The sequence below is a fragment of the Heterodontus francisci genome, chromosome 6 (assembly GCF_036365525.1).
Source record: "Heterodontus francisci isolate sHetFra1 chromosome 6, sHetFra1.hap1, whole genome shotgun sequence".
Classification (NCBI taxonomy): Eukaryota; Metazoa; Chordata; class Chondrichthyes; order Heterodontiformes; family Heterodontidae; genus Heterodontus; species Heterodontus francisci.
In genome coordinates, this window is record NC_090376.1 from 64,701,967 (window position 1) to 64,846,145 (window position 144,179).

The 144,179-nt window shown below is 41.9% G+C and overlaps 3 protein-coding genes across 6 annotated transcripts; 1 reads left to right on the forward strand and 2 right to left on the reverse strand.

The window, feature by feature from the left end:
* Positions 1-6,384: 6,384 nt before the first annotated feature.
* c6h2orf49 (chromosome 6 C2orf49 homolog) lies at positions 6,385-26,206 on the reverse strand. 2 transcript variants are annotated; one of them, XM_068033816.1, is made up of 5 exons: positions 26,055-26,206; positions 23,793-23,962; positions 17,176-17,548; positions 9,869-10,019; positions 6,385-7,218 (listed from the first exon to the last, which is right to left on the reverse strand). In XM_068033816.1, exons 1-5 carry the CDS (start codon positions 26,151-26,153, stop codon positions 7,106-7,108), a joined length of 906 nt encoding a protein of 301 aa, XP_067889917.1. In that variant the 5' UTR covers positions 26,154-26,206; the 3' UTR covers positions 6,385-7,105. The 2 variants fall into 2 exon arrangements, with proteins under 2 accessions (XP_067889917.1, XP_067889918.1); XM_068033817.1 differs by lacking the exon at positions 9,869-10,019 and having other exon boundaries at positions 26,055-26,203.
* Positions 26,207-26,453: 247 nt separating this feature from the next.
* tgfbrap1 (transforming growth factor, beta receptor associated protein 1) lies at positions 26,454-102,855 on the forward strand. Of its 3 annotated transcripts, none has more exons than XM_068033818.1 (12): positions 26,454-26,537; positions 42,771-43,472; positions 61,857-62,051; positions 63,378-63,532; positions 64,517-64,599; positions 65,538-65,879; positions 71,213-71,270; positions 85,977-86,120; positions 87,521-87,667; positions 88,566-88,725; positions 89,354-89,787; positions 97,541-102,855. In XM_068033818.1, exons 2-12 carry the CDS (start codon positions 42,788-42,790, stop codon positions 97,727-97,729), a joined length of 2,592 nt encoding a protein of 863 aa, XP_067889919.1. In that variant the 5' UTR covers positions 26,454-26,537; positions 42,771-42,787; the 3' UTR covers positions 97,730-102,855. The 3 variants fall into 3 exon arrangements, with proteins under 3 accessions (XP_067889919.1, XP_067889921.1, XP_067889920.1); XM_068033819.1 differs by lacking the exon at positions 26,454-26,537 and adding an exon at positions 36,304-37,376; XM_068033820.1 differs by lacking the exon at positions 97,541-102,855 and having other exon boundaries at positions 88,566-88,748; positions 89,354-89,551.
* A 39,761-nt stretch (positions 102,856-142,616) lies between these two features.
* Positions 142,617-143,860, reverse strand: gpr45 (G protein-coupled receptor 45). The gene has a single exon (XM_068032874.1). The coding sequence runs from the start codon at positions 143,858-143,860 to the stop codon at positions 142,739-142,741; it is 1,122 nt and encodes a 373-aa protein (XP_067888975.1). The 3' UTR covers positions 142,617-142,738.
* Between the last annotated feature and the right edge of the window lie 319 nt (positions 143,861-144,179).

The window sequence follows — 144,179 nt, forward strand, 5'->3', positions numbered from 1 at the left end:
CTTACTGCATAAAGTCAGTGTAATCACAAAGGTAAGTATAGAAATATGGAGGCCATTTGTTCCATCAAGTTTATCCTTCCATAAAAACCTATTACAGCATCTAATGGTCTCTAGAATCAATCACACGAACATAGGAAAATACAGGGGGGGAATTTTATGCTGGCGGCGGGGGTTTCGACGTTGGGGCAAACCATTTCTGGAAGGCCCGCCGAATTTAGTGCTAATCAGGCACTTAACTAGATAGCGGTGGGCCTTCCATCAGATTTAAGACCCCGTCCCCGGAGGTCCCGGCCTTGCAGAGTTGCTAGCCAATCAGAGGCCGGCAGCTGCAGCGCCACGGTGGCCCTTAGTGCCCCCCCCCACCCCCTTCCCAATGCTGGGTCCCTCATTCAGGGACAAGGGACCCCCCCCAACCCCTCTGGAGCCAGAAAGCAGCCCGCAAGGTTTATCGTGCCGTGCTTCCCACACAACGCATGGGTAATTGCTGCTGCGGCGGGAAGAGGACCTTACTTCGGGATTAATTACCCAGTTAAGGGCCTCAACTGGTGGTGGGGCGGGAAGGCCGTTCACAGGCCTTCCCACCCCAGACTAAATTTCGGCAGACAGTGGAGGCGGGATGGTGGCGGGGTCCCTCCCTCCACCCGCCCGCATCCCACGCGATTTTATGTTCTCTCCGCCTCCAAACCTGCTGTGGGGGAAGAGCATAAAATTTCACCCCAGAACTGGTAAAGATTCTGCAGCCCATCTGGCCAATCCCAAAAATGAATAATACCCTTCAATCATTACCCCCTCAAATACTTATCCAATTCTCCCATAATTTTTCCACATTGCCTGCTTCCACTGCTCCACATGTTCACCACCCTGTGTAAAGGAGATAGATTTAAACTCCGTGCACTCCTAAACTTGAGTCTGCGTCCACTAGTTATAGCTTTTATATCAATCTAAAAAGTCCCATCAGGATTCAATCTATCTATTCCTTTAAGGATCTTGATTACTAAAATGATATTTCCCCTGAGCCTTTTCTTCTCTACAGGAAACCACCTCAGGTTTTTCAACCTCTCCTCTTTGTTCAGAGGCCTTAAGTTAAACATCAGTGACTGCCTCCAATGCCTGAATATCCTTGCTGTAGTACGGTGACCAGAATTGTACACAGTACAGACTCATAATCAGTTACTGGGATTTGTGCTAAACCCCCTAGCTATACATCCCAACATCTAAATATCCCCCCTTTACTGCTGCCATAAACAGTGCTGTTGGCTTTAGTAAGCTATACAACTAACCCTCAAATCCCTTTCCTCCGTTGTGTCCTACAGCTAGGAATAATTTTGTTCCTACTGTTTATTTCCGTTTCCTGCATTTCACTCGTTAAAGAGTTTTTTCCACTTGCCAGTCAATCTTCTCAACCTATTCTACTTGGTTTACCCCTTCCCTATTGTTTCAATTCTCCCAACCCCATTAAACATTACCTGTAAATTTAGCTTTGTTACTTTCTTCAGCTCCAAATTATTTAAATATACTGAAAACAGTGTTACGACCAGGTGAGGAAGGGGTCTCAGGCTCCCCTCTCACCCCCTTCTCTGGTTTGGCCATAACAGGGTTTATCTTTTCAAACACAGTGACTTTAGCTTACCATCTCAGTGAGCCCTTGCTCACTGCACTCAATTTACAATTACAAATGAACCGATCAGACAGGTTTCGTTGGGTTTATTAACCTTATCACTCTAACCCGGTTAAAATGACCAAAATATGCGATGCATCCACCCTCACATGTATATGAGAGGCACACACACATATAAATAGATACAGAGGGGAAGAAAGAATTGGGAGGTTGAAGTAGAGTTGGTAATAAATGGAACACAAATACCGTCTGCACAATTTCAGGCGTCTCGGGTACCAGAAGTCGAAGAGAGGTTTTGCCGGTCTTTTTAGTGGCCGTCTATAAAGTTCTGCAGTCTCGAAGGTTAGAAGCTGCCACTGTGGTTTCCCTGGGACTTTGCTGGGGAGGGAGACAGAGAGAGAGAGAGAGAGACTTTTCTCTGTCAGTCCAGTTGTAGTCTTTTGTTCACTCTGAGGCACAATTCAAAAAACCTCAGTTACCAGCCGGTATGTCATGTGACCATCTCTTGGTTTGAAACAGCAACTTCTAGAGGGGTCTTTGAACTTCAGAGTAAAGCCCTGCTACCCGACCCGAACCCGACGACATGTGTCGGGTTCGGGTCTGGTCGCACTTCCAGGTCCCACATTCGGGCTCAGGTCAGGTCGGACACGCTCTATCACAGGTATGTGGCTCCACTGCTAATGTAAATTTTTGACTAGAAAGGTGTTTTTTTTTTAACAGTTATTTTAAGCTTGTGCAGATCAGCACAAAGTGAAAAACGGAAGGTAAGTTAACTGATGGTCGGGTCAGGTCTGGGAAAAAAATGGAAGTTCTTGGGCCTGGTTGGGTTTTTTTTTGGCAGACCCGAGCAGGCCTTTACTTCAGAGTCCATCAGACATACTCAGCAGGGGGGTGGGGAAGTTTGGCTCTTTCAAAGTCAAAGGGTGCTGATCACCACTATTGCCAAGACCCATCTCACTAATTGAATCAGGGAGCACTCGTTTTGTTCCAACTAGACTGGTTAATTTCCTTCTGTCTCTCAACCAGCCCTTGGCTTCTCAGAATGCAAATGTGCGACCTATTTTTTTTATCTGTTCAGTTCTACTTTTTAAAAAATAATTCTTTTGTAGTGTCCCATAAAAAGTTCTCAAGCAGTATTCCATATGATGAAATTAACGTGTTTCCATTTGGCGGATGTGATTTCCGTCACAACAGCAATTGCCCAACATTGACCCCATGGTAGCTCAAATTCCGAGTTTCCCCCTTAATTTCTGCACCTGGAATACCATTTGGGACCTTGATCACTCTGTTTCAATGAAGTGTTTCTTGGCATTAGTTCTATACTTGCTTATTGCTAATTGATACCTGCCACATAGTCTATAGTTGTTGTTTAACTATAAATAATGCTCTCAATTTACCTTCTGCATATTATTTTACATAGCTTTATAAGGCCTTCTCCCATTCACCTTTCAAGGCTAAAAAACCAAAAAAAATTACAGCACAGAAGTCATTCGACCCAGTTTCTATGCCAATGTTAGATCTTCAACTGAAGCTATCTACTCTTAAATCCATTCCCTTGTCCACTCTCCATATATTTTTATGCCCTTCCTCTCAAAATACTTATCCAATTCTCTTTTTAATGTCAGAGTTTTTACCTCAATCGACATTTAAGAAAAGTATTCTGTGTTCCAATAACCCTTTTTCTATTGTTCCATTGAAATAAACCCACTTTTCTGAACTGCTTTTCATATCAAAATCCTTCTGGTCAGCCTTATATGGCTACAATATTCTTCCTACAATGGAATACAAAGAGCCACATGCAATATTCCACCTATAACCAAGCCACTGTCTTATACAAATTCAATATACTTCCTTACTTTTATATTAAAGAGTGCAACTGTTCTAGCTTATCCTTATGACCCAGTCCTTTGATAAGGATCAGCCTCATGGCCCTTCATTACACAGCCTCTGGGGCCTAGATGTTTCCCTCATATAACATTGCTTTAAATTTCATCCTTCAGTGGACAAAACATGGGTGATTTGTTTTTCACATGTAAAAACTACATTTTGATTTTGAAAACTGAAATGCACTCTTACTATATAATAGTAAATGTTTAGTATATAACTTTGGTTACAATGCAAGAAATAGCCAAAATAGCACATATCCCTTAGGGCCATGCTCTTCACTCATCATACACTATCTTCAGTTCCAGCAGCCACAAAAATAAAGTAACAGCTATCCAGAGTTCATAACAATGCCCAGAAAGAATATGCAGACAAGTGTCTGAATTCCACTTTTTTGAGGAGCACTTGTAGAAATCCTCTGTTAAAGTAGACTTGACCCTGAGAATATAGTCAGTCCATATCACCTACCCACACTGAGCTCGAAATCTGCCAAGTGTGAATATGTGAATGGTGCTAATCATATTTACCTATATGTACAGGGAAAAATAGAGGAAAGCTTAAAGATTCAAAATTATTTATTTAAATAGTCTTTGTTGTTTTTACCATTCATACAAAAATTACTCACATCTAAAACAATATCGTTATTTTTTGTTGGATACAGCAGAAGTTAAGTAATTTACAGATAGCTGTGACAGCAACCAAGAGGAGTCGAAAGATAACAGGTATTATAGTTTGGTAATCTGGGGCTCATATTTTGAGGCATTTTAATTTAATATCAGTGGCAGAACACTTCCTTGTATGCAATGACAGTACTACAATTAATTCAGAAAGCTTAGTATGATAGCTATGGATTTATTGACTTGAATCTGAAGATTAATAGTATATACAGCAATCTGGACCCCCCCCAAAATAAAATTTGTATGTATAATTTAATGGTAGTGTAACTGAGAAAAAAAAGCTGACATGGAAATAACTAAAAACAATATATTACAACAGGGCTTGGTTAAAATTGTCCCCCTATTCTCTCGTCATAACACATTCCCTCTAACAATAAGAAACAGCCTTGTGGCTCTTCTCTCTGTTGCCTTCAGTGTTTAAATGTCTCCCTTAAGTATTGCCTGACCTGTTCTCTGATTTTAATTCCCAAGGAGTCTGTTTCCTTTGTTTAGTTTCTTGGTGCGAACAGACAACAGGAACACCTACACTTCACCACAGCTTCAGTGCTCTTGTCTCCAAGGCACCAACTGTCACTGGGCTCCTGTTTAAGTGGCCCAATGTTGTCAGCCATGGCTCAATGGTAGCACATTGCTCTGAGTCAGAAGGCTGTGGGTGCAAGCTCCACCCTAGGAACTTGAACACATAAACTAAACTGACACTTCAGTGCAATACTGAGGGAATGCAGCTTTTGAACAGGACATTAAATCAAAGTCCCATTTGCCTTCTCAGGTGGATGTAGAAGATCCCATGGCACTCCTTGAAGAGGAGCCAAGAGATCTCAGGGAGTAGTGGCCATCATTTAACCCTCTAACAACACTATCAACAACAAGATTATCTGGTTATTTATTGCATTTCTGTTTGCAGGACCTTGCTGTGTGCAAACTGGCTGCTGTGTTTCCCATGTTACAACAGTGAATCTACTTCAAAAAGTACTTTATTGCTTGTAAATCACTTTGGGACATTCTGAGGTCATGAAAGGCACTATATGAATCCAAGTTCTTTCTTTTTTTTGACAAAATATAGTCAAAGTTTTTTGGAATTTTTTAAACTGCCTTCTCAGGAATAGGACTGTTGATCTGCTTACTTAATGAAACTGCTTTTTCTACTGACAGGTAGTTGATGAGGTCCAGTGCTATGCTGGAGATGCTACTCGGCTGGTCGCATATATCATGTAGATTGCCCCAACGCTGCCAATTACATCACACATAACATTGGAATATGTAGCAAATGCACCACACTTTTAATTATATTGTCTGACCTATTCTAAGTTAAAGTAATATGTGTACTGACTTCTGATTACAGCTGTGGTATGAATGTGGGAACTTAACATACTGCTTTCACAGCTGGCAACTGGGTTTGATTGCCAGGATGAAGGTACCCTCTCTGTTCTGGTTTATGAACTTTCTTATGAAACCATATCTTTGGCAGTCTCAACTTAATGGGCTACTGCACTAAACTGCACCTATTTTGGCACTAATTGACAATCTCTGTGAGGGAATAAGGATGGTTATTGATGAAAATGGAAGTGTCACTGATGCAGTAGATATGTGTTTCTGAAAGGTAAGGCACATTGTTGAGAGACAGATTGTTGAGGCAAAGGAAAGACTCTGAAGATAGCTGTGGTATACTGGACCTGGGAGTGTTTTATGCTAATACTGAATACCTAAAATGGGAAACTGTTTCATATCCAACACCCTGATGGACACAACACAATGATTCAACAATATTTAAAATATACATCACATATACTATTTACCTAATAGGCCCCCCATCTTAATATATTCAAGACTGTTTCTTATGCCTTAGTCAGAGCTGCTTATTAGATAAGAATTATATTCAATGTGTGATCTTCACCTGTATAACAGTAACGGGACTGCAAAGTAACTCAATATTTGTGAAGTGCATTGGGACATTTCTGAGAAGTGACCCCTGTGCTATAATGGAACTTCTTTCTATGTGGATCATCTACTTGCATTCTTTAATTGGCAAACTACTATATGAGGAAAAAATGTACAGAATCATGGTTGTTTGCATTGAGGGTTGTTAGTTTATATGTTTTGATATAAATCCAGAAGCTGAAGACAGAAACATACTTAACAACTAAATAGAGGTTTCAAGTTACTAAGCTAACTTTTCAATATTCACACACACAGCTTAATCATGTCTGACATGGAAAGTTCTTATCAGCTTTATTTAAAATTTGAGATGACAATTTATTACCCATTGATAAAGTAATAGAACCAAATTTTTATTTATAGCAGAATTGCGGAATTGATGAAAAACTCCCTATCCTGAAGTTTGTCCTCGCCGGATTTATTCATACGGCATGCACAAGTTTTCATTGGTACATAAGAGAAACATCAACCAGTGTTTTTTTTTTCCCCCAGAGACTTTAGTTTGCAACATTAAAATGCCATATGTTCTATCATGAGTTAAGTTTGGAAAACTGATATGATTATATGGAAAAAAACTGTGCAAAATTAACAATGCCAGATTAATGAGCTTTCCCTATTTTTATGACACTTTTAAAAATGAGTCCCAGATTTAGACCAAGCATATACACAGTTAAATGCAGACTTGTGTAAATTGTGCATAAAGTGATGAATTATACCTGATGTGACTGACATAATATTCCTATTTCTATTCAAAAATGACATTGGTTCCTTTCATAAATGGAAAGCAACTACATCAACAAAAAAATCTGACGTTGTAAGGAATTATATAAATTGTATTGTGGTATAAAATTGTTCAGTGAGAGATGCTACTTCACTGGTTGGGCTATTTTACAGAACCAAAATGATCACGGATTCCTCTTAACTGCTCAATAGGTGCCTCATTCCCAGTTGGTTTCCCAGTCTGCCATTTCCAACAGCCTGGTTGGCACGGCTACATCATAAGATGTAAATGAAACACCTTCTCTGTAATATCAGAACTGTCAGACCTTATGGCCAGGTAACATGTTGAATCTTTTTCTTTGGCTCTGTAGATCTTAACTCCCCCTGCAGGGAAAAACAAAGCATTATTTGCAATATGTATATAACAGTGATAAAGTACTCACAATTAAATTGCCACCAAGATCGAAGGTGTGTATATGATAGCTGAATACAACTTGCATTTAGACTTTACAAAAGTTTTACGAATGCTTTGTGTTTTATCAGCATTATGCAAGAACGAAATACAATTTTCAACTCTGCAGTGAAATATCTAACGAACAATAAGCAAATGCAATCTGACATTTTTTGCCTATTTTATTTGATAGGGCATGAGAGTGGTACGTAGGGAAGACCAGTGTCTATGTACTTCAAAATTCCTCCCCAGGCCATGCATCACAGATGCCTCAACTGTATGGTGTCCACCACCTGTATTACCCTTGCAAAGCCTTAAATATAGGTTGGATAAGCTCAAGCAGGTATTTGTCAAATACAGTGCTATTATCCTTTCCTATGGCTTTGACCAACAATGTTTTCATTTTCACAAAAGCAAAATACTGTGGATGCTGGAAATCTGAAATAGCACAAAATGCTGGACATACTCAGAGGGCCTGGCAGCATCCGTGGAGGGAAAAACAGAGTTAATGGTTCAGGTCTTGAACCTTTCATCGGAACTGGGAAAAGTCAAATCTGACACATTGACTCTGTTTCTCTCTGTACAGATGCTGCCAGACTTGCTGAATGTTTACAGCACTTTGTTTTTTTTTATCTTCTTGGCATTTGGATTAATTCCCTTTTGGTGGGAATGAAGAAAGAAACCTTGATTGGTAGTTTCTAGTTTCCTCACCCAAGGGATTATTTGTGTTGGGGATAAATTGATGTCCTCGACCATTAAAACTGAGAAACTTCCTCCAAACAAGTGCACCATGTGAAATAAATCACCTTTCCTCCTAGAATTTTCCTGATAACTGCCTTGGCTGCCAGTTGGCTCCTTGAAAACAATAGAATTGGTTTCAGCTCAATCAAAGGCAGTCCTACAGACATACAGCTTGACTGCTTTGGGGTTTGGACAATTGGATCAGCACCAACATTCTTGGTGAAAGAAAGACAGTTCTGAGGGACTCACCAAATAAACCATTAACTCAAGCATTAAAATGAACAAAAGAGTTCCTTGGCCCGTCATTAGCATTTCCCTCATAGAAATACTGAAAATCTACAATTATGCTGCAGTTTTTAGCATGGCATTGACCACCTTCATCAGGTCCTCTTTGCCCAGCCAGAAATAGCATCCCTTAGTTTTTACAACACTACTATCATGAGCTGTAAGACCGGTACAATTAAGATTTCTCATGCAGACCAGAAGAAAACACAGGAATTTCCTGGGTAATGTTACATTGATGAACCCATGAAAAATTGTTCAGCAATATAATCTTTAGAAAAAGGTAGAAAACCTAACTTCAAAACTTCCTCAGATCTCTTGCACAAAGTGTGAAAGATAGATCAGTAAGTATGTTGACTATGGTGTGATTACTTGTGTCATGATCCCTGCATTCGAGAAAGATTACTCCTTTCTATCTACCATAGATGCAGAACTACTTTATCTGAACTTGGGGAAGAGGTGAGCTGTTGGGGGTTGGGAGAAGAGAAAAAAAAGAGGGCGGCAGTTGGGGGAAATACTTCTATAGGTCCCCGATTTAAAATATTTTTCATCCATGGAGGAAACAAGCCATGGCCAAACTCCTCAATGGCAATAGCTAATTTCAGACCAAGACACAAGAAAGAACAACATCGATCGCCACTTCCCGTTTAAGGCCATAGATGACCATCTAGCTTCAGCAAGATGCCTGGGTCTAGTTTTGTTTTGGTTCTTCAGTACCTTTGCAACTGATTCATAAAGGCACTGAAGGAAACAAAAGGTTTTCAAAAATGCAAAGAAAAATGGAAATTCAGGGAGAGCTACAAAAATGGAATAAAGTAATAAGTGGTGCAGATAAAAGTTTTAAAAAATGATAATGGTGAAAATAATAGACTTTTAAGATAGACAGATTTCCAGCACCTAAAAACTAACATGCCAGGATGTCAAAAGAAATAGGGCAAGGATATTGTACATACATTAGTCATAATTTTCCAAAGCTATATAGATTTGGAACTTATGGGGGATTAATTTGTTTGCATAGCACTGCTTTGCAGACTACGTAGATTGCCTGGGGCCAGATGGCGCTGCCAAGAGGCTACCCACGCTGCGTTATCAATAATATCAATGGTAAACGCCACGCGGGCCATGCAAGTATTGCAACCAAGTGGAAACTCCAGGCCATCGAGTACAAAAGCAAGCAAGTTATACAAAATCTTTAAAAATCATTCGTTAGGCCTCAGATGCAGTACAGTGTCCAATCTTAGGCAACACAGTTTAGGAGAAATGTCAATTCAACTTCACATAGCAAGAAACAGCTGAAAATACTGGATACAGCAAAGGCAATGGGCCTTGACAACATCCAGGCTGTAGTGCTGAAGACTTGTGCTCCAGAACTAACTGTATCAAGCTGTTCCAGTATAACTACAACACTAGTACCTACCCAGCAAAGTGGAAAATTGCCTAGGTGTGACCCGTCCAGAGAAAGGGCAAATCCAATATGACAAATTAACGCACCATCAGCCCACTCTCAATCATCAGTAAAGTGGAATGTGTCAACAGTGTTATCAAGTGGCATTTACTCACCAACAACCTGTTCACCGCTGCTCAGTTTGGGTTCCACCAAGACCATCCGACTCCATTCAATATTGCAGCCTTGGTCCAAAATGGACAAAAGAGCTGAATTCCAGAGGTGAATTGAGAGTGACATCAAGGCAGAGTGTGGCATCAAGGAGCCCTAGCAAAATTAATGTCAATGGGAATCAAGGGGAAAAAACTCTCCACTGGCTAGAGTCACAACTAGCACAAAGGAAGATGGTTGTGATTGCTGGAGGCCAATCATCTCAGCCGAAAGACATAGAATCATAGAATGGTTACAGCATTGAACAGGAGGCGGCTATGTGGCCATCAGTGCAGGAGTTCTTCAGTGCAGTGTCCTGGGCCCAACCATCTTCAGCTGCTTCATCAATGACCTTCCCTCCAACATAAGGTCAGAAGTGGGGATGTTCGTTGATGATTGCACAGTGTTCAGTACCATTCACAACTCCTCAGATAATGAAGCAGTCCAAGCCTGCATGAAGCAAAACATTCAGGCTTGGACTGATATGTGGCAAGTACTATTTGTGCCACACAAATGCCAGGCAAATGACCATCTCTAATAGGACAGAGTCTAACCACCTCCCCTTGACATTCAATGGCATTACCATCGTTGAATGCCCCAACATCAACATTCTGGGATTTTCATTGACCAGAAACTTAACTGAACCAGTCACATAAATGCTCACGGCTACAAGAGCAGGTCGGTGGCGGGTAACTCACCTCCCGACTCCCCAAAGCCTTTCTGCCATCCACAAGGCATAAGTTAGCAGTATAATGGAAATCTTCTCCACTTGCCTGGGTGAGTGCAGTTCCAACAGCACTCAAGAAAATCGATACCTTCCTGGACTAAGTAGCCTGCTTAATTACCCCTGCCATGACCCCCCCAATCCAACACTGGCACACCGAGGCTACAGTGCGCACTAACTAGATATACTGCAGCAACTTGCCAAGGCATCTTCACCAGCACCACCCAAATCCATGACCTCTACAGGACCTCTATGCAATGAGTTATGATGATTTGGAATGCACTGCTTGAAAGAGTGGTTCAAGAAGATTCAATACTAATTGGATATATAGTTGAAGAGGAAAAAAATACTGGGTTATGGGTAACAATAGGGGAATAGGACCAGCTTGATTTCAAAGAGCCAGCACTGAACGATGGACCAAATGGCCTTCTTATACGCTTCAGCATACAAGTTGATGACTTGTTTTAAGGAATGGAGTTATATATCCATGTTTACAGATGAGGCTAAGCTCAAGCATAAAAAGTTGCATAGATGGGAACAGGAAGTTACAAATGTACATAGATTGAGTGGGCAAAACTTGGCAGATGGAGTTAAATGTGCGGAAGCATGAGGTTTAGAGATACATCACTGAAACAGGCCCTTCGGCCCACCGAGTCTGTGCCGACCATTAACCACCCATTTATTCTAATCCTACACTAATCCCATATTCCTACCACATCCTCACCTGTCCCTATATTCCCCTACCACCTACCTATACTAGGGGCAATTTATAATGGCCAATTTACCTATCAACCTGCAAGTCTTTTGGCTGTGGGAGGAAACCCACACAGACACAGGAAGAACTTGCAAACTCCACACAGGTAGTACCCAGAATTGAACCCGGGTCGCTGGAGCTGTGAGGCTGCTAACCACTGCGCCGTGGAGATAATCCACTTTGGATTGAATAGGAATATTTTCTTAATGGTGAGACACTTGGAACTGTCTCGCCAAAGGGATTTGGGGGTCCATGTACACCAATTACTAAAAGCTCGGACAGAGGTACAAAACATGATCAAAAAGGCTAATGGAATTTTGGCCTTTATCTGAAAAGGACTGAAATATAATGAGAAAATTATACTTCAGATGCACAGAGCCTTGGCCAGACCATAGCTGGAGTATTCCATTCAGTTTAGTGCAACACACCTCAGGAAGGTCTAGGAGGGGGTACAATGCAGATTCACACCATAGTTTAAAGGGTTAAATTATAGGGACAAGTTGCATTCCCTTGAGTTTATACAGTTGAAGGGGGAGTAATCAAGGTGTTCAAAATGATAACATGCTGAATATGACTGAACCACAAAAGGAGATATTAGGTCAGATGACCAAAAGCTTTGTCAAAGAGCTAGGTTTTAAGGAGTGTCTTATGGAAAGCGGGATGGAGAGGCGGAGAAGCGTAGGAAGGGTGTTCCAGAGCTTAGGACCTATGCAACTGAAGGCGCAGCCACCAATGGTGGAGTGATCAAAATCAGAGATGCTCAAGAGGCCAGAGTTAGAGGAGTGCACCTAACTCGGAGGGTAGTGAGGCTGAAGAAGATTATAGAGATAGGGAGGAGTGAGACCATGGAGGGATTTGAGGGATGAGAATTTTAAAATCAAGATGTTCCTTGACCGATTGCCAATATAGTTCAGCAAACACGGGTGCGATAGATAAACGAGACTTGGTGTGCATCAAGACAGTTTTGGATGACCTCAAATTTATGGAGGGTAGAATGTGAGATAGAGCATGGCTACCCGACTCGAACCAGACAGGACCCAACGACGTGTCGGGTTCGGATCAGGTCACTCTTCCGCGTCCGGCATTCAGGCTCCGGTCGGGTCAGGCACACTATCACCACCTCTGGTACTTGGCTTCAATGTTAATGTACTTTTTGGACTTGAAAGGCTGTTTAGTTACAGTTTTTTTAAGCTTGTGCACATAAGCAAAGTGAAAAACGGAAGGTTAACTGATGGTCAGGTCGGGTGCGGGAAAAAATGAAAGATCTCGGGCCGGTTCGGGCTCGGGTTGGATGTGGTTCTGACAGGCTCAGGTCGGGTTTCATTTGCAGACCCGAGCTGGCCTTTAATGTGAGACACCAGCCAGGAGTACATTAGAATAGTCAAATCTAGAGGTAACAAAGGCAGATGAGCAAAGATAGGGGCGAAGTCACAAAGGTGAAAACAGGCAGTCTTAGTGACAGTGCAAGTATGAGGTCGGAATCTCATCTCTGGGTCAAATGTGACACCAAGGTTGCGAACAGCCTGTTGCCAGGGAGAGGGATGGAGTCAGTAGCAAGGGAACAGAGTTTGGAGCAGGACCGAAAACGATGGCTTCAGTCTTCCCAATATTAAATTGGAGGAAATTTCTGTTCATCCAGTATGGATGTCAGATAAGCAGTTTGATAGATCCTCGGGGTACACCAGAGGTAACAGTGCAGGAGCAGGAAGGGAAGCCATCGCTACGATCAGATAGATTTAAATGGAACCAGGTAAGAGCAGTTCCACCCAGCTGGACAACAGTGGAGAGGCATTGGAAGAGGATGTTAGGCATACAGAACAGGGGGCGAAGTCATTTAGGAGTGAAATCAGCACTTTTTATACAAGATATTGGAAATCTGAATTTCTGTCCCCAAAAGGCTATAGATGCTGAGTCAATTGAAATTTTCAAGACTCAGATCAATTGATTTTCATTGGATAAGGGCATCAAAGTATAGGGTTAAATGCAGTTGAAGTACAAATCAGCCTCAATCTGACTGAATGGCCTATTCCTATGATTCAAAATCCATTATAATACGCTAATTGTACCTTGGATGCACATCAAAACTTTTCAGAAAGTTTGCTTGAGTATACTTTCATACCTTTTAAAACATTCCTTCAAACTGGGGCAATAACTCCCATATAATAAAAGCAAAATACAGCAGATGCTGGAAATCAGAAATAAAAACAAAGTGCTGGAAATACTCAGCAGGTCAGGCATCATCTGTGGAGAGAGAAGCAGATGAAAGATGAGTTCTGATGAAAGGTCATAGACCAGAAACGTTAACTCTGATTCTCTCTCCACAGATGCTGCGTGACCTGCTGAGTATTTCCAGCACTTTGAAATAAAAACAATAACTTTCCCAGTTATTCCAACTACTTTTTAAACCTATTCCTTCTTTCAAACTAAAAATTCCTGCTTAAAAGGCCGTCCTCATGGTGGCCATTACAATTACTGCAAAAGTTTAGCGAGGATCAGGCAATGATTTTCTGCTGTCTCTTCATGGATATCCAGGGGAAGCGTGCAGAATTATCATGCAACTTAATGTTTGCTTCTTTTCATTTAACAAATCTGATCTTCAAAATCTTTCCAGCAGAATGAATTATTTTGGCTTGGTGTCTGAACTTACCATGACAGGACCAAAAACTCCAGAAAAACTGGTTCATTTTATGCCCCAAAACAGGCATAAAGCTGAGATTCAATCTCAACCAGAGTCTCTAGTTGCATACCTGCATCACTCATCAAATCTCTACTGCCTAATCCACTAAAGTGGTCCTTGCTTTTCCACTCAAACATGCTTTACATAATCATCTCATGTTTACTGACATACAATCTGGATGCACGTGGTCATATTCACTTTCATTTTTTAAGTTTGATTTCTAGGTGGTTTGTTAGGATTAATTTAACAACCTTCTTTCTTGTATTTCGGACTTAGCAGTCAATTGACAAAGCATGTAAAGGAATTAATGTGAAGGTAAACTGTACTTAGATTTGTCCTATTAGCTGAAGGCAGGCCCTCCACTCATATACAGGATCTGTACTTCTGGTCAGAGAATTGATTGTTGTAAGGACAATACCAAACTGTCCATAAAAGAAATGTGATGTGAGAGCTGCCTATTTGTTCGAGAAATGACGAACCAAACTCAACTACATGCACAAGTAAAATCTACCTACTGGTAACAGAAATCAATGTTCTAGTAGGTGTTGTTGTCTACACAAGCAGTAGTCCGAATCACATGTGCCCACCCTGTTTCCATATTACATTAACCCTTTTCCTACAATCACAGATCTAACCTATTCTTAAAAGAAGACATGGTCTCTGCTTCAATCACTTGCTCTGGCAGTGCATTCCACAGCCTCACAATTATGTGCAAAAGTTTCCTCTGCTCTGTCCTAAATCCCTTTTATTTAACCTTATATCTATGTCCCCTCATTATCGACCTGTCCTACCTGGCTTGGGCACAATGTCCGCTATCACCAAATAGCTTTCTAATACTCTCTATTCAGCACATGATCACTTGGTTAAGAGGTCTAAAATAGCAGTGTAAAATCTGTTAGTCTTCATGGGCCACTTAGATACACACAATAGAGTCAGAGATCTGGAATGCACTTCTTGAAAGGTTGGTGGAAGCAGATTCAATAGCAACATTCAAAGGAGAAATGGATAAATACTGAGGATGAAAAAAGTGACAGGGCTATCCGGAAAGAGCAGACTACTAGGATTAAACAGATAGGTCTATCATTGAGCTATCACAGGCAAGATGGGTCAAATGGCCTCCTTCTGTGCTGAACCATTCTATGATTCTAATTAGGGGCCAACTTTCCTGACCTTTGTCCCCAGGAAAAGTTCATTCTCCAGGCACAAAGATCAGGAAAAAAAAGAGATGGATTCTAGCTATACCATGTCTCTGCAGCCTTTACACTGTACCAGAATTTCCAGGGCTTTCCCAGATCAGTAGAGCTGGGCCTGTGTCTGCAGTAGGCACAAGGCAGGCCCAATACTGTTAAAGTAATGGAAGTAGAAAGTGGCATTACCAATCTTTACTGCAGCCATGGGGTCTGGGTATCCCATGAAAAAGGCAAATATACTTTGCAAATGGCTCCTTAGACAGCACCTTCCAAATCCGGAGTCTCTACTAACTAGAAGGACAAGGTCAGCAAATACATGGGAACACCACCACCTGCAAGTTCCCCTCCAAGTCACACACCATCCTGACTTGGAACTATATCGCCATTCCTTCACTGTCGCTGGGTCAAAATCCTGGAACTCCCTTCCTAACCACTGTGGGTATACCTACCCCAAATGGACTGCAGTGGTTCAAGAAGGCAGCTCACCACCACCTTCTCAGGGGCAATTAGGGATGGGCAATAAATGCTGCCCTGGCCAGTGACGCGCACATCCCGTGAATGAATTTAAAAAAACTGGCCTCAGATCAGAGGATCTGAGGGGACCCAGCAACAAGCTGAAGAGGAGCCCCAGGTAAGTACAACTTTCACCCCAGCAGAACTTCAGATAATGGGGGCCCAAGGATTGTAATTGTACTTTAGTTTTCTGGCCCGACGTCTGGTCAGGTGGGAGGGACAGGAAATTCAAGCACACCTGGCGGGACAGATGCAGCGTATTTGGGCGGAGACCAGGAAAATCATTCCCTATGATTTATATCCATTTTTCCAATCAATTTTCATATTATTGGCTACAGATATTAAGAAACTTTAGTGTTCCAATTTAGGATCCATCAATGTGTTAAAACCATTTCTTTCTACTCCTCAAGGCGCACAAAGTTTAAACAGGAAAAATCAACAAATAAGTAGAAATAGGACTGACTTGTTTGGTCTTTGAGGCTGGATTCCTAGTGATTGCAGGAGGGGTGTGATGCAGATGTAGCTCATGGACCACAGTTCAGACCCAGCTGTAGAAGGCTTGCAATGCCTTAAAAAGCGTCACCATATACACTAACTTGGCAACAGGCTCATTAGAAGTTGATATTCTAGCCTATTTAAAAATCTAATAATACTGATACCTCTTGGAATGCAGCAACAGGTTACTTTAACAGTTCACATCAGCAACAAATACAGATAGAAAATTTGAAATATTGCACATTTTACAATTAAAAATACTTAGCTTCACAGTATTTATATTACATAAACTCCTAAATCCTGGCTAACCTTTCCCTTCAAAAATAGATTGCAGGCAGAGGGAAAAGGAACATTTACGAGCTCACTGGCACTTGACAGTTGTAAGGGTGACATTTTCTGTTCTGATCTACACATGATCTGAACAGAACTAAAGATTACGACTTTATGCATGTGTGCACAGAGGCACCCAAATGAACAATGGAATTACAACTCTTCACACACTGACTAGGAGACTGCAGTGATAACTAATGCTGGAATGTGAGCTTAGGACTAGGTTGTCTTGTGTAGTAATTTTTATTCAAAAATAACTAATTATGCTAAGTAATAAATATCATTCAAAAAAACCAAACAAAATGTAAGCTCAGACACGATTATGTTTATTGGACCAAATGCACTAACTTGAACCATTACAGCATTACTATTTTATCAAATAATTTTCAATTAACAAACAAGCTGATCTAATGCCATTCTTCAATAGGACCTGTTCTTCAGCTGATACAGTTCATGGTCATTTCATCAAATTCCATCCATATAAAAAGTTACATTACAGCTGCTACATCTCAATTACACAAGCATGCAAAAAAAACTATGTCTGCATCTGCTGTTAGGTCTGGCTAAAAACGGTAAATCTTAAAACTTACTGGTGCATCTCCCTCTCCATCTTTTGCAAGTGCTCGTTTTAGTTTTATTGGATTGGTGCCTCCAGGAGATATTGGATAAGGCAATGGTGAGGTTTTCAAAGGCATATTGCCTCCATGTTTCATGGGAGCCATACCATTGCTAGGTACAGCACCTTGAATTGGACTTTTGACTGCATTATTATCGGTCAGAATATTTGTGCCACTTGGCTGGACATCAAGTTTGTTAGTGGGGCTGGTGCCTATGATCCCTGGGGGCAGTTGGTTTACTTGATCAGCCATTCCATTTTCGGTCTTTTTGAGTTTTATTTTCGTACTCGTAGAGCTGCCATCAAACACAATTAGAGGTCTTTTCCTCGAACCCTCTGCTGTCAGTCTGCAAAATAAGTGATAAAAGGCTGTAAGCTATATTAAAATGTCAAATAGAATGCCTTGAAATGTAAACCACATAATTCATTAGTCAAAAATGTCATTCTTCTCAATAAAATGCTGGAGAATAGAGAGCATGCTCTTGGGGAACCATGAAATGTTTAACTCAAGTAATGTTTTCAACCCACAAACGATGCAAGTGATTAGAAAGATGTTCTGCTAGTTGGATATTACAGGAGGTTACTCACTATTGTAAGTGAATTGCAAATATAGTATGACACATTAATGTTGATCAACATCTGTGATATCAATTATAATCTACATAATCTCATCAGGGATATGGTTACAAGGACGCAAGAGGGCACTGGCAAGCAAGAACCTGGTTTAAAGTGTGTCTACTTCAACGCCAGGAGCATCCAGAATAAGGTGGGTGAGCTTGCAGCATGGGTTGGTACCTGGGATCTCGATGTAGTGGCCATTTCGGAGACGTGGGTAGAGAAGGGGCAGGAATGGATGTTGCAGGTTCCGGGATTTAGATGTTTCAGTAATAACAGAGAAGATGGTAAAAGAGGGGGGGGTGTGGCATTGTTAATCAAGGAGAGTATTACAGCGACAGAAAGGACGTTTGAGGACTCGTCTACTGAGGTAGTATGGGCCGAGGTTAGAAACAGGAGAGGTGAGGTTACCCTGTTGGGAGTCTTTTATAGACCTCCGAATAGTTCCAGAGATGTAGAAGAAAGGATAGCGAAGATGATTCTCGACAGGGGCGAGAGTAACAGGGTAGTTGTTATGGGGGACTTTAACTTTCCAAATATCGACTGGAAATACTATAGTTCGAGTACTTTAAATGGGTCAGTTTTTGTCCAGTGTGTGCAGGAGGGTTTTCTGACACAGTATGTAGACAGGCCAACCAGGGGCGATGCCACATTGGATTTGGTACTGGGAAATGAACCCGGCCAGGTGTTAGATTTAGATGTAGGTGAGCACTTTGGTGATAGTGACCACAATTCGGTTAGGTTTACCTTAGCGATGGGCAGGGACAGGTATATACCGCAGGGCAAAAATTATAGCTGGGGGAAAGGAAATTATGATGCGATTAGGCAAGATTTAGGATGCGTAGGATGGGGAAGGAAACTGCAGGGGATGGGAACAATCGAAATGTGGAGCTTATTCAAGGAGCAGCTACTGCGTGTCCTTGATAAGTATGTACCTGTGAGGCAGGGAGGAAGTTGTCGAGCGAGGGAGCCGTGGTTTACTAAAGAAGTTGAAGCGCTTGTCAAGAGGAAGAAGGCGGCTTATGTTAGGATGAGACGTGAAGGCTCAGTTAGGACGCTTGAGAGCTACAAGCTAGCCAGGAAGGATCTAAAGGGAGAGCTAAGAAGAGCAAGGAGAGGACACGAGAAGTCATTGGCGGATAGGATCAGGGAAAACCCTAAGGCTTTCTATAGGTATATCAGGAATAAAAGAATGACTAGAGTTAGATTAAGGCCAATCAAGGATAGTAGTGGGAAGTTGTGTGTGGAATCAGAGGAGATAGGGGAAGTGTTAAATGAATATTTTGCGTCAGTATTTACAGTAGAGAAAGAAAATGTTGTTGAGGAGAATACTGAGATTCAGGCTACTAGGCTAGATAGGATTGAGGTTCACAAGGAGGAGGTGTTATCAATTTTGGAAAGTGTGAAAATAGATAAGTCCCCTGGGCCAGATGGGATTTATCCTAGGATTCTCTGGGAAGCTAGGGAGGAGATTGCAGAGCCTTTGTCCTTGATCTTTATGTCGTCATTGTCGACAGGAATAGTGCCGGAAGACTGGAGGATAGCAAATGTTGTCCCCTTGTTCAAGAAGGGGAGTAGAGACAGCCCTGGTAATTATAGACCTGTGAGCCTTACTTCGGTTGTGGGTAAAATGTTGGAAAAGGTTATAAGAGACAGGATTTATAATCATCTTGAAAAGAATAAGTTCATTAGCGATAGTCAGCACGGTTTTGTGACGGGTAGGTCGTGCCTCACAAACCTTATTGAGTTTTTCGAGAAGGTGACCAAACAGGTGGATGAGGGTAAAGCAGTAGATGTGGTGTATATGGATTTCAGTAAGGCGTTTGATAAGGTTCCCCATGGTAGGCTGTTGCAGAAAATACGGAAGTATGGGGTTGAAGGTGATTTAGAGCTTTGGATCAGAAATTGGCTAGCTGAAAGAAGACAGAGGGTGGTGGTTGATGGCAAATGTTCATCCTGGAGTTTAGTTACTAGTGGTGTACCGCAAGGATCTGTTTTGGGGCCACTGCTGTTTGTCATTTTTATAAATGACCTGGATGAGGGTGTAGAAGGGTGGGTTAGTAAATTTGCGGATGACACTAAGGTCGGTGGAGTTGTGGATAGTGCCGAAGGATGTTGTAGGGTACAGAGGGACATAGATAGGCTGCAGAGCTGGGCTGAGAGATGGCAAATGGAGTTTAATGCAGAAAAGTGTGAGGTGATTCACTTTGGAAGGAGTAACAGGAATGCAGAGTACTGGGCTAATGGGAAGATTCTTGGTAGTGTAGATGAACAGAGAGATCTTGGTGTCCAGGTGCATAAATCCCTGAAGGTTGCTACCCAGGTTAATAGGGCTGTTAAGAAGGCATATGGTGTGTTAGCTTTTATTAGTAGGGGGATCGAGTTTCGGAGCCATGAGGTCATGCTGCAGCTGTACAAAACTCTGGTGAGACCGCACCTGGAGTATTGCGTGCAGTTCTGGTCACCGCATTATAGGAAGGATGTGGAAGCTATGGAAAGGGTGCAGAGGAGATTTACTAGGATGTTGCCTGGTATGGAGGGAAGGTCTTACGAGGAAAGGCTGAGGGACTTGAGGTTGTTTTCGTTGGAGAGAAGGAGGAGGAGAGGTGACTTAATAGAGACATATAAGATAATCAGAGGGTTAGATAGGGTGGATAGTGAGCGTCTTTTTCCTCGGATGGTGATGGCAAACACGAGGGGACATAGCTTCAAGTTGAGGGGTGATAGATATAGGACAGATGTGAGAGGTAGTTTCTTTACTCAGAGAGTAGTAAGGGCGTGGAACACCCTGCCTACAGCAGTAGTAGATTCGCCAACTTTAAGGGCATTTAAGTGGTCATTGGATAGACAAGACATATGGATGAAAATGGAATAGTGTAGGTCAGATGGTTTCACAGGTCGGCGCAACATCGAGGGCCGAAGGGCCTGTACTGCGCTGTAATGTTCTAATTCTAATTCTACATATGTAGTCAAATTAGAACACTTTACTCTTCAATGAAAAGATTGTTATATCATTGTTGCACAATCGCATAACATTATGAATTACTTGCAGTCATTTCAAATAAATGTGTTTAGGATATCAGAAATAAATTTACACCTTTTTCTAAACATATAGCACCAAAGATTTGTAGAAATCACTGCAAAACAAATTATTTCATAGCAAAATATATTATCTTGAATATTGGAAAACTAGAAAACTGAAGTGGAAGAAAGTAATCAGAATTGCCATGTTTTTATAAATGAATGAGTGAATTATAAATAATAAGCATAACGCCTTTGAATACAAACACATATACATATCCAAATTTATATTCATCAAAATTAGGCAAATATAACCTTACTCATGAAGGCCAACAAACACTGAAGCATTCCAGAACAAAATGGCAAGACACAAGTACTGCAATCCCATATATTATTCAAAAGATTGCAGCTGAACTTTTCCTGTTCATTGAAACTACTTGAATTTCAAAGATAATTCAGTGATTTTATACAATTTTTGTTTCCATTCTGTAATATCCATATAGCTACAAATAAAATAGAATTTCACTGAACTGAGTGGAGCAGAAAAATTATAAAACTTATAACTATTAGACAATGTCCCAGACACCGCCATCATCATCCCCAGGTATGTCCTGTCCCACCAGCAGGACAGACCCAGCAGAGGTGGCGGCCCAGTGGGATACAGTTGGGAGGGAGTTGCCCTGGAAGTCTCATGGCATCAGGTCAAGCATGGGCAAGGAAACCTCCTGATTACCATCTACTTCCACACCTACACCCACCACCCCCACCCCCCAGCTGATGAATCAGTACTCCTCCATGTTGAACAGCACTTGGAGGAAGCACCGAGGGTGGCAAGGGAGCAGAATATACTCTGGGTGGGGGACTTCAAACTCCATCACCAAGAGTGGCACAGCAGCACCACTACTGACTGAGCTGGTCGAGTCCTAACGGAAATATTTGCTAGACTGGGTCTGCGGCAAGTGGCGAGGGAAGCAACAAGAGGGAAAAACATACTTGACCTTGTCTTCACCAATCTGCCTGTCGTAGATGCATCTCTCTGTGACAGTATCGGTAGGAGTGACCACTGCAGAGTCCTTAGAAAGACCCGTCTTCACACTGAGGATACCCCCCACCGTGTTGTATAGCTCAACCACTGTGCTAAATGGGATAGACTTCGAACAGATCTAGCAACTCAAAACTGGGCATCCATGAGGCACTGTGGGCCATCAGCAGCAGCAGAACTGTACTCCACCACAATCTGTAACCTCATGACCTGGCAGATCCCCCACCCTACCATTACCATCAAGCCGAAGGATCAACCCTGATTCAATTGAGAGCGCAGGAGGGCATACCTCAAAATGAGGTGTCAACTTGGTGAAACTACTTGCATGCCAAACAGTGTAAGCAGTATGTGATAGACAGAGCTAAGCAATTGCTTAGCAATAACCTGCTCAGTGATTCTCAGTTTGGGTTCCACCAGGGCCACTCAGCTGCTGACCTCATTACAGCCTTGATTCAAACATGGACAAAAGAGCTGAACTCCAGAGGTGAGGTGAGAGTGACTGCCCCTGACATCAAGGCAACATTTAACTGAGCATATCATGAAGAAGCCCTAGCAAAACTGAAGTCACTGGGAATCGGGGAAAACTCTCTGCTTGATGGATTCAAAGCTAGCGCAAAGGAAGATGGTTGTGGTTGTTGGAGGTCAATCATCTGAGCTCTAGGACATCATTGCAGGAGTTCCTCAGGGTAGTGTCCTAGGCCCAACCATCTTCAGCTGCTTCATTAATGACCTTCCTTCAATCATAAGGTCAGAAGTGGGGACGTTCATTGCTGATTGCACAATGTTCAGCACCATTTGCGACTCCTCAAATACTGAAGCAGTCCATGTAGAAATGCAGCAAGACCTGGACAATATCCAGGCTTGGGTTGATAAGTGGCAAGTAACATTCGTGCCACACAAGTGTCAGGCAATGACTATGTCAAACATCTAACCATCTCTCTTTGACATTCAATGGCATTACGATCACTGAATCCCTCACTATCAATATCCTAGGGTTTACCATTGGTCAGAAGCTGAACTGAAGTAGCCATATAATTACCGTGGCTTCACGAGCAGGTCAGAGGCTGGAAATTAACTCACCACCTGACTCCCCAAAGCCTGTCCACCATCTACAAGGCACAAGTCAGGAGTGTAATGGAATACTCTCCACTTACTTGGAGAGTAACCAACAACACTCAAGAAGCTCGACACCATCCAGGACAAAGCAGCCCACTTGATTGGCATCCCATAGACAAACATTCACTCCCTCCACCACCGATGCACAGTGGCAGCAATGTGTACCATCTACAGGATGCACTGCAGCAACGCACCAAGGCAGCACCTTCCAAACCTGTGACCTCTACCACCTAGAAGGACAAGGGCAGCAGTTGCATGGGAACACAACTACATGCTAGTTCCCCTCCAAGCCACACACCACCATTGGAACTATATCACCATTCCTTCACTGTTGTTGGGTTAAAATCCTGGAACTCCCCAACAGCACTGTGGGTACACCCATCCCACATGGACTACAGTGGTTCAAAAAGGCAGCTCACCACCACCTCAAGGGCAATTAGGGATGGGCAATAAATGCTGTCCTGGTCTGCAATGCCGACATCCCAAAAGTGAATTAAAAAAAACTGAGTTCAAAAAATGTATTTGACCAATTCTGTTGACAACTGAATTGTGATCTGTCTTAAAGTCACCAGTCCATTATTCACATCCAAATAAATATTTGTTGCCATAGTGAGCACTTGTTAACTTTTTTTAATGCTGACTGTGTGAAAACCACTGCTGACATCACCACCTGAAGAAGTGTAAAAACAAAATTAAAAACATGACCTGGAATGGTTAGCAGCAGTTCCTACAATAACAAACGATAAAGAAACCGATGAACATTTTTAACTTCATTGTACAATATAAGAATTACATACCTTTTGTTCTGTGTAGCACACATGGACTGTTGTCCTCTTTTCTCAGCCATCATTCTTCCCCATCTATTCTTGGGCAGTTTTCTCTGCGGCAGTGGAATGACATGCTGAATGTACACTTCAACAATCTGATCCTTCTCAGCATCGTGCAGGTTTGCAGTAGCTATTTTTCTCTGAAGAAAATCATGCAGATATAGTTATATTCCACAAACAGTTGCACTTGATAACTATCACACTGCACATGTTGCTTTCAAACTGCTCCCATATGACACAGAAACAAAAATATCAAATGTTTATTTTCAAGCAATCAACCCCCTGATGACACAGTAACTGTAGTAATGCCTCATGAAACATTCAACTGAATGTGGTTTTAAAGATTAAGGTTGAAATCCATAATTTAGTGAGATATTTTACACTTGCACTGACTTTGATCTACTGGTACCAGCTCTAAATCATAATGGGGCGGCACAGTGGCGCAGTGGTTAGCACCGCAGCCTCACAGCTCCAGCAACCCGGGTTCAATTCTGGGTACTGCCTGTGTGGAGTTTGCAAGTTCACCCTGTGTCTGCGTGGGTTTTCTCCGGGTGCTCCGGTTTCCTCCCACAAGCCAAAAGACTTGCAGGTTGGTAGGTAAATTGGCCATTACAAATTGTCCCTAGTATAGGTAGGTGGTAGGGAAATATAAGGACAGGTGGGGGGGATGTGGTAGGAATATGGGATTAGTGTAGGATTAGTATAAATGGGTGGTTGATGGTCGGCACAGACTCGGTGGGCCGAAGGGCCTGTTTCAGTGCTGTATCTCTAAACTAAACTAATGGAAGAAATAGGTTGGAGCAATTTGAAAGGAAAGTCCATAGCAGTGGTTAGCACCGCAGCCTCACAGCTCCAGCGACCCGGGTTCAATTCTGGTTACTGCCTGTGTGGAATTTGCAAGTTCTCCCTGTGACTGCGTGGGTTTTCGCCGGGTGCTCCGGTTTCCTCCCACAGCCAAAGACTTGCAGGTTGATAGGTAAATTGGCCATTATAAATTGCCCCTAGTATAGGTAGGTGGTCAGGGAATATAGGGAAGGTGGGGATGTGGTAGGAATATGGGATTAGTATAAATGGGTGGTTGATGGTCGGCACAGACTCGGTGGGCCGAAGGGCCTGTTTCAATGCTGTATCTCTAAATAAATAAAAAATAAATAAATAAAACTATAATTTTAGCTAGCCATTTTATTTAATATTGGTAATCAAAACTGCATGAAGGCCCCCATATCTGGCTTTTGATTCACAACCTGTCACCACCTAATCTGGTCATCCTACAACTCTCAGTGGTTGATTATTCTAGTTTCCTAATTACAACATACTGTCACCCTAAATAAGGAGGAAACTACAAGGCAAAAGGGGAAACAAAAAAAAAATCACAAGCCATAAAGTCATTAGGGCACAGAAGGTGGCTATTCAGCCTATTGAGTCCATGCCAGCTCTCTGTAGAACAATCCAGTCAGTCCCATTCCCCCATTCTATCCCTGTAGCCCTGCATGGTTATTTCCAACTGCCCATCCAACTTCCTTTTGAAATCATTGATTAATACCACTTGCCAAGTGAACAAGTTCTTCCTCACATTTCCTGTGCATCTCTTGCCCAAAATGGTAAATCTGTGTCCCCTAGTTCTTGTACCATATACTAATAGGAAAAGGTTTTGTCTACCTTATCTAAACCTGACATAATTTTGTACACCTCAATCAAATCTTCCCTCAATATCCTTTGCTCCAAGGAGAACACCCCAGCTTCTCCAACCTAACCTTGTAGCTAAAATCCCACAAGTCTCTGCATTTCTGCTGCCCCAGGCTTTAAATTAGCACAGCTAAGGCAACATTTTCAAATTTGGACGAGTTTGTTTTACCAATTAAATAGTAATTAGTTAAGTTTAGTTTTTAAGCTATTGGCAACATTACACTTTACATAGGAAGATGACGAATAGACACTGACGATGTCAATAACAGGTTTTAACCCTAAACCAGTAACCCCAAGCCCTAAATCATGTGGTGTTACTATGTGTATAGGCTTTCAAACACATTCCCCCAGGTTCCATAGCGCACGATTAGTTATCCATTTGTTTATTTCGGTAACACTACTTTCAGGTGATAACTGGATTACATCTGCCTGCTGAGTCCCACAGGAGCCCCCCTGCAGATGCTCTCACAACAAGGCCGGCCGCGCGGAGCCCGCCACCAACTCGGCGTATAGGAGTGTATGCTTCCCCATCGCTCTCCCCCTCACCTGCTGCAATAGCTGCAGGAGAAAGTCCCCGGACAGCAGCTCCGGGTGCAACATCAAATGCGAATCAAACTCCCTCACTCCAGCCAGTGCAATCGCCATCTTAACAACCGCCGACAAAGCTAGTGCCACGTGATCTCCGCTTCACCAATCAGAGCGTTAATGAACCGCTTGTACGTCACAGACGGGGAGCTGCCAGTTGTGTCATACTGCGCCGGCGCGAACTTGACAATTGGGGGGTTGGGAGCGATGTGGGGGGGTGGGCGCGAGCGCCGCCCGGCGGAATTTCGAGCAATGACCTGAGAGACCGAGAGTGTCGGCAGCGCCCCCCGGTGGAGCAGGTGCTACCGTTAAGATCACTTGACAGCCAGGGTCGCCTCGCTAAGGTCACATGACCGGAAACACATTGGAAAGCGCCGGATATCAGCAGTAGGAGGAGAACAGCTGGGGAAGACATCAGCTGTGGGGTTGGCTTGAGAGATTTGGGTAAGAGGAGGAGGAGGTTGGATTGTTAGGGTTTTGGGGGTCTGGTGATTGGTGATGTGTAAATTGATTAAAATATGGTGAGATTACCGAATGTTGCGAGGAAACAGAGTTCGGGTATCACGTTGGGGAAGGGTTATAGGGACAGTGTCATAATTCGTAATTCAGCGGGAATTAAGTCAGTTGTATTTACATGTTAACTGGTGAATCACAGCTGTTTACAGATAAAATGCTAGTGCTGCAGGTTTATTCTGTTATTGAGTACTACGGGAAAAGCTTATAATGGTGTATCTACATGAACGATCTGTTCGATGGCCTCCTGAGATACTGAGTGGGAAAATGAAGTGCCTCCCACAACAGATCTTAGTGGCCAGGTTAGATCAGTGATGAAGTTTTGGTTCTTTTATGCTGCATGTTCCAAAATTCTGTCCATCTGGACTGAGTAATGTGTGTACTTAACTTGTCTTTGGACTGGCAATAGGTCGTTGATTATCTTATAAAAGAAAGCAGTTCCAATTATATAGTACTTTTCATGTTTTCCCAAACTGTTTTTCAGGCAGTTAACTCTTTTTGAAGGTTTGTCACTGTTGTAATGCAGGAAATGAGATAGGTAATTTGTGCACCGCAAGACCATTGTGTTAATGACCAGGTAATCTGTGATTAGTTCCTTGTGGGGGTAGTTTGCAAATGCTATTGGGGAGAGTTTGAACTAACTTGGCAGTGGAATGGGAACTAGGCGGGAACAATAAAGTTCACAAAGAATTAGGAGAGCCAGATAGCACCAGAGTAAAATAGTAAGGCAATAATATAAAAGCAAAATACTGCAGATGCTGGAAATCTGAAACAAAAACAAGAAATGCTGGATTCACTCAGCAGGTCTGGCAGCATCTGTGGAAAGAGAAGCAGAGTTAACGTTTCGGGTCAGTGACCCTTCTTCGGAAGGGTCTTCCGAAGAAGGGTCACTGACCCGAAACGTTAACTCTGCTTCTCTTTCCACAGATGCTGCCAGACCTGCTGAGTGAATCCAGCATTTCTTGTTTTTGTGTAAAATAGTAAGGCATTGGGTGGGGTCAGAGGGAATGCAATAAGATCTAAATTAGGTTTACTGAGCATGTATGTGAATGTGTGGAGTGTAGTAGATTAAGGTTAGTGAGCTGCAGGCACAGATAGTAATGTGAGAATATAATGTGACAATAACTGAGACCAGGCTCATAAAAGGTCAGAGTTAAAGTTTCACGTCAGGTCAGTGACCCTTCATCAGTTCTGATAAAGGGTCACTGACCTGAAAGGTTAACTCTGCTTCTCTCTCCACAGATGCTGCCAGACCTGCTGAGTATTTCCAGCATTTCTTGTTTTTATTTAAGACTTCCAGCATCTGTAGTATTTTGCTTTTATCATAAAAAGTCAGGACTAGATACTAAATATTTTTGGATACAAGGTGTTGAGGAACGATAGGTAAGGAAAGAAAGGAGGGAGGGGTGGAGTATTGATTCAGGAGAATATAGTTTTTTATTCCCTCATGGGTTGAGGGCGTCGCTGGCTAGGCCAGCATTTATTGCCCATCCCTAACTGCCCTTGAGAAGGTGATGGTGAGCTGCCTTCTTGACCTGCTGCAGTCTGTGATTTTGACACAGCTACAGCGAAGGAATGATGATATAGTTCCAAGTCAGGATGGTGTGTGATTTGGAGGGGAACTTGCAGGTGGTGTGTTCCCATGCATTTGCTGCCCTTGTCCTTCTAGTTGGTAGAGGTCACTGGTTTGGAAGGTGCTGTCTAAGGAGCCTTGGTGCGTTGCTGCAGTGCATCTTGTAGAATGTACACACTACTGCCACTGTGTGTCAGTGGTGGAGAGAGTGAATGTTTGTAGATGGGGTGCCAGTCAAGTGGGCTGCTGTGTCCTGGATGGTGTTGAGCTTCTTGAGTGTTGCTGGATCTGCAGCCATCCAGGAAAGTGGAGAGTATTCCATCACACTCCTGACTTGAGCCTTGTAGATGGTGGACAGGCTTTGGGGAGTCAGGAGATGAGTTACTCGCCATAGGATTCCTAGCCTCTGACCTGCTCTTGTAGTCATGGTATTTATATGGCTACTCCAGTTCAGTTTCTGGTCAATTGTAGCCCTAGGATGTTGATAGTGGGGGATTCAGTGATGGTAATGCCATTGAATGTCAAGGGGAATTGGTTAAATTCTCTCTTGTTGGAGATGGTCATTGCCTGGCACTTGTGTGGCGCGAATGTTACTTGCCACTTATCAGCCCAAGCCTGGATATTGTCCAGGTCTTGGTGCATTACTACACGGACTGCTTCAGTATCTGAGGAGTCGCGGATGGTGCTGAACGTTATGGAATCATCAGCGAACATCCCCACCTCTGACATTATGATTGAAGGAAGGTCATTGAAGCAGCTGAAGATGGTTGGGCCTAGGACACTACCCTGAGGAACTCCTGCATTGAACTCCTGCTCAGATGATTGACCTCCAACAACCATGACCATCTTCCTTTGCGTTAGGTATGACTCCAACCAGTGGAGGGTTTTCCCCCGATTCCCATTGACTTCAGTTTGCTAGGGCTCCTTGATGCCATACTGTGTCAAATGTTGCCTTGATGTCAAGGGCAGTCACACTCACCTCACTTCTTGAGTTCAGCTCTTTTGTCCATGTTTGAACCAAGGCTGTAATGAGGTCAGCAGCTGAGTGGCCCTGGCGGAACCCAACTGAGCAGGTTATTGCTAAGCAAGTGCTGCTTGATGGCACTGTTGATGACACCTTCCATCATTTTACTGATGATTGAGGGTAGACTGATGGGGCTGTAATTGGCCAGGTTGGACGTCTTGCTTTTTGTGTACAGGACATACCTGGGCAATTTTCCACATTGCAGGGTAGATGCCAGTGCTGTAGCTGTACTGGAACAACTTGGCTAGGGGCGCGACAAGTTCTGGAGCACAGGTCTTCAGTACTATTGCCGGAATATTGTCAGGGCCCATAGCCTTTGCAGTATGCAGTGCCTTCAGGTGCTTCTTGATTTCACGCGGAGTGAATCGAATTGGCTGAAGTCTAGCATCTGATGCTGGGGACCTCAGGAGGAGGCCGAGATGGATCATCAACTCGGCACTTCTGACTGAAGATTGTTGCAAATGCTTCTGCCTTATCTTTCGCACTGATGTGCTGGGCTCCCCCATCATTGAGGATGGGGATATTTGTGAAGTCACCTCCTCCAGTTAGTTGTTTAATTGTCCACCACCATTCACGGCTGGATGTGACAGGACTGCAGAGCTTAGATCTGATCCGTTGGTTATGGGATCGCTTAGCTCTGTCTATCGCATGCTGCTTACGCAGTTTGGCAGGCAGATAGTCCTGGGTTGTAGCTTCACCAGGTTGACACCTCATTTTGAGGTATACCTGGTGCTGTTCCTGGCATACCCTCCTGCACTCTTCATTGAACCAGGGTTAGTCTCCTGGCTTGATGGTAATAGAGTGGGGAATATGCCAGGCCATAAGGTCACAGAAAGTGGTTGAGTACAATTCTGCTGCTGCTGATGGCCCACAGTGCCTTCTGGATGCTCAGTTTTGCATTGCTAGATCTGTTCAAAATCTATTCGGTTTAGCATGGTGATAGTGCCACACAACACAATGGAGGGTATCCTCAATGTGAAGGCGGGACTTTATCTCCACAAGGACTGTGCGGTGGTCACGCCTACCAATACTGTCATGGACAGATGCATCTGCAACAGGCAGATTGGTGAAGACGAGGTCAAGTATGTTTTTCCCTCTTGTTAGTTCCCTCACCACCTGCTGCATTCCCAGTCAAGCAGCTATGTCCTTTAGGACTCGGCCAGCAGTGGTGCTATCGAGCCACTCTTGATGATGGATATTGAAGTCCCCCACCCAGAGTACATTCTGTGCCCTTGCCACCCTCAGTGCTTCCTCCAAGTGGTGTTCAACATGGAGGAGGTTTCTTTGCCCATGCTTGACCTGATGCCATGAGACTCCATGGGGTCTGGAGTCGATTGTTGAGGACTCCTAGGGCAACTCCCTCCCTACTATATACCACTGTGCCGCCACCTCTACTGGGTCTGTTCTGCCAGTGGGATGGGACATACCCGGGGATAGTGATGGCAGTGTCTGGGACATTGTCTGTAAGGTATGATCCCGTGAGTCTGACTGTCAGGCTGCTTGACTAGTCTGTGGGACAGCTCTCCCAACTTTGGCACAAGGCCCCAGATGTTTGTAAGGAGGACTTTGCAGGGTCGACAAAGCTGGGTTTGCTGTTGTCGATGCCGGATGGTCCGTCCGGTTTCATTCCTTTTTATTGACTTCGTAGTGGTTAGATACAACTGAGTGGCTTGCTAGGCCATTTCAGAGGGCATGTAAGAGTCAACCACATTGCTGTGGGTCTGGAGTCACATGTAGGCCAGACCAGGTAAGGACAGGAGAGTTCCTTCCCTAAAGGACATTAGTGAACCAGATGGGGTTGAAACAATCGATAATGGTTTCTTGGCCATCGTTAGCCTAGCTAAGAGAGAGAGAAATGTCAAGGATGTAGTGAAGCAAATTTGTAAGGAAATGACGGAAAGGTGTGAATTATAGAGTACTATAATGGGGGACTTAATTATTCTGAAATAGGCTGGGATAGTAATAGTATAAATGGCAGAGAAGGGGAAGAGTTTCTTGACTATATTCACGTAAATTTTCTAGATCAGAATGTTTCCATTCCACTGAGGAAGGTGGCATTCCTGGGTCTGGTTCTAGTGAATGAAGTGGGTTATGTGGATCAAATGTCAGTGGAGAAACATTTAGGAGGCAATGTTCATAGTGGCATAAGGTTTAGCTTGCCTATGGGAAAGGATAGGGAGCAATCCAGAGTAAAAATGATTAATTGGAGGCAGGCCAATTTCAGTGGGGTGAGAATGGATTTGGCCCAGGTAAATTGGAATCGAAGATCAACGGGCAAAACTGCAACAGAACAATGGGCTGCCTTTAAATTGGAGATGGTTTGGGTACAGTCAAGGTGCATTCCCACAGGGGGAAAGGTAGGACAAACAAAGCCAGAGCACCCTGGATGACGAAAGAGATAGAGAGTAAGATGAAACAGAAATCATTAAGTATGACAGATCTCAGCTTGTTGAAAACCAGGCTGAATATAGAAAGTTCAGCGGGGAAGTGAAAAAAGAAATCACAAACAGAGTATGAGAAGAGACTGGCAGCTAACATAAAAGGGAATCTAAAAGTTTTCTATTGGCATATAAATAGTAAAAAGTTGGTAAAAGGAGGAATGGGGCTGATTCGGGACCAAAAAGATTTACACAAGGAAGCAGAGGGCATGGCTGAGGTACTAAATGAGTACTTTGCAGCTGTCTTTACCAGAGAAGAAGCTGCTGCCAAAGTCATAGTGAAAGAGGTTCTTGAAGTATTAGATGGACTAAAATTGATAAAGGGGAGGTATCTGAAAGCCTAGATGTACTTTATGTTGTGACAGACCTGAAATGTTAACTCTGCTTCTCCCACCACAGATGCTGTCAGACCTGCTGTGTATTTCCAGCACTTTCTGTAGTTAGGGAGAATCTGTTCCCATTAGCGGAAGGGTTGAGATTCAGAGGGCACTGACTTAAGGTGCTTGGCAAAAGTAGCAATGGCGACATGAGGAAATTTTTTTTTTTTACATGGAGTGGTTTGGATCTGGAATGCACTGCCTGGTGGAGGCAGATTCAATTTCAAAAGGGAATTGAATAATTATCTGAAATTTGCAGGGCTGTGAGGAAAAGGCAGGGTGTGGAACTAGTTGAGTTCTTGTAGAGAGTTGAAATAGCTTCCTTTCATGGTGTTGTCATTCTATGATTTTTTTCCTTTGATTCATATTCGTTGGGGTATAAATGTTATCTAGGCCACTGGGATGAACTCACCTGATCTTCAAGTAGTGTTATGGAATCTTTTGCATTTAACTGAGAGGCCTTTTGTTTAACTTCTAAAATGAATGACTGTCTCTGACAGTGCAGCATTCTACTACACTGAAGTGTCAGCCCAGATTTTGTGCTCCAATCTCTGCAGAGGGGCTTGAACAGAGGCAAGGATGTTACCATTGAGTCATGGCTGACTCATAGGACAGTATTTTGTGCTTTCACCTGTGGCGAGTTTGGAGGTGGGGAGGGCATTTATTTGGGATTCGCCTCCACCCCGCTTAAGTCTGTGGTGGAAAGGCCTATGGACAGTCTTCCCACCCCACTGCCAATTGAGGCACTTAAGGGGCAATTATTGCCAAATTATCCCAGTGGGCCTGTCGCCACGCAGACAGCATGACTTACAAACCTGTGCAGGATTGCTTGTGATCTCCACAGGGAGTGGGGGCGGGGCAAGCAGGGGTGGGGCGGGGTTGGGATGGGGGTGCAGGGGCAAGGCAGGGGGTGTTCAAAGGCACTCTGCCTGATTGAGGGACCTGGCATCAGGAAGAAGGGGGGGGGGGGGTGGCTCTGCTGCTGACCCCACAAAACCCCTCCTACCGTCAGATACTTCTGGCCTGGGTCACTGTGATTCTGGGTCTCCAGTGGGTGACGCTCCAGCAGCAGCCACTGCCTCTCCGATGGTGCTGCTGAGCAAAAGAGCTGCCGGCCTCTGATTGGCTGGCAACTTTCGGTGGGTGGGTCTTTCTTCCCCAGGGTTGTGATCCTGGGAAAGGCCTGCCAGTGGACTGTTAGTTGCCTGATTGGCTTGTCATGCAGCTGGCCTTCCCCAAAGGAGGCAACGTGGGTTTCTCGCCGTCTCTCCAACCGCGGCCAAGACCCCTGTTGTCTCCGTAAAATTCTCCCCACAATATCTGGTTTCCAAAATGTTTTTGCTGAGTCGCTTCCTTCGTAGATTCATATCCCATATGTGGCCCCCTCGTTGTAATTAACAGTATTTTTATATAATTACTGTTAGTGTAGATATAGCTGTTAACCCAAACTACTTAAACATTTGTCATTTTAATTTTGTTCCTGTATATTTTTGGGTTTTATGAAGTTCTAATGATGTGATTGAACTTACTGGCTGGGAAATTCCTTGTATCTGCCCCCATTTTGCTAGTGGTTTTGCCAGTGAAATGGGAGCAGATCTGAGGAATTTCCTCACCACTGACTGTAAGCAGCTTTGCTGAAAGGAAAACTGCTGGCATTGTCTTGCTTTGGGTTGGGTATATGGGCATGGTGGTGGATGAGCAATTCTCACCAGCTGGAATTGGAATGGGGCTGTGGTCTGGCTGATTGATTACTCCCTGCCCCACTTTCAAACATTGGGTTGCTTTGCAAGGGATAGTTTTTTTTTCCATTGAGGACCCATAAGTGTGAATGCTGTTAATTTATTTCTCAATTTAAGATGATGCCAAACAAACAGCAACAAAGTTCAGGCAGGGAAAAATAATCTGTGGAAAAGTGCACGGCACCAGACAATGAAGTAATTTTTGCTGTGACAGGTTCTTAAACAAGGGCTATTTATTCGTTCACTCTAACCCAAGGATCATAAGGACTTTACAGTGACAAAGCTGTGTACTTGGGTAAAGAACCATTTAACAAATTTTTGAAGCAGAGCTGGGAGGGTCATTGACTTGCTGCTAGCTGTTTGTTTCTCTATGGCAGCAAAGACCCCAGTGCTCAGCAGTTCCAAAAATAAAATTATGCTGCACAGAGATATAAACCTGAAGGTGCAACTGAAAGAAATGCATTCAAACTGAGTATTGAAAATACTTATGTCCTTGCAAACAGTTCATAAAATAATTTCTGGAGGAAGAGAAACCAGAGTTGAGTGTGACAGTGCCACCAATGGAGAAAATACTTATTGCAGGCATTACCTGTCAGATGCAGCTAGTGCCCTCCACATTGCATCTGAGTTTAGGAAACTGTGTTATATAATATGTTTGTGTAACCTGTATTTATATCACACCTTTCACAAATGCTAGGGTATCCAAGGTGCTTCACAACCTATGAAGTAATTTTTGAAATAATCACTGTTGAAATGTAGGGAAATGTGGTGCCAACTTTTGCACAGCAGTTCCCACACATTATTAAGATATGACTAATATAATCTGTCCTGGTGGAGCTAGTTGAAAGATAAATAAAGACCAGGACATGCTGAGAACTCCTGCAATCCATGAATATTGCCCTGGATCTTTTATGTGTTCTATGTTTACAGCTGCATCTGAAAGTTGGCACCTTTTGATAGTACAGCACTCCCTCAGTACTGCACTGAAGTGCCAACCTAGATTATCTACTTGGATGCAGGGCTTTCCGACTCAAGCAAGAGTATTGTCTCTGGTTCAAAGCTGGCACACTACATTTCTAGCTGATCTCTTCCACAGCAGCCCCACCCTCCAAAAAATGGAGTGAAATATCAGAATCTTGGTGCAAAGTGATATTTTCTATATTTTGTATATATGAAGTTTCCTTTTCGCACTTTGTGATTTGATTTTACTTGTTCTATTGATTTCCAATTCCCCCCAAAAAAATCACTTATGTAGGAAAATGTCCCATGTGCATCACGAGAAGTAATCGGATAAAAATGTAATACCTCGAAAGGAGGAGATATTGGGATTAATGATTTAAAATCATGAAACGAGGTGGGCTTTAAGGAGGGTCTTAAAAGAGGCGACAGATTTAGGGAGGGAATTGCAGATATTTGGGCCTAAATGACTGAAGACATAGTGCCAGTGTTGGGGTGAAATGAGTGGGGAATGTGCAAAAGACCCGAGATAGGGGAATGTAGAGTTCAGTAGGTTGTAGGAGGTTAGAGATAAGATGAGAATTTTAAATTCAAGACATTAGTGGTCTGGGAGCCATTATAAGTCAGCGAGCTTGGGTGATGGGTGACTAGGACTTGGTACCGATTAGATTATAATCAGCAAAGTTTTGGTTGAGCTCAAATATAGGAAGTGTAGCAGTTGAGAAGCTGGTCAGTAGAGTATTTGAATAGTTGAGTCTGGAGGAAACAAAAACTTGGCTGAGGGGTTCAGTAGCAGATGGTCTGAGGCAGAGGTGAAGACTGGTAATGTTAGAGGTGGAAGTAGACAGCCTTTTGTGACAGAAAGGATATGGAGTTGGAAGCTCAGCTCGGGATCAAGTAGGGTGCTGAAGTAGAAACTTTCAAAGGTAGAGTTGTTTATACAGGGAGATTAGTAAAGTTCACTATAGACCATATTATGTATGGTCTTTTGAAAACAATCAGCATGATATGCTGAATTGCCTTATTCACCACTGTTATGGTTTTATGGATTCAAAAGCATTAGCAAGTAATAAATTTAGCATTTTCACCTAACTGGCAGTTAATCTTTCTCATAACTGAACTTTTTTGGTCTCAACTAATCCATGTTTACGCTCAGGAGACTGGGACAAGCAACAACTGACATCCTTTATTTCCAACCACCCCCCCTCCCCATTTCCTGCTTTTCCTTCTGTCCCCCAAGGCTGGAATCATCCTAGGATTGCATTAAGATAGCTGCATTTTAGACATTTCATGCTTTCGGTAGCATTTAAACTGCATGTTTGAATTTGGAATTGCAATAAGTCACAAATATCAATATATAAATGGATGTTGGATCGGTTCCAGAAATTTAGATGGTAAATTGTTTTTCAAATGTTCTCTCCTCTCCAGAAGGCAATGACCTATACTGGCATAAAGTTTCATGAGCACTGACAGGCCTCTGATACTTCCCTTAAGTGGCCATTAATGATGTGTCATGTGTTGTCAGGAAATTACTAGAGTCTCTAAGGTGTGAATGATGAACACCTGAACGTTTCAGCTGATCAGAGAGAGCCAGCATGGATTTGTAAAGGGTAGACTATGCCTGATGAAACTGATTTTTTTTTTTGAAGAGGTGACTGAAGTAGTGGGCAGGAGAATACCTCTGGATGTTATTTATATTGACTTCCAGAAGGCATCTGATGAAGTCCCTGGTAAGAGACTGAAGGTGATGGAATTGAAGGCAAATTATTGACCTAGTTCGGAAATTGGCTGAGTGGCAGGAGATGGAGAGTAGGGATAATGGGCAGCTAACATATTGTCATGTTCTGCAAGGATCTGTGTTGGAGTCTCAACTATTCACTATTTGTAAACAACTTAGATGGGATAGAAAGCCAGATATCCAAGTTTGCCAATGACTGGGTGGTTTTGTAAGCAGAGTAGTTGGAAGCATGAAATCACAAGATATTAATAGAGTAAGCGAATGAGCAAAACTGAAACAAATGAATTTCAATGTAGGTAAATGTGAGGTCATCACTTTGGATTTAAAAAGGAAAGATCAGAGTACTTTCTAAATGGTGGAAAGCTAGAAACAGTGGAGGTCTAAGTATATTGATCATTAAAATGTTGTGTACCAGTAGAGAAAATAATCAAAACAGCTAATGAATGCTGGCCTTTATATTTAGTAAACTAGAATACAAGGGGGCAGAAGTCATGATTCAGCTATACAACGCCTTTATTAAAGCACACCTGGAGTACTTTGAGCAGTTCTGGGCACCACACTTTAGGAAGGATATATTGACCTTGGAAGGAGTGCTGTGTATACTTACTAGAATGATATGTGGATTCCAAGGGTTAATTTACAAGAGCGATTACATAAGTTAGAGTTGTATTCCCTGGAATTTAGAAGGTTAGAGGTGATTTAACCAAGTTTAAGATATTGAGAGGAGCTGATAAGGTAGATAGAGAGAAACTATTTCCGCTAGTTGGGGAGTCTAGGACTAAGGGGAATAGTTTAAAAATTAGAGCCAGGCCTTCCAGGTGTGAGATCAGAAGACTTCTGCACACACACTAGCGGGAGTTTGGAGCACCCCTCAGCAAATGGTGATTGAGGCCAGGTCGGTGGCGACTCTCAAATCTGAGATTGGTAGGTTTCTGTTGAGCAAACGTATAAGGGAGTATGGGGCAAAGGCAAGTAGGCATATGGAATCAGATCACTTATCAGCCATAACTTCATTCGAATGGCAGAACGGGTTCAAGGGGCTAAATGGCTAACTCATGTTCCTGTGTTGCATAACAGTGAGGGTCAACTGGCTGTTCAGCTGTTGGGTACATTGTAGTTGAGTCCAGCCATGTAGCACTTCCAACTCAGGACATTGGTTTACTGAAGTACCTGCATTGCTACTCTGGCTGAGATAAACTAATTCAGCTCTAAAGGAATTAAATCTTGGATTCTTCTTGTTTGCATTGCTGAGCACTGCACCGCATTTACTTATTGGGCCGTTTACAGACAGGCTAGTAATTCAAAACATTCGTAACAAAATGCTTTAGCATGTTGTAAAGATTTTATTTTAATAGAATTCCAGTGTAAATTGTATTGATTTAATATTCATTCAATTTCACAACTATGTTGGCATTGACTTAAAGGTTGTCAGAATAGTATTGCTGTCATTTACATTAGCGATTAGATTTTACAAAAAAGTTATTGGGGGGGGTGGGGGGGGGGGGAAGAAAGAACAATTTTTGAAATGCTGCCAGATGGCTTGGTCAGTAGTCAGGCTTTATAGGAAAATGAGAGCAGGAGTAGGCCATTCAGCCCATCGAGCCTACTCTACCATTCAATACGATCATGGCTAATCATCTACTTCAATGCTTTTTTCCCACACTATCCCCATATCCCTTTTTATGTCATTGGTATTTAGACATCTGTCAATCTCTGCTTTAAAAATACTCAATGACTGAGCTTCCACAGTCCGCTGGGGTAGAGAATTCCAAAGATTCACAACCCTCTGAATAACGAAATTTCTCCTCATCTCTATCCTAAGTGGCTTCCCCCTTATTTTGAAATTATATCCCCTGGTTCTAGACTCCAGGGGAAACATCTTAACTGCATCTACCCTGTCTATCCCTTTTTAAGTATTTTGTAGGTTTAAAACTTTAGAGAATACAGTCCAGTTTCCTCAATCTCTCTTCATAGGACAGTCCCACCATCCCGGGAACAAGTCTGGTGAACCTTCGTTGCACTCCCTCTAGGGGGGCAATAATATCCTTCCTAAGGGGTCCAAAATTGCATACACACTCCAGGTGTGGTCTAACCAAGGTTCTATGCAATTGAAGCAAGACTTCACTACTCCTGTACTCCAATCCTCTTGCAGTAAAGGCTAACATACCATTATCCTTTCTAATTGCTTGCTGCACCTGCATGTTTGCTTTCAGTGACTTATTGACAAGGACACACAGGTTCCTTTGTACATCTACACTTTCTAATCTCTTACTATTTAAGAAATATTCTGCACATCTATTCCTCCTACTCAAATGGATAACCTCACATTTTTACACATTATATTCCATCTGCCACATTCTTACCCACTCACTAAGTCTGTCCAAATCCCCTTGAAGCTACTTTGCATCTTCCTCACAACATCCAAATCATTGATATATATTGTGAACAGCTGGGGCCCCAAGTACTGATCCTTGTGGTACCCCACTAGTTACAGCCTGCCAACATGAGAGTGACCCGTTTATTCCTAATGTTTTCTGCCTGTTAACCAATCCTTAATCCACGCCACTATATTAACTCCTATCCCATATGCTTTAATTTTACTAACTAACCTCCTGTGGGGGACTTTATCAAAAGCCTTCTGAAAATCCCATGTATACTACATGACTCCCCTTTATCACTTCTGTTGGTAACATCCTCAAAAAAAAACTCCAACAGGTTTGTGAAACATGATTTCCCGTTCATAAATGCATGTTGACTGTGCCCAATCAGATCATTATTATGAGTGTCCATTTATCACATTGTTTAGATTAGATTCTAGCATTTGCCCTACTTCTGATATAAGGTTAACGGGTCTGTAGTTCCCTGTTTTTTCTCTCTCTCTCTCTCTCTTCTTAAATAGTGGGGTGACATTTGCTACCTTCCAATCAGCAGGAACAATTTCAGAACCTTGAATTTTGGAAGATGATCAATTCATCCACTATCTCCATAGCTACCTCTTTCAACACTCTGGGATATAGAATATCAGGTCCTGGGGACTTAGCAACCTTTATCCTCATTAATTTCTCCATTACAACCTTCTTACTAATACTAATTTCCTTCAATTCCTCATTCTCCCTAGTCCCTTAGATCTCTAATTCTGGGAGATTTCTTGTATCTTCCTCGGTGAAGACAGACACAAAGTAATCATTGAACTTCTCATTGCCATTTCTCTATTCTCCATTATAAACTCTCCTGATTCTGCCTGTAATGGATCCACATTTGTCTTAGCCAAATGTTTCCTTTGTATGTACCTATAGAAGCTTTTCCAGTCAGTTTTTATGTTTTGTGCTAGTTTACATTCATAATTATTCTCCCTTTATCAGTTTCTTTGTCCTCCTTTGCTGTATTCTAAAATCCTCCCAATCCTCAGGTTTATTTCCAGCAACTTTATAGGCCTCTTTTAATCTTATGCAATCCTTGACTTCCTTTGCTAGCCACGGTTGACTGCCTTTTCTTATGGGGTTTTTGTGCCTTGAAGGAATGTATAGTTGCTGTAAACTATAAGATTTCTTTAAAGATTATCCATTGCCTATGTATTGTCATACCATTTAATGTATTTTCCCAATCCACCTCAGCCAATTTGCCCCTCATACCTTCATAATTTCCTTTGTTGAAATTTAACACCCTGGCTTCAGATTGAACAACCTCACTTTCAAACATAGAATTTTACAGTATTATATCATGGTCACTCATCCCTAAAGGTTCTTTTTCAACAAGATTAATTAGCAGCCCTTTTCATTCCTTAATACTAGATCTAAAATAGCCTGTTCTCTAGTCGGTTCCTCAACCAACTTTAGAAAATCATCCCTAACACCCTTCAGAAATTAGTGCTCATTAGTTTTACTCAGTCTATATGCAGATTGAAATCACCCATGATTGCTGTATTACCCATGCTACATGCTTCTCTAATCTCCTGATTAATACCATGCCCCGCACTACTACTACTGTTTGGTGGCCTATAAACAACTCCTAATATTTGCTGCCCCTTGCTGTTTTTTAGCTCCACCCAACCAGATTCCACTTTTTATTCTGCTCTGAGATCCTCCCTTACCAATGTACTGATCCCATACCTTATCAGTGCAACACCACCTCTTTTTACTTTTCGCCTGTCCTTCCTAAATGTTGAATATCCTTGAATATTCAGTTCCCAGTCTTGGTCATCCTGTAGCCACGTTTCCGTAATAGGAATTGGATCATACCATTTACCTCTATTTGTGCCTTTAAATCATCAACCTTGTTGCGAATGCTGCATGTATTCTGGTAGAGTGTCCTTAACCTTATCACCCTGACATTATTCTGCATTCTAAGCCTAGTTGATGCTTGCCTTTTGTTTCGCCTGCCTTCTAATGTCGCTTGCTACTTTTTTTTTTAACCTCCTGTTACCAGCTTTACTTCCTTCCAATTTGAGCTACCCCTTAGGTTCCCATCCCCCTGACAAGCTAGTTTAAACCCTCACCAACAGCAGTAGCAAATCTGTCTGTGAGGATACTAGTTCCGGTCCTGTTAATTTTGTAGCCCCTCCATCCTGTACAGGTCTTACCTACCCCAGAACCAGTCCCAATGCCTTACAGATCCAATGCCCTCCCTCCTACAGCAATTCTACAGCCACATGTTCAATTAATCAATCCTCCTATCCCTGTGCTCATGAGCACGTGGCATTGGGTGTAATCCTGAGATTACTGCTGTTGAGGTCCTGCTTTTTAATTTCCTTCCTACCTCCATAAAATCTGCTTTCAGGACCCCATGCCTCTTCCTACCTATATCTTTGGTACCCATGTGAATCAGGACCTCTGGCTGTTCGCTGTCTTCCGCCTCGCGGATGCACAACAGTGACTCCAACCGTCGCTCGAGTTCCAAAACCTGGAGCTCAAGCTTCTGTAGCCTGTGACACTTCTTGCAGATGTGTTTGTCTCAGCCACGTGGTGCGTCCATGACTCCCCACATGCAGCAGGATGTACATTCCACTTTGCCGAGCTGCCCAGCCATACCATAACTTTAAAAACTATTTATAACAATTAGAATAAGTAGAGTAACTTACCAGTTACTCACCAATCAGCATCTTCCCCTGTACTGAAGAAACAACCAGCTACTGGAGGTAGAAAAAGAAAGACAGGAGCCCCTCAACTCGCCATCTCCCACTTTACACTCTGTGCACTCTGTGCAGATGAAGCAGCAGTGAGAAAGCCCTGCCTTAAACACCTGATTCAAGCTTCTGCTTGAGTTTAAGCCAGCTCCTAAGTAACTAGCTGCAGCTGTTTCCAGAGATTCTTGTATATCCCTGTTTTAAGGCTGGAATAAAACATTACTCCTTGAGTAAAGAGAAGTTATTTTAGCTGACTGCTAAATTGAAGAATAAAATAGACTTTAGATGGATATTAACCCTTAAAACTCCTTCTCACCAGACTTGCCAAACTCAGTGCTTTTGTTCTAACTGCTGAGTTGAGCACAGATGGGCTAGCTGAAAAGTTGAGTTGTAAGGGATAAATTTATCATGAATAAATTTAAATTAAAGTGGTATAACATTTAACTACACCATAATGGCAAAGGCACAGGTTTGCAAAGCCCAGGTGTAGGAATTCCAAGTATGCATAAAAATATTGTTGGAATTTTACCAGCTACAACCATGATGTCTAGTAGCATACAACATTAATAAGCTTCCTATTGCTTCTCCAGCCAGGATGACCACACTTGTTGGACCATTGGCTTGTGGAATTATCTTTAGTTGAGTGGGAAGAATCAGAGCCCATAATGAGAGATCCACAAATCCAGCTTCCTTTAGTGAACCAAGCTTCGGGGTTGATTCACTACAGTCTTCCATTGTCATGTCATCTTGGAGCTGACTCATTGTTAGGAAGACTCTATTTGCTATAAATGATCTCTTCCTGGACTCTGCTGCTTCATCTAATATGAAGGATGCAATTAGGTATTGTGCATGTGAATCTGGTATGTTGCATTGAAACACTAAATAGTCGTTACCAAAATCAGAAGTTCCATAATTTTTTCTAAATAAAACCTAAGCTGTGTAGTTACTGCTGCAGTAATGAACTCTCAATTTCTATTGCTGTTTCCAATTTTGTTGAAAATTTTTAGATACTATTTTTGTGAGTACTACTATGGGATGAACCTATATTTTTGTATGTTGAGTGAAGGCCACTCATTTTAGTCAACATTAAGAAAACATAGCCAAGGACACCATTAATTTCTGAGCAGTTTAAGTCTCTATATTGTTTTGACTACATGTATTTACTTTGATTCATTGCATTTTTGTCCCCTTTTTAGATGACTGAGAAGTCACAATGAGTGTCAAGGCATTTGAACTTGTTCCTGTTCTTGGGCAGAATCTGCTAATGGGAGACAAAACACGGATGGATATTGACTGTATTGAATGTTGTGGGAAGAATCTTTATGTCGGAACAAGCGACTGCTTTATCTATCACTTTCTATTGGAAGAAAAAGCATCCACCACAGGGAGACTTGCCTTTACTTCAACACAGCAACTGCACAAATATCTGGGGCTAAAAAAAACTCTGAATGAGCTCAAGGCAGCATCTGCTTTGAACAGGTTAATGGTTCTCTGTGACAATACTGTGACTTTATTGAATATGATCAACCTGGAACCTGTACTGTCAGGAGCTAAAATCAAAGGAATAACTGCATTTGCTGTGAATGAGAACCCAGTGACTGGAGATCCTTTCTGTGTTGAGGTTTGTGCCATTTCAATGAAGCGGAAAACTGTGCAAATATACACAGTGCATGAGGACCATGTCCAGTTAATAAAGGAAGTCTCCACACCAGAGCAGCCCGTTGCTATAGCTGCAGACGGGTACTTCCTTTGCTTGGCAATGAGCACGCAGTATATTATTTTGAGTTATAATACCGGAACGTCACAGGACCTCTTTCCTTATAATAGTGAGGACAAACGACCGATTGTAAAGAGGATTGGTCGGGAGGAATTTTTATTAGCTGGTCCAGGTGCATTGGGTAAGTTTATTGGCGATTTGATTATGATACTCAATGTCATTTGGTGGATATGATTACTATTTTTATACACTTTGTCGTGACATTTAAGTATCCCAAATGAGAGGGTGGGTATGTTATCCATTTGAAAAATTGCCAGTTTTGAATCTAATATATAGTTTCATAAAAGCACATTTGATTCACCATCACTTGGTATGTATGGAGAGCAAGTATGATAGTGGGATTAGACTAGATGGCTCAAGGAGAAAAACAAATATTCTGATTCTGTACTGTGTTCTGTCATCCTAAATGAACCAGATGAGAGAGAGAGGGGGGTCTTAGTTTATTGGTAACTCACAACATGCCTTGCTCATACACCAACCCTGTGCCACAGAGCCTCATAATATTCAGTAGGATTTTCAGCACAGTGAGCTCAACTGGAAACAGGCTAATTTCAGTGTTGAAAAGGGATCTGGACAGGTGGATTGGATTTTCGCGTAAAACAATGTGAGCAATGGGAGGCTTTTAAGGATATAGGAATGTTTTGAGTCTGTACCTAAACTGAAGGAGAAGGGCATCCAAAGCTAAAGCTCCCTAAATGATTAAAGAAATTGAGATGAAAATGAAACAAATTCTAATAAATATCAGTTTCACAATATAGTCGTGAATCATACCAGCTACAGATTGCAGAAGAGAAATGAAAAAGGAAACAAGGGGCCAAAGTGAGTGTCTTGGATTGAGATTATAGAATTAATTGTCATTTGGAAGAACATGGGCTAATAAATGACAGCCACATTGATTTGTTAAAGGCAAAAATCAGTCTAACAGACTTTGAGTCCTTTAGTAAAATAATGCTGAGGGTTAATGAGTGTATTGCAATTGATATTGTGTGTATGGACTTTCAGAAGGTTTTATAAAGTACCACATAATAAACCTGTTAGTAAATTTGAAATCTATGGGATTAAAGGAGCAGCAGCAGCATGGATATGAAATTGGCTGAGAGACAAAAAGCAGTGACAAATGGTGGTTTTTCCAGGGTGGATGGAAGCATGGTGTCCATGAGGGGTCAGTTTTGGGACCACTGCTCTTTTTGATTTATATTAATGACTTTGACTTTGGGGATAGTGGGCATAATTTCAAAGTTTGCAGATGAGACAAAGCTTGGAAATGTGGTAAACGATGAGGGGAATGATTGCAGACTCCAGGAGGACACGGGCAGATGCATGGCAGTTGTAAGTGATGCATTTTGGTAGAATGAAGAGGCAATATATATATTTAAGTGGTACAATTTTAAAGGGGGTACAGGAACACAGACCTTGGTTCACATACACAAATCTTTGAAGGTGACAGGATAATTTTTATAAAGCTGTTAAAGCAGTCAAGATCCTTGACTTACATACGAACATACAAATTAGGAGCAGAAGTAGGCCATTCGGCCCCTCGAGACTGTTCTGCCATTCAGGATCATGGCTGATCTGTTTGTGTCTCAAATTCCACGCTCCCATCTACCCCTGATAACCTTTGATTCCCTTGCTTAACAAGAATCTATGACCCTGCCTCCACCACCTTCTGAGGCAGAGAGTTCCAAAGTCGCACAAGCCTCAGAAAAAAATTCTCCTCATCTCTGTCCTAAAAGAGTGACCCCTAATTTTAAAACAGTGCCCCCTAGTTCTGGACTCTTCCACAAGAGGAAACATCCTTTCCACATCCACCTTCAGGATCTTGTACTTCAGTCAAGTCTCCCCTCGCTCTTCTAAACTCCAGTGAAAATAAGCCCAGTTTGTGCAACTTTTCCTTATAAATCAACCCACTCATTCCAGGTATCTATCTAGTAAACGTCCTCTGAACCGCCTCCAACGCATTTACGTCCTTCCCTAAATAAGGAGACCCAAAACTGCACACAGTCTTAGAGATGTGGGGCTGAATTTTACACTGCCCCAGTGGGTTTAATGGTGGTGTGGAGGCGGCGTAAAATTGAGTGGGAGGTCTACCTGCCCTGCTGCCGCCTCTGGTCAACTTTACGGCTGGTGGGGCGGGGAGGAGGAAACGGCCTTAATGGCCCTCACCCGCCTCCACGGGTATTTTGAAATTTTGAAAAATTAACACCAACGCGTCTACCTCATTAGCCTTTTAGCCTCTTTTAAGGCCCTAGGATGAAGCCCATCAGGACCCAGGGACTTGGCAGTCCACAGCTCTGTCAGTTTGCTCGCTACTATTTGTCTGGTGATTGTAATTTCACCAAGTTCCTCTCTTCCTTCCACTTTTTGATTTACAGCTATTACGGGAATGTTTTTTGTATCCTCTATAGTGAAGGCAGAAGCAAAATAGTTGTTCATTTCATCTGCCATTTCCTTATCTACTATTCACTCCCCATTCACACACTCTAGAGGACCAACACTCAGTTTACTTACTCTTTTCCTTTTTAAATACCTGTAGAAACTCTTGCTATCTGCTTTTACATTTCTAGCTAGCTTCCTGTCGTACTCTAATTTCGTCCTCCTCTTCTTTTCGTCATTCTCTGCTGCTCTTTATATTCTGATCAATCATCTGACCTGCAACTCCTCTTTGTGCAATGATATGCTTTTTCCTTAAGTTTGACGCTTTCCTTAACTTCTTTAGTTAACCAAGAATGGTGGGTCCTCCCCTTAGAATTTTTCTTTATAGTAGGAACGTACTTATTCTGAGTATTTTAACTTTACAAGTAGATGAATAGTATACGAAACCAAGGACGTTATGTTAAACCTTTTATAAATCACTGGTTAGACCTCAGCTAAAGAATTTCATCCAATTCTGGGCAGTACAGTTAAAGAATGCCGAGGCCCTTTTTTTTAAAAAAAAAAAAGGGTGTAAAGGAGATTTGCCAAAATGGTACCAGGGTTGCTGAACTTCAGTTATATAAAGCTTGGAGAAACTGTGATTATCCTTTGGGCAGGAAAAGTTACAGGGGAATTTGATCGAGGTGATCCAAATTAATGAGGGGGGATGAGGAGAAACAATCAATCAATCTGGAATGCACCGCCTAAAGGGTGATGGAAGGAGATTCAAGAATAACTTTTTCAAAAGGGATTTGAATGTATACTTGAGCAGCAAAAATTTGTAGGGCCGCGGTTGGGGTGGGGGAGGAGGGGAATTAATTGGATAGCTCTTTCAAAGATCTGGTGCAGGTATGATGGGCTGAATGGCCTTAATTAAACAAATCCTTGTTGATTTCACAAGAATCAGTTCAAAGAATGCATTCCTAATTGGGTTGTCTGTTTTAAAGATTAGAAATCTTTCATTGCATAGTCTTGTGTAGAGGTTTATTGCCTGATGTACTTGTTAAAATTATGGACAATTATGTTGTCTCATGTTCATATTTATCAATTAAAATGAGTTAATAGAGTTCATATAGTTACACAAAGGATGTGATTGCTGTGGTTTGTTACACCTATAATGTTGGCAATTTTTTTTTTGTTCTGAAATGGATAACTAACTTATTTGCAACCCTGTATTCTCGCCTTTCCAAAGAGAACTTTCCGCTGAAATGTGCAGTTGTGTATTGACTCTGCCATGTGTTTTACTGCATTGTACTAGGCAGACTGGAAATGGACAAGCACATTTCAGGCTGTGGTTCTGATCTATGCAGTTAATGTTGCAAGGTACAAAGAATACTTTGCTAGTGATAGCACTTTTGAGTTTGTGTGACAACTTAATTTTGTGTCTCTGGAACTTCTATAGCTGCGTAACTAACTGGATTATTGCTTTTATGTATTAAGTTTAAAATGGATAAAATTAACAATGTACCCTTGTTTATTACTACTGCCCCTACGAGTCCTGGTAAATAGTTGCTCAACCTTTTAAAGAACAGTTGAAGTTCTATATCTGTTTAGTTGATCCTTTATTCAACCTATAGAAGTACAGTCTGTTTGATTTTTATTGCTCTTTTTCTCTTCACTGCACCATAAAGGGTTCAGTATATATTTTGTCCAGTGACTTTAACTCCTGGAGAAATCTGGGATCTAGGCTTGTGTATGATTTTTAAAAGTCATCAGCTAAACAATTCTTCTGTAGAGGACTGCCACTTTCTTTAACAATCAGGCCATACTATTTTCACACCAAAGTATGGGACTGCTTATATTATGTATACAATGAATTAGAAATACTCCTTGTGAATTCAGTAATTGTATTGGGAAGAATTCCATAGGGGTAATCAGCTAAGCTCTTGTCATTGCACTACTTGATTTTTATGTGCTATGTTATGGAAGTAGTCAGATGCTGCCTGCCAGATCCTTTTGTCCAGCTTTATCGGATTAAGTGCAGATTGCTGATTTCAATTAATTAGTTTCATTTGGAGGTGAAATGAACTGTTAAAATAGGTTTTGTACAAATTAATGTGATTAAATTAAGAGGTGGATAAAGAGCCCAGCTGCAGCCCTTTAAACTTTAAATTTAAGAATCTGAGATGACAACTGCTCAGTTTTCAGAACAATATACATCTGTTGATATGGCTGATAAATTAAAAACTTTGCCAATGGCAGCTGCATTTCTATAGTCATGTGCAGAAAAACTGTCTTGCAGTGCTTTACAGTAAAGGAAAAATTCTGAGCAGCAAGAAGGGAAAGGAATAAAAACAAAAAAAATGCTGGAAATACTTGGAACATGCAGCATCTGTGGAGAGAGAAACAAAGTTAACATGAACTCTTACTCTTTCTACAGATGTTGCCTGACTTGAGTATTCCCAGCATTTTCTGTTTTTTATTTCAGCTTTCCAGCATCTGCAGTCTTTTGCTTGTGTATTGGGAAGATAAAAGAAATGGCAGGGGTTGGGAGGGAGGAAAAGAGAGACTTTTGAAATGAGGACGGAGGTGGCAAGGCAGAGAGATTGAGATAGATTTCCTGTTTAGAGTGGAGCAGCCACCAGTGGTAGCTGAGGGAACCAGAGGTAAATCGGTGGTGGGATGTTCAAAGGATGCATTTGAAATGCAGGTCTAGGGGAGGTCATTGGGATGGGGTGGAGTGAAACCATGGAGAATAGAAAGAAATCATTTTGATGCATGGAAAGATACTGGAGTCAGTATAACAATGGGCAGTGGGGGGATTGTGGGAGAATGGGATTTTATGTAGCTAAGTTGTAGCTTGTAAAGGCAGGGATGCTTGCAAAAACTTGGAATATCGAACCTCAATTTTTTTCCCCCCATTCTTTTAGCCATATCAGCGGATGTATTTGGTGGCAATCTGTTCGTTTGAGGTGGTTATTTACCGAGCTTTAATTTCAGCATTTTTCTTTTGTTAGGTCAAAATTTTTGATTTTTAAAATTTGTGTGGCGCCTACATTGTTTTCCTGTTCTATTCATTCAAGTGAATGAAAGATTGCTGTCTTTGAGCACAAGATAAGGGAGGACAGTGCTAGAAAATAAAAACTTTTCATTCAGCATCAGGTTCTCCCAGACTAACTGAAAAGCAAACAAATCTCTACCAATTTCTCTGCCTTTGCAACAGTGGAGGAAAGATGGGGTGGAAATGGACACACTTTGCAATTAAAAGAAACATCTTGGAAATGGATCAAACTTGGGGGAAGAAGTTGAGTTTGGGTCTGAGTACGCAGGGGAATAATCTGACCGGCAAAGACCAACTGATCCATCAAGCCAAAACTATTCCAACATGCTGCAACTGCTAAATGCACAGTTAACACTGCTATCAATCATTATAATTTCCTGGGGTAAGCCAAATAACAGGAAAAATCTGACTGCCATAAAAATCTGTGGGCAATTCCTCTTCAACCCCTGACCGCAATCAAGGAAGGTCTGGGAGACCATTGACTTATATGACCAAGTCTCAATTAACCTACCTACCTTCTATAACTTGATGTCTTCCACTAGTAGGAACTTGCCTGCAGCAAATTGTTATGAAACCATTATGGACCATTGACTGGAACTTCAACTTTCTCTTTTTAAAAGTTTTATTACTGAGAATTATGCCACAAGATTTTGTGTTTTAAACAAAACTTTACTGTACAAAAGTTAAAAGTAAAAAAAAAACTACTAACTTAACACTACAATTTGGAAACACATACTTTAACCTTTAAAATGTTAACAACATGAAACGCATACTTTAAATTCTAAATCTCAACAGAACACTCCTATTTGACATTTACTTCCACCCCAACAGTTCCCTTATACATTACAGGATCTTGGCGGTTTGGTCACTTTTCTCCTGGGACCAATTCAAAGTGTACCACAACTCTTAGGAACTCACTTTGATTTTCTTTAATCTTTCAGGTCTCCAGGGGATTCTCCCTCTAGCATCCGGCTAGGCAGATCGTCCACTACTCTTCCAACACCTCCGAATCTAGACTTCCCAGCTTGAGCATGGACCTTACTCAAAGCAGAAACACCCCTAGTTCCCAGTGGCCTCTTTGCTCCTGAACCCAGCTGCTACCAAAGCCAACTGCCTGTCTGTCACCAAGCACCCAGATAAAAACCTAAAACCTGATCAGAAGGCATTCCTTGCATTATCTATCTCCACAGGATGTGATACACGTGGGATGTCCCAGATAGCAAATTAAGCTTATTACCTCCAACTCCCAAAACATCTGATTTCTGATACCCCCATGAATAATTGATATTTTGAACAATGACAGAGCAATCTTCGAGACTTTCTGGTTCCAATTCCCAACTAATTGAGCCTATCTACTGCTTTCTGACTCCCACCTCTCTTATCTCTATCACTTGTGGAGAAATCTCTGAACTTTAAATCTTGGGTGGTCTGCAACCTTTTGAAGTTCTTACAGCTATACATGTAATTCCCAAAAACTAAAATGATGAACCAGGTGATCGTAACAAAATCCCCTGTCTCCACATGTTCTGGCAGTGTGTCTGGGGTTGACGACTTGCCCCCAAAAAAGTACTTCTGGACATGTCGCCTAACCATTTTTTAATGAATAATACTAATGCCTCTTGGCGCTCCCCTGCTTATCTAGCTTACATAATTTGTCTACTTGTACAGAATATAATTTCTTAATTACTTAAAAGACCTAAATCATAACCCACAAAGTTTATTTTTCCTGACTAAACTACCCCTGTTCCCTGAGCCTATCCTGATGACTAGACTAAGTATCAGAGTTCCAATACCATGCCCCCCCCCCTCCCAAAACTAAGTGAGAAACTGGTCACATATGAATTAGGAGCAGGAGTAAGCCCCTCAAGCCTGCTTCGCCATTCAACAAAATTATGGCTTATCTGATTGTAACCTCAACACATTCCTGCCTAGCCCTAATAACTTTTCATCCCCTTGCTTATCAAAAATCTATCCACCTCTGTCTTAAAAATATTCAGCGACTCTGCTTCCCCTGCCCTTTGAGGAAGAGAGTTCCAAAGACTCTGAGAGAAAAAATTTATCCTCATCAGTTTAAATTGGTGACCCTTTTTTTTTTTTAAAACCGTGACTTCTAGTTCTAGATTCTCCCACAAGAGGAAACATCCTTCCCACATCCACCTTGTCAAAACCCCTCAGGATCTTATGTTTAACTTAATTAGCCTCTTACTCTTCTAAACTCCAGCAGGTACAAGCCAAACCTGCCCATTCCAGGTGCTAGCCTAGTAAACCTTCTCTGAACTGCTTCCAATGCATTCACATCCTTCCTTAAATAAGAAGACCAATACTGTGCGCAGTACTTCTGATGTGATCTCGCCAAAGCCTGAAGCAAAGCCTCCCTATTTTTGTATTCAATTCCCCTTGCAATAAACTATAACATTCTATTAGCTTTCCTAATTACTTGCTATACCGACATACTAGCCTTCTGTGATTCAAGCACTAAGACACCCAGATCCCTCTGCATCTGAACTCTGCAATTTTTCACCATTTAGATAATCTGCCTTTTTAAAAAATTCTTCCTGCCAGAATGGACAATTTCACATTTTCCCTCATTATACTCCATTTGCCAGATTTTTGCCCACTCACTTAACCTGTCTATATCCCTTTGTAGCCTCCTTATGTTCTCTTCACAACTTGCTTTCCTACCTATCTTTGTATCATCAGCAAATTTAGCAACCATACCTTTGGTCCCTATAAATTGTAAAAAGTTGAGGCTCCAACACTGAACCCTGTGGCACACCACTCGTTACATCTTGCCAACCAGAAAATGACCCATTTATGCCTACTGTGTTTGCTGTTAGTTAGCCAATCTTCTATCCATGCCAATATGTGACCCCCTACATTGTGAGCTTTTATTTTCCACAATAACCTTTGATGCAGCACCTTATCAAATGCCTTCTGAAAATCTAAGTACAGTACGTCCACCGGTTCCCCTTTATCTACAGCACATGTTACTTCAAAGAACTCCAATAAATTGGCTAAACGTGATCTCCCTTTCACAAGAGTATAGAAACATAGAAAGCAAGGAGTAGGTCATTCGGCCCTTCGAGCCTGCTCTGCCATTCATTATGATCATGGCTGATCATCCAACTCAGTAACCTGTTCCTGCTTTCGCACCATACCCTTTGATCCCTTTAGACCCAAGAGCTATATCTAACTCCTTCTTGAAAACATACAACGTTTTGGCCTCAACTGCTTTCTGTGGTAGCGAATTCTATAGGCTCACTACTCTCTGGTTGAAGTAATTTCTCCTCATCTCAGTCCTGAAAGGTTTACCCCATATCCTTAGACTATGACCCCTGGTTCTGGACTCCCCCACCATCGGGAACATCCTTCCTGCATCTACCCTGTCAAGTCCTGTTAGAATTTTATAGGTTTCTATGAGATCCCCCCCCTCACTCTTCTGAACTCCAGCGAATATAATCCTAACCGACTCAATCTCTCATACATCAGTCCTGCCATCCCAGGATTCAGTCTGATAAACCTTCACTGCACTCCCTCTATAGCAAGAACATCCTTCCTCAGATAAGCAGACCAAAACTGTGCACAATATTCCAGGTGTGGCCTCACCAAGGCCCTGTATAGTAGCAGCAAGACATCCCTGCTTCTGTACTCTAATCCTTTCTCTATGAAGGCCAACATACCATTTGCCTTTTTTACTGCCTGTTGCACCTGCATGCTTTCCTTTAGCGACTGGTGTGTGAGAACACCCAGATCTCGTTGCATATTCCCCTCTCTCAGTTTATAGCCATTCAAATAATCTGCCTTCGTGTTTTTGCTACCAAAGTGGATAATCTCACATTTATCCGCAATATGTTGACTCTGCCTGATTATCTTGAATTTTTCTAAGTTCCCTGCTACAATGTCTTTAATAGGTCATAGCGAACATGTGAGAAGCTATGTTAAGCGAACTGGCCTGTAGTTTCCTGCTTTCTGTCTCCTTCCCTTTTTGAATAAAGGAGTTATATTGGCTATTTTATAATCTAATGGAATCTTCCCAGAATCTAGGGAAAATTAAAACTAACGCATCAACTATCTCTCTAGCCACTTCTTTTAGTCCATCAGGACCTGGGGACTAAAGGCCTGCTACCCAACCCGAACCTGATGGGACCCGGCAACATGTGGTCGGGTCCGGCTTTTGGGCTCGGGTCTGGGTCAGTCCGGGTTGGACACACACAGTGTTAATTTGAAATTAACTTGAAAGGTTATTTAAAAAGATGACGATTGGAGCCACGAGGTCAGTAATTTCATAGTCAACTAGTTAAACAGAAACCCATGATGTTGTGCCCAGACAGGTTATGCCATGCTGTACCAGTATCTGTATTGCTTAAAATAAACACAGAAATTGCTCGAAGGCTCAGAAAATATCATTGTACATTACCTAGACACCTGATTTACAGGTTGAAATACTTGCTGCAAGTTTATCTAGTGAGCAGCTGAGATGCAGAGACCAGGAAGGTCCTGAGCGATTATTATAAAATAGACAATATTTATATGCAAAATATAAAATGATCACTGTCAGGTCTCTAGTCTACACTATGTGCTTTGTGTGTAGACTAGAGTACTGACAGTGATCATTTTATATTTTTATATCTTTTATAATTAATCACTCAGGACCTTCTTGGTCTCTGCATCTCAGCTGCTCACTGGATAAACTTGCAGCAAGTATTTAAAAGTGAAAAACTGATTCGGAATCGGAAGGTAGGTATAGTGAACATTCCGGTGGTCAGGTCGGGCTGAAGTCTGATGTGGTTCTGTCTGGTTCTGGTTCGGGTTGGGTTTTTTTTTTTCAGACCTGAGCAGGCCTTTACCAGGGACTTGTCAGTCTGCAGCTCCAACAGTTTGCTCAGTACCACTTCCTTGGTGATTGTAATTTTCTTGAGTTCCTCCTCCCTTCCATATCCTGATTTACAGCTATTTCCCTGATCTTTTTTGTATCCTCAATAGTTAAGACCGATGCAAAATACCTGTTCAATTCATCTGCCCTCTTCTTTTCCATTATGAATTCCACAGACTTTCTTTCTAAAGGACTGGCACTCACTTTAACTCTATAGAAACTCTTACTATCTGTTTTTATATTTCGAGCTAGCTTTCTCTTGTACTCTAATTTTTTTTCCCACCTTATTAATCTTTGTCGTTCTTTGCTTTTTATATTCTGTCCTATCTTCTGCCCTGCCACCCATCTTTGCGCAATTATATGCTTTTTATTTTAAGTTTGATACTATCTTTAACTTTTTTAGTTAACCACAGCTAGTGTATCCTCCCCTTGGAATTTTTCTTTCTCGTTGGAATATATTCTATGTATTCTGATATCCCCTTAAATGTCTGCCACTGCATCTCTATTGAGCTATCCCTTAACCTAATTTGCCAGTTCACTTTAGCTAGCTCTGCTTTCATACGCTTATAATTGCCCTTATTTAAGTTTAAAATACTGGTCTTAGACCCACTCTTCTCTCCCTTAATGTAACAATGTAGAATTCGATTATATTCTGATCGCTGCTGCCTAGGGGCGTCTTTGCTTTGCGGTCATTAATTAATCCTATCTAATTTCACAATACCAGGTCTAGTATAGCCTGCTGTCTGGTTGGCTCCAGAATGTGCTGTTCTAAGGAATGATCCTGAAAACATTCTAAGAACTCCTCATCTAGGATACCTTTGCCCATCTGATTTTTCCAGTCTACATGTAGGTTAAAATCCCCCATGATTATCGCTGTACCTTTCTGACAAGTTCCCATTATTTCTTCCTTTATACCCCGTCCTTCCATGTGGTTCCTGTTCGGGGGCCTGTACGCCACTACCACAAGTGACTTCTTGCCTTTATCATTTCTCATCTCGATCCAAACCGCTTCTACATCCTGGTCTCCTGAACTTGGGTCATCCCTCTCTATTGTGCTAATATCATTAATTAACAGAGCCACCCCTCCACCTTTACTTAGCTTCCTGCCCTTCCTAAATGTCATGTACCCTTCAAAATTCAGGTCCCAATCTGTCATCCTACAGCCATGTCTCTGTAATGGCTATCAGATTGTACTTATTTATTTCTATTTGCACTATCAGTTCATTGGTTTTGTTTTGAATGCTACGTGCATTCAGATACAGAGCCTTTAGTTTTGTCCTTTTTATTTTTGTAACCTCTAGCCTTATCTGCTGATTTACTCTTAGATTTGTACTCTCTATCCCTTCCTGTCACTGTCTATCATTTCCCATATTAATACCTTTGTCTTGCCTTTGCCTCTACTCTTTGATATACCACATCTTCCCAAATTTAATCCCTTGCCCCCACTATTTAGATTACAAACCCTCTCTGCTTCCCTTGTTATGTGGCTCATTAGAACACGGTTCAGGTGTAGACCGTCCCAACAGTACAGCCCCCACTTTCCCCCATACTGGTGCCAGTGCCCCACAAATTGGAACTCACTTCTGCCACACTAGTCTTTTGAGCCACACATTAATTTCTCAAATCTTATTTTTCCGTGGCTCAGGTAATAATCCAGACATTATTACCTTTGCGATTCTGCTTTATTTGGCACCTAGATCCTCATACTGACTATGCAGAACCCCTTTCCTTGTCCTGCCTATGTCGTTGGTACCTATATGGACCTGATGACTGGATCCTCCCCCTTCCACTGTAAGTTCCTCTCTAGCCCTGAGCAGATGTCCCGAACCCTGGCACCAGGCAGGGGAAACAGTCTTCTGGACTCTTGCTCTTGGCTACAGCGAACTGTCTATCCCCCAATTATACTGTCCTCTACTACCACTACATTTCCTATTGACTCCCCCTGCTTGAATGGCTTCCTGCACCATGGTGCCATGGTCAGTTTGTTCATCCACGCTGCAGCCCTCGCTCTCATCCATACAAGCTGAAAGAACCTCAAACGTGTTGGACAATCGCAAGGCCTGAGGCTCCTTCACTTTTGCCTTCTCGATCCCTTTACCTGCCTCACTCACAGTCACACTCCCTGTCCCTGACCACTGACCAAATCAAAAGACACATTCGTATGGGATGTGACTGCCTTCCGGAACAAAGTGTCCGGGTAACTTTCCCCCTGCCTGGTGCATTGCAGTGTCTGTAGCTCGGCTCCAGCTCATCTACTCTGTGCCGATGCCCCTCGAGCTGCAGACACTTCTGCAGATCTGATTGCCGTGGTTCATGCTGGCGTCCACCAGCTCCCACATATTGCAGCTGTAACATATCACCTGCCCTGGCGTCATTATTATGTTTTAAATATTTAATTAACTATTTGATTGTCTGGCGCGTGTTTCCTATTGAGCTTTACTATTAGTAAATAAACCTTCCAATTACTAAAATTACCAGAATTTTTGAAAGGTAAATGAGAAACTCACCAGCTACCTGTAATCTAGATATGCCCATACCATGACTTTGTACTTCTAGTTTTTATATTTAATTCACCTAACAATAGAAAACTATAGCAACCTATTCATATTTGTTGCAGTCATGTGATACTGGCCTTGGACCTTCTGTTTTTATTAACTATGACTCCGAAGACCTATTTTGTTCCTACGCTACAGCATTGAATTGGCTTCTGTATGTTTGTTTATATATACTGACCATACACTGGCCCAAATGCAGCACTCTGAATTTGTCTAAATTTGAAAGCCATTTGTCACACTTGAGTCCATTTCCCAGATCTGTCTAGATCCATCTGCAGACTAATTCTTTTGTCTAAGATTTCTCTTTGCCACATGGACCTTGATGATATCAGCAAACTTGTGGACCATTCCCTCAATGTCTTCAATGATCTGGATGAAGACAGTAAAGCTAACGTGGATCCTGGATGCACTCTACTAGTGACTGCTCTCCACACGGAGTTACTATCATTATTACTGGCCCTCTCTGCGAATGCAGCTGATTCACTATCTAACCTAAAATCTGCTTGTCCATTCTCCAAGAGTTAATCCTACTTGGCAATCTTCTGTGTGACACTTTATCAAGGCTTTTTAAAAATGAAGATACACAATGTCTACCAAACTTCTTAAAAAGATTGATTAATTAAAGACAGGATTTCCTATTCCAGTATCATGCTGTGATTCTCTAACTCTGCTCTTTCTGCATGGTTGTACAATGCATCTCTAATAAAGCAAAATATTGTTGATGCTGGAAATATGAAATGAATAGAAAAAGTTGGACGTACTCAGCAGGTCAGACGACGTCTGCAGAGGAAGAGTTGACGTTTCAAGTCGATGTTTTCTGATAATGTCAATTGTCTCTCTAATTTCTAGCAAATAGTCTGTAAACCAAAGCTACAGTTTCCTGGATAGAACAGCATGCAGTAGTTTGTCACCCTTGGGATTTAGCTTGTGGTGGTGGAAGCATGATAGGTGCTGACGGGGAACCTAAGAGGCTGACTTAAGTTTTGATAACATTTAAATTGGTAGAAATTTTGGTTCATCCTAGTCTTGATGTCGATGGGCAGTTCCCAAGTATAATGTCTTGGAATTGATAAGGTAGAGAGATAAAGCTCAGTGTCAGTGCTACTGGAAGCTGTCCTTGTACTTCTAATTTATGTTGTAGCGTGCAAATGAGGGGATGGAGGATGTAGCTTTATGGCCCACTGTATGTGATGATACAGCCATAGGAGGAAGGACAGTGATATAATGTTGACGTTATAACAGAGTTTGGAACCACAAGAAAGCAGTGTCAGAGTTGAACTGCAGAGGATGCAATATTATGAATGCACAGGACAAGTTGAAGGATGCGGAGCAATAGCCTCATGATCCAGCACACTCTTCACTCTACCATTACCATCAAGCGAAGGGATCAACCCTGGTACAATGAGCAGTGCAAAATTGAAGTCCTTGGGAATTGGAAAAAACTGTCCTTTGATTGGAGTCATGTGTAGCACAAAGGAAGATGGTTGTGGTTGGAGGTCAATCATCTCAGTCCCAGGACATCACTCAGGATAGTGTTCCATGCCCAACAATTTTCAGCTGCTTCATCAAACACCTTCCCTCCATCATAAGGTCAGAAGTCAGGATGGTTGCTGATTGTACAGCAAACAGCATATTTGCATCTCCTCTGATAATGAAGCAATCCATGCCTGCATGCAACAAGACCTGGACAATATTGATGCTTGGGCTGATAAGTGGCAAGTAACATTCATGCCACATAAGTGCCAGGCATGAAAATCTCCAGTACGAAAAGTCTAATTGCCTCCCCTTGACATTCAAAGATATTACTATCGTTGAAGCCTCCATCCTGGAGGTCACCATTGACCAGATACTTAACTGGACCAGCCATATAAATATTGTGGCTCCAAGACCAGGTTAGAGGCTGGGAGTTCTGTGGCAACTAACTCACCTTCTGATTCACAAATTTGGCAACTATCACCAAGGCACAATTCAGGAGTGTGATGGAATACTCTCCACTTGTTGGATGAGTGCAGCTACAACAACACTAGCTCAACAGCATCCAGGACAAAACAACCTGCTTGATTAGCACCCCATCCACCACCTTCAACATTTACTCCCTCCACCACTGGCACACAGTGGCAGAAGTGTGTACCATCTACAAGATGCACTGCAGCAATTCACCAAGGCTCCTTTTGACAGCAGCTTCCAAACTTGTGACCTCTACTTACCACCTAAAGGACAAGGGCAGCAGGCTCATGGAAACACCACCACTTGTAAGTTCCCCTCTGTGTCATGCATCATCCTGATTTGGAAGTATATCACTGTTCCTTCACTGTCACAGGGCCAAAATCCTAGAACTCCCTCCCTAACAGCACTGTTGATGTACCTACACCACATGGACTGCAGCAGTTCAAGAGGGCCAAAAATGACTGAAAATTGTCACAGCAGCAAGTTGAGCCATGCTTTACCAACATTTGCCAAACAAATCACTTCAAATATGGGAAATAGGTTGGGGGATGAGTGGGTTGGGGAAGAGGGAAGGAAGGTGCAAGACACTTTGGATTTAGAGGGTGGTGAATCAGACTATTCTAGGGAATAGGGGATTAGTGTGGGGAGGGGAAAAAAGGAAAATTGGATAAATATTTAAGAAAGATGGGCTGCATAATCTTGTGGACTTTTTAAAATTCCAGTGAACAATTCTAGTTTGTCAGCTTCTGCTGATAAATCTGCAAAATCCTTGTGATTCAGAAACCTATATTTAATATACAAAAGCATCAATAATCCTTGGATGATAACTTGGAGTGTCTGAGAATTGTCGGCAAAAATGTTTTCAGTAATCATGGATAAATCTCAGACTAAAAGGAGTCATCTTCGAGCAACTGCCTATCTGCTCCCAGAAATGACTGGTCATGCTTGGCCTTTCAGTCATTGTCAATTGGTGCTGACAGATACCCTTTTGTATTATTCAATCAGTGATCATATATGTGGTGAGATGGAGAAGCCTGCAGCAGTTAAAGATGCAAATGAGGATTCAAGGGCTTTTGTTGCAGACGACATCGACTTTAATATGTAATGTGAGGATACTAAGTGTGAAAGTTACTTCTACTGTAGCAATACCAAAAACCATCATTGTTGCAGATAGAAGTCATATGGCTGGAATTTTTTTATTTTTTGCGTCCCTGCCCAATACATTTTAGGGAATCTGCCTGTAATTCTCCACCATAATGCCAACCATATCACCAAGACGTTAATGGTTGCACTGGGAGAATCTAGATATCCAAGCAGGCAAAAATACTTTGGGCTGCATTCTAAGAGACCGCCACTGAAGTAGGCAGCAGACACCCCGCGCCACAGAGCCATAGAAAACAGAAAATAGGACCAGGAGTAGGCCATTTGGCCTTTTGGGCCTGCTCCACCATTCAAAAAAGATCATGGCTGATTGTCTAATTCAGTACCCTGTTCCTGCTTTTTCCCCATATCCCTTGATCCCTTTGGCATTAAGAAATATATCTAATTCCTTGAATATATTTAATGATTTGGCCTCTATTGCCTTCTGCGGTAGAGAATTCCACAGGTTCACAACCCTCTGAGTGAAGAAATTTCTCCTCATCTCGGTTCTAAATGGCATATCCTGAGACTGTGACCACTGGTTCTGGACTCCCCAGCCATCGGGAACATCCTCCCTGCATCTAGCCTGTCTAGTCCTGTTAGAGGATTTTATAGAAACTTATAAAATTCACTCATTCTTCTAAACTCTAATGAATATAGTCGACCCAATCTCTCCTCATACGTCAATCCTACCATCCCAGGAATCAGCATAGTAAATCATCTTTGCACTCCCTCCATGGCAAGAACATCCTCAGGTAAGGAGACCAAAACTGGACACAATACTCCAGATGTGGTCTCACCAAGGCCCTGTATAACTGCAGTAAGACATCCTTGCTCCTGTACTCAAATCCTCTTGCTATGAAGGCCAACATTGCCATTCGCCTACTTAATTGCTTGCTGCATCTGGATGCTTGCTTTCAGCGACTGGTGTACAAAGACACCCAGGTCTCGTTGCACCTCCCCCTTTCCCAATCTATCACCGTTCAGATAATCTGCCTTTCTGTTTTTACAACCAAAGTGGATAACCTCCCATTTATCGACATTATACTGCATCTGCCATGCATTTGCCCACTCATCCAACTTGTCCAAACGTGGCAGCTCATTTGCATTGTTGCGGCGCCTGCCGGCAACCCCCCCTCCCCTCCCCCCCGGGAAGTTCAATGACTAAATAAAAATTGAATTATCACTAAATGCCCTCCCAATGGCATTTCTAAATATTCCTGCCCTTTCCCCCCCAGAATTTGCTTATTAACAATTTGACCTCCTTCCCCACCCCCATCCCCCCGGCCCAGGTGGCGCGTCACATTTCCCCGAACGAGGATTTGAAGGCGCGGTATTGTTGGCCGCCCGAATGAAGATTGGTGCGGCAATCAAGGAGGCGATAGGACCCTCATTAAATCAAATGTGTAAGTTAGTTTACGTATGTAAATGGAGACCCTGTTGCCGAGTGGCAGGGCAGCTGCCACAAGGCCTTGCCGCAGACATCGGCACCGGGCCTGTCGCCGTCAGAATCAGTGGCAGGCATCTGCCGCACTGATCTTCATTGCCCCCCCTCCCGCCAACGTTTTCGATGGCGGAGGGGCTTTAAAATCCAGCCCTTTGTGTATGCTAAGCCAGAGTTTCCTCCCTCTCCCTACCTCGTGCGTGTGCATGCCCTTGCCCCGCCCCCACCCAAAAAAATGGCGGTTTTAGTAAAAAGAAACTGCGTGGCGTACCATTTTGGGTAAAACGGGTTCATCTGGATAATGTTTATAATACAAATCTCACTTCCTATCTAAATACACTATTTGAATAAAGATTCTAGGAGTACATCACAATTCTTTTATTGACAAAGCACCTGGTAGCACATATCTGCCAGAAGTATAACATTTTTCAAATGAAGACTTTTTTTTAAACAGTGTTAGTGTCACCTAATGGCAAGAATGGCAGTGTCACAATTTACTGGAGATGGGCTTTGGAGAAAAAAAAAGTGTTGGCTGGCTAGAGTTAGTTTTTTTTTCTTCTGAAATGTTTCACTCTCATATGCAAGCAAAAAAACATCTTGAGAACTGGACTTAAATGTTTACAAGATGTTCTGACATTTTAACATTTGTCTGGAAATAACTTGAGCTAGCAGTTCATACAGAAATAATTTTTTTCTGCTACAGGCCAGTACCAACTTTTACTCGACTAATAATTCAGTCATTTTTGTGTTTTTTTTTAGAATGTAATGAATTATCCAGTAATTCTATTAAACAACTTTGAATTAAGCTGATTGAACAGATACACTCATTTGCTATCTGGGTCAAATGGACACCAGCCGCATGTCCGGTGGTATTTTGCTGATAAAATTCTTTTTGAGGAGTGAAGATACAGCCTCTAATACAATCTACACTTGTCAGGAGCCTTGGGAATGGGAAAAGATTGAAATATTGCCTGTAATTAAATGTGTGAATTAAAACTTCTATTCACAATAGTGCAGGTACTATAATTATGAGCAAATGCTTACCATCCAGGCATCATGTTTGCTGCAAGGCATTAGGGACATGGTAATTGTAACTCATTAATTTCTTTTTTCCTTTATATTTTCCATTTCAGGAATGTTTGTGACTGCTGCAGGAATTTCCCAGCGTGCACCAGTTCACTGGTCAGAGAATGTGATGGGAGCAGCTGTGTGTTTTCCTTACGTGGTAGCACTGGATGAGGAATTTGTTACTGTTCACAGCATGCTCGACCAGCAACAGAAACAGACCATTCCATTCAGAGACGGTCACATACTACAAGACTTTGAAGGTAATTCAGATGAGGTACCTTTGACTTGCTTGAGAATAGTTATTTTAGTATTAAATTTCTATAACTTGCTTCAAAAATGTGTGTCTTTACAAACTTGCATCTAATTTTCAAAAACATGAAGAAAATTGGGGGTAATTTTCTGCTCCATATCTTATCTCTGTCCAATCAAATGTCATAGGCTAGACAAGCCTACTTGGCAAGTGGCATAGTTTTTTATTTTAACTTCTCTTGAAGTTTTATTTACATTTTTGTGTGTTTGGATTCATTGTCACAGTTTCAAAATAAAATTTGAGTTTTGTAAAGTTTAAAGTATTGATTGCTTGGGGAAATTGTGATATGACAGACATTACTTAGCATTATTAAAAGAGCAGGCAGTAAGAATTTATGTACTTGTATTAGTCTGGAAGTGGGAATGGTTAACTTTGTAAATCAGTAGTGTAGGTTGAATAAACTTCTTACTCCATATGTAAGAACTTCACGCCATGTAATAGTTTCAAATGATATTAGGTACCATTGGTGACGAAGCCTTCAGTTACCTTAGCCTGATTCTCTGAAACTCATTATTTATTCTTTTAAAAGCCTTTTAAAACACATTTTCTCCAACAAGCAGTCATTTAATTTACCTCTTTCCCCACAAAGGGAAAGTAAAGTGCCATAGGATATTTTCCTACTTGACAGAAGTTGTTCAATGAATGGACTTGCCTGAGTAATGTTTGGGTGTCCATATCAACTTATGTCATAGTAATAAACTAAAACAATACTTTAAAAGGATGAGTACAGATGAGATATGCTAGTACAATAACTTGTTTTAAGTGCGTGTGAGGAAATACAGATGAGGGAGGCCTTTGGTCCATCTAGCTGATCAAATTATCTGAAGAACAGATTAAATATTTACCTTCCGTGTTCTATCCAGGAGGCCATTCAGTATTAATCACCTTCTGCAGAAGTGCTCCCTGACATGATGCCTGCACTTGCTTTTTTGCACCCGTGTCTCTGTTTCCTTCAGTCATGGTTTGTTTTGTAATCATACTCTGGATTCACTTTTTTTTGATCCCACTTAATACCAGAGGAGCAAGTAACAGCAGAAAATGAAGCAATACAAATCAGTCTGTCTCTTTCTCAGCATTTTCTGTTTTAGCTCAAATCTTTAGTTTGACCTTAGATTTCCAGATTAGATCAGAATGAGTTACATTTTCTCTTAATTGAACAGTACAAGCCATGACATAAATGTTGCTTAATTATTTGTGTTCACTTGTGCTTTTGGCAGTATATCAGCTGAATTTATAAATTTGCAGACCTTGATTTGTTCGGTCTGTTACTCAATAGGGAAACTGATTTTAGCTACAAGTAAAGAAGTATATATTCTGGTACCTTTGCCTTTGGAAAGGCAAATTCAAGATCTTCTGGCCAGCCAGAGAGTAGAAGAAGCACTAGTCCTAGCTAAAGGAGCTAGACGGAACATTCCAAAAGAGAAATTCCAGGTTAGTAGGATTTTAAGGGGGAAAACTGCCAAATCTAATCTGTTAAATGTAAAGGCCATTTGGATAGTGTATTCAAACAGTAAATATAAGACTTTAAAATATATTTATGTGAGCCATTCTGGTTTATTGACACTGGTGTATATTGTTCCTTGTTTGCTCCAACTCCTGCTCTTCATCCACATCCCATCTCACTTGTGGAAAGTAAGCAGGTTCTTCTCCCTGACAACCATCTGTTACTGACATAGCAACATGGATCTGTCTGTCTGCCCTTATTAATTATCATTGCTGCAGTTTGGTATTGCCCCTAGGCCTCCTACAAGCTTGCTGCAATATAAAAGTGAATATGATGCATTCTACATTCTCCTCTAATATGATTACTCCAAACAAGTTTGCTTATTAAAAATGTGCTCTTTGTGAACTTTAAATACTGTTAACTACTCCTGTATGTTCTCATCTTGTGCCATTGGCAGTTATTAATGAATAATATATTGGGAGTGAAATATTAAAAGTGCTATGCGTGGTGACCAATAATTTCAACACAAATAAAAGGGAATCTCAAATTTATCTTGCTAGTGCTATAAAATGTGTTGCTTTTGTTCATGTAGCAAAATACTTGAGGTGGATGCAGTAGTATTTGGTTAGAGGGATTTTATTGCATGATTTATGTTCTGGATTGAATCGGTATTCTTTTGCAGCAAATGTTTTTTAAAAAAAATGTTAATCCCAATATGCTAATCTTTAGAAATTTATGAATTAATGATCAGGTATTAGAAAATAACCAGCATCAACTGAGTATTTCTAGATGATACACACAGCTCGTAATGATTGCATCTAAAAATGTAGCTCATTCCACGTGTTTTTTTTTTAAGACTTTAGAAAGCCCCAATTAATAATCCATGTTGGCTGTAAGGCTTCAACTAACTTTGACTGCTTAGTGGTGTTCATACATACTTCACTAATCACTTCTATTTATAATATATGTAGGGTATGTACAGAAGAATTCTGCAGCAAGCAGGATTTATACAGTTTGGTCAGCTTCAATTTTTAGAAGCTAAAGAACTCTTCAGGTAAGAACATCCTTGGAATTGTGTAGAATCTGTTAGTGGATGCCTGATTTTGTTTGTGTTAAATCTGAAGTGTTTGCAGCGCAAATCTAATTTTCTTTAATAGTTTACATTAATCCCACTGCTATGCATCTTGCGTTAAATTTCCATTGTATGTTTCACAAAAGCTATCTTTTTCTCTTTTCTTAATTAAGCAACAAATAAAAGGTCTGATGTCCTATCTGGAAAATTAGTAAAGTATTTCACAGTAGATTATACCTACTTGATTTGTCATTTAAGTTGTTAAATGTCTTTTTTGTTATATTGTTACTAAATTTTCCAAGTATATTGCATTTAAACAAAAAATACTTGTGGGGAGGAGTGTTCAAATATCAATTTAGAGCCACAATAACCAACCTTGTTACATTCAAACTGCAGTTTCCTCTGTAATGGCATGTGCTTTATGTATAATTGTGACAGCCACTCGAGTCTTACCTGGGCAGCCAATTTACTAGTTCAGTGTCATGTAATCTATTGTCTTTAATGGTGTTTAATGAACCTTTGCAGTTGCTGTCAAAAATTTTCAGAATTCTATTTGTTCTACTGTTCATCTAAAGGTTCAACTTAATCTAGCCCAATAGGCATTTCCCTCCAACAACATTAAACTAACTGTGGATCTAAGTATCATAGAATCATAAAATCTTACAGCACAAAAGGAGGCTATTCAGCCAATTGTGCACATGCCCTTTGGATATTTCTTTCAATCAGTCTCATTCCCACTCCTCCTAGTTCAATAATTAATACTTCTACTTGTGTCACTTGTCAGTTCACATTTAGCTATTTAATGCCATTTATTGACAAAGTAGTCATTCCTTTAAGACAGCCTGAATCATTTTGACTATCCTGATGAGCATATTTTATTTAACGATGATAGCATGTGTTTATTTTGTCTTTGTCAACAGGAATGGCCAGCTCGATGTAAGAGAGTTGATGTCTCTCTATCCATTACTGCTTCCTTCAACCTCTACATTTATACGGTCCCATCCCCCATTACACGAATATGCTGACTTAAATCAACTAATGCAGGGTGACCAAGAGAAGATTACAAAGTGCAAGCGCTTCCTTATGAGCTACTTGAATGAGATTCGGAGCACTGAAGTAGCAAATGGTTATAAAGAAGATATAGACACAGCTTTGCTAAAACTATATGCTGAAGCTAATCATGACAGTTTGCTGGATTTGTTGGTTTCTGAAAATTCATGTCTTTTAGTGGACAGTGTTCTCTGGTTGGAAAAACACAAGAAGTATGTAACTCAGATGTCTTGTTTTTTAACAAATTTGGTGGGTTTCATAGCCTACTGTGTTCTAAGAAGTTGAGGAAAGTCAAGGATGAGAAAAGGCCATTTGACCCAAACAATGCTGATCCCTCTAGTGCCCTTAGTATCTCATCAAAACAGGATCCAAACGAGTCCTGTTATACCTGCCTCTGATCTATTTTTGGCTCTGCCTAGCAGACCATTCCAAATAACAGTCTCTGAATAAAAGTTCTTCCTGATCTCTGCTTTAAATGTAATTTTACTTCATTTCTATATATTTCCTTTGATCCTGCTTTCTTAACTTACATTGAAATAATCATTTGGTTGTAATACATGTACGCTATTATTTGAGGTCTTCCTCTTAACTGTCTTCTTTATCGACTGTAAAACTTAAAAAAAAAAACTTCTCTGATCTTTACTCATGTCTCATCCACTTTACACGTGGTTAGGCTTGTACCTTTGTTCTACACCTTTTGCATTGAGAGTATACATCTTTTAGTGGCATGATAACTGACTGAATACACTTCCCCAAGTGATCTGACGAGATGCAGTGCTGTAACATAACTGCTGTAGATTAGCATTCTGTTACTTAACTAACATCTTAACTTTTCAATTCCTTTTTCACATTTACCAATGAAAAACGTTTTAATTATTGGTTCCATATCACATTCTAAGCTTCCTTCTGCAACCACAGCTCTGTTCATTGCATACTTTTAAACCACATTACTTTGACCCTTGTGTAATATATATCTTGCATCCTGTCCTTAGTTTGCTAAATCAATAGAATTGACAAGCTTAGTTTTTATTTGTATTAGAAACAACAGGGTCCAAATGAGTCCTGTCATACCTGCCTCCAGTCCAATACTAATCTAATGATTGCTGTTTTTCCTATTTCTTCCTTGGATGGGCATGCCTGTTAAATATTAAAATGTATTGAGTGTGAATAGATGTAGCAGTTTGCTAGTGGACTGTGCTGAGCCTGGCTAAAATTACATCAAGCAGTATCACTGATGGCCAAAGGTATAAGGGATTAATTGAACGAAAGAAACTGGGAAATGTTGCTGATTACTCAATGGAAATAAACACCTAGAATATCTCCAAAAATGTAATGTTGAGTATGCAATAGAATTGTCAAAGAAAAATTAAATGTAAGCTAAATGGGAGTCTCCAAAATGGATATGGAAGTGTGAAAAAAAATCATAAAGCTTGCAAGAGGAGAAAAAAAGTGGTAGTCTTGAAATAAAAGAATTTTCTTAAACAGGTTAAAAGAAGTGGAGTGCAAAGAAGACCAAGAAATCATTTTTGCTAAGGATATTGAGCACAAAACCCTAAAGTTCTTATGGTATGAGAGCAGTTAGAGTGGAAGCTAGAATTCAAAGATCAAAAACTGTAGTGAAATTAAAGATAAATTAGTTGGAATATTAAATCATATTAATTAAGGAAATTAACTTGCTATCCATTTTCTGTAGTATACTGAAGTCAGTCTGATAGGAACAGTCAGATTGATTGACTACCAACCACTCTATGCTTGAACTCCAATGTAAAGAACAAGAACATTTAACTAGGAATAGGCCATTTGGCCCTTTGAGCCTGCTCTGTCATTCAACAAGAAATTACTTCTCATCTCAGTCTGAAATGGCCAACCCTTTAATTCTGAAACTGCAACCCCTAGTTCTAGACTCCCCAGCCAGGGGAAACATCCTTCCAGCATCTATCTTGTCAAGCCCCTTAATTTTATATGGTTCAATGAGATCAGCTCTCATTTTTCTAAATTCCAAGGAATTTAGGCCAATTCTACTCTATCTCTTCTCGTGGGACAACCCTCTTGTCTCAGGAATCGATCTAAGGAACATTTGTTGCACCCCTTCTGAGGCAAGTCCATCCTTGCTTTGGTAAGGAGACCAAAATTCCTTGTCGTCTCTCCAAGACCCTATGTAATTGTAGTAAGGCTTCTTTATTCTTTATGCACCAATCCTTTTGTAATAAAGACTAACATCCCATTTACTTTTATAATTGCTTGTTGTATTGCATGATAACTTTGTGATTTGTGTGCAAGGAACCCCAAGTGCTTCTGCATACCAACATTTCCCAGTCTCAATCTTTTTTTTAAATACGTTTTTCTATTTTTCCTTTCACAGTGAATAACTTTATATTTCCCCACATTATATTCCATCTGCCACCTTCTTGCACACTCACCCAATCGGTCTATATCGCTTTGCAGTTTCCTTGTATCCTCTTCACAGCATATTTTCCCACCTAGCTTTGTATCATCAGCAAATTTGGATAGATTGCATGTGATCCCCTCATCTAAGTCATTGTTCTAGATTGTAAATGGCTGAGGCCCTTTGTGGTTCCCCACTAGTTAAAGCCTGCCAACCTGAAAATGACCTGTTTATTCCTTTCCTTCTCCTGTTTTCTGTCCATTAACCAATCCTCAATCCATGCTAATTTATTATACTCAATCCCATGAGCCTAATTTTGTGTCCAAACCTTTTGGATGGCACCTTTATTGAATTCCTTTTGAAAGTCCAAAAGAGGTGTGCAAAGGAAACCCGACCCAAGTCCAAATGCTGGATCCGGAAACCCCACCCGAACCCTACACGTGCCGTCGGATCCCGTTGGGGTCAGGTCTGGTAGCAGGCCTTTGCGCATGTACTGATGTAAAGGCCTGCCACCCGACTCGACCCCGGTGGGTCCCGATGACGTGCCCGGTTCGGGTCAGGTGGGGTCGGACTTCCGGGTCCAAAATTCAGGCTTGTGTCTGGTTTCCTTTGCGCACCTCTAGTCCAAATACACTACTTCCACTGGTTCCCCCTCTCTCCCCTCCCCCCTCCCCCCACCCCCCAGTTACAACCTCAAAATCTAAGATGTCAAACTTGATTTCCCTCTCATAAATCCAATCTTATGATTTTCTAAGTACCCTGTTACCATGTCACTAATAAATGTTAGCATTTTCCCTGCTACTAATGCCACACTAACTGGCCTATATTTCCCTGTTTATTCAAGAAACTATGGAGAGGGGAAAAAAAGGTTATGTTTGCTATCTTGTAATCCGTGAGAGCCATTCTAAAATGTAAAGAACTCTGGACGATCAAAAGCAATGCAACCACAATCTCTGCAGCCACCTCTTTTTAAAACATAGGATATAGGCATTCAGGTCTAGGTGATTTGTCAGCTTTTAAATTCCTCTCGTACTTTTTTAACTAATACTAACTTCTTTAATTTCCTCATTGGACCCTTAGTTACCCACTGTTTCTGCAATGTTCTGTGTCTTTCTGTTGTGAAGACAGATCCAGGGTATTCATTTAATGTTTCTGCCATTTTCTTATTCCCCTTTTATAATTCCTCCTGTCCCTAACTTAAGAGACTCATGTTTACTTTCTCCAATCTCTTCGTATTTACGTGCCTGATAAACACAACATAAAAGCTTCTGTTACTCTCACTGGTTTACTTTCATTCTGTTTTCTCTTTCAACTTTAGTCATCCTTTTTCTGAATTCTTATAATCCTCCCAATCCTCAGGCTTATTACTTTTTTGGCAACATTATTAGCCCCTTCCTATAATCTAATGCTATCTGTCACTTCTCTTGTTAGCCACAGTTGAAGACTTTTCCTGTGGGGTTCTTATTCCTTAAGGGAATGTGTATTCTTTTTGAATTATGAATTATTTCTTTACATGTTTAACATCGCTAATCTACTATTATCTTTTAATGTAGTTTCCCAAACTACTTTAGCCAACTGTCCCTTGTACCTACGTCGTTTGCTTTTTTCAGATCATGATCACTCTTCCCCAGAGGTTCCTTTGACAACAAGATTATTAATTAACCCTGAATTATTGCACAATACTAGATCGAAAATAGCCTGCTCCCTAGTTGCTTTCTTGACATTGACCTAGAACACTATCTTGAATACATTCTATGAACTCCTCTCCTCTATGACTGCAGATTTATTTGCTCAATATATGTGACAGTTAAAGTCCTCCATGGTTATTCTCTTGCCTTTGTTACATGAACCTTTTAATTTCCTGATTTATACTCTGTCTGACACTACAATTACTGTTCAGGGGACCTTTCAACTACTCCCACCAAATGTTTTCTGCCCCTTTTTTAGCTCCACTCGGACTAATTCTAAATCTTGATTTTTTTTTTTCCTGCTTTTAAGGTCCTTCCTCTCTACTGTTTTTTTTATCCCATCCTTTATCAGGGCTACTCACCCCACCCTTTCTATGTTGCCTAATGCTTTTAAAAGTTAAGTACCCTGGAGTATTTAATTCCCAACCTTGGTCACCTTACCACCATGTTTCTAATGGCTATGAGATCAAATACATTTTTATCTGTGCTATCGATTCACCTATTTTGTTGTGAATGCTTCATGCATTAATATAGTGTGGTTAGCTTTAACTTTTTTCTATTTTTCCCTGATGTCTGCAGAGTCACTTGTGCCATATCACCTTTTTATGCTTTCTACCTCTTCCTGACCCAACCTGCTTATTTTTATTCAAATCAATATTCTGCTGTACAACTTTGCCTTTTCTGTTGCTGTTTTTGAATTACCCTTTCTTCAGTCTTTCCCCCTCTCCCTCCCCACTTCATAGTTTAAAGCTGCTTGACTTGGGCCACTTGGATATTGTAGAAAGCTAATAACTGGAGTCACTGCGGCGCAGTGGTTAGCACCGCAGCCTCACCGCTCCAGCAACCCGGGTTCAATTCTGGGTATTGCCTGTGTGGAGTTTGCAAGCTCTCCCTGTGTCTGCATGGGTTTCCTCCGGGTGCTCCGGTTTCCTCCCACATGCCAAAAGACTTGCTGGTTGATAGGTTAATTGGCCATTATAAATTGCCTCTAGTGTAGGTAGGGGGTAGGGAAATATAGGGACAGGTGGGGATGTGGTAGGAATATGGAATTAGTGTAGGATTAGTATAAATGGGTGGTTGATGGTCGGCACAGACTCGGTGGGCTGAAGGGCCTGTTTCAGTGCTGTATCTCTAACTAAAAAAAAAAAAATCACATTTATTGGTGCCTACCTTCAGGCAGCAGGTGAAGTGATTGGGGAGAGGAAAGGGAACTGAAGAAGTAAAGCAAATCTTTATATATTTTTTTAAAAAGCACGCAGTGATTGTGTTTTAAGATGAACAAATCACCTGTACCCAAGATTTAAGAGCATTTTGAAAGCAGCTCTAATGTAACTTGAAGTTTGAGTGTTTGGTGATATCTAGCACAGCACTGTGATATGAGCATCTTAAGTCCAGCTAAATGCTTCAAGCACTTGAGCTTTTTAAGGCAAGTTAACTAATTTTGTTTTAACTTGTGTTTTTCTGAACATAGATATTTTGCACTTGGTCTTCTTTACCACTATAATGGTCAAAATGAATCAGCGCTACAGGTAAATTGATTTGAATCAATTATTCAAATTATTAATTTGAATACCTTTAAAACTCTATGCTATAACTTCTTTATTGGTGAAACTTATTGGAAGAAATAGGCTGAAGTCTCACAATTGGTGGATGGGAGTGAGGAGAGAGAGAAATGCAAATATGTTGGTAATTGTGGAATATGGTAATTATTCCCAACCATCTAGCTAGAGGCACTGACATTGTAAGTTGGCTTTACTGAGGTCTTGAAATAATTTTCTGTATTTCATTTGTCTTTTGATGTGTTTCCAATGAAGCTTGCAAAATTGGAGCAAGCCATATTTTTTTTTACATTTGTCTTCTGGCTATTCATGGGTGAAAGTAGGGATGGAAGCTATGGTGGCCAATGGCATACCACTGTTGTAAGAGCTTTTTTTTTTAATATAAAGTGCAAGACCTATCCTAGTGCAAACAATTACCCCAAGCATGGGTATCACAGCCAGACTTCCAGATTTCTCATCTTGGTGAATGAGCATTTTCGTACTTGTTTTGCAGCTGGCTGCAGTGTACCCACACTTGGGGAACACAGTGGTCTTAGTGCAATATACACCTACTTGTAACTATAATGTGTTGATGAGTCCAAATACAATGATATTCAGTAGATTCTTCTCGCACTTGAAGGGATGCGATGATGTGGGTAAGTGAATGTACACTGATGTGGTAGTGATGCCACGAAATGTGATGGGTACTTGGCTTAGAAATAATCCAATGTAAATAACTTGTGAGAATATTCGTTGTTAGACCTGCAGAGAAGTTTCGTGATTAGTAGAATGAAATGCTGTTCTTAATGTCCAGACTTTGAGATTCTACTGGTTATGGAATTATGAGCAGCACATGTAAATGCAATGAAATTGAATGCTTCCATCTAGAAAGATCAGTCATACATTTAAATAGCTGAAGAGTATCTATTTAATATTCCTGATTCTAACTGGGTTTAACTGAGAAACTCACTGCTGTCCAAGATAGCTGGTTATGAGAGTTTACTAGAATATACAGTTATATACAATAATCTTTTGGCCACAATGCTCAATGTTTCTGTCAAGAGATGAGTTGGTGCAATTTGCATTGCTGGCATTCCTACTGTAGTTATGGGAATCCTTTTCCACAGCAATTACAAGTGAAGTGCTTGTGGGATTTATTTGAGTTTAGTGATGTGATGTCTGCCTAGAAGCATTGAGATTTCTCTCCTCCCTGTAACACCATGACCAGCCGCTTCTCCCCACCCCCCCCCCCCCCCCCCACAAAAGAAAGAATCCTGGCAGGAGAGCACTACTCCAAATTTAGCATTGGATGGAAACTATAGAGGCCACCTGCCCATGACATTTGCTAAGAAAAAGTGCCTTAGATGCTTGAATGCTAACAAACTTTGTATTTACGGGGCTACACATAAATACACCCATCATAATAATATGGGCTAACAAACCGGTGTGAAAGTTTTCAGTGAATTTCTTTTAATTGATATCTGATGTAAAATGATCTACTCCCTCAACCTTTTTTGTTTTTCCTGTGGTATGTCGCGACTTTCTGTTCATGCCTTTTTGAAAATATTTCTTGGATCACTCTGGAAATCCACATTAACTTCTCAAATCTGTAATCTTTCCTAATGTCATTCTGTAGATTGTGGTTGTATTAAGAAATGTCACCTTCACTGAGTAGTCAGGGGCATGCAGGCTTTGCTGTAATGGAAAGCAGTGGCTATGAATGTAGAATCAATTTAAAATTCCCAATAGGCATGGAGGAAATCAAGTATGGATAAACGCGCTTCTTGGGTACAGCTCAGTTCATAGCTGTGTGGCTATTTTTTTCACTTCAGAACATTGCAGATTTCACTCTAATTGTCAGCTTCTCTGTGTAGAATTAACACAATTGAGACTTGACTTGAAAAGTTATAGTGAGTGTTCATTTGTCAAGTAATAGATTTCCCAGTTTATTTAAAACCTAGTTTTGTGCTGTTTGCATAGTTTGGCAGCTTACTTTGCCACCTTTCTTTGTACCTTTTTTTTTTAAATGCACGAAATTCTGATGCCATTCACTGCAGAATTTGTCCTTTCTGTTTGTCTTAACTTTTTTGTTGTGCTCCTTTTTCATAATTACAGAGTATATAAAATTGCAACTCGGGGTGGGTGGGAAATGAGTTTTTTAAAAACATTAGCAAGAGAGCACTACTATAGGGTTCAGTCTTTTCAAATTAAATTCCTTCCTCTCCCCATATTTACTATAGGTAGTCTTGAAGAATACCTCCACTATAAGGTGCCATGTTTGTCTTCTGTAAAAGAAGAAACCTTCCATATAAAACCTGCCATATTCTCCTTCATGGAAAAGACCTGTTCATGATGATCGTCACATTTCTGGTTGCTTTCCATAGCACTAAGTGGAAATCAATGTTTTTCCTGTTTCTACATGCTGAGCTGATTTCAGTGGTTAATCACCCTTAAATGTAATGATAAAGTAGAGTTGATGCTCTAATTGGCACCTAGGAATGTCAAGGAGGTTCATCCTTTATCAAAGCTACTGCATATAGTTGAGGATAATTTGTATGAGCCCGTCTTTCCCAGCTAATTATTGAAAGTTAGTCATAATGACAAAGGAGGAGGCCATTTGGCCCATTGAGCTCACGCTGGCTCTCTGTAGAGGAATTGAGTCATTCCCATTCTTCCATTCTATCCCTGTCGTCCTGCAAGTTTACTTCTCTCAAGTGCCCATCCAATTTCCTTTTGAAATCATTGATCATCTCTGCTTCCACCATCCACATAGGCAGCGAGTTCCAGATCATTACCACTCGCTGTGCAAGAAAGTTCTTCTTCACATTCCCCTGCATTTTGCTGACAAAATCTTCAATCTGTGTCCCCTAGTCCTTGTAACATCAGCTACTGGGAACAGCTTTTCTTTGTCTACCTTACCTAAACCTGTCAATCTTGTATACCTCTATCAAACCTCCCTTCAACCACCTTTGCACCCAGGAGAACAACCACAGCTTCTCCAACCTAACCTTGTAGCTAAAATCCTTCATCCCTGGAACCATTCTGGTAAGCCTCCTCCGCACCCGCTCAAGGACCTTCACATCCTTCCTAAAGTGTGGTGACTAGAACTGGACGTAATGCACTAATTTGGCCTAACCAGAGCTTTCTAAAGATTCAGCATAACTTCTCTGCTTTTGTACACAATGCTTCTATTTATGAAGCCCAAGATCCCATATGATTTCCTAACTACTCTCAACATTTCCTGCCACCTTCAAAGATCTATGCACATGAATCCCCAGGGGTCTCTGTCACTGAACGCTCTTTAGAACTGTACCATTAAATCTTTATTGCCTCTTCCTATCTCTTCTGCCAAAATGCATCACCTCCTACTACTCAGTATTAAATTTCGTCTGCCACTTCTCTGCCCATTCTGCTACCCTATCTGTCCTATTGCAGTCAATTGGTGTCGTTCTCAATGTCTGCCACACCTCCAAGTTTGGTATCATCAGCAAATTTTGAAGTTTTACTCTAAATTCCAATATCCAAGTCATTTATATACATCGGAAAAGCAGTGGTCCTAGCACTGACCCTTGAATATCATTGTCTACCATCCTCTGGTCTGGAAAAACAACCATTTACCACAACTCACTGTTTTTTTGTCCTTAAGCCAACTTTTTATCTAGTCAGTCTCTGACTCTCCTATTCCATGAGCCTCAGATTTGTTAACTAGCCTTTTATGTGGTACTTTGTCAAATGCTTTTTTAAAATCCATATAGACAGCATCCATCGCTTTCCCTTCATCAACCACCTTCTACTTCATCAAAAAATTCAATTAGATTAGACAAACGTGTTCTGCCTTTTACAAATCTATGCTAGTTCTTAATTAACTGAAATCCCTCAAGTGCCTGTTAATTCTTTACTTGATTATTGGAATTGTGGTTGGAATCTGGAACGCAGTACCTGAAAAGGTGGTAGAGGCAGGAAACCTCAACATTTAAGTAGTATTTAGATGAGCACTTGAAACACCATAGCTTACAAGGCTACGGGCCAACTGTTGGAAAATGGGATTAGAATAGATAGATGCTTATTGGCCAGTATGGACACGATGGGCTGAAGGGCCTGTTTCTGTGCTGTATAACTCTGACTCTATTGTTTCTAGAACCTTACCTACCACTGATGAACTGACCCGGTGTGCAGTTGCCACTTTCCAGTTCTCGGTCACCTTCCCTGCTGGGTTTAGGGAAGTTTGGAAGATTATGACAAGCCCTTCCTCTGTCTCTACCCCCACTTCCCTTAGCAACTTGGAATGCAAGCCATCCAGATCAGGTGCCTTATCCACTCTAGGCATAGCCAGCCCTTCCAGTACGTGCTTCCTATCAATTTTCACTCTGTCCATTTCCTCTTATCTCTGCTTCTACTAATTATTTTGTCAGCATCCTCTTCCTTAGTAAACATCGATACAAAGTACTCATTAAGTATTCTAGCCTTGCCCTGCACCTCTAAGCATATATCACCCTTTTTGTTCCTAATAGGACCCACCTTGTCTCTTACTGCCAGCTTACTATTTATGTACTGATGGAAGATTTTTGAGCTCCATTCTATTCTCATAATCTATCTTTGCCAATCTTAATTTTCTGTTCACTTCTGCTCTCAACATATTGTATTTGGCCTGGTTGTTGCTTGAAGAATTCAACTGACATGCATCATGCACCTTTTTTTTGTTTCATCAAATTTTCTTTTGCCCTCCTCATCTTTGGTTCCTCTGCCGATTCCCCTTGATGGAATGTACCTAACCTGCACCTGAAGCATCTTTAGCACCCATTGTTCTGGTACAGTTGTTCCTGTCAGTCTTTGGTTCTGTTTTATCTTGGCTATATCCCCTCTGATCCCAATGAAGATAGCCCTCTTCCAATTTAGAAGTTCTACTTTGGATTTTTCCTTGATTTTGACCATTACTAATCCAAACCTCATATTATTCAATGATCACTCTTACCCAGATGTTGCCCCACAGACACTTGGTTCACTAGGTCCACCTCATTCTTCAGTGGCAGATCCAGAAATGCCTCCTTCCTAGTTGGACCAACAACATACTGGTCAAGGAAGTTCTCCTGAATACATTTTAGAAATTCCTTTTTCCCCCACCCCCCCCCCCCCCCCCCCCCCCACCAGCTTACCTTTTCTTGTAACGTTAATTACCCAAATATTGATTGGGATGAAGTTCCTCAATATCCAAGTTGGTGAAGCCAACCAGTCTATGCATGGTTTTGAACCAGATTCAATGTCTATTTCTGTTGTCTTTAATTTTGAACAGAGGTTTATTTTGCTGTCAATCAAATAAAATTCTAACTTTATCAGGGAATTTTTTTTCTTCTGAGTGGAGCTGCATGCGTCAGCTTCATCAGTAATCAGTTCATAATCCTACTTTGTTCACTTTTCATCCTATTTTCTTCCCTTTCTCCTCTTAATTGAGGGAAGCTGAAGCCAGATGTGGGCTTTTAGTTACTCATCTGGCAAGAATCAACTAACTTAGTACAGATTGGGGATTGAGCCTCTAGTCTTCTGATTTATATGGATCAGGAACACAAAAGATTGGAGCAGTTTACTCTCCAAGCCATTGAAGGAACTAGTTGAAAGAGTTAAGTTGGTTTTCAGCTGGAATTTGAGCTGAGATGTGTAGCCAAACTTTTCTCTATTTTATGTGGCTAAAGAACAGGATGGAGAGATGCTGTGATTAAAGTAGGATGATTATTGAGATGCTTTGAGGGACAGTGAAGAATGAAGTTAACAATGCATGTAGGCGATGGACATTAAGCAGATTAAGAAAACTGTCAAGAATATGTTATATGGCAGTATTGTACTCCTGGCAAATTTGAAAGGGAGAATTGATTGGAGCTAGCCTGGTACATTGTCTGGTGTCAGTGGAGCCATGGCAAGCAAATTAAAATGTAGATGTCCTGTCAATTTAATACTCCTTTTGTTTACATTTTTCTTGTGAGGCAGTCAGTGTGTTTCTGGAATACAGCCAATCCCATTCCAGTTCTTCCATGATATCCACAAGCACTTCCATTGGAGCCACAGTGGAGGAACCAGATTTGAGATGCTGGGTACTGGAAACCTATTTAGACCCAAGTCATCGTAGCACTCAACTTCAGAAACTGAGTATGGCGAGTGAGATAGCAGCTCTGATTTGAGGTTAACCACTTGGTGCTTTATTTATTTTCAACTATTAAGTTTTTTAAAAAAAACGACCATAGCTACCTGCATTTATACAGCACCTTTAACATACCAAAACATCCCAAGGTACTTCAGTGTAGTAATCTTTCCAATTTATCAATTATCTAATAATCAAGATCAACTGTAACCAATAGCGCAGGTATGGTGAGTTTAACCAGAGTTCAAGACGGAATACAACGCTCATTATACAGAAAAAATATACAACCGTGACAAGTCGCAGGTACCAGTCCAGGTCATGCAGGACGGCTGGCATGCATGAACGGCTCTTTTTCTTCTCTCTGCCTCACAGCTTTATGACTTCTCAAACTATCCAAGCGTGTTAGCACAGATCTACCCTTAGTTTCTTTCCTTCACCTACTGCATTGAGGCCTTCAAAGTCTCTTACTTTATACCCTTTTTTGGAGATGGATCTGGATGGATTGACAGATCTTACTCCCCAAAAAGATTTCATTTATTACAAAATGTCGAGTTTCATCCAAACGATGGGGTAAAAGTCCACCTTTAATGTTATCTGCCTGCCATTATTATTTTTGCACATACACTCTGTCCTTGATCAATCAGGATTTTACTACATCTTTTCCTTATCTCATCTCGTTATTCCTCCTGATCAGCTTCATCCTCCCAAGAAACATTTCACCTCTGGCTTTCAAAGCTAACTTGCAGAAGTTTCATTATTTGTATCGGTTCTATTATCAGTTATTGATGTCTAAGGCTGTTTGTAAGGCCTGATAATGAGCTGTCCATAATGGCCATTCAGTCTAAGTGGTCTAATTCCTTATCAGACTATTGAACCATAGTGATTCACTAAAGTAATTCCTATTCTATTGATATATATATATATACCAATTAACTTTTACATTCAGCTGGCATTTTAATTAAGTAAGGCTAAATGAAAGTCCTAACCACAGCTTTGTAGTATGACTTTGTTTTAAGTATCTATCCAGTTGCTCTCCTACTATTGCAGAGGCCTCATCTGATCATGGCCCCTTTTCAGGCCAGCTACAGCTGTCATCACCTAAGAATAATGATTCCACTGATTTTGTTTTTGGAGAAGTGAAACTTTTAGTTTCCAGTAAATCGAAACTTGCAGCACTAACCTATTCCTTTACCTATTTTAAGCTGATTTTTTTTAACATAATATATGGCATGTTGCTGATTTCTAACATATAATACTTGGCACAGAGCTAAAGAACGAGGGATTACTAAAAGCTTGGCCAAAAGAGGTGATTTTTAATGAGAATCTTAATGAAGTGGAGGGAAATGGAGCAGTTTAGGACAAGGCACTTGTCTCCAGATCAAGGTCATTCTCCACCAGATTTCCAAAACAAGTGCACAAAGCTGTATCTTAATCTAGTCTTGGCTATCAGCATATTCCACACTTCATTTCAAAAAATGAATTGGGTGTATTTTTAAACTGAGTATTTGACATTATTGTGGGTACATGGATTAATATAGGAACTGAAATACAAAAAGCAAAGAACGTACAAATTAAGAGCAGAAGTAGGCCATTCAGCCCCTCGAGCCTGCTCCACTCTTCAGTAAGATCATGGCTGATCTGTTTGCGTTTTGAATTCCACACTCCCTTCTACCCCCAATAACCCTTGATTTTCTTGCCTAATAAGAATCTATCGACCTCTGCCTTAAAAATATTCAATGATCCCGCCTCTACCACCTTCTGAGGCAGAGCTCCAAAGTCACACAACCCTCAGAAAAAATTTCTCCTCATTTGTCCTAAAAGGGCGATCCCAAATTTTAAAACAGTGCCCCCTAGTTCTGGACTCAGCCACAAGAGAAAACATCCTTTCCACATCCATCTTATCAAGACTGTTCAGGATCTCTTATACTTCAATCAAGTCTCCCCTCACTCTTCTAAACTCCAAGCCCAGTGTGTCCAACCTTTCCTCATAAGACAACCCGCTCATTCCAGGTATCAATCTAGTAAACCTTCTCTGAATCGCCTCCAATGCATTTACATCCTTCCTTAAATAAGGAGACCAAAACTGCACACAGTATTCGAGATGTGGTCTCACCAGTGCCCTGTATAATTGAAGCATACCGTCCTTATTTTTAATAAAAGCGAAATACTACAGATGCTGGAAATCGGAAATAAAAACAAAAGTGCTGCTAATACTCAGATCAGACAGCATCTGTGGAGAGAAGCAAAGTTAACGTTTCAGGTCTGCGACCTTTCATCAGAGCTCCTTACTTTTAAGTTCAATTCCTCTCGATAAAAGGATGGCATTCCATTAGCCTTCTTTATTACTTGCTGTACCTGTATACTAGCTTTTTGTGGCTCATGCACAAGAACACCTAGATCCCTCTGCACATCGGAGTTCTGCAGTCATTCTCTGTTTAAGTAATACTCAGCTTTTTTTATTCTTCCTGCCAAAGTGAACAACTTCACATTTTCCTACATGATACTCTCATCTGCCAGATTTTTGTCCACTCACTCAACCTATCTATATTGGTCTGCAACCTCATGTCCTCTTCACAACATACTTTCCTACCTATCTGTCATCTGTAAATTTAGCTACCATGCCATTGCTCCCCTCGTCTAAGTCATTGATATAAATTCTAAAAAGTTGAGGCCCCAGCACAGACCCTGCAGGACTCCACTCGTGACATCCTGCCAATCAGTAAAGGACCCACTTATGTGTACTGATTTCTGCCAGCCAGCCACTCCTCTATCCATCCTTATATGTTACCCCCTACAGCATGAGCTCCTATTTGCGCAATAACCTTTTATAGAACCATTGGCACCTTGTCAAATGCGTTCTGGAAATTCAAGTACAGTACATCAACAGGCTCTCTTTTATCCAAGGCACATGTTACTCCTTCAAAGAACTCCAATAAATTTGTTAAACATGATTTCCCTTTCACAAAGCCATGCTGACTATTCCTAATTACCTTGCATTTTTCTAAGTGCCAGCTATAGCCTCATTTAATTATCGATTCTAAAATCTTCCCCATGACGGACGCCAAGGCTTAGAGTTGCCTGTTATCTGCCTCCTCCTTTTCTCCCCACCCTTTTGCAATAGAGGGGTTATGTTTGTATTTTCCTGTCTGATGGAACCTTTCCAGAATCTAGCAAATTTTGAAAAACTAACACCAACGCATCTACTCCCTCATTAGCCACCTGATTTAGGACCCTAGGATGAAGCCCATCAGGAACCGGGGGCTTGTCAGTCCGCAGCTCCGTCAGTTTGGTCAGTACGGCTTCCCTGATTGTAATTTTGCTAAGTTCCTCTCTTCCTTCCACCTCCTGATTTACAGCTATTACTGGAATGATTTTCTATCCTCTACAGTGAAGACAGAAGCAAAATATTTGTTCATTGCATCTGCCATTTCCTTATTATCTATTATCTCCCCATTCTCACTCTCTCTAGAGGACCAACACTCACTTTACTGTTTTCCTTTTTAAATACCTGTAGAAACTCTTGCTATCCATTTTTGCATTTCGAGCTAGCTTCCTCTCATACTCTAATTTCTTTTTCCTGATTAACCTTTATCATTCTCTGCCGTTCTTTATATTCTGACCAATCATCTGACCAGCCACTCATCTTTGTGCAATTATATGCCTTTACCTCAAGTTTGATACTTTTGTTAACTTCTTTAGTTAACCACAGATGGTGGGTCCTCCGCTTAGAATTTTTCTTTATAGTAGGAATATACTTATCTTGAGTATTTTGAAATATCCCCTTGAATGTCTGCTATGGCTTCTCTATGGATCTATCTCCTAGCCTAGTAACCCAATTCCACTTCAGTTAGCTCAGCTTTCATGCCCACGTAGTTGTCCTTATTGAAGTTTAAAATACTAGTCTTAGACTCTCTCTTCTCTCTTTCACACTGAATGTAAAGTTCAATCATATTGTGGTCGCTGCTACCTAGAGCGGCCTTTACATTATGGTCATTAATCTGGTCACATTATACAATATCAAGTCTATTATAACCTGCTGTCTGGTTCCAGAACGTGCTGCTCTAAGAAACTATCTCAAAAGCATTACATGAACTCCTCATCCAGGCTACTTTTGCCAATCTGATTTTTCCAGTTTACATGTAGATTAAAATCACCCATGATTACTGCCCTCCCTTTATCGCAGCCACCCAATATTTCTTCTATTCTTCGTCCTACATTATGGTTACTGTTAGGGGGCCTGTAGACCACTCCCACTAGTGGCTTCTTTCCCCTACTATTTCTCATCTCCACCCAAACTGATTTCTATATCCTGACTTCCTGAACCAAGGTCATCTCGAACGATTGCAGCAATGCCATCCTTGATTGAGTGCTACCCCTCCACCTTTACCTAACTTCCTATTCTTCTTGAACGTCACATACCCCTCAATATTCAGGACCCAATCCTTGTCATCCTGCAGCCATGTCTCCGTAATGGCTATCAGATCATATTTATTTACGTTAATGTGCGCTATTAGTTCATCTACTTTGTTATGAATGCTATGTGCATTCAGATACAGAGCCCTTAGTTTTGTCATCTTGTTATCTTTGTAACATCTAGTCTTGAGTGTTGGTGTGTTCTTGGGTTTTTTCCTCTGTCCCCGCCTGCCATTCTCTGACCTTCATTTCCCATATTACTATTCTGCTCTCCTGCATTAACTTTATCCCTTGGTTTGCTACATCTACCCAGTCTTGGTTCTCTTCCCCTGCCAAAGTGAACAACTTCACATTTTCCCATGTTATACTCCATCTGCCAGATTTTTGCCCACTCACTCAACCTATCTATATTGGTCTGTAACCTCATGTCCCCTTTGCAACATACTTTCCTACCTATCTGTCATCTGCAAATCTAGCTACCAGTACTGGCTGCTTTTTGTTTAACAAGGCTATTTACCTAACCAGGAGATTTTAAAGCATTTTTATTGGCCTCTAGTTAATGCTGTTTCCCACAAGTAGAAACATTCTCTCTGTATCCGCTATATCAAAACCTTTCATAATTTTAAAGACCTCCTATTAGGTCATCCCTCAGCCTTTTTACAAGAGAAAAAAAACCCAGCCTGCTCATCCTTTTTCTGATTATGTATGCCCATACATTTCTGGTTTCATCCTTATACATTTTCTTTGCACCCTTTCCAATGCCCATATAACCTTTTTATAATATGGCGATCAGAACTGCATGCAAATATTCGAAGTGCAGTCTAACCAAGGTTCGAGACAGGTTCAGCAAAACCTTCCCTACTTTTCAATTCTATTCCTCTAGAAATAAGGCCTAGTGCTTGGTGTGCTTTCTTTTTCCATGGCCTTGCTAACCTGTGGCACAACTTTTAATGATTAGTGTATTTATACTCCGAGATCCGTTTGTTCCTCTACCCCACCTGGACTCGCACCTTCCAAGTAATAAGTGACCTCCCTATGCTTCCTGCCAAAATGTACTCACTCGCATTTATCGGCATTGAACTTAATTTGCCAATCATTTGCCTATTCTGTATGTTTATGAATATCGACCTGTAATTTGTTGCTGTCCTCAGTATTGACTATTCCATTCCACTGCCACCACCACCCCCTTTCTCCCCCCCCCCCCCCCCCCCCCCAATTTGGTGGTGTCCACAAATTCAGAAATTGTTTTTGATTACAAAGTCTAAATCATAATGTTGTAAAACGTGAACAGCAATGGTCCCAGCACTGATCCTTGTGTAGTATCACTTCCCATCTTCTGCCACTTCGAATTGCTACACTTTACTCTCACCCTCTTTGCTTTCTGTCTTCAAGCCAGCTAGCAATCCATTCTGCCACTTGTTCCCTGACTTCTCTTTCTCTGACCTCATTCTTTAGTCATTTTTGGGCACCTTTATTGAAGGCCTTTTGAAAATCCAATAAATTATATCTACTGCACTATCACTGTCTACTCTGTTACCTCCTTTTAAAAAAAAAAAAATCAATAAGGTTGGTCAAGCACGATTATCCCTTTTGAACTCCATGCTGACCATTCATTATTATATTTTTCTTCTCTAGATGTTCTTCTATTCTACCCATTAGTAGGGATTCCAATATTTTTCCTACCACCAATGTTAAGTTATAATGGTCTATAATTCTCTGGGCATGTTCTTTTAATATAGGAATTGCATTAGCTATCTGCCAGTCCTCTGGCACTATACCTTTTTCTGACGAATTATTAAATATGTATAGTAAAGCCTCTGCTATCTGTTCCCTAGGTTTTTTAAAAATGCGTGGATGCAATCCATTTGGACCAGAGGCTTTATCCTCCTTTGAGTTTGATTAGTTTATTTAATACATCCTTTTTTCTTAAATGCATTTATCTCCCTTACTCATCTCATCATTCAATGTCGTGCCTACCTGTTCTATCTCCCTGATAAATACAGATGGCAGAAATAATTATTTTGCTTCAATCATTTCCTGTGGTATTATCCTGTCTATCCCTTAATGGTCCTATTCCCATTTCAGCCTGCTTTTTTTTTTCTTGATGTACGTGTAAAATATTTTACTATCTTGTTTTGTTCTTTTGATAATTTCATAATTCCTCTTTGGTTTCCTAATTGTTTTTTGACTTCTTTCTTAGTCTCTTCATATTCTGTCTTCTGTCTATGTACTTAATGTATACCTCTTTCCTAACTCTCAATTGTTCCCTTGTGTCTTTATTCATCCATGGAGTCTCATTAGTGTTTAGTTTGTTCTTTTCTTTCAGCGTAATATATTTTTCCTTAACTCTGAACACTGTTTTTAAATGCTACCCGTTGTTCTACATCATTGTTTGCTAAAATTGTTTCCTGTTTTATTTTCCCGGGTTCTATTCTCAGCCCCTCAAAATCAGCTTTTCTGCAATCTATTAAACCCAGTTTTCATCATACTTATGTCCTTCTCTGTTATCTTTAAAGTGTATTATGGTCACTATTAGCTAAATGTTCCCCTACTTTTATTTTCCTTGTCTGCAGTGGTGCATTTTACATCTTGGTTTAGAAAGGAGTCCTGTACACATTGTAGGCACTCCATTCCCTTATCCTTTTACCTACCTCCTCTGTCCAGTTCACATTAGGATAGTTGAAATCCGCCATGATGATGATTCTATGTTTTTTACTCAGTTCCCTAATTTGTCTGCATATTTCTTGCTCCATCTCCCTTCCACTATTAAGTGGACTGTCGACTACGCCTATTTAGTTTTTATCTTTTTATCTCTATCCATATGGATTTGACTTTTTTTGTCTTGCTGAGCTGTGTCCCTTTTTTCTACTGCTATTATGTTATCCCAATAAGTACAGTGTTTCCACCTACTCTTGCTCTCTCTCTCTCTCTTTCTCCCTTTTTTTTCTAAAGTTATATTCTGCAATGTTTAATTCCCAGTCCTGATATTTCTGTAGCCGTGTCTCTGTAATCCCTACTATGTCTAGTTCCTCCTAATGCATGATTGCTTTCAGCTCCCCTGATTCATTATGGATACTTAACTCATTTTTAAAAAGATTTCCTCTCACTTTTATATTTAACCATCTTTTGGACTCCTATAACTATTGCCATCAATGTCCTCCCTTACTTTATTATTTTCTTTGCTCTCTTTCCCTTTTATTTACATGTAGGCTGCTTACATTTGGCCTGCAGTTAGAACTTCAGGTGCCTTATTTTAGAAGAATGTTCAGGTCATTGAGCAGATATAAGTGAGACGTACTAAAATGCCAGGGATGATGGGCTTTAGATATGAATAGACATTTCATTAGAACAAAGACGGTTAAGAGGAGTAAAAAGCAAAATACAGCAGGTGCTAAAAATCTGAAACAAAACTAGAAAATGTTAAACACTCCATGTCAGTCAGTATCTTTAAAGAGAATGGATGTGTTAGCATTTGTGGCCTAGATCCTTTCAGAACTGTAAGAAATTACAGCTGAAGAACTTTAAAAACAAACCAGACAAAGTGGGGGGGAAGGCTTGCAGAGAGTGCTGTTCCTCAAGTCTGTGTTGAGCTTAATTGGAACAGTGAAGAAGGCCAAAAGACAGAGGTCAAATGGTAGTAGGACAAGTAACTGAATTGACAAGTGACAGGAAGCTTGAGCTGTACTTGTGAACAGAACAGGGGTTTGGTAAAGTAGTCACTAAATCTGTGTTTGTCTCCAGCAAGATTTATGGGGCTTTGCTGATAAATGGGGGCAACAATTTCTACTGTTTTAGCCATTAATTACAGGGCAAAAAATGGTATCCTGTGCTGTTGGATTCTGATTTCTTCAATGCTGAAGTATCATTCTGCACCAGTCGTCTTTCTGAGAGTGGTGGTGACTAGGCAGTTTGGAGGTATAACATTGGGTTGACTAATGGTGCACTTAGTGAAAGCCTTTGAGTTTGTAATTTCATACTTTATTTGGGCAGCAAAGTATTCGTAACTATATGCAAATTTCATCAGCTCAACAGTTGCCTTTTCTATTTCAAAACTTATAAAATCTCATAACAGATGCATGCACTTAAAATACTTGGAGATTATATCTGATGATTTGAGGCACTTGTACAGCAATTTTTTTTTCTTTTCTTGATAGTTGTGGGTGAAGATAGTTGATGGACAGCTCCAGGATACAACCCGTTCAGATCTTTTTGAGTATATTGTGGATTTTCTCAGTTTCTGTTCTAACCATGAACTGGTGTGGAAGTATGCAGACTGGGCCTTGCAGAAAAATGAAGAGGTTTGCTCTTTTCATTTCATTGATGCAGACACTACATGAGTTGTCATTTGTCTTACATTTATTGCTGTTTTGCAATCTGGCCTCGTCTAAAACTTTGCCCAATGTACAAACAGCAAGTGTCCCTATGATAGTTTACAAATGCAACTTTATTTTAATTTATACATATGTAATTTTTTAAAATCTGTAACAATTAATTTGTGGACTAATCTTGCAGCACAAGTTAAACATGTTACTTTTATTCACAGGTATAGCTTAAAAATAAGGACATTTCTATTAATTACCAACAGGAGCAGTATATTAGAAAAAATGGTGCAAGTTCCTATTGGCTGCATGAAATAAAGGTTTAAAAACATAATGATTTTTTGTTTGAAAACCAAAGAATCTCTTCAGTGTGTGAATCTGTTTTATACAAGTGTATAGCAAGTTTTTTTTAATAAAAATCACAACCTGTTTATTCGAAAATTTATAATTAAGCACCAACTGGCTTGGTAATTAGTGCTGAATAAATCTGTTGTGGAACACTTTATTTTCATCAGAAGGTATTTTTTTTTAAAAAACTACCTTGTGTGAACAAATTGTAAATTGTATACATCTGAGCCAGATAGACGAGCTCTGGGGAACTGAACCTGCGACTGTCATTTGAGTTCATCTTGGACTGAATTTTTGTCCAGCTGAGTAAACCTGCTCACACATGGGGGTGAGGAGGAGAGAAAGAGGTCTTGTTTATTTTCTGTAATACATAGGCCTGGATTTTGTGCTTCACAGCCCTTCCTGCCCCGGACTAAATTTTGGTGGAGGTGGGATGTTGACAGGAACGCCCCCACCACCATCCCACCCAATTTTATGCTCTCCCCACCTCCAAACCTGCTGCAGGGGAGAGCATAAACAGAGTCATAGAGCGATACAGCACCGAAACAGGCCCTTCGGCTCACTGAGTTCGCGCATCAACCACCCATTTATACTATTCCTACATTAATCCCATTTTCCCTCTCACATCCCCACCTTCCCTCAATTCTCCTACCACCTACCTACACTAGGGGCAATTTAAAAAGGTAAATTGGCCAATCAACCTGCAAGTCTTTGGCATGTGGGAGGAAACTGGAGCACCTGGAGGAAACCCACGCAGTCACAGGGAGAAGTTGCAAACTCCACACAGGCAGTACCCAGAACCGAACCCGGGTTGCTGGAGCTGTGAGGCTACGGTGCTAACCACTGCGCCACCCCCCCATAACCTGTCAACCAATTGTGTGCTTAGATTTATATGATTAGATTTGAGAAATTCCCAAGGCTTGTGTCCTGTGCTAAATCAGCAGAAACCTGACGGCCAGTAAAAAGTGTTCAGGATGAGGCAAGTTAAGAATCCTTCGTGATATAATTGTCATTTTGTTATTGTGGTATAGGTTGGCATCCAGATTTTCACAAGGCGGCCTTTGGATGAAAACGAGACAAGTCGTATGAATCCGGATGACATTGTCAACTATCTTCACAAGTACAAGAAAGCTGTTGTTGTATACTTGGAACACTTGGTATTTGAGAGAAGTATTCAGGTAAATCTTCAGCAAACTTATTTATTTGAACATGAAAAATGGAAATGGAAAAATATGACCCAATATTTACAATTCATAAATGTGGGACATAATGTTCTTTCTGTGGGAAAACCCAAGATTTTAAAAATACAACGTGCAACTTTGTTTTTATGCTGGAATATTTATACTATGCAAACACTCAATATCAACCTGGAGCTTTAATCATAGAAAGCTGAATGGTCCTGTTATCCTTTTCTGCCAGATTGAGCAGCTGTCACTCTTAAAGTAACTTTTAATGGAAAACATTTCTTTAATTTAGAAATGTAATGCTAAAAGTTGCCTTGTAGCATAGTTAATCACAGAGAAGGATGCCATTTGACCCTGCTGGACATCCTGAATAGTCATAGTCTCATACTCTACTCTCCCCAACATCCCACCCCAACATTCAACTGTTAAACAATTCAATGGATCATTTTAGTTACTCTACCTAGAAGGTACATTCCATTTGTTGATCACTGTTTGAAGAAATTTCTGACATCAATCTGAAATATTCCCTTCAGTACTTTGAATCTGAGTCCCCGTGTTCTATTGTCGTATTTGAGGTAATGTTCCGGAACTAATTTATTAAGCTGAATTCATTCCAACATTTACATATTTTGTCTAATTCATGCTGTAGTTCCAGATTTGCCTCCTTATATTCAACTGCCCATCCTTGATTGCTATGTATATTGCTGTGGTCACAGTTCTAATTGTCCAAATCTGGCTTGATAATATAAGAATATACGGAACCAGAAAATACCATTGTGGTCCATCTGGCTACTCGATGGCTCTTGAACTCTATATCAAATTCCTGTTACAAATTTTTATTTCCTGTTTTTATTATTGGAGTGAATTATCCTTGATCTATTTGTATCTACAGAAGGAGAAGTACCACACTCATTTGGCTGTATTGTACCTGGATAAAGTTCTAGAATTGCACTCCCAGGCAGGGAGTGTTTCAGAAGAACTAACTTCAGCACGTCACAGTCTCAAGAACCTGCTCCAACACTCTAGTCTTTATAGAGTTCATCTTTTGCTAGGTAAATCCTGCCAACATACTGCTGTAAGTTCAACACTTTAAAGCAATGCAAAGTACAGCATGTAATATTTAGATTGGCATTATTGGCTTGAAAGATCTATTTTTATAGCCAATGCTTTCATTGCATAAAAGAAGAAAAAGCTTAGTTCTTTTACCCTTGTTCCTTTCAACTAAGTGCTAGATTAAACTGAGTCTTTTGGCAAGAGCCATTCATTTGTTTTTCAGGCCTTAGACCCACAGTTTTCAGTTATCCTTTTTGGTAGTGAGCTGTTGACTGCTCCTGGAAGGCCAGCAAGTACCTCCTATATGGGTTAATGTGAACTGACATCTAGGTTTCCCTTGACTGTTGATCAGGAAATCTCTGAATAAGAGAAATCTTTGCAGACAGTGGTCCCATCTATTGAATTCCTCTCAAGCTGCTGCCAGCATCTTGAGCATTTGTTTGGAGAGAATCGGCTTTTTCTGTGCACCACTGTATTGTTTGTATAACTGACTATCTCAAATATAATATCCTTAGTTGGGTTTTGAAAAGTAATCATTTAACACTGACTATGTTGTTTATAAGAATAGAAAGTTAGCATTTTGTTAATGTGGAATCTAATATGTATTTTCCCTTTCCCTCATTGCAGGTAAAATTAAAGACACTGATCTCTACATGGAACGTGCAATATTACATGGAAAGCTGGAAGAGCATGATAAAGCTCTTGAAATCCTGGTTCACAAGTTAAAGGATTTCCAAGCAGCTGAAGATTACTGTTCGTGGAATTCTAATGGCAAGGACCCTTCATGTCGACAGAAACTCTTCCACAAGCTGTTAGCACTTTACCTGCACCCAGGTGTCACCAGTGATGTGTTAGCAATGGCTGGTGTGGACCTTCTAAATAACCGTGCTGTTGAGTTTGATGCAGTTCGCGTTTTACAGCTAGTTCCAGAGAATTGGTCAATACAACTGCTTTCACCATTCCTAACTAGGGCAATGCGAGGGAGCTTTCATTCCAAATGCACAGCAGAGCTTTCATCAGGCTTGGCAAGATCCGAAAACTTAATTTGTAAATATGCAAAGGTGGGTAGCTTTCAGTAGAAGGAAGCATTGCACTTAAATTACTGACATTTATTTTCAATCTTCCATGTATTAGTTTAATTTTTTTACTTCACCTATCAAATGCTATGAATAGAATTATTCTAAATTTTTATTTACATTCCTATATTAAGGTAATAACGAAATAGAACGTGTAATCTCTAGCTTGTATACCTATGTCGTCCTTTTTATCTTGGTTATACTGTTCTATAGCGCTTTTGGTTTAATATAATTGAAAGCTTCAGAACAAATGTATTTGTATGGTGGTGTTTTATTTATATTGATGTGCTTCTGTATTGTTCCTAAAGAGCTTGGGCTAATCTTGCCAACCTCTTTCCTGTCTTGCTGTCTCCTTTCACTACTGACTCCATGGACTTTGCCAGCAGATCAATAATTACAGCCACTCTGCATCTCCTTCCATAATGGCCACTTGCAAATAAGGTCGTTGCCATTTGCCGCCTTTAAAATTGATGATTGCATTGACATTATTAATGCATAACTGCATTGATGGAAATTTGGCTTATGGGTGACAGCATCTTGTCTCTTGCTGAACCCTATGTCCCTGGGTACTTTCCAGCACCTTGCACACCGAAACCACCACAGTGGTCCTTATCACATCTCATCATGGTGTCTCCTTCCTATTCCTCATGCACCATTTTTTTGAGCACCTCGCTTTGTTCCACTCTCAACACTCCTTTTAAAATCTTTGTTCTCGGCCCACCCAAGCCCCACCCTGAGTTTTTTTTTTGATATCCTCATTTTCTGCGATGACTTATTTGTAATTTCAGTCCACCTCAACTCAACTCGCCCCCTCTCTCTCCTCTGATCTCACTACTCTCCTGTCTTCCCTTAACCTCTTGCTGCACTTGAACACTCCCACTGATATTCACCCTTCACCTTTCTATCTCATGTCCTCTGTATTCTGTGTTTCAATCACAGACAAGCCAGCTCTGATCACCTCCCTGTATCCCTCGCCATTCATATCCCATTTCTTTCTCTGTCTGCCCTGGAAAAAAAGCTTCCATCCACCCCCCGACCCTCAACGATCTCAACTTTGGCCCTCTGTTCAGCTGAACAAACAAAAAGTCAGCATAGACTTGTGAAGGGTTGGTCATGTGTAACTATTTTAGTTCAATTTTGTGCGGAGGTTACTATTGGGGTGGATAGGAAAGTGTCTATATGGACTTCCAGAAGGCATTTGATGAGGTTCCACATAGGATTATTAGTAAAACAACAATTGGAAGTAACCTTGTGATATGGGTTTGCATTTGGGAGTTGGGAACAGACTGGGGATAATGGGAATATTCTGATTGAGGGATGTGACCAGTGACATTCTCCTGGGATCTGTACTGGGGCATCAGTTTTACACCTATATATATTAATGACCTGGATGACGGGATAGTGTTGCATATCCAAATTTGCAGATGACAAATTTGGAAATACAGTAAGTTGTGTAGATGGGAACAGGAAGCTGCAAAGGAACATGGATTAGGTGAGTGGGGGAAAAATTGCAGGTCCACTTTGGATCCAAGAAAGGCAAATAAGAATATTTTCTTGATGGTTCAAGACTAGCAACTGAGGAGGAACAAAGGAATTTAGGTGTCCAAAGCACAAAAAGCCAGTGTACAGGTGCAAAATATAATCAAAAAGGCTAATCGCATATTGGCCTTTCTGTCAAGGAGACTTGAAAAGACAGGGGAGGAAACTGTGCTTTAATTGAGCAGAGCCTTGGTCAAACCCCATCTGTAGTACAACCAGTTTGGGCACCATACCTCTGGAAGATATATTGGCCTTGGAAAGGGGTGCAATGCAGATTCACTAAAATGATACCTGGCCTTAAAGGGTTAAACTATGGCAACAAGTTGCATAAACTTGACTTGTATTCTTTTTTTGAGTTTAGGAGGTCAAATGGGGTGTTTGATATGAAAAAGAAGAATTTGCATTTTACGTGGCACCTTTCACACCCACGGGACGAGCTGTTGAATTACTTATTGTTATTTAGGGAAAGCAAAAGTCAATTGGCACACAGCAAGGTCCCACAAACAACATTTACTTAACAACCAGATAATCTGTTTGAGATGTTGGTTGAGGAATAAATAATGGTCAGGAGAACTCCTCTACTGCTCTTCAGATAGTGCCAAGGGATCTTTTGCATCCACCTGAGATGGCAGATGGCCTTGGTTTAATATCTCGTCTGAAAGATAACACCTCTGACAGTGCACCGCTCCCTCAGTACTGTACTATAGTGTCAGCCTAAATGATGTGTTCAGGTCTACCCAACAATGGGGGAAATTGCCCAGCTATGTCCTGTCCACAAAAAGCAGGATAAATCCAATCCAGCCAAATACCGTCTAATCAGTCTACTCTCAATCATCAGCAAAATGATGGAAGGTGTTGCTGACATTGCTATTAAGCAGCATTTACTCAATAATAACCTACCCTCTAATGCTTAGTTTGGGTTCTGCCGGGATCACTCAGCTCCAGACCTCATTAGCCTTGGTCCAACAATGGACAAAAGAGCTGAATTCCAGAGACTGCCTTTGACATTAGGGCAGCAACAGTGAACAAACGGTGGTATATTTCAAAGTCAGGTTGATGTGTGGCTTGGAGGGGAACTTGCAACATCCTTGGGGTTACCATTGTCCAGAAACCTAACTGAACCAGTCATATAAGTAGTGTGGCTACAAGAGCAGGGCAAAGGCTGGGAATTCTGTGGCGAGTAACTCTCCACCTGACTCCCAAAGCCTGTCCTGCATCTACAAGGCATAAGTCAGGAGTGTGATGGAATACTCTCCTTTTTTCCTGGATGAGTGCAGCTCCAACACCACTTGAAGCTCAGCACCATCCAGGAGAAAGCAACCCACTTGATCGGTACCCCATTCAGCATCTTAAGCATTCACTCCTGGCATCACCTGTGCTCTTGTGCCAGCAGTGTGTACCATCTATAAGATGCACTGAAGCAACTTTGACAGCACCTTCCAAAACCCCCTGCCCCCCCCCCCCCCCCACCTAGTAGGGGCATGGGTACACCACCACCTGCAAATTCTCCAGGTTGCATGCCATGCTGACTTGGTACTATATCACCATTCCTTCACTGTCGTTGGGTCAAAATCCTGGAACTTTCTCCCTAACAGCAATGTGGGAGTACCTACATCACATGGACTGCAGCAGTTCAAGAAGGCAGTTCGGCAGCACCTGCTCAAGGGCAATTAGGAATGGGCAATAAATGCTGGCCTAGCCAGCAATACATGCATCCCAAGAACAAATTTTTAAAAAGTCACATGAATGCACAACCTTTTGATGGGAGTGCTACCACTGAGTCAAAGTTGACACAATTCACAATATTTCTATATTTTCTTATTCCTATTCAGACCTCTATTTCCATATTTCTGTCAATCTGCTCAATTTCTTCCTCAGCCTCACTTTTGATGTCCAGCAAAATTCATTCCCCCACCCCCCCTCTCTCACATGGTTGTTTGCCCCTGGTATGGCATAGAAAGAGATTATTTCCTCTACTGGGTGAATCCAGATCAAGGGAGTACAATTATAAACTTAGAACTAGGCTAATCAGGTGAAATCAGGAAGCAGTTTTTTTTTTTTACTCAGTGTATTGGAACTTTCTCTCAAGTCTGTAGCTGATGGATTATTTGAAATTTTCAAGACTGTGATTGATAAATTTTTGTTTGGTAAGGGTACCGGGGATCTAAATCAAAGGAATTGATGCAGTTCAACCATGAGTGAACATAATGATGGAACAAGCTTGAGAAGCTGAAAGGTCGACTGCTATTTCATATTCCTGTTGACCTGCTTAATTATTCCCTCACCTCGGCTTTTGATGCCCAGTAAATTCCTTCCTGTCTCTCCCATCCTGGTTGTTACTCCCACTGTGACGTATCTGATGCATAACTGGGATAGCTATTTATCACCAGATCTGGCTGGAACACGTCAAGTGCTATACTGTCCTTTGCAAAACTGCTCACTACTCCAGGATTATTCTGGAAAGCAAAGATAACTTGATGTTTTTCTCCTCTACTATCTCCTTGCCACACTCCACCCCCCCCACCCCTTCCACTGTCATCTTCAAGTGTGAGGAGCTCTTAGACTTCTTTATCACCAAGGCTCGCCTCCCCTTGCTCACCAAATGAAACCTCCCCCAGCCCTAGCTCTGAACCTGTCTCCTTAGTTTCTCTCCTATTTCACCTCTCGGTGCACATCTTTTCCACGAGTCCCACCTCCTGCTCTCAATCCCATTCACACTAAACTAATAACCACACAGTTTCCCTTCCTGCCTAACATACTAGCTGACATTGTAAATGGTTTTCTCTTCTTGGGTGCCATCACCTTCTTAAAATACCAATCCTTGACCCTTCTTGCAATTTATCACCTCATCTCAACCACCATTTCCTGTCAAGTCCTTTTAAATATGTTGTTGCCTCCCAAACCTGTGCCTATCTTTATATATCAAATCCATGTTCAAATCTCTTCAATTGGATTTCTGTCCCTGCCAAAGCACTGAAATGGCCCGAAACAAAGTCGCATGATATTTCTGGTGACTATGACCATGGTGCACTCGACCTCCTCATCCTTCTCAACCTCCTCTGCAGCTTTTGATAAAGTTGACCATGCCATTCTCCAGTGTCTCTCCAAGCTGAGTGGCACTGCCCATACTTTGACCTCCTAACATAGCCTATCTTTGCCCCTATTTTAGCTGATCACTGAAACCCTCATCCATATTTTGTATCCTCAAGACCTGTCTATTCTAATGCACTCCTGCCTGGCCTCCCACATTTCAACTTTCAGCTCATCCAATACTCTGCTCTCTGTACCCTAAATTGCACCAATTCTCACACCTGTCACTCCTGTGCACACTGACCTTTATTAGCTTCTGGTCTGCACAGCATCTCCAATTTAAAATTGTCAACCTCTTGTTAAAATTCCTTCGCTGCCTTATTCCTTCTCTCTAATGTCCTCCAGCCGTACAACCCTCCAAGAACTCTGCGATCCTCCAACTCTGACTTCTTAGGCATCCCTCATTGGCAGTTATGCCTTCAGGCATCTTGGCACAAAGCTCTACAATTTCCTCCCAAACCTCTGCACCTCTCATCCTGGCTGTTTAACCCCGTTTTTGACATCCTGGTTTTAATAGATCCTTCTTTGTCTAGTTGTCAGTTTTTGACTGATTATATTTCTGTCAAAGACCTTGGAACATCTTCCTACATTAAAAATGCCAAATAAATTTTTTTAAAATGTTGAATTTGGGGATGAACCAGGTAAATTAGCCAGGTTTTAATTTTCTTCAATGCTATCTCCCATATTTTCTTTAGTCCAAGAAAATTTGTATTGCACAGTAACTACAAACTCCTCCTCCTCCTGTCCCCGGATTATTTAACAGCAGATCCCAAGTTTACACACTTAAATCTGTCATAAATGTCATATATACCAATAAATTATTTTTTCCACCAGCTTTAAAATGATCACTGATAGTTAAGATCAATGTTCCTCTAATTGTTCTTTGTGTGCTGCCTGTTTATTGCACTGTGCGGTACATTCAAGATTGCTGCACAGTCACGCACATGCACATCTTAGAGGAAATGTTGGTTGTGCAAAGCCTGTTTATTGTACTGCCTGGTATGTGCCCGATTTGCTGCATGGCCATGCACCCTTGCAGCCTGGAGGGAACATTGGTTAAGATGAATCAAGTATTCTAGGATTGTATTGTAAAAAGAGTTAAAATGTACCTGGTAAGTGACCTTATTTTAGTATCTGTTTGTTCTATTTGGCTCTGCTCAGAAAGACCTCTGTATTCCACCAAAATGCCGTCTAGTTGTGGTGAAATAGTGTATAGCTCCAATGATGAGGCAATGGCATCAATACCTGTGAGACCACTTGAGGAACTTTACCCTGCTTTTACTTTTTTCCCCTTTCACGCCTGTGCATGATTTCCCATTTTATAACATTATGGATGTATTTTGGTTAAGAATTTAAAAAAAAATTTCATCCTTTTCTTTGCTTGGACTGATAAAGGAGAGTATGCACACAAACTGCTTTTGAGTCACTGGTGTTTCTTGGAGTTTACCAAGAAGTGCCAGAAATTGTTCTAAATTTCTTCCTCACCCAATAATATCAGAAATAGAAGCAGGAGTAGGCTATTTGGCCCCTCACCTGCTCTGCCATTCCATAAGATCATGGCTGATTTGATTTGTGGCCTTAATTCCATTTGCCTGTCAGGCCCCCCACCCCCCAATAACCCTTGACACTCTCTTGTAGATCAAAAATCTGTCTAACTCAACCTTGAATATATTCAATGACCCAGCCTCTACCACTTTTCCTCTATCTGGGTGCTATCACAGATTCAACCCAGTACCTTTTTGTTTTGTGTGTCTTTAAACCAGTATCCACTATTGTGCAAATAATTAAAGCATCAAAGTTCCTGGAATAAGTACCATCAACAATTGTCCCAGATCAATTTTAAACAAACGACAAGAAAATGTCATATGTAAGTCCTGTTCTTAAAAACTGTTTGTGGCAGGACTGGCATAGAAGCACTCTCTCGCTGTTATGCTATGGGATTAAAGAATAGGAAGGAGTGGCTGAAAAGACAGGATGCCTATAGCTCTACCTTAGAAATATCTGGAACGTGGTGTTGCCTCACGCAAGCTCCCACCATTCTTTGCGACCCTGCATTCTGGTTTCTGTCACATCAGCACTGAAACTGCACTAGTCAAAATCACCAATGACATCCTCTGTGACTTCAACTGTTTCATCATTCTCTTCAACCTCTCCCACTACTGGCCATTCCATTTTCCTCCCTTGTCTGTCCTCTACAGTCTATCTTCATGGCAGTGCTCTTTCCTGGTTCAGGTTTACACCTGTCTTTGGGACTATAGGGCCTCCAAGGACTCTTGCCAGTGAGTACACAGTGCAGTAGTACATTCTTTTTTAAAAAGAAGAGCTTAGACCAAACATAGTCTGAGGTTTTGCTTGGAATGTTCACTCAGTGACCAGCTCAACGCCCATTGTCGATGCCCTAGCCTTATCAGGGTTCTGGGGAGACATAATTGATTCAAGTCCATTGAGAACACAATAATGTCTCTCTCTTCAAGCTAAGGAGGTCTCATTGAGTTGAAGAACAAACAACATCTACCGTAAAAGTATAGTGTTGGAGGGCTAACCACACAACGCACTCTGCTTGTCTGTTCTGGGTACCAATATGGGAGTCCTTGTTTTGGCTTTACCTCTGTATGGAGTGTACATTTGGCTTTTAGAAATACCTATCTGTGCTGCCAGTGTAAAATTTCACTAGGATCAAAGCCATAAAATTAAATGCTGTCTTATACCTCCAGTTTCACCCTAATGTTGCATCAAGTACATTTTATTTTTCTGTTGGCCACAAGATAGGAAAGCTTCAATAGCAAGTACTGACCGAACAGTGAGTGCAGCAGCTGTTGGTATGAGGGTGAAATCAAAGTTTCCAACTGTCAGTACCCAAAAAGTAATTTTTCAAAATCTAGGGCACGATGAACAAAGATGACGCACGCTACCTTTGTGTTTTGTACTATACAATAGTAAAGGTTTGATTTTTATTTCAGTTCCAAATTTTACACACAAGATGTCTTGTAATATTCTGTATCACAGGGTAATTAGATATTTTTACAGTGCAAGTTTAAGATCTTAAAAACTGAGATGAACTGAAACATAGCCCCCTGTTTGTTTTTGTTTTCTACTCTTCACCTTTCAGGTAAAATCAAGAAGAAACATTATTACACTTTCAGAAAAAAAAGTCTGCCAAGTATGCCGGGGCTTTTTCACTGAGCCAATATTTGTACGATATCCAGATGGTGGTCTTGCTCACATCCAGTGTGCTACAAAAACCCACAACCTGCGTGCCACTGATCAGAACTTTACCAATCCTAGAAATCAGTCCTGAAATATTGGCCACAACAGAGTGGGTCGATCAGTTCAAAAATTGCATTGTTGAAGACTGTGGTAACGAAGAGGAACATGCTGCTAATCAAGAAGGAAGAAAAAGAAACTAGTCTACCAGAAACTTCCAGCAACCTATCTATTTGTAACTGACAGCACTGATTTACAACGTAAATGCAGCCAAGCATTACCTGTAATTTTAAATTCCCCAATACGGAAGGTGATGCTATGAGCTGTGCTGGGCAACATGCAGAAAAAACACTGATCTTCTGAAAACCTAACCATATTTAATATGGTGGCAAAGACTTCGCTTTTGTATTTCCTTATGGTTTGGAAATATTATTCCATATGAATTTAGAAGTATCATACTTTTTATCCTTTGAATTGTGACTTTCCATTGGAAATGTGTAAGCTTTCCCTGTTGCTCCTGAAAGAACTCCAACTTTTGGATCATTTTGAACATCTGTAATAGACTTCTGACTGCCCAATAATTGTCATAGAATAACTGATGGGGATGAACTATGGATGTGCAAGTCACACTGATTTTCGGCCAGTATGTATATAGTGGGAGAGCTGAGAGTCCATTTATAGACTAATGGTGTGATGCTCTATGTGCATCTATAACTCAGTCCTGACCAGCTGTTTTACACACAGAATTTGCAAACGTTACTTTTCTTCATATCCATCATTTAAATCTGACACTTCCATTAGTGACCGTGGATAACAGGCTGTCGAAGAATAATGGTGGGGGGAAGAGGAGAAAGGATCCCAAGAGAACAATCGTCGTCTGACCTCCAATATGCCAAGTTTGTGAATCTGTACATTCTGACATATGCATGTAATTTCCACAGAATTTTAAAGGGAAAGGATGAGAGATTGAATACAATTGTTTAAACTAAAATCTGGTCAGAGTTTGAAAAGATTGTCTTTAGCTGCTTTGTTGAGAATGCTGATTTAGACAAATAGTCTGGCAGCATAATAGTCAAACATTTTCTTAATACTATCAAGTCTATAGAAATGAGAACAAATAATTACTTTGATTCTGTTAAGTAATTGTTTATAATCTGCAGCCATATATTTTGTCAGTGCCATTAATATATTAACATAACAAAATTAATGGTTAACACTGGTTGAGGTTTGCTTAAGTAATCTCCCATCTTGTACTGATTATACTTCCATAGTAGTAAAGATTTAATTTGTAAATCTTGATTTATAGACAACCTCCAGCCTGGTCAAACATATCTTTTTCAGGTGTTCTGTATCCCCAAATGCTGAAGGATTTAGTAAGTATTTGATAAAAGATTTGTTGCAATTCTTTTTCACTCTTGTTATACCTTTGAAGGTGAGGATGATTTGAACTGCTTGCAACAGGACATGGGCTAGTAGAATGGGCAGAGAGGTGGTAAATGGAATTTAATACTGTCAAGTGTGAGGTGATGCATTTTGGCAGAAGGGATGGGGGAGGCAATATATATTTAATGGCACAGTTCTAAAGTGTGCAGGAACTGAGGGACGTGGGGGTGCATGTGCATTGATCTTTGAAGGTGGCAGGACATATTGAGAGAGTGGTTAGTAAAGCATATGAGATCTTGGGCTTCATAAACAGAAGCATTGAGTACAAAAGCAGGGAGGTTATGCTCAACCTTTATAAAGCTCTGGTTAGGCCCCAACTGGAGTATTGCATCCAGTTCTGGTCGTCACACTTCAGGAAGAATGTGAGGGTCATTGAGAGGGTGCAGAGGAGATTTACCAGAATGGTTCCTGGGTTGGAGATTTTAGTTCAGTTGGAAAAGCTGGGTTTGTTCTTAGAGCAAAGGAGATTGAGGGGAGATTTATTTGAAGCATACAAGATTATGACGGTCTTGGATAAGTTAGACAAACAAAACTGTTCCCATTAACAAATGGTACAAGGACTGGGGACACATTGAAGGTTTTGGGCAAAAGATGCAGGGGGAATATGAAGAAGCACTTTTTTTTTTTTACACAAGATGGTAATGACCTTGAACTCACCCACAAGGATGGTGGAAGCAGTGACGATCAATGACTTAGAGAAAGTTGGATGGCCACCTGAGAGAAATAGACTTGCACTGCTACAGGGATCAAGCTGGGGAGTGGGACTGACAGCAGAGTTTGGTGGAGAGCTGGCATGGACACAATGGGCCAAATGGCCTCCTGTGCCATAAATGAGACTCTGACTCTAAATATTTGTAATAATGGATAAAAGTGTCTTGAACATCTTGCTTACCAATACAAAAAATTAGATCAAAATTTGCACTTTACAGTATTGCTTCCATATCCTTCCAATGATTTTTTGGCAACCAAGCCTTCATTAACATCTCTATCTCCAGTGGCATTTTGTTTGATATACATTTAAAAGGTGACATCAAAATTTCCAATTGATTTCTGTTACATCAGACTTTAGAAGGTGTATTCTAAAGTTAAATGTTTTTCTATTACGTACATATTTTTACCATTTCTGAATTGTACCAGATTTTAAAAGGAAAACAAAAAATTTGATTGCTTCAAATAGCAAACAACCAAGTTTAAAAATTTCAGTAAGTTTAAACAATGCAATTAAATGTGGAAAACTGAACCAAAGTGCATGTTTACTATTGAATCACAGATATGCACTTACTGTTTCTGTGGTTTTGTAGTGTGTGCATATGCAGTAGTGCTGGTAGCAATATTGTATATATTGGATTATGATCTAAACTTTGTTTCCTCTGTGTGCTCACTGTAAGCCTGGTGACATCTAAGTGGAAACCTTTTTAACCTTTGCAAATTGCCTAATGTGAAGTAATTTCTACTTTAATTGTTGTATCTGACTGCTCTATTAAACTTTGCACTGTAAATATTTGGTTAAATGCTTAATTGTATAAATGTACAGATGACAATTTTAATAAATTCTGGGAAAATAGAATTAATTTGCATGAGAATTTTGAAGTCAAGGCATCAGTGAACCAGGAACTAATGTCAGTCTGGGAGCACGGGTGAGCAGGGCTTGGTGCAGGTTGGGGTAGGGGCAGCAGAGCTTTGACTGAGCTCGGGTTTATGGACATCACCACCATAATATTAAATATACTTTACAATATGTGATGTGAATTGTTATGATTGTATGCAGTGTATCCATTTGATAAGTTTTGAGTCATTGATTCAAGGATTTTTGTATGTTCTGACCTTAATATAACAAACTATGATCGAAGGATTAATGAAATATAGTCATCTCTAGTTTGCAATTTATTGCATATATTCTGGTTTAAAAATGATCAGAAATATGAACTTAATTTGAGTCCAGTTTTCTTTTAGAATTTGTGCTAAACTTGGGAATGTGAATTTGACTTCTCTAACTTTGCTGTTACCTCTCCTAACTCTCCTAATTGCTGCTTGATATCAATTTTCCTTTTTTAGACTACTTACGGATGTAAAAATTATTGAATACCCTTTCACTCCTAATTGGTCGTTGCCCTCTTCCAGGATTATTTCCTGGTTAGTCTGTGAGATGGTGTCTGTGGATTGCAAGACCAGTAGAGGAGCATGTGCAAGCTGCTGTCTGAACAGAGGATTTGTTGAATGTTCTGTTGGGTGCACTGACTCTGGTTTCAAAGCTTGTTTTTTTTTGTGACGGTCCATAGCTAAAAGTGAAACTAAAAACTTCAGGGCTCTGGAGAGACAGAACTTCTTGGGACCAGAGTCATCCCCAGATCACAAGATCACAGAGTTCAAGCAGGCTGTAGGCAATATGTACAGACAGTGTTTTGCAGACAAGCTGCAGAGGATGGAAGCTGGCCATTGGCAAATGAGTTGCTGCAGCTGCTTTTTGTGACTTAAAGAAATACTGATGGATCCACGCCATTAAGACTGTCAACAACAAATTGTATTTATATAACACATTTAATGTAATGTAACGTCCCAAGACACTTTCCAGGCGCATTATAAAACAAAAATGACACCGAGCCACAAAAGGAGATATTGGGTCAGATGACTAAAAGCTTGGTCAAAGACGTAGTTTTTAAGGAGTGTCTTAAAGGAGGAAAGTGAGGTGGAGTGGTAGAGAGGTGTAGGAAAGGTATTCCAGAGACTGGGGCCTAGGCAACTGAAGACACGGCCATAATGGTGGAGCAGTCAAAATCAGGGAGGGGACAAGAGACCAGAATTAGAGGAGCTCTGATATCTTGGAGGGTTGTGGGGCTGGAGGAGATTAGAGACAGAGAGGGACGAGGCCATGAAGAGATTTGAAAACCAGGATGAGCATTTTAAAATCCAGACATTGCTTGACCAGGTGCCAATGTAGGTCAGCAAATACAGGGCTGATGGGTTCAGGACTTGGTGTGAGTTAAGACACGGGCAGCCAAGTTTTGGATGACCTCAAGTTTGCGGAGAGTAGAATGTGGGAGAACAGCCAGAAGTGCATTGGAGTAGTCAAATCCAGAGGTAACTAAGGCAGGAATGAGGGTTTTAGCAGCAGATGAGCTGAGACGGGCAAAGTCGGGTCATGTTACAGAAGTGGAAATGGACAGTCTTGGTGATGGCACAAATGAGGTCGGAAGCTCATCTCGGGGTCAAATGTGACACCAAGGGAGAGGAATGGAGTCGGTAACTAGGGAACTGAGTTTGGAGCAGGGACCGAAAACAATGGCTTCAGTCTTTCCAATATTTAATTGGAGGAGATTTCTGCTCATTCAGTACTGGATGTCCGATAAGCTGTCTGATAATTCAATGACAGTGGAGGAATCAAGAGAAGTCGTGGTGAGGTAGATGTCAGTTTTCACATGTATTCCAACACCGCGCTTTCAGAAGATGTCGCTGAGGGGCAGCAGGGCTGAGGAGGTTTGGGAGTAGTGCATCGTTTTTGGTGGAGACTGTACCCATAGAGTTCGGGACTGCAGGGGAACTGCTGTCGGATGAAAATCCATAACTGAATCTTGGAACACAGGAGCTGGAAATCTACCTGAAGAAGTTCAGAGTTTTGAAGAACTTTGTGGCTGTTTGGTGCAATATTTAAGTGGACTGCCTAGTAAATCAGTGATGTCTATCTTTGTTGTATCTGATAATTAATGTGTAATCTGTAAACTATAGACTGATGTGTCTGTTTATTTCTTGTTCAATTTATGTTGATTTTGGTTTGATAGAGTAAAGGTTATAAAAGTGAAATCTTGTCAGTTTGTTAATTTTGGGTTATTCAGTAAAATTAATTTCTTTTGGGGTTGTTAATCTCCATGAGGATCAGAACACTATCAAAGGAAATATAATTTCCATATTCAAAACTTTTTGTACTCAAGTTACCAAGTTTAAAAACTTCATCAAAATGATCCATTATGCTAACTTACTCCCAACAGATTTTTCGCACGCCAAAAAAAGTATCTACTAGATGTTGTCTGAATTTGACTAAGGTTTCATAACAGGAAAGAAATATTGTAAACAGAAAAATCCAAATGTTATGGCCACGTGGTGAGGGATGTGGGTGGTTCCCACTGTTTAACTCCCTTGACCACGGCACATGTTTTTTGTTATTGGGGTTTAACTCCTTTGTGTTTTATTTGTCAAATGAACAGTGACAGGTTTTCTTGTAGGTTTAAAACAAGATTAATTAATTAATTATTGAGCGATATGCTTTATCCTGAAATTATCGCAACTGCATCCACTCATGCATTCACTCGCGAGCACAAGCACACAAGAGACAGGAAAAGGGATAAGTGGTTTTCAAGTGAGGTAGGGTCTCAGTTCATGGTAAACCAAGTTCTCGGTGGTTGCAGGCCTGGGGCATTTGTAGGTTTCTCTCTTGGTGGAAAGTTAAGTTTGAAGACGGGATCACTTTCAATTCACTGCTGCATGGGTTGGAAATGTAGAATTCACAGCAGGTGTTTCTGGCTTGCTGGATTTTCTCCTCAGCTGATAGCTGGACAAGTTTCTTGGTGATGCTTCTTTCCGTGTTTGTGTCTCTGTCGCTCGCTTTGCCTTTTTAAAGTAAAAGTTTGTCGTCTCAAATTCTGGTAGGAGATGCTTTGGTCTCCCATGGTGATCACGCAATGGCCCAGGATGAGAATAATCCAATTATAATGTTTCCACTTTATACCTTTTGTTTCAGTAGAACCCATTCAATTCAGGAATGTTTTAGGATGGGTGTAATTGACACCCCTCAACATAGTTAGGCATCTTTTCTAAACACTGTGGCAATGTTCGAATACCCAGGCAGCCATCTTTTGCAACATTGTCATTTTTTTAAAAACAAGTCAATTTTTATAACTCTTCAGTTTTAGACTGCAGTTTTTCATTGTCGCACTTCTCGTAAGCATGACGCAAAGTTTAGATAATTAAAGCATTCTGGAGGAATGACCCTTGGACTGCTACAATTGGAAAGTAACCGTTCATTCCATCAGTGTGTTTTTCCCCTTATAAACTATCCCAAGACAGGATGTGGTATAAACATACAGAACTGTTAATCATAGAATCATAGACATTTACAGCATGGAAGGAGGCCATTTGACCGATCATGACTGCGCTGGCCAACAAGGAGCCATCCAGCCTATTCCCACTTTCCATCTCTTGGCCCATAGCCTAGTAGGTTACAACACTTCAAGTGCATATCCAAGTACTTTTTAAAATGTTATGAGGCTTTCTCCCTCTACCATCACTTTAAGCAGTGAGTTTCAGATCCCCACAATGCTCTGGGGGAAAAAATATTCCCCTCTAATCTTCTCTAAACCACCTAAATCTATGCCCTCTAGTTATGGACCCCTCAACTAAGGGGAATAGGGCCTTCCTATCCACTCTATCTAGACTCCTCAAATGTATCGACTTCAATTGGGACTCCCCTCAACCTCCTCTATTCCAAAGAAAACAGCCCTACCCTATCCAATCTTTCCTCAAAACTTAAATTCTCCAGACCTGGCAACATCCTCATAAATTCCCTCTGTACCCTCAAGGGCACTTGCATGTTTCCTATAGTGTGCTGACCAGAACTGCACACACTGCTCCAGCTGTGACCTAACTAATGTTTTATACAGTTCCAGCATAACCTCCCAGCTCTTGTGTTCTTTGCCTTGGCTAATAAGGCATACGGGATACTTGCCTTTTTTGACTACCTTGGCTACCTGTCCAGCCACCTTCAGACAACTGTGGACATGCACTCCAAGATCCCTCTGTTCTTCTATACGTCTCTGTATCCTACCATTTATTGTGTATTCTCTTGCCTTGTTAGCCTTCCTCAAATGCATTACCTGCCACTTCTCTGGATTGAACTCCACTTACCACTGTTCCACCCACTTGACTAGCCCACTGATATCTTCCTACAGCTTTCTTCTTTATCAACCGCATGGCTAATTTTTCTATTGTCTGCAAACTTCTTAATCATACCCCCTACATTAGAGTCCAAATCATTAATATATAACCACAAAAAGCAAGGGTACTAGTACTGAGCCTTGTTGAACCCCACTGGAAAAATCTTTTAAGTCACAAGCACCCATCAATCATTACACTTTGCTTCCTACCTCTGAGCCAATTTTGGATCCAACTTGCCACTTTGCCTTGGATCCCATGGGCTTTTACTTTTGTGACAAGTCTGCCATGTGGAACCTTTATGAAAAGCCTTGCTAAAATCCCTATAGACTACACCAAATGCATTATCCTCACTGAATTTTTTTTGAGGAGGTAACCAGGAGGGTCAATCAAGTTAGTCAGACACTGCCTTCCCTTAACAAATCCATGCTGACTGTCTTTGATTTCATTGTCCCAGTCTATATGAAGATTAAATTCCCCCACAATTCTTACATTGTCTTTGCTACTCCAATAATTTCTTGTTTAATGCTCTGTATAACTACTGTTGGGGGGAGGGAGGGCCTTTAAACTACTCCTACCAATGTTTTCTGATTCTTGCTATTCCTAATTTCCACACACAATAATTCTACTTCATGATCTTCTGAGGCCAGACACTTTCTCACTTATGTCCTTATGTCATCCTTTACCATCAGGGATACCCCTCCTCCTTTGCCATTCTGTCTGTCTTTCTGAAATATTGTGTACCTGGAATATTTTTCAACCTTGATCACCTTGTAACCATGTATTTGTAATGGTGGTTTAATCTAAATCATTTACCTCTATTTGTGCCACTAGTTTATCTATCTTTATTGCAGATGCTTCGTGCATTCAGATAAAGAAACTTTAATTTGTTTTACTTCTATTCCCTGCAACGAGCTTATTCGCTGATGTACAGTTTTTGTTAAACTCTGTCCCATTCGGCTTGTCTTTACCCACAATGCTATACTGTTCCAATGCCTCGACCTTTCTCTCTGGATTTCTAAATCTCCCTTCCCCCAAACCCTCCCCCACTCTATTCATTCAAAACCTCTAGCCTTATCTGCTGGCGGACTCTTAAGTTTGTACGCTCTGTCCCTTCCTGCCACACTCTATCATTACCCTTAGTGTTATCTTGCTCTCTTGCCTTCTCCATTCTCTTTAAATTATCACATCTTCCCTTACTTGATCCCTCGTTTCCACTATTTAGTTTCAAGCCTCCTCTACTGCGATAGTTATATGACTCGCCAGAACACTGGTCCTAGCATGGTTCAGGTGAAGATCTTCCCAAAGATGCAGCTCCCGCTTTCTCCAGTACTGGTGCCAGTGCCACATGAATCGAAACCCATTCCTCCCACATTTTTGAGCCACGTATTTAACTCTCTAATCTTATTTACCCTATACCGATACGTTTGTGGCACAGGTAATAACCAAGGGATTATTACCTTTTGAAGTTCTGCTTTTTAATTTAGCCCCTAGCTGCTCATACTCCCTATGCAGAACCTCTTTTTCCTAGTCCTATGTCGTTGGTACCAACATGGACCATGACAACTGGATCCTCCTCCTTCCCCACGGGAGCAGCATTAACATAGGCAAAAAAATGCAAATGAATGAATTAAATACTTACCCGCTCCCAACGTCCGTTCTGGTGCCATATTGGTGGTGGCAGCCAGCACTGCCGCGCCTTTGCATCTTCAGCTGGAGATCCGATGTGGGACACTGGTGGAGAGGGGGAGGAGCAGATAAGTATTTCAGTGTGGTGGGGGGAGCGGGGTCAAACTATTTTGATTGGTGGAGGGGATGGTTGGAAGGGGTTGAAGTTAAAAATAATGAATTTTGTGGGCCGTGAGGTCAGGTACACAAGCTAAGTATTTGGGGGGGGGGGGGGTGGTTAGAGGGCAAGGAATGAACTGAATGGATATTGGGAGGAGGGTGGGAGAGGGGATAGAAACATTTCTTAAATGAAAAATATTTAAACAAAATATAAGGGCTGGAAACCTTTAAAAATGGTGTCAATGCCTGCGCAGTGGCACTGGACGCCCCCTCCATGTCATTGCGGGGTGTTGTCCGTCCCGGCCATTTAAATGAGCCGTTGCACTGAATGACATGGCTGCTCTGCGATGAGCGGTCCGCACATGCGGACCACCATCTTTGAAGCTCGCCGCTGAGATCGGTGGCGAGCATTTAAAATTCAGCCCACTGAGTCAGTTCAAAGATTACTCATTTCATAAAAATGTTTGCTGAACTGATGATCATTTGCTATAAAGTGCTGCCTAAGTTTTTGCCCATCTTAATGGTGCAATAGAAAGAGCATGTAATATACAGGATAGAATTTTTCCAGTACTAACAGCAGTGCAGTGACCTATAAAACAGGGTAGGAGTTATTGCCATCTGACAGCCAAAAAGAAAAAGCCTTTTGTATTCTGAGGGGGAGTACCAGTTTAATCTGAACATATGGCTTGGTGTGTTAAAGTTTAAAAAAAAAGTGGAATAATGAGTCTTCAAATTGGTGTTGTATCTGTGCTTTGCATTAGTTCACTCAATTTTTGCAAAGATGCTATACAGACTATTAATTAACATGGGTGATGCAGTGTGTTGGACCCCAGTATTTTGTGGCTTGCTTGATGGGGTGAAAGTGTCGCCTGTCTGCTGGTTATGCATTGAAATCGCTTAATCCAATTTTCAGTGAATGCTAATTACTGTATAATTGAAACCAGATTCTGTGACGCTCATGCCTGTATTTAATACTTGTATCAGAGAAGCTTAAAATGATTCCTTTATATAAATGTGACTTACAAGAATTTATCCCTCTTGAGTGCCCTAACCAGTTTTGAGGTGGTGCATGAGGGTTGTGCTACTTGATTTCTCCTCCTTCCCTGCTACACCCATCCCAACCCCTGCCACTCGCTCACCTTACTATCATCACCAAGTGATCCTATATTTTAAGGAACATTAAGTTCTTTTCCCCCATCTCTTCTGAAAAAATAAGTAGTAATATCTCTACCATGCTCTCTTCAATCTCTAATGTTGATTGAGTCTTGTGAATTTTGTATTTGTATTCTCTTGTTTATCGTCCATTAGTTCATTCCTTACTTTAGCTTTCAGTATTTTAAAGACTTGGATCATATCTTTCTTCAGACCTTTCTTGAGGAAAGTAATTTAGTTATTGGAGCTTTTCTTCAAAACCTAGTTCCCTAAGGCTTGAAATCAGTCTTAGCTCCACTCGTTGTAAGTTTTTTTTTCTCTGTTGAAGTACTGTGAGCAAAGTTCCACTCAATAATCCAGAATTGGTCTCCCCTTTTGATTTGTGCAATAACAGTAGAACTTGGCCTGACCTGTAATCTGTTAACTTCCAGCCAGATATTCCCCAGTACTGTATTGAAGGAGAAATTAGTAAGAAACTACATGTAAACTGAAATTATTTCTTCTAACCTAGGCCCAAAAAACACCTATGTAAAAATTGAAATTAATAACTGCAGTTAATATCCTTGAAATTGAATAACAATGAGCCCCGTTTTGAACACTCTATGTAGATCAACTCTCAACAATTCTAGCTGGTACTGTTATTCCTGAGGTCAAAGGTAGTTTGCCCTTATCAACTTGTGTTTTAATGCAACAGAACTTGAGCTACCGTCGGGGAGTCAAGAGTTAGGCAGAGCCGGCCCGAAAGAGGAGTTGAGGCCTGGGACAGATCAGCCATGATCCTATTGAATGGTGGGGCAGGCTTGACGGGCTGAATGGCCTACTCCTGCTCCTATTTCTTATGTTCTTTTGCATTGTCAAACGTGCTTTAATTATTTAGACCACCAACCCAAATGTCATCTATTTAGTTCTGTATGTTCTAGCAGTTTTTTTACTTTAACTATTCCTAAAGAATAATCCCATTTGTTCTAAGTTGTTCCACTTAATATAGCTGTAATGAGCTCCCCAGCACCATTTAGGTTGTATTAATGTGTGCTGCAGGGTGGAAATTGAGTTGGAATATTGGCCTTTGACCTCTGTGACCTGAGTTTGTTCAGGCCAGATGAAAACCCATTCTGGTTACTAAGTGCTGGAACACTGTAAACATAGCAACCATTGCAAATCATGCTACTCTTGAGTGAACATATACACACATTGCACCTGTTTCAGCTAAACAAAATATGTGACAGCCATTCGCTGGTTCATTCTTCAGGCCTTGATCAATCCAAGTCAAGCTGTCTGGTTTAAATTTCATAAACTGGTGCATTCTCCATGGCAATGCTTCTACTAATCAGAGTCCACTTGCCAACCAGTTAGCACTCTCTTTTCAGAGTATAAATTTGCTTTCTTTTACATTGATATTCTTGCGAATTGTCCAGATGAATGCAAGATGAAAAGCTTCAACAAATGTCTCTATTTTCAGCAATACTCAAATTTAACTTTACTGCAGTCAGTGAGGACAAATGTGTCCTAATCTAACAGAGTGAAAACGTCTAGAGATTCACCAGACTGCAAGTGATTGTTTTGGCCATCGGGCACTCCAAGGCAGGTCCAGTTGCATCATTTAATCTGTACGTTACTGGTTAATTAAAATTGTAATACTCCGTGTGAAAGTCAGAAACAATTCCTGCACCATGCTAAAGGCTAGGGGTCCTGACAATATTCTGGCTAGAGCGCTGAAAACTTGTGCACGGGAGCTAACAGCTCCCTACCAAAGCTGTTCTATTGCAGCTGTGAGATTGGTGTTTATTCAACAATGTGCCTCGATTCTTGAACCTGACCTCCCATAATCAAATGACCTATGCCTGCCCATAGCAGGAGCTGGATAACATCCAGGTTTGGATGACAAGCAATAGGTAGCACTCATGTCAATACATACCAGGTACTGACCATTGCAAAAATGGGATAGCTCAGCCACCTCCAAACCTTCAACTGCATCGCCATTGCTCAACACTCTACCATCAACATCTTTGGGGAATTGCCATTGACAACAAGCTTATCTGGACCTGCCACATCTGTGGCTACAAGAATGGCGCAGGGGGTGGATATTTGGCAATGAATGGTTCACCCATGACTTCTCACTTGCATCTCAAGAATAAAAGAAAACTATGAAACCTATATGTCCACAATGCAGTGCCATGTGAAGGTTAGGCAACCTACCTTTAACGATAGAATTGATTCACAAAATGTTTTATGATTAATAAAGCTATCAATGACAGAAGGTAGCTATTTTATTCAGTTGCTTATTGAAGTTGCAGGCACAGTACAAACAAAAGTACACAACCATGACAGCTTTCAGTATTTTAAAACTAATTCTAAAACACATCTCAAGTAAAATCTTTCATAGGAGCAGGAGCAGGCCATTCAGCTCATTGGGCCTGTTCTGCCATTCAGTACGATCATGGCTGATCATCCACTTCAATGCCTTTTTCTCACACTATCCCCATACCCCTTTATGTCATTGGTATTTAGAAATCTGTCAATCTCTACTTTAAATGTACTCAATGACAGCTTCCATAGCCCTCTGAGGTAGAAAATTCCAAAGATTCACAACCCTCTCAGTAAAGAAATTTCTTCTCACCTCTGTCCTAAGTGGCTTCATCCCATCAATGCAAGATGAAACCAGGTATCTTCTTTTGATGAAGAATACAAATGTATGTAACATTTAGTTCACTTGGAACTATTTCATAAATACTAATGCATATTTTCTGTTTTAATTCATATTGACAAATCCATAATTCACATAAGAAATCAATGAGTCTGGCATTGCCTTTTGTTTGTTGAAAGCCTTAATACAATAATTCCATTACCTTGCACATTACCTCAGATGACATCCTACTCATTTGCAGAGAATTTTCAAAGTAGATGTCCACTCTAATTTGATGAACCTTTTTGGATCTTCTTTGAGGGTTTGCAGCAGGTGGTGAGAGAACCAACACGAGGAAAAAAACCACTTGACCTTGTCCTCAGCAATCTACCTGTTGCAAATGTATCTGTCCATGACAGTATTGATGGGAGTGATTACTACACAGATCTTGTAGGGATGAAGTCCTGTCTTCACGCTAAGGACAGGCACTGTCGTATTGTGTGACACTACCACTGTGCTAACTGAGATAGGTTCAGAACAGATTTAACAGCTTAAAACTGGGCTTTGTGATGGAGTCTTTGTGTGCAGACTGTGTTCTGTACAGCTTGTGTTTTTTTCTGTGACATTCACTGGACATGAAATTTAAAATTATGGAGAGTTCTGGGAAATCAAGGCTGGTCCTAACAAGTCTGAAACACGTAGTCTTATGATTAGAGACATGTGACTGGAGCTCAGAGTTCAGTTTAGAAGAATTCTGCAGTGAATGGAAGCAAAAACAGCCAGCTGTGGTTTTAAAGAGACAAGCTTGGAGCTTCAGATTTATGTGCTTCCAGAGAAACTGCTGGGAATTGACACAGACTACAAAGCAGAAGGTTGGGGCAATTGTTTTGGCTGCAGGCAGAAGAGCCTAGACTGAGGGCTGACCATTGGTAAATGACTTATGGCAGTTGTCTTTGGTGACTTAGAGTTATCACTGGAACCATGCCATCAGGACGGTTGTGGGAGAGGCCAAGGTTGTTCACGAGGTCACAAGACGGGACCGTTAAAGGAAAGATTGTATCGCTTGCTATTGACAGGACATCATTACTAGTATATCTGCATCCTGGAGGGCAGGACTTGGAAAACTACCTGGGGAAGTTCCTGATTTTATTGTGCTGTGGAACGGTGGCATCATCTTGCAGATAGGACTGTGCCGAGGATTTGTAAGGACTACCTTTGTTGCATCTGATAATTAATGTGTAACCTTTAAGATATACATATATTGATTGTGATTTAACTGTTGATTCACATTTAATTGACGTTGGTTTTGGTTTGAGTGTTAAAGTAAAATTTATTAAAGTGAAATCTTGCCCATTTAGTTTTTGTTTCCTAAATTGGGGTCAAAGTTTGATTCTTTTGGTTTGTTGGTGGTCTCCATGAGGATCATAACAGCATCCAGGAGGTGTTGTGAGCCAACAGCAGCAGCAGAATTGGATTCACCACAACCTGTAACTTTACAGTCTGGCATATCTGTCACTCGGCCATTACCATCAAGCCAGAGGACTAACTTTGGTTCAATGAGGAGTGTGGAAGAACATACCAGGAGCAGCACCAGCCATACCTAAAAATGAGGTGCCAACCTGTGAAGCTACAACACAGGACTGCATGCATTCTAAACAGAGGAAGAGGTATGCTATTGACAGGGCTAAGTGATCTCACAACCAAAGGATCAGATCAAAGCTGCACAGTTCTGTGTTGTAGCTAGTCATGAATGGTAGTGAACAACTAAACAACTAAGGGAAGGAGGAAGCTCTTGAAGTCACAAGTGACTCACCTCCCCAAAGGTCTTTCCACCATTTATGGGGAAAAAGCCAGGAGTCTCCATTTGCAGCTCCAACAACAGTTAAGAAACTTGACAACATCCAGGACAAATCAGCTTGTTTGATTGGCACCCCATCCACTAACTTAAACATTCTCTCCCTCCATTGACACATGGTAGCATCAGTGTGTACCATCTACAAGATGCACTGCAGCAACTCGCCAAAGCTTCTTCAACAGCACCTCCCAAATCCAGGACCTCTACCACCTAGAAGGACAAGGGCAGCAGGTGCATGGGAACACCAGCACCTCCAAGTTCCCTTCCAAGTCACATACAATCCTGACTTGGAAATATATCATTGGCGCTGGCTCAAAATCCTGGAACACCCTCCCTAATAGCACTGTGGCAATATCTTCACCACACAGACTGCAGCAGTTCAAGGAGGCAGTTCATCACTACCTTCTCAAGGGTAATTAGAGATGCGTATAAAGTGTTGGTCTTGTCAGTGCGTCTGTATCCTGTGAAAAAATAAAAATGTAGGGTAAAATAGTTCAATGTATTCTTGCTGGCTTGCTTGAATACAGCAGATTTATGACACCCAACCAGCTTATCATGAGCTTCAGCCCCACCGACACTGTCACTTGCCACATTATTGGCAGGCAATTTTGCCAGTTCTGAGCTAAGCTACTAAATCCAGCAGCCATTCAACATGGATTGAAGGCTGGGATGAAATTGGTTGGATACAGACTCATTTCCCCAGAGGTATACTGGTAGAGAAGACACTTCCCCACAACTCAATTTTGTTCATATTTCCTTCTGGAAGTAAAGTAATCATTTCCCAATTCAAACTCAAAATCCCTGTCCCAGCATTATACAAAGTTGCATGGCAACACTGAAAGATGATGTTGGCAGGGCAATATTGGGCACTGATGACATCTGCTATTTTGCATAAAATTCTAAGTAGCCTGGTGGAACTGTCTCACTGTGAGAGGCCAAGTAAATAGGGCCAGATCTATTTACATTGGTAATATTGGGAGTCTAATACAGGTTCTACTGTTTTACCTCCCCCGTTTCATCTGTACATGGAGTACATTTAATTAGAAGCTACAATTACACCAATTGTTGATAGATCCTGCTGGGATTGGTCCTCTGTATAATGATTCGAGCAGTCTCACTGATGTAATGCATGACAATTAGTTAATTCACTGTACCCATTTTGTCATCAATCTCCCTATTCAAAATAGCAGAATTATGGAGACCATTTTCACCTATCTGGCTTGTTCAGATTTAAAATTAGAATGATGACAAATTTGGCAAATACTGTGTGATGGAAACCACACCTGCTAAATGAAAACATATTAATTTTATCATATGGAACACTACTTGAACTTTTTACTGGACATTGACCATAACTTGTTTAAAAGGACCACAGAGCTGAACAGCTAAAGTATGGCTGCACACTTGCATTCCGAGAGACAGTTGCATAGAGAGTCAATAGGAGTGCTCACTGATTCAATTAGCGAGATGGGTTTTGTCAACAGTGGTGATCAAAAGACATTGAGAGCTACTGACTTTGTAACAGACAAACCTCCACCCACCCCCCCCCCCGCCCCACTGAGTGTGACTGGAGAACTTTTGAAATCAACAATCCTCACAGACGATGCTGTTTCAAACAAAGAGCTGGTCATATGACTAACCTGCTGGCCAATCTGGGGACTCTTTGAGTTGTGCCATACAGAAAGGGCAGACTGCAATTTGAAGACAAAAGCGAAGGAAGCTATCACCCTGTGTCTGTCTCTCTCTCTCAAGCAAAGACCCAGGGACCCACGGAAGCAACTTAAGCCTCTAGACAGAGGACCTCTTCAGCATTCTGGTACCAGAGAAGCAAGTTTGAAAGCGTGCATTGGGTCCCAGCAAGAACTACAAGACAGAAATTCCAATCAAAGACTTTACAGCAAAACTAAAGTCAGTAACTGAACTCCATCTACTATCCCAAACCCTCCCCTAATTCTTTGTCCTTCTCTATATCTATTTGTGTGTGTGTTTATCTCGTACGCATGCTAGCATGGTTGCGTCGGATATTTTAGTAATTTTACTGAATTAGAGTGATAAGGTTAATAAACTTGCATCATTCTTGTTTAAACCTAAGAAAGCCTGTCTGATTGGTTCATTTACAATTGCAATTAGAGAGCAGTGAGCAAGGACTCACTTAGGGGTTAAGATAAAAACACCGTGTTTTAAAAGTTAAACCCTGTTACAGCCAACCAGGAAAGGGGTCAGAGGGGAGCCTGAAACCCCTTCATCACCCGGTCGTAATAATAGCAAAAAGGAATGAGATTGATACTGCACAGAATTGGTAGCTGACTGAATGAGTATTTGAATTGCTATGATACTCCGCAGTTGAATGCACAGCTTTGTTCAATATGAATTCAGCAAGGTTCCTTATAATGCCAATTGAATGAATAAATAATCATTTAGGAGTGAGTGCCACAAACAGAAATTATGAATAAAACTCTACAACATATATAATGTGCTGAACGTTTGCACTGCTACAGAATGTTGCCATGTGGGTCCAGCAATCTCGTATTCTTGGCATAAACATGGATTTATGGCCTGAGTGTCGTGCCACTGAATTCTGTCTATCCCTTCATTAGTACAAAAAGAACTGAAAAACTATAGAAATTGCAGTGTAATTAAAATCTATATTACACTGTCTTTTTCAGCATTAAAGTATTCCATTTGAAAAATAATGTGATATAAGTAACTTAATTGTAAAATGCTATTCTATTGTACAGTTTCTGAATGATAAAGTGCACTGAAAAAAATTCCCACTAGAACAAAGTATCCTGTTATGTTTTGGTATTTTCCATGTTAATCCATCTTCCTGTGAGAGCCCAAAAAGCTTTTCCTCCTGTTGATAAATATTTCCGAATATATTTGTACATAGGAAGCAAACTGTTGAGGTAAAAAGTGAACAATACAGAAGAGAAAATCATAATAGCAAAAAAGCACAGTTCACAACATTTGAAAAAACAATGAAAAGCAGTGTAATGCACCATTGTTACAATACTTCAGATAGCTTAATTTCAGCCATGCATAGATCACCCAAGCACAAACAACATCAAGCCACTTGATATATATTGGCCCAGAATTTTCTGGCGCGGGCCTTATCGCAGCATGCCCTGTTAGACTTTCTCCCTTCCTTCAGCTCGAAAAATCTTTTCATCACAAATTACTGGAAGTGCACGCTGGTAACAAACAGCATAGCCAGATCTACAGGTGAATGACAGGTGATGTATGAATATGAGGCATAAGGATTGGGAAAGAAACAGAGGAGCAACGGAGAAGGAAATAGTGTGAATTAGTCAATCAGGCACAGAAAGAGAAATAAAGATTGGATTAGGAGAGACAATTATTTTTTTATTCGTTTGTGAGATGGATAAGTCAACATTTATTGCCCATCCCTAATTGCCCTTGAACTGGCTCGCTAGGCCATTTCATGAAAAGGAAAAATAAAAAATATAGACTTTGTAAAGTTTCTAGGAACAATTTATTACTTGTGGAATGAGACTCCACAGTTTCAATAGTTCCCTTTCTGGGCTGGAGAGGTTGCGTGGCATTGAAGGAACATAAATTTCATCATTAAAAGGTTATTTACACTGTTAAATACTGGCCCTAACATGCTGCAGCAAGTTTAATTGGTAATTAATGTGCAAATGCAGCAATTCCTTGAAACACATGGGGTGGTTGACAGTGAGCTGCCATTTTCACGAGGCTAACAATGGAGCAGCTCAAATTGTTGAGCAGTGTGTGGCAATTTGCAACTCATGGGGTATCTCTTACTAAAATTTGCTTGTTGATATGGACACTAATAATGACAAGTGACATTAAACTCACCATTACTTTGCTAATAAATTATGGCCCAATATATTGTTAGAATGATGGCAGGGCCAAAAAAGTATGTAACAATATACAGAATGTTCCTTTCACAACCTACACTCTATTAGAACATTCCATGTTTCTTCTGTTTGTAAGGGACCTGGTTAAAAGCAAATCAGTCTTAGACTTAAAATAATGATTTCTATGGATAATTAAAGGAAAATACTGGCTGTGAAATAAAATTAAGACACTGAAAACACCCACTTGGTGCTTCTTTTAAACTATTCATTTTCTGCTTGCCTGCTAAAGTTTTAATTTGCGAAAATGAAAATCTTCAAAGTCTTCTGAAGACCGCGAAAGAAAATTATTGCCTTTATAATCTGGCACAGTCGATTGCCTCTCCATTATGAAACCTGCTCAATTACAATGGAATGAAAATCATATGACATCTAAAAGGGACTGGCAATCTTCTTTGCCAGATTACGGGCCAGGTGGTGAAAACAAAAATGTACCCCCTTGTTTATTAAAGGCAACCACAGCAGTATCACAGAATAGGAGAGGGAGTAGCACAAGCTGCCAGCATCTTCAGAGATTGAGACCTCCACTAGATCCAAAAACATAGCAATGCAAATTGTTTACATATAAAATAGTCCAACATTGGACTATAATTCAGTTCGTAAAACACATTTATTAGCACTACATTATTTAATCAAAAATTATGAGATAAAATTGCTCTTAAATTGCTATTAATATCTAATATGCATTTAAGAGCTACTCGGTCTTTATAAAATAATATTTTATCTTTTCACTTTTTTTCTCATTCTCGAGATGTGAATGAAGCAATCCAACAACTTTATGGTCACTCTTACTGTTTCTAGGATTTTATTTCTGGATTTTTAAAAACTGAATTCAAGTTCACAAACTGCCATGGTGGGATTATTGGTCCATTAACCACTACATTACTGTATCACTGCTTAAAAAAAAACTTGAGAATCATATTTGGAATAGACATTTGATAATGTTGCTTTACTGACCTGACTGTCAGTCTACATAGGAACAAAGTGATGTCATTGTTACCATTAAGATGGGCTGTTAAATGATTGGATTATAATGTGTAAGATACCTTTACTTTTTCCTGTACAACATTTAAAGTCACACCAGAATTATTGCACCAGAGCTATTCCAGCAGCAGATAGTGGTTTAGCATTATGGGAGGTTAATAGATCCTTTCTAATGATGTTCTACACTTCTGTATGGATGCTAATCTATCCAACATTTTTAAGATCCCAATCACATGGAGTTCACAATATTTTGATTTTTCAGTAAGATTATAACATGCAAGATCAGCAACATACAAATTCAAACAGAACAGGGCAACAATAATAACAACTTGCATTTATAGACTGTTTTCAAAACAGAAAAATATTCCCAGACACTTTAAAAAGCAAAAAAAAAGAGAAATGGACTTTGTATCATGGTGGGAGAAATTAGATGAGGTAGCTGAAAGTTCAGTCAAAATGATGGGTGGAATTTTATCGACTCTGTGGCAACGGGCTTGGTAGGCAGTGGGGGTGGGGAGAAGGTGGATGGTAAAATGGCAGGTGAACACGTCAGAGCGGAACCCCGATGTATTCCTGCTGGCGGGCAAATTTCCCAAGGGTGGTTGGGCAAGCAATTGAGGCTGTTAGGCAGCCAATTGACAGCGATTTTCAGGTGTTTTTTACATTTTCCCTCAGGCGCACGGGTTCCATGGAGCGCAGTGGCTCGCCTGCTCAAAGGAGGCAAAAGCTCAGCGGCAGGTGAGTGGTGGTTTTAGTTGGCAGGCATTGAGTATGGCTGTGTTGTGAAACAGGCAGGCTGAGATTCATCCAAGCAAAGGGTCCAAAGGTTGGAGGGATTGCACAGTGTGAGCCCATATCAGAGGGCACTTATTGGTAGGGTCTCTCCAAGGTCCACTTCATATAGTGAAGGCAGAATCAGAGGATTGAGAGGCTTGAGGGCTCCAATTCTCAATGGATATTATGCACTCAGAGATTGACTCCTCCAGTGAGGAGCTGATTGGAGGAAACAGGTTCAGCCACATGGAGCGGCTGCAACAGCCAGAGGAATATCAGCCTCACGAGGGTGCAAGGGGGATGTAGTTGAGAAGGGCCTAGTATGCAGGCTCATGTAGAAGGCACTACCCAGCTGAAAGGGTTTACAGACAGAGGACATGCTTCATGGATATGTTGGAACACCAGTGTCTCCAAAAACTGCATCTGTCCAGGCAGGTGGTAGGAGACCTGTGTGGAATGCTGGAGGAGGAGTTGAGACCAATGGAATGTGGTGGCCATCCATTGCTTCTGGCGGTGAAGGTGACCTTGGTGCTCAAGTTTGACCCCTTAGGATCATTCCAAAGATCTTCTGGAGAAATCTGAGGGATATCCCAGTCAGCGGCCCATTGCTGCATTAAGCAGGTCATGAATACCTGAGGACAAAGTAAAAGATAAGATATCACACTGATCAGGCCAGTCAGGCCGAGAGGGTGATCAGATTCAGTGCCATCGCTAGATTCCTTCAGGTGTAGGGGATAATTGACTGCACGCATGTTGTCATCAAGGCTCCCATAGAGCAGCCAAGAGCCTTCATAAACAGGAAGTGGTTCCACTTGCTGGAAGTTCAAATAGTCTGCCACCACAAAAGAATCCTGCATGTGTGTGCTCACCTGGGAAGCTGCCACGACTCAAAATGCACCCACAGGTTCGATATCAAAGGGCACTAACGTGCGTGCCAAGGAGACATGGGAATCGCTCATAAGCACGCATTTTTTCTGAAAGACTGATAAATGCTCTTGGAGACGACTCAGTCTTGTCCCTGACGTGGACTTGGTGGCCTTTCATTAAATGCCCTTACCATCCCAGTGGACCTGTCAGTACATCATTCCAAGGGAGATATTCACCATTGCCCCCATTCTATGCATACCTCCCCCAAGTGCTCACCAGCTGGTAACGGCCTACTGGTGCAGAAATGAACATACAAGACTTTATTTTATGCAGTACATGACCTTTAAATTGACATATATATCTAACACTTTGGCATTCAGCAAGAAACCACCACCCAGTGAGACTCCAAGTGCGACCAGGTGGTTTTACACAAATTCGTGCAGGTGCTCCAATGCTGTGCTGTCCCAGTGCATGCAGCTGAATGGAGGCAGGCTGTTTGCCTTTTCTGCTCCGATGCATGAGATGGTCACAGCGGACGGTCTCTGGATGTCTGTGCCCTAGAGGGGCCTGGCACATGGGTGTCCACCTGCATCTGGGCAGGAGCCACCTCTGTCATTAGGGCTTCATGCAGCATTTGTGCCACCATCAAAGGACCAAAGATCCACCATCAGAGCAAGAAGTGCCTTGCGTTGGGCTCCCCATGGTCTTCAGGCAGCTGCACACTGACCCTTTCAAAGTTCACCTGCCCTTCCCTGCTTAACTGGAGTGGTTTAGCACCTGGCAGTGTGTTCAGGCATCTCTGGCCCTTTTCCACAACCTATCGCTCTACAGACATCATAGATGAAGCCATATTGTGGAGGCTGACACGCACCTACTGGATCCACTAGGAGGTTTGCTGCATCTGGCTCTCCATAAGGGTCGCCACGCTCTCAATGAAGGTTGCCATATGCTCACATGACCGAGACATGGTGCCATGCATGGCATTGTATGTGCATAGGTGTGAACAATCTCTGTGAACTCTGACATGTCCACACATTTCACACTGCTGCTCCAGCAACTGCCACTTTGCTGATGACTCCCGAGACTTGCTATCTGCGTAAAGCTGAGCATCACTGGGCCCTTCCTCAGTCCTCTGATAAGGAGTGGCTGCAGCTGTCACTGCCTCTGTTACCTGCCTGTGCGCATCTGTGCTGTGCTCACCAGCTTGTGCCACCCTTTTGTAACCATGCGTCAAAGCCCACCGACGTGAGAGTATCTGCGCTAGTGGAGAGTCCGCTAGACTGTGGTTTCACTGTCTCCTGAAATGATGGATTCTCCTCTGAGGTCTCATGTTGTGCCAGAGCCATCATTGGTTCCTTATCCATTATTGGACCTGTGAGAGAGACAAGAGTGATGTTAGCACATTGCGCTTTCAACCAACTCTTGCTACTTGCCCTTGATCTGGAGCTCCCTGAGTTCATCAAGGCACATGTGCATCATAGTTAGTACTCACCTGAAGGTTTAATGTCCGCATGCATCGCATTACTCACTCTGTATGGACTCCAGAAGGATGTGGAGGCTTTGGAGAGGGTACAGAAGAGGTTTACCAGGATGTTGCCTGGTCTGGAGGGCATTAGCTATGAGGAGAGGTTGGATAAACTCAGATTGTTTTCACTGGAACGACGGAGGAGGAGGGGCGACATGATAGAGGTTTACAACGTTATGAGCGGCATGCACAGAGTGGATAGTCAGAAGCTTTTTCCCAGGGTGGAAGTGTCAGTTACTAGGGGACATAGGTTTAAGGTGAGAGGGGCAAAGTTTAGAAGGGATGTGCGAGGGAAGTTCTTTACACAGAGGGTGGTGAGTGCCTGGAACTTGCTGCCGGGGGAGGTGGTGGAAGCAGGTACGAGAGCGACGTTTAAGAGACATCTTGACAAATACATGAATAGGATGGGAATAGAGGGATACGGTCCCCGGAAGTGCAGAAGGTTTTAGTTTAGGCAGGCATCAAGACTGGCGCAGGCTTGGAGGGCCGAATGGCCTATTCCTGTGCTGTACTGTTCTTTGTTCTTTGTCCACACCCACCTCACCCTCAGCAACAGGCTTCCCTTCTGCAACCCATCTTAGTACCATTGCCTCCTCCTACATTGGAATCAATACAGCTATGAATGTCACACCATTTCCAGTTCTTCTCTGCTCCCTGCCATTGTGAGTATGCTTGCCCTGCAAACACATGCAGTGTCAGTCTTGTCTTATAACCCAGCAGCACTCGACAATCTGTGCCACTTTACATGTCCAGCATTGCACCACTTGGATGCCTGCTGCAAGTGGCCATTCAATCTTGGTAATGCAGTGATTAACTTTGATTGACCATGGGCTTCTGGTGTGAGACAACTCTGCGTCTGACTGTGGATGCTGCTTCCTGGTCATGCCCGATGCATGGGTCGGCAACCTTGCCTCACATCTCATGGGTGCCATTAATGACATGCAGGGCTGCGAGCTTGCTATTATAAATGCCACTCACCTTGCCAGACTGTACGAGATCATTGAAATGCTCCTGCACCCATGTTGATGCGGCAACCCAGCAGCTGCTGACTTCCTCAGCGATCTCCAGCTATGCCTCCTTCATGAGGCTTGCTGGCCCCCTCCTCCTCCCATCGACTGGGAAGAGCACCTCTCTTCGTGTTCTCGCTGCCTGCTGGAGCACGTCCAGGGAGGCATCACTGAACTGTGGATCCAACCTTCCTCTGATTCCAGCCATTCCTGAACAATCTCCCTTGTCTAGCTCTCCTCCTAATGGCCCCAAGTGTGCAGCCTGTATGAAGGCTGCTGATTGCCCTTTAAATATGGCACCTTCCTTTGAAATACCGGGTCTTCCTCCCACCCGCCACCCAATATTAGTTGGCTTTTCCGCCTGCCGGACATTAATTAGCTGCAAATGAGAAAATCCCTGAGCGTGCCCTGCCAGCCACTGTGTGACTGTACGACCTGAATTTGACCCTGGCATCGGGACTTCCTCTCATTTGGGAAAATCCTGCCCAATGGGTTTTAAGTTTTAAAGCCAGTATTTGCAGCAATGCAACTTTTTACAATTTAGCTTTTGCATTTTTGGTTTACTTTTCTAAAAAAAACTCACAAAAATATTAAAAATAAACATACTACAACATGAGCAGAAAGTGTTTTCATTCAATTAATCTGTAGTGGTGTCTGACCACAGAAACAACATAATGCAAGTCAATGCTCATTATTCAGACAACACCAATGATGCCTTTTTTTATAAGGCAGCCAACAATGCTGGCATTACATGAAGGCTCACATTGATGGCAACTTGAAGACAAGATTAATCCACTGCCATCCCACTGAGAAACTTCTGAACAGCAGTGAAATGTAACTACATTGAAACAGACGCCCCAACTAGAATTTGTAGGGTGTACACTATTGCTCAAGCAAAGGATCTGCTGTTTGGAACATTCGGGTGTGGTCCTCTCAGTAACACTACAAAGGTCGCCAAAATAAACACTGTCTGCTGCATGTTGCACAGCTTCGCGACACAAAGAGTTGTCAGCATGAAACAGGATGAAGTGGTCCAAGATACAGTGGAAGATTACAACCTACAGTTACAGCCTGGAGGTTTGGTACACAGGCATTCCTTGCCGTTTTCAATAATTTACAGATCCTCTGACAAATATTGCGGATAAACGAAACAGTATAAAGCGCACTCAAACAACAAGCTGTACATTTCCATCTGCTATAGTTTAACAGATATAACGCTTTGGATACTGTTGGGAGAGATGACCTCCCAGGGGAAAGCAGCAACAGCCAAGTTCATGGCACCATGGAGGGCTCTGCTGCACAGCAGGGGAGGAAAATGGGTGGAAGAGCTATAGTGATAGGGGATTCTATCGTAAGGGGTGCAGATAGGTGTTTCTGTGGCCAAAAAAGAGACTCCAGGATTGTATGTTGCCTCCCTGGTGCTAGGGTCAAAGATGTCTCGGAGCGGCTGCAGGACATTCTGAAAGGGGAGGGTGAGCGGCCAGAGGTCATGGTCCATATTGGTACAAATGACATAGGCAGGAGGAGAGATGAGGTCCTGCAAAGTGAATATAGGGAGTTAGGCAGACGGGTAAAAAGCAGGACCTCTAGGGTTGTAATCTCAGGATTACTCCCTGTGCCATGTGCTAGTGAGGGTAGGAATAGGAGGATAAGGCAAATGAATGCGTGGCTGAAGAGCTGGTGTAGGCGGGAGGGCTTCAGCTACTTGGATCATTGGGATTTCTTCTGGTGCAGAGGTGACCTGTACAAGAGGGATGGGTTACATCTTAACTGGAAGGGAACCAATATCCTTGCGGGGAGGTTTGCTAGTACTACTCGAGAGGGTTTAAACTAGTCTGGCGGGGGGTGGGACCCAAGTAGTAGTCTCTCAGATGAGATAGTTGATGCAAATGTCGAGGTTAAAGCAAGCAAGTCCTGTAGGCAGGCCGGGCAGGGGCAGGACAGGGATCTTGGAAGGTCTGGTAGGCTAAACTGCATTTACTTTAATGCAAGAAGCCTTACAGGTAAGGCAGATGAACTCAGAGCGTGGATCGGTACATGGGATTATGATATTATAGCTATTACGGAAACGTGGTTGAGGGATGGGCAGGACTGGCTGCTCAATGTTCCGGGGTACCAATGCTTCCGGCTTAACAGAGGTGGAGGTAAGAGAGGGGGAGTTGCACTAATGATTAGGGAGGACATCATGGCAGTACATAGAGAGGATATCCTGGGGGGAACGTCCAGCAAGGCCATATGGGTAGAACTTAGAAATAAGAAAGAGGTGATCACTTTGATTGGATTATACTATAGGCCCCCCAATAGTCAGAGGGAATTGGAGGAGCATATATGTAGGAAAATCACAGATAGGTGTAGGAATTATAGGGTTGTAATAGTAGGTGATTTTAACTTCCCTAATATTGACTGGGACTGCCTTAGTGCTAAGGGAGCAGATGGGGAAGAATTTGTTAAGTGTGTCCAGGATAGTTTTCTGAAGCAGTATGTGGATGGCCCTACTAGAGAAGGGGCTACACTCGACCTCCTCTTAGGAAATGAGGATGGGCAGGTGGTTGATGTGTCAGTGGGGCAGCACTTTGGGACCAGTGACCATAACTCTATTAGCTTCAAGATAGTTATGGAAAAGGATAGGACTGGTCCTCAGGTTGAAGTCCTAAATCGGGGGAACTCTCAAAAGTTGAATGGGAGAGGCTGTTTATAGGTAAAGGGACGTCTGGCAAGTGGGAGGCTTTTAAAAGTGAGATAGGAAGACTTCAGGGCCGGCAGGTTCCTGTTAGATGGAAGGGCAAGGCTGGCAAGCTTAAGGAACCTTGGTTGACGAGGGATATTGAGGGTCTGGTCAGGACAAAGAAGGAGGCATACGTCAGGTATAGGCAGCTGGGATCAAGCGAGTCCCTCGCGGAGTATAGGGGATGTAGGAGTACACTTAAGAAGGAAATTAAAAGGGCGAAAAGGGGCCATGAGATTTTCCTGGCAGATAAGATAAAGAAGAATCCTAAAAGATTCTATAAGTATATTAAGAGTAAAAGGGTAGCTAGGGAGAGAGTAGGTCCCCTTAAGGATCAGTGTGGTAATCTATGTGTGCAGCAACAGGAAATGGGCAAGGTCTTAAATGAATACTTCTCGTCTGTATTTACCATGGAGAAGGTCATGGAAGCTAGTGAGTTCAAGGGAGGGAACACCGATATCCTGGAGCATATCAACATTACAAAGGAGGAGGTGTTGGAGGTTTTGAAGCGTATTAAGGTGGATAAATCCCCAGGGCTTGACCAGGTGTATCCGAGGATGCTATGGGAAGCAAGGGAGGAGATCGCTGGGGCCCTGGCAGAGATTTTTGTTAGCCACGGGCGAGGTACCGGAAGACTGGAGGATAGCTAATGTTGTGCCTTTACATAAGAAGGGCAGCAGGGATAAGCCAGGGAACTACACACCGGTGAGCCTTACATCAGTGGTGGGAAAGTTATTGGAAGGGATTCTGAGAGGCAGGATTTATATGCATTTGGAAAGGCATGGTCTGATTAGGGATAGTCAGCATGGCTTTGTGCGTGGGAAATCATGTCTCACGAATTTGATTGAGTTTTTCGAGGAGGTGGCCAAGAGGATTGACGAGGGCAGGGCGATGGACGTTGTCTACATGGACTTTAGCAAGGCCTTTGACAAGGTCCCACATGGTAGGCTGGTCCAGAAGGTTCGAACACATGGGATCCAGGGTGAGCTAGCAAATAGGATATAAAATTGGCTTTGTGATGGGAGGCAGAGGGTGGTAGTGGAGGGTTGTTTTTCAGATTGGAGGCCAGTGACCAGTGGTGTGCCGCAGGGATCGGTGCTGGGCCCTCTGTTGTTTGTCATATATATTAATGACTTGGATGTAAATGTAGGGGGCATGATTAGTAAGTTTGCAGATGACACCAAAATTGGTGGTATAGTTGCCAGTGAAGAAGGTTGTCTAAGGTTACAACAGGATAGAGATCAACTGGAAAAGTGGGCAAGGGATTGGCAAATGACATTTAACGCAGTCAGTGTGAAGTGATGTATTTTGGGGAGTTAAACCAGGGCAGGACATGTACAGTGAATGGCAGGGCCCTGGGGAGTGTTGTTAAGCAGAGAGACTTTGGGGTGCAAGTACATAGTTCCCTGAAAGCGGCAACACAGGTAGACAGGGTGGTGAAGAAGGCGTACGGCATGCTTGCCTTCATTGGCCGAGTCATTGAGTACAAGTGTTGGGATATCATGTTACAGTTGTACATAACGTTGGTTAGGCCGCATTTGGAGTACTGTGTGCAGTTCTGGTCGCTGCACTACAGGGAAGTTGTGATTAAGCTAGAGAGGGTGCAGAAAAGATTCGCAAGGATGTTGCCTGGTTTGGAGGGCTTGAGTTAGAAAGAGAGATTGGATAGGCTGGGTTTGTTTTCCCTGGAGCGAAGGAGGCTGAGAGGGCACATGATAGAGGTATATAAAATTATGAGAGTCATAGATAGGGTAGCTAGCCAGAGTCTGTTTTCCATGGTAGGGGTGATTAAAACTACAGGGCATAGATTTAAGGTGAGAGGGAGGAGGTTTAAAGGGTATCAAAGGGGTAAATTTTTCACACAAAGAATAGTGGGTATCTGGAATGGGCTGCCTGAGGAGGTGGTGGAGGCAGGAACAGCAGCAACATTTAAGAGGCATCTGGACAGGTGCTTGAATGAGCAAGGCATAGAGGGATATGGAATTAATGCAGGCAGGTGGGATTAGTATAGATAGGCCTTATGGTTGGCATGGACGCGGTGGGCCGAAGGGCCTGTTTCTATGCTGTACGACTCTATGACTATAACAAGCATTTTACACCATCTTCCTACCAGCTCTACCCTTGATATGGCACTTGCAAACAGAGGCAGTCTGTACTAAAGATAAATAAGATAAAATTTATCAGCTGATATTTATATATGTTTCTACTGTTTACCTTTGTGCTTTGGTGGATATTTGATTGCTCTGAGAGAAAGCAGCTTCATTGTTCCTCTCTTCCATGTCTCAGGTTCTGGACATGTCTACAGCATCTGTTTAAGTGAGGTGTGTGAATCCTACTATCAGAGCTCTCTCAAACCAATCTTCAATCAGTCAAGCCAGTTCGCTGTAAGTGAGAGCCCAAGGTCTCCACTACGTGAGTCACAACATTTGTGGGAGAACCTGTGCCAACATTTGTCTCTCTGGCCTCCCTGCAGATGCCTGCAAAGTATTCACAATCCTGTAAAGTAACCACATGACACACTTTGATTGTGCAATTCCTTCACACATTGGGCTGAATTTTCCCACCTAGCTTTTGTTTGGACGGCGGGAAGATTTTTGGGTCGCGAACCCAATCGCTGCAGCTGTGCAATCGTCCAAGAGGCGCCCAATTGGGGATGGCAGGTGGGTTGAGGAGGTGGCAGCATGATTCAGCAAACGCGTTTGCAACTGTGGCCAGCAACTTTCACTGTGTCTGCACTGAGAGTGCTGCAAAGGTGAATGGGACGAGAGAGGGCAGGACAAAATGGAGGCGCGAAATGGCTGGAAGGAATGGCAGCTACTTCTTCATCACCAACACTCTCTGTGCCATCAGTCTTCAGGAGATAATCGTGCAATTGCAAGCCTCTGGCTGCAGAGGACTTCAGACTTGCCGATTTGCACCTTTAATGTGCAGACTGCATCATTTTCCTGGTACTCTGACCTCCCACTGTGAGTTGACAGGCTGCAGACACTGCAGGGGTCCCAAGCGCCACTGTTAAAATTCCACTACCATCGGAAAATGCCTTCATTAACAACCTCAATTGGCTTCCTGCCACTGCAGGGCTGGTTGCTGCCAGCGCACAGACGCTGCCTCTGGGAAAATTGAGAGAAGGTGGGAACATGTTGCCATACCTGTCCAAAGTCATCTTTTTTAATTTTCCTCATCCCTCCCCTCCCCCACCTCCACTGCTGCCTCCAGCCGCAACTAGGCAGCTAACACCTCTACTTTTATTGGAAGGTAGCCTTATGTTCCAAGGAATGTCATCCTCCTCCTTTGCATCTTCTGCACATCCTGTTCATCGAACTGAACAGAAGCAATTTCCACATATTTGATCCAAAATTCAATGCATCATTTTGTTTGGGCACTAGGAGTGGCCTGACAGGTCCAAAATGGCATCTGCGGCACACATGCACACAGTCAGAAATTTAAAAACAAATTAAACTCTAATTAAATAAAACAGAGATGCAGGGCCAGGCGATGTGTTGTACCTACATGATGTGGGAGCTGGTGGACCCCATTGTGGTTCCTAGTGACCACATCTGTAGCAAGTGTTGGCTGCTCAGAGTTGATGAGCTGGAGTCTGAGCTTTGGACACTGTGACACATCAGGGAGGGGGAGGGTTACCTGGACGCTGTGATTCAGGAGACAGTCACACTCCTTAGATTAACTATCTTGAATTCAGCCAGTGGTCAGGGACAGGAGGGTGTGACTATGAGTGAGGCAGGTAGAGGGATCCAGGAGGTAGTGCTGCAGGAGCCTCAGCCCTTGTCCTTGTCCAACAGGTTTGAGATTCTTGCTTCCTATGTGGACGAGAGCAGGGACTGTAGGGAGGATGAGCAAACTGACCATAGAACTGTGACACAGGGAGCCATTCAAGTGGGGGGAGAAAAGAAAAATGTTGTTGTAATCGGGGATAGTATAGTTAAGGGCATAGACACTGTTGTCTGTGGCCAGGATCGAGAGTCCCAAAGGCTGTGTTGCCTACCTGGTGCCAGGGTTCAGGATATCTCATCTGGGCTGCAGAGGAACTTGGAGTGGGAGGGGAAGGATCCAGTTGTCGTGGTCCATGTAGGTACCAATGATATAGGTAGAACAAGGTTAGGGGTTCTGCTGAGGGAATATGAGCAGCTTGGGGCTAAATTAAAAAGCAGAACCAAAAAGGTAATAATCTCTGGATTAATACCTGAGCCACGAGCTAATTGGCACAGGGTCAATAAGATTAAAGAGGTAAATGCGTGGCTCAGAGATTGGTGTGGGAGAAATGGCTTCGAATTCGTGGGACATTGGCACCAGTACTGGGGAAGGAGATAGCTGTTCCAATAGGACGGGCTCCACCTGAATCATGCTGGGAACAGAGTACTGGCGAATCGCATAACTAGGACTGTAGATAAGGCTTTAAACTAAATAGTGGGGCGGGGGGGGGGGGGGTGCGGTGGTGGAGGGTTCAGTTGCATGGTAAATTAGGAAGTTAAAGTTAAAGGAGAAGGTAGGAGTGCAGGTTAGTGATGAGGCTGATAGTTACCAGAAAATAAAAGGCAAGGACAGAATGTGTGAACATCATATTGCACCAAGGAATTGTACAAGAGTAGGGAAATTTGATAATATAACAAGCTTAAAGGCTTTGTATCTGAAAGCACGAAGCATTTGGAATAAAATAAACGAGTTAACAGCGCAAATAGAGACAAATGGGTATGATTTAGTGGCGATTACTGAGACGTGGTTGCAGGGAAACCAGGTTTGGGAATTGAATATCCAAGGGTACTCAGTATTTTGGAAGGATAGACAGGAAGGAAAAGGAGGAGGTGTAGCTTTGCTAGTAAAGGAAGAGATCAGTGCTGTAGTGAGAAACAATATAAGCACTGGAGATCAAGGTGTAGAATCAGTCTGGGTAGAAATAAGAAATAGCAAGGGGAAGAAGTCCCTGGTGGGAGTAATCTATAGGTCCCCAAACAGTAGTTTTGCAGTGGGGCACAGTATAAACCAGGAAATGCTGGGGGCTTGTAAGAAAGTTACTGCAATAATCATGGGTGATTTTAATATGTATGTAGACTGGATTAATCAAATTGGCAAGGGTAGCCTCGAGAGAGAGTTCATTGAAGGTATTAGAGATTGTTTTTTTGGAGCAATATGTTGTGGAACCAACCAGGGAGCAGACTATTCTGGTATTGTGTAATGAGGTGGGATTAATTAATGATCTCATAGTTAAGGATCCTCTAGGGAAGAGTGACCATAGCATGCTAGAACTTCAAATTCAGGTTGAGGGCGAGAAACTCGAGTTCCACACTAGTGTTCTGGAGTTAAAGAAAGGTAATTACATAGGCATGAGGACAGATTTGGCTCTAGTGGACTGGGCAGGAAAACTAAAAGGGAGGATAGTTGATGAGCAGTGGCAGATGTTAAAGGAGATATTCAATTCCTCCCAACTAAAATATATTCCAGAGAGGAAGAAAGATTCTAAGAGGGGAAAGAAACTGCATGGCTAAGCAAGGAAGTTAAGGATAACATAAAGACAAAAACTAAGGCATACCATATTGCAAAGGCCAGTGGAAGGCTGGAAGATTGGGAAACTTTTAAAGAGCAACAAAGGGTTACTAAAAAAAGTAATAAAAAGAGCAAAGGTAAATTATGAAAGAAAACTAGTGCAAAATATAAAAATGGATAGCAAAAGCTTCTATAAGTATATAAAAGGTAAGAGAGTAGCTAAAGTGAATGTTGGTCCTTTGGAGGATGAGACTGGGGAGTTAATAGAGGGGAACACAGAAATGGTGGAGACACTAAATCAGTATTTTGCCTCAGTTTTCATGGTGGGGGACACTAGTACTATCTCAATAATAACAGGAAATGCAGAGGTTATAGAAAGAGAGAAACTTAGAAAAATCATTATCACTAGGGAAAAAGTACTGAGCAAACTATTGGGATTGAAAGCAGACAAGTCCCCAGGGCCTGATGGCCTACATCCTAGGGTCCTAAAGAAAGTGGCAGCGGAGATAGTGGATCCATTGGTTATAATATTCCAAAATTCTCTGGATGCGGGAACAGTTCCAGTGGATTGGAAAAAAGCTAATATAACACTCTTATTCAAAAAGGGAGGGAGGCAGAAAGTAGGAAACTACAGACCAGTTAGTTTAACATCTGTCGTTGGGAAATTGTTAGAATCCATTATTAAGGAAGTAATAACGGGACATTTAGAAAGTCAAAACACAATCCATCAGAGTCAGCATAGTTTTATGAAGGGTAAATCGTGTTTGACTAATTTGCTAGAGTTCTTCGAAGCTATAACAGGCAGAGTGGATAATGGGGATCCTGTAGATATAGCATATCTAGACTTCCAGAAGGCATTTGATAAGGTGCCGCACAAAAGATTAATACACAAGGTAAGATCACATGGGGTTGGGGCAATTTATTAGCTTGGATAGAGGATTGGCTAACCAACAGAAAACAGAGTCGGGATAAATGGGTCTTTTTCTGGTTGGCAAGATACAACTAGTGGGGTGCCACAGGGTTTGGTCCTTGGGCCCTAACTATTTACAATATATATTAATGACCTGGATTTGCAGATGACGCTAAAATAGGTGGGATAGTAAGTTGCAATAAAGAAATAAGAAATTTACAAATGGATATGGATAGGTTAGGTGAGTGGGCCAAAATTTGGCAGATGGAGTTTAACGTGGATAAGTGTGAGGTTATCCACTTTGGTCAGAAGAATACAAAGGCAAATTATTATCTAAATGGAGAAAAACTTCAGAATACTTCGGTGCAGAGGGATCTGGGTGTCCTTGTGCATGAATCGCAGGAAGCTAGTATGCAGGTACAGCAGGTAATAAGGAAGGCAAATGAAATTTTGGCATTTATTGCTAAAGGAATAGAATATAAAAGTAGGGAAGTGTTGCTGCAACTGTACAAGGCATTAGTGAGACTGTACCTGGAGTATTGCATACAGTTTTGGTCCCCTTACTTGAGGAGGGATGTAGTTGCATTGGAGGCAGTTCAGAGGAGGTTCACTAGATTGATTCCAGGGATGAGGGGTTTGTCTTATGAAGAGCGATTGAACACTTTAGGCCTTTACTCTCCAGAGTTTAGAAGAATGAGAGGAGATCTAATTGAGGTATATAAGATGATTAAGGGAATTGACAAAGTAGCCGTAGAGAGGATGTTTCCTCTTGTGGGGCAATCTAGAACAAGAGGTCATAGTTTTGGGATAAGGGGTAGCAGATTTAAAACAGAGATGAGGAGAAATTACTTCTCTCAAAGGGTTTAATGCGGAATTCATTACCCCAGAGTACGGTGGATGCCAGGACATTGAGTAAATTTAAGGATGAGATAGACAGATTTTTAATTAGTAAAGGGTTGAAGGGTTATGGAGAACGGGCAGGAAAGTGGAGTTGAGGCCAAGATGAGATCAGCCATGATCGTATTGAACGGTGGAGCAGGCTCGAGGGGCTGAATTGCCTATTCCTGCTCCTAGTTCTTTTGACCTTATGACCTTTTGGTGCACTGGACATCATATTGGTGATGGGGTTAGTGCGTGCAGTGAGCATCTGCCGGACGTAGGAAGAGTAGGCATAAATTTCTGACTTGATGCCAGCACTGCCGTTTTGAAGCTCAGTGCTCTTAATTGTGCATGGCTGAACATGAGTTCAACAACAGGTGGCACTCGCCACTAGCACTATTTAAAGGGATCATTCAATTACTTTCAGGTTAGTTGCCGATTGATATCTGGCTGTTATCATCATCCTCTATAAGAACAAGGGTGACCGCGGTGACTGCAACAACTACCGTGGAATCTCCCTGCTCAGCATAGTGGGGAAAGTCTTCGCTCCAGTCGTTTTAAACAGACTCCATAAGCTGGCTGAGCGTGTCCACCCTGAGGCACAGTGCGGCTTTTGAGCAGAGAGATCCACCATTGACTTGCTGTTCTCCCTTTGCCAGCTACAGGAGAAATGCCGCGAACACCAAATGCCCCTCTACGTTGCTTTCATTGATCTCACCAAAGCCTTTGACCTCGTCAGCAGACATGGTCTCTTCAGACTACTAGCAAAGATCGGATATCCACCAAAGCTACTAATTATCATCACCTCATTCCATGACAATATGAAAGGCACAATTCAGCATAATGGTGCCTCATCAGACCACTTTCCTATCCTGAGTGGCATGAAACAGGGCTGTGTTCTTGCATCTACACTGTTTGGGATCTCCTTCTCACTGCTGCTCTCACATGCATTCAAGTCTTCAGAAGAAGGAATTTTCATCCACACAAGATCAGATGGCAGGTTGTTCAACCTTGCCCATCTTAGAGCGAAGAACAAAGTATGGAAAGTCCTCATCAGGGAACTCCTCTCTGCTGACGATGCTGCATTAACATCCCACACAGACGAGTGTCTGCAGAGACTCATCGACAAGATTGCGGCTGCCTATAATGAATTTGGCTTAACCATCAGCCTCAAGAAAACGGACATCAATATTGGGGACCACGCTCTGGGAGTGGTTCAAGAGTTCACCTACCTAGGCTCAACTATCACCAGTAACCTGTCTCTCAATGCAGAAATCAATAAGCGCACGGGAAAGGCGTCCGCTGCTATGTCCAGACTGGCCAAGAGGGTGTGGGAAAATGGCGCACTGACACGGAACACAAAAGTCCGAGTGTTTCAAGCCTATGTCCTCAGTACCGTGCTCTACAGCAGCAAGGCCTGGACAAGCTATGTCAGCCAAGAGCGACGTCTCAACTCACTTGGCATCAGGTGGCAGGACCGTATCTCCAACGCAGAAGTCCTCAAGGCGGCCAACATCCCCAGCATACACACCGTACTGAGCCATCGGCGCTTGAGATGGCTTGGCCATTTGAGCTGCATGGAAGATGGCAGGATCTCCAAGGACGCATTGTACAGCGAGCTCGTCATTGGCATCAGACCTGCCGGCCGTCCATGTCTCCGCTTTAAAGACGTCTGCAAACGCGAGATGAAGTCCTGTGACATTGATCACAAGTCGTGGGAGTCGGTTGCCATTGATCACCAGAGCTGGCGGACAGCCATAAAGGCGGGGCTAAAGAGTGGCGAGTCCAAGAGACTTAGCAGTTGGCAGGAAAAAAGACAGAAGCGCAAGGAGAGAGCCAACTGTGTAACAGCCCCGACAACTAATTTTATCTGAAGCGCCTGTGGAAGAGTCTGTCACTCTAACATTGGCCTTTATAGCCACTCCAGGCGCTGCTCCATAATCCACTGACCACGTCTAGGCGCTTACCCATTGTCTCTCGAGACAAGGAGGCCAAAGAAGAAGAGAAGAAGAAGAAGAAGAGTTGCTGATTGATATCTGGCTGTTGCTACGATTGTACAAGTGTTTGGTGCTTTCTAGAGTTCTTTAAAGTTGCTAAAGTCCACAGGGAGTGGTGTGGCAGGTGCTGAAGGACTTGGTCCTGACCTCAAGGCTTTTGCACAAACTAGTTGCTCCCAGACATGGGTACAGTAGTAGACATTCCTCTTGGAATACAGCATGACTGGCAGAATGATCAGAGGGCATGCAGAGCAGGGCAAGCTGCTACGAGAGAGAGGAGGAGAGCAGCAGGCAGATCGAACACGCAACTTTGTAAGGACTGCAGACTTCCCCATGGTGCAGGGTGCCATTAATTGCACCCACATGATTTTGTGGACGCTGCATGTCAAATTTGAGATGTACGGCAACCAAGGGGATTCCACTCCCACAGCACCCAGTTGGTGTGACCATACATAGAGAATCATGCAGGACAATTCCCAGTATCCTGGCAGCAGTTATGATACCTTCATTCGGCAGTGGTCTACTGTGCCAACTGCATTTCAGCCATCACAGCAAACCAAGGGTGGCTACTGGGCGACAAGGGCTATCCGCTGACCACATGACGCTGGTGCACAACCCAAGCACATGTGCACAGCATGCTACTCTATTAGCCATGCTGCCACACAAAATGTAATCAAGCAGACCCTTGGCATGCTGAAACAATGCTTCCACTGGCTGGACGCACTGGCGGAGCACTGCGGTCCTCAGCAGAGCAGGTGTCAAGATTCGTATTGGTCTGCTGCATGTTGTACAACCTTGCCAGCATGAGAGCACAGCCCTTGCTACCAGCTATATAAGAACATAAGATATAGGAGCAGGTGTAGGCCATTCTGCCCCTCAAGGCTGCTCCGCCATTCAATAAGATCATGGCTGATCTGATTGCGGCCTCAACTCCACTTTCCTGCCTGCCCCCGCATAACCCTTGACTCCCTTGTAGATCAAAAATCTGTCTAACTCTGCCTTGAATATATTCAATGATCCAGCCTCCACTTCTCTCTGGGGTAGAGAATTCCAAAGATTAGCAACCTCTTATAGACGAAATTCCTCATCTCTGTCTTAAATGGGAGACCCTCTTATTCTGAAACTATGCCCCCAGTTCTAGATTCCCCCACAAAGGAAAACATCCTCTCAGCATCTACCTTGTCAAGCCATCTCAGAATCTCATATGATTCAACAAGATTACCTCTCATTCTTATAAAGTCCAATGAGTATAGACCCAACTTGCTCAACCTTTCCTTATGAGACAATCACTTCATCCCCGGAATCAAGCCAGTGAACCTTCTCTGAACTGTCTCCAATGCAAGTATATCCTTCCTTAAATAAGGAGACCATAACTTACACAGCACTCTAGGTGTCTCACCAACACCTTGTAAGTTGTAGCAAGCCTTCCCTACTTTTATACTCCATCCCTCTTTCAATAAAGGCCAACATTCCATTTGCCTTCCTAATTACTTGCTGTATCTGCATGCTAATTTTGATTCATGTACGAGGACATGCAGATCCCTCTGTACTGTAGCAATCTGTAATCCCTCTCCATTTAAATAATATTCTGCTTTTCTACTCTTCCCACCAAAGTGACAACCTCACATTTTCCCACATTATACGCCATCTGCCAAATGTTTGCCCACTCACTTAAACCTATCCATATCCCTTTGCAGACTCTGTGTGCTCCTCACAACTTGCTTTCCTACCTATCTTTGTATCGTCAGAAAATTTGGCTACAATACACTCTGTCCTTTATCTAAGTCATTAATATAGATTGTAAATATTTGAGGCTCCAGCACTGATCCCTGTGGCACCCCACTAGTTGCAGTTTGCCAACCTGAAAATGACCCATTTATCATGACTCTCTGTTTCCTGTTAATTAGCCAATCCTCTATCCATGCTGGTATATTACCTCCAACAACATGAGCTCTTATCTTGTGCAATAACTTTTTAAGTGGCACCTTATTGAATGCCTTTTGGAAATCCAAATATATTAAACTACTGGTTCCCCTTTATCCACCCTGCTTGTTACATCCTCAAAGAACTGCAATAAATTTGTCAAACACGATTTCCCTTTCATAAAACCATGTTGATTCTGTTTGATTGTATTATGATTTTCTAAATGTCTTGCTATAACGCACCAACCAATCATCTACCTACTCATCGAGTTAATGCCTCTAGAACTCAACTCTCAGGTCTCGCTGTCTCACACCACTCCTTGTTTTGTAAAAGAACAGCACCTCTTCCCTCACTAACCAAGTTCCTGAGTTAAGTACTCAGTAGAAGCTGTACTCCATCAAGCTGGCCTCCATGTATTAGCAAAAGCCTCCTGTATTTACAGTAGCAAGAATCCAAAGACCTGAGTCAGCCCCTGCTGATCAGGTAACCAGTTCTAACTAGCCACCTAATTAACTAACTGTGCAGCTGCCACTAGCAGGTAGCTTGTATACCACGGACTAATACTGTGAAAGAAACTACAAGTTAATGTTAAAATTAAGTTAAATGCTAAATGCAAAATTTGACTATTTAGAAAAAAATTAACCCTTAAAACACTCAGAATTTCCTCACTCACCAAATTCCCTAGATAAATACTCTGGAGAAGCTGTACTCCGTCGAGCTGGCCTCTATGCTACTATGACAAGCAGCTCAGGAGCAGGAGGGGGGAGAAGAGAGAAGCCAACTTAGACAGCCCCTTTCTGGCTGGGCTGTCTGTGAATATCTCATCTGACTGCAATACCCCCAGTGAACGCAACCCCAATTCCCCAATCAGCAACAGTCCCATGGCTCACCTCCCCTCTGTTATTGGCTGTCATAGTATCTGCTTGGCTACAACCCAAAAATAAAAGCCAGCACAAAATAAACATTTCTAAAAATACATTTTTAAGCAAATTTATATATCAAAGCATGCCATATTGCATACAAATCCATGCATATTGCATGGGTGGCACTGTGGCGCAGTGGTTAGCACCGCAGCCTCACAGCTCCAGCGACCCAGGTTCAATTCTGGGTACTGCCTGTGTGGAGTTTGCAAGTTCTCCCTGTGACCACGTGGGTTTTCGCCGGGTGCTCCGGTTTCCTCCCACAGCCAAAGACTTGCAGGTTGATAGGTAAATTGGCCATTGTAAATTGCACCTAGTATAGGTAGGTGGTAGGGGAATTAAGGGAAGGTAGGAACATGGGATTAATGTAGGACTAGTATAAATGGGTGGTTGATGGTCGGCACAGACTCGGTGGGCCGCAGGGCCTGTTTCAGTGCTGTATCTCTAAAATAAAATTTAAAAATCAACTAATCACCATTGTGCATTCCCTTAGTGCCTGTCTTTCGTGTGCCTTTGCGAGTCCTAAATGCACCTATACAGTGCCACCCCAGTGGCTGCAGCATATTTGGTGGAAGGCTGCTGAACTTCAGTGGGGAAGACTGCAGATGGCCTTGAAGAGTGACCTCGAAGAGCTCTGGCCCTAGAAGACCTGACTTTGGGCTGCTCCCTCTTGGCATGGGTGGCAGCTGCCTAACAGGCAACAAGGGCACTGGTGGAGTGGCAGTGTTGGGAGGACGAATGCTGTCATCCTAAGAGGACAACAGGTTTGTGTTTTATGGAGTCACTGTCATTCCCCTGGGGCAATGCCTCAGCAATCCTAGTGATATGTTGGAGGACAGTTTCCTGAATGGCAGTGACACCCTGGAAGCCCCTTTACATACTGGTGTCCACAGCCAACTGCCTGAGCTTGCATGGCAGCAAACTGCACATACGTGACAGATGACTAAGCTTCTACTTCAGCACCTAGACATGAGTGACTTCTGCTTGTGTTGCAATGGAAATTGTGGCATTGACCATCAGACATTGCATTACGATTGGGTTCACAAGTGTGCTAATGGAGTTGGCCACCACATACACACTGGAAACGAATGGCTTCAATCTCTGCATTAAGCCCTGTTCAAAGTTGGTGCTAAACTCTTCCAAGCTCCTTGACAATGCACGCAGACTTTCTGGCAGGCCTGACAATGCATCAAGCATATGATTGTACGGACCCATCAGCCACCTTCTATAGTCTGCCTAATCGAATCCTCATTTGAGTTCTCTGCAGCAAAACGTATGTGTGACCTCGTCCTGTGGGGAGCTTGCACCTGCACTACCCTTGCCCCCTGCCTTGGCTGCAGGTCACTCATATTCAGTATCTCATCACGTGCCGATCCTGCCTCTAAGCAATCTTCTAAATTACAGCTAGTGGCTGCAAGTGTCAGCACGAGTGATGGTGTTTCTTCATCATCACTGTCTTCCTGCTCTTTCACCTGTTGCTCTTCCATCACTGCCTGGCCAGTTTTAAGCTCTTGGGTATTTGAAAGGAGAAAGGCACACGGGTAGGATTGTGATGAAGTACGTGGGGGAAAGTAAGGGGTCCATGCTTACGCCATCTGCAGCTTCTAAATCAGAAGAGATTGTGGCATGAGGGGGAGGTGAGATGTGAGAAAGAGGATTAGATATAAGGATACCTTCATCTTCACTGTTTTCGGACCCACCACTTGCCATGGTTCCAGCAATGGCCGCTCCAATGATGCTGAGCATCGTCTCCTCCATCAGGGTAAGGACATCCAGCTGTGCCTGTCCTCCACTGTTAGTTGCTGCTGCCTGCAGTCTCCACCTTGTCCTATGAGAGACAGGGAAGGATGTTAGTGGGGGTGGTGTAATAAGCTTGGGTGATGTGGCTGCCATGGTATAATAGCTGTCAATGTGTACAAGCTGTGAGATATGGATGTGAGGCTTGCAGAAGTGCTAAGTGTGTGACGGTGAGGTGACGCTATGAATGTTAGGTATGAGTCCTGATTGATAGAGATTGTTGTTATATGAGTGATGGGGATGTAGTGCATTGAGTGGTGAGGCTAGTGGTGTGGATGGTGGGATATGGCATTTGAAGATACATTCATTGACCTTGACTACTTGTGTTGAGGCTAATGATCATTTTGCAGCACTGCATCTAGGTCCTCGAGGCTTGATTCCTGGTATTGACTGCCATGGCTACCTGGTCCCAGTGCCTTCTGAGAGATTGTCTGGAGGGCCTCCTGGCCCGCTGTGGATAGATGACATCCCTCCTGCTCCCCATCTCCTTAACCAAGGTCCCCAGTGCAGTACTGCAGGCTAGCATTAACTGGTGGTGGCATCTCACCATTTTGGGCCCCCTACCGAGGCATGTAGTCACTCAACAGTGTGTCTAATGCTGGCTGCATGCTGCAGTCATATTAATTAGCAGGCAACATTAAGTTGGTGTGCTTCCTGCATTGAAAGCAACAGGGTGGGTTAATCCCACATTGTGATTCCCACACCCGAGTTCGAGGTCTATCGAATTTAGCCCCCATTGTCCTTTGGATCCATTGCATTCATCTTTCAGGGTGAGCAGCAGCCTTTAAGAGCTGGGAACGTATTACAATATGCGGGGCCAGCTTCACAATTTTCACCCTGAAAATTCTCATTACAATTTTGAGACTTAAATGTAAGCAGGGACCCCAGAACCAAATTGCTTAAAACATCTTCTTTCCAGGATAGTTAAATACCAATGAGCCCATTTGAAATAATCTTTGATGCAATCAAATCGCATAAATATCGGGATTCCATTCCTCCACTATTTCCAGGAAATGTTTTAATGTTTTGAAAGAGTAGAATCTCTATCTGTCTCTTACATGCCAAAGGGTAGATACAGGCATGGGGTCTCCATACAATTGGATTTCCATTCCTCTGGCAGCACTGGGACTAGTGAATCTGTGGAGGCTGGTATGCTGAGTGAATTGAGGCCATCCAGTATCCACAAGCAGGGATAGGCACCAACATGTTGCACCACTAACATCTGACAAAATTATTGACTCAGTCACGGACATGGGTGCAATTAATCTGTATATAAAGTGTATAGTCAACCTTACGCCTTCAAAACACAGTCCGATTTAAAACACGTTTCTTCCTATTTAGCGAGATATCTGGCATTGTTTTTGCTTGCACAAGTAGTAAATGTCTGGCAGCACACAATGGGCTGAATTTTACAGACTCCCGCCCCCCCCCACCCACCACCCCTCCCGCCGACGTCGGGGGCTCTGGCGGGGGGGGGGGGTGGAAAATGCCTCCAGGAGAGGGTTGCCATGCACCCCAACGCCAGGAGGACCCGGCATGATATTGCCAGCAGTGGAGAGGCCTTGTGGCGGCCCCCCCCCCCCCGCCACTCGGTGACGGGACCACCATTTAAATATTTAAATAAATTAAAATCATTGAACTAATTATATTTACATTCCCGCTGTCTGTCCCAGTGCGATTTCCGTGCCGCATGCTGGCACTTCCGTGCCTTCGGATTCCTGTCCAGGGAACTGAGGCAGAACACTGGTGGAAAGGGGGGAGGAGGTAGTTTCTCAGTGCAAGAATGGGGGGAGCGGGGTCAAAGTAATATCACTGGTGTAGGGGATGGTGGAAAGGGTTATAGTTCAAAGTTTATGCACTTTGGGGGGGGCGGGGGGAAGGTCAGGTGGACAAGGTAAGTGTTCTGGGGGAGGAGAGGGCAAGTAACTAATTCTATGGTTTTGGAGGGGTGTGAGAGGGGCAAAATAAATGTTTACATTTTTTTTCATTCAATATCTCTTTAAAAATTTATATTGAACAGTAGGGTTCGAAGCTCTTTAAAAATGGTATCAGTGCCTGCGCACAGGCAGCTGACACCTGTGCTGGGGACGGACAGCCCGCCTCCTCCACATCATCCGGGTGGCCTGCCCATGCTATTTAAATGAGCTGCCATGCTTAATATCGCTGTGGCTCTGCGACGTGCGACTCATGCAGGTGGGCCGCCATTGTTTTCACCCGCGGCTAATTTCGGCAGTGTGAGTATAAATTTCAGCCCAATGTAGCAATGTGGAGAATTCGGATAGATGTCCATCTATCACGAGTGATCCTGATCGCTTTCTTTTCCCTCTCTCTCACTCTCTGTGTCCATCCATCTCTCCTCTCTGTGTCCATCCCTCTCCCCTCTCTCTTTCTCCCCCCTCTGTGTCGCTGTCTCTCCCCCTCTCTCTTCCACCTCTCTGTGTCCTCTCTCCCCCCTCCTCCCTTCACTCACCATGCACCAGGAGTGGAAACACATTGCCGCTCGGCGCTGGCCCTGCAATCTGAGAAAAACCAGGACCTTTGGAAAGCTGAGAAAGTGTCTGCCTAAAAAAAAAGTTTGCTCTGGCTGAAAGAAGTCTTCTTTTTCCAGGTCTATCATTGCTTTCCTGTATGCTATCCGATCTGTTCTACTCACACCAACACTCTCCAGGGCTGATTCTGCAGGTCAGACACAGGCAGGGAGCACTTGCCACGAAATCACAGGCCCCAGTGCCTGACATCCCATCAATTTAACTGCATGGACAGTAAATCATGCAGGCCGGTGATGTCTCAACCAGCTCTCCCTGCAAGAGCTCCTCTGCACTGGGAGCGCCCAACCACAGAGTTAGTCTGACAATCACCTCCCTCTGCGGCTCCGCCAGGACCGCCCCCTGCCCTGCTCCCATTGGTCAGCACTCCTGATTGATGGCACCAGTCTCCCAGCGAGACCTGCCTTCCCCTGTGCTCCGATTCGATGGAGGTCCGCGTGCAGACAAACCATTTACGCTTTTGATGGGTGGATCGGCGGGCCGGATACAAGCTTTTGTCGGGCTAGATACTGGCCCGTGGGCTGTAGACCCTAGCCTGATGATCCCGATCCCTTCTAATTACTTTCGCCCCTGGTAATTTTAACTGTCTTGTTCCAAGCCTTTAAATTTGTGTTTTACAATAACCTAGCCACTAGGTTATTTTAAAGCACAAGCTTTAAGGCTTGAAGCAAGACCTTTAAAATTACCACAGACCTCAAAATTTTTACCAAGGACACTTCTGTCCGTGTATGGACACGGTGCTGACCCCTGTTTACAAGGGTGCATGGGGTTCCACCAGTGGAGTCTAGGACCAGAAAATGGCCTGGGTATCAAAAAAAGAATGTAAAAGGAAAAAACAGATTGCCCCCGCTTATTGAGGACTGGGGGAAAATGGCAAAGGTTGCGAGTGACGTTGGTGGGTGAGGGGGGAGGGGATTAATGGTGAGTGGGGGGTAGACCTCCACCTATCAGAGACAGGTGGGCACTCATGTTTCTGGTAGTGATGGAGAGGTGAGCAAAGGAATTCATTCAATGATCTTGCATCAATTGTCCCATGACAGTTAATTGCTCTCCCATGGATTATGCAAAGTCCCTTGGGGTCCATGCTGGGGGGCACTACCTGGTGCCATCTCAGTGTAACCTCAGTAAAATGGAATTGAACTTTCAGGGCTCATGGTACTGGCAACATCTGCAGAAGATATCTGGCATTTTAAGACATACGAGGACTACATTTATGTGAGAGAAATTGGAGCTAACATCAACAGGCACTAATAATTGTCAAGAACTTGATGTAATTGTACTGTTGTATTTCCCATCGCAATATAATTAAATGATAAATAATACTGTTAGCTTGCAAGATCTGTGTACAGGTAAACAGAATGGAAATCAACAATGGAACAATTAACGTGTGCTAGATTGTACTGATTCATATCTAGTACACAGGCTATTTATCTACCCTCGCTTTTAAATATCAAAATTATTGCTAGCATTGCGGATTCACTGCCTCTTATAGAAACCACCTGATTTTCATTACAATTAATTTCGATGGAAATTAAAATAATGGAGTTTCTAGGAGGGGTGGCTGATCTGCAACGATAGTTTTACACCCAGGCAGCAAGTTTTATGCTATTTAAATTGGAGCTACACAATAGAAAACTGTGAAAACGCAGTCCGATTCACAAAAGAAGAGGTCATAAATCACAGGTGACAAAATTTGGAGTGTTAAATGAAATTTTCACTATTACATATTCTGCTTGTACAACTTTCATGGGACAATTTTGAATGAAATATAAAGTCCTTTTTACTTCCATTTTAATGAGGATTATTAAAAGTGCAGAGAATGCTTTCAATGCTGCTCCATTATGGTACATAAACCATGGTAAAACAAGAATAACAACAATCATTTTACCATTAACACATCCATTCTGGGCAGTGGCAAACATGTCTGCAGAATTATCAAATTACATTGTGGCAGCAACCAGTCTCAATAAAAGCAGGCCAATTTTGTACAATGAATGGCAAGTGCACATCACACCAAAATATTTTATTTATGGCAGTTTGTAAAGGCATTTTGAATAAAAGTTTTAATTTATACAGCTGACTGATGCTCACTGCAAATATAAATTGTACTGGGTCGGATTCTCCGTCTCATCCTGCCAGGCAGCTTTGGTAGAAATGTGAACGTTTTTGGCATGAATTCCATACAGGACTCACGAAATTTCTTAATACGCCAACAGTAGATGATGGGATTGAAGACTGATTTCAGGTAAGTGAGCCACAAGACCCAGATGCTAACAGTATAGAAGGACTGACTGCGATAAAAGTTCTCACTGAAAACAGAAAGTAGACTGTACACTGTATACGGCAACCAGCAAAAAGAAAAGCCAATGAAGAGGATTAAAATAGTTGTGAAGGCTCGGGTTTTAAAGCTCATATCAACGTTTATTTGATGAGGGCGCTGCAAGCCCATTAATCCTAGCTTGCTCACTTGGCTCAAGCAGAGGCTGTCCGCATGGTTGTGGATCCGCACAGCATTCCTTCGCACTGTGTTCAGAATACAGAGGTAAGAGTAGAGCATCACACTGAAAGGAACAAAAAAAATAGTAACCAGCAAGAGCACTGCATAAATGCGGTCCGCCCCAGTCTCTGTGTATCCCAGAACGCACTGGGGTGCCCGAGTAGGTACTTGCACCACAGTCCAGCCAATCAGCGATGGAAACGAAATACAAAAGGAAACTGCCCATGAGATGACAATCATTATTTTGGCACGATGAGGATTCAGCTTGTCTTGTCGCTGCACAATGATTAAATAGCGGTCAACACTGATTATCAGAAGAATTGCAACACCTTCCAGAACAAAGAACCAGTAAAGCATTGCAGATATCCGGCAAAAATAACTTCCAAAGATCCACTCAACTGTTATGATGGTGACCGTGGTAAAAGGCATGCACATCAAAGACAGCATGATGTCAGAAAATGCAAGGGTTGCTAAGAGCAGGTTGATTGCCGAGCGCATTGCAGGCTTCTGGTACACAATTAAGCACACAATTGCATTGCCAAGGAAACCAACTGCAATCATTGACATCATAACTATTGCTAGTAATATCCTTATAATGATGGGAAGACTTGTCTTGCCTGAATTCACAGTTGGACTTGTTGCATTCAAAACTTCTGGGACACAGCTCTCTAAAAGAGTGCTATTACACTCCATCTTCATGTAGAACGTGCCACTTGGTCACTTCTTAATTAAAAATGAGCCATATTACTTATCACATCTTGACACGGATTGTAGAATTTGAAGATAGACCAGATTCTTAGGTAATGAAAATCCTTTGCAACTGGATATAATGCAGTGCAGGGACATCTTGATATGAATTGGCTTCATTACAATTTCCAGCATATTGCAAGTCGCATCAAAATTTCCAAAGTGCACTTCATCGCCTAGGAGCAATAAACAAAAAGAAAATTATTTAAATAGGTTCTCTATCAGCAGCTTAAGTTCATAATCTTCCAAACTCTTTGGGCTGAAT

Bases quoted from the DNA above. Each gene is read 5' to 3' on its own strand.
- c6h2orf49 (XM_068033816.1), bottom strand. From the start codon at position 26,153: ATGGCGATTGCACTGGCTGGAGTGAGGGAGTTTGATTCGCATTTGATG. The intron at 10,020-17,175 runs GTAAGTTTTAAG...TAATTTTGCTAG, and splicing joins ATGGAGAGGGAGATGCACCA to GGCTCCTTGATGCCACACTC. The intron at 7,219-9,868 runs GTGAGTAAATGC...TTTTCCCTGCAG, and splicing joins CAGCGGTGAACAGGTTGTTG to GGGGAGTTAAGATCTACAGA.
- tgfbrap1 (XM_068033818.1), top strand. From the start codon at position 42,788: ATGAGTGTCAAGGCATTTGAACTTGTTCCTGTTCTTGGGCAGAATCTG. The intron at 62,052-63,377 runs GTAATTCAGATG...GTTACTCAATAG, and splicing joins CATACTACAAGACTTTGAAG to GGAAACTGATTTTAGCTACA. The intron at 65,880-71,212 runs GTATGTAACTCA...TTCTGAACATAG, and splicing joins TGGTTGGAAAAACACAAGAA to ATATTTTGCACTTGGTCTTC.
- gpr45 (XM_068032874.1), bottom strand. From the start codon at position 143,860: ATGGAGTGTAATAGCACTCTTTTAGAGAGCTGTGTCCCAGAAGTTTTG.